General features: G+C 48.2%; 1 protein-coding gene and 3 long non-coding RNA genes across 8 annotated transcripts; 2 read left to right on the top strand and 2 right to left on the bottom strand.

Moving 5' to 3' along the window:
• Window positions 1-46,614: 46,614 nt before the first annotated feature.
• Window positions 46,615-48,486, bottom strand: LOC134481193 (uncharacterized). The gene is made up of 2 exons (XR_015634849.1): window positions 48,388-48,486; window positions 46,615-46,892 (listed from the first exon to the last, which is right to left on the bottom strand). It is a non-coding gene; the product is annotated as an uncharacterized LOC134481193 (long non-coding RNA).
• A 17,832-nt stretch (window positions 48,487-66,318) lies between these two features.
• LOC102549962 (uncharacterized) lies at window positions 66,319-67,528 on the bottom strand. Its single transcript, XR_015634848.1, has 2 exons — window positions 67,175-67,528; window positions 66,319-67,061 (listed from the first exon to the last, which is right to left on the bottom strand). It is a non-coding gene; the product is annotated as an uncharacterized LOC102549962 (long non-coding RNA).
• On the top strand, window positions 67,502-120,223 carry Tbx5 (T-box transcription factor 5). 5 transcript variants are annotated; one of them, XM_087578487.1, is made up of 11 exons: window positions 67,529-67,715; window positions 67,910-68,330; window positions 70,467-70,641; window positions 71,937-72,121; window positions 73,769-73,863; window positions 75,831-75,950; window positions 76,801-76,948; window positions 80,125-80,277; window positions 87,721-87,812; window positions 106,436-106,659; window positions 118,471-120,223. In XM_087578487.1, the coding sequence occupies exons 4-11, from the start codon at window positions 71,975-71,977 to the stop codon at window positions 119,043-119,045; spliced, it is 1,554 nt and encodes a 517-aa protein (XP_087434613.1). In that variant the 5' UTR covers window positions 67,529-67,715; window positions 67,910-68,330; window positions 70,467-70,641; window positions 71,937-71,974; the 3' UTR covers window positions 119,046-120,223.
• Window positions 120,224-137,596: 17,373 nt separating this feature from the next.
• On the top strand, window positions 137,597-143,994 carry LOC148002341 (uncharacterized). The gene is made up of 4 exons (XR_015634965.1): window positions 137,597-137,747; window positions 138,703-138,768; window positions 142,843-143,123; window positions 143,573-143,994. It is a non-coding gene; the product is annotated as an uncharacterized LOC148002341 (long non-coding RNA).
• The last annotated feature ends 185 nt before the right edge of the window (window positions 143,995-144,179 follow it).

The raw sequence follows: 144,179 nt of genomic DNA, 5'->3' as shown, positions 1-144,179 counted from the left end.
TACTATATACCATATACCACAGATCATATATCATATACCATATATTGTGTATATACAGCACTCTGCCTGCTTGTATGTCTGCAGGCCAGTAGAGTGCACAAGATCTCATTATAGATAGTTTATGAGCCACCATGTGGTTGCTGGGAATTGAACTCAGGACCTCTGGAAGACCATCCAGTGCTCTTAACCTCTGAGCCATCTCTCCAGTCCACGTTTGGCATTCTTAATCCTCAGGCAATTGGAAAATAAAAGGACTTCAGAATACCATCTAGTCAGAAGAGCCATTATTAAGGGATCTGTCAACAGATGCTTCTGAGGATCTGAGGAGGGAGGAAACTTTGTTCACAGCTGGTGGGATTGCAAACTAACACAGCCACTCTTGAAGACAGTATGGAGGGGTCTCAGGATGCTGAGAAAGAATCACCATGTCACCACTCCTGGGCCTACACCCAAGGCCACTCTACCCTCCCAGCGAGGCTCATGGCTGCTTTATACACAATAGCCAGGAAGTGGAACTAGTCTAGATGTTCATCAGCAGATGAATGGAAAATGAAAATGCGGTACACATGTACTCAAGGGAGTTTTTATTCATCTATAAAGGAAAAAAATGAAAGCCTGAAATTTACAGGAAGATGGATGGGTCTGGAAAGTATAACATGAAAAGCAAGGTGACCCAGGCTCAGAAAGACAGAAACCAAATGTTCTCTGTTATATGTGGATCCCAGCCTGTAATATAAACATGTGTGTGTGCGTGCATTTGTGTGTGTGTGTGTGTGTGTGTGTGTGTGTGTGTGTGTGTAGGGGAGGCAAGTGTGGGTAATGGCTTAAAGTATAAAGGAGACCAAGAGATGGTTAAACAAGGTGCTGAGGAAGAAGGGGAAGCAAAAAGACTGGGGCTGGGGATTTAGCTCAGTGGTAGAGCGCTTACCTAGGAAGCGCAAGGCCCTGGGTTCGGTCCCCAGCTCCGGAAAAAAAAAAAAAGACAATGGAACAGGCAAACAGAAAAGAGACATGGAGGGGTTATGGGAGGGAGAGTCAGGGACAGCAGGGGCAGGAGGGGAGAAGATAATCTTAGGAGAATCTTTGTTTGAAAATGTTGTAATGATATCTAATACCTGGAATGTGTGTGTGTGTGTATGTATGTGCATATATATATATGTGTGTATATATATATGTGTGTGTATATATATATGTGTGTATATATATATATATATATATATATATATATATATATATATATAGAGAGAGAGAGAGAGAGAGAGAGAGAGAAATATATTTTTTAATTAAAAAAAAACACTATTTGCCAGGGCTGGAAATAGCTCAGTTGTTAAGAGTGTGTAATGACCAGGGTTTGGTTTCTGTCACCCACACTAGGCACCTCCTAACTGCCTGTAACTCTAGCTCCAGGGGAATCTGACACCCCCTGCTGGCCTCCTCAGGTACTGCACTCGGGTGCACATGTATGTGTGCTCCTCCACACACAGACATGCATATGTACACATAAATGAAAAAGAAAGTTTAAAAACATAAAATTTTGTTCACTCATTCTTTTTTAAAAAGATTTATTATTTATTTATTATTTATACAGAGTTCTGCCTGCATATACACCTGCATGCCAGAAGAGGGCATCAGATCTCATTAAATATGGTTATAACTATCATGTGGTTGCTGGGAATTGAACTCAGGACCTCTGGAAGAGCAGTCAGTGCTCTTAATCGCTGAGCCATCGCTCCAGCCCCTACTTATTCTTATTTGAACCCCAGCCTTCACTTCAAAAGCCAGGAGAGTTCACTTAAAAAGTCAGGCAAGGTTCCACTGTAGGGGATGGCAAAAGAAGGATTGTTAGGACTTTCTGGCCACCAGCTTAGTTTCCAGGTTGAGAGAGAGAGAGAAGGGGGGGAGGGAGGGAGGGAGGGAGGGAGAGAGAGAAGAGAGAGAGAGAGAGAGAGAGAGAGAGAGAGAGAGAGAGAGAGAGAGAAAGGCAGAGAATGGGGAACAGGACACTTGATGTCTCCTCCTCTGACCTCACAAACATACCTACAACAGGGAATAAAAGCAAAATACTGTATGTTTGTTGGCTTAACTGATGGGAGAGCTGAGGCACCTGGGTAAGTCGAGGCAGAAGCATGAGCTGGACCCACCCAACTAGCCCTGGATGAGGAGGACTGAGGAGCAGTCTAGGGTCAATAGACTGGCTTCATCTGAGCCCAAAACCCTGGTTGTGGGTCTCCCTTCCTCCTAGCTTGGCCAGGACATGTACTCCCATTAGGCAGTAAAAGCTGGGCCAGGAATACTGTGGCCTTGGGGTTTGTTTCATTGTGTTTTTATTATTTAAAAATGCAGACATGTGGAACACAGATAATTTGGTTCTGTATGAGGCTTCCTCTGGCTCCCGCATCTAAGGAATTTAACGAGAGGCAAACCAGAGGGAACTGTACACAGCTATTTGGGATGTTTGAAAAGGTTGAAAAAAATGTGGACTTCAAAGACCTGGAGGGTGACCTCCCTGGGCAAGCTGTGATTGGGAGTGTTGCTTGGATCTTTGTACTGAGGGTTTCTTTTTTTATATCTGTATAAAGGGTACAGAGGTCGGTGGGGGCTTGTAATATTTTGTTTTTGTTTATGTTTTTTAAATGAGTTTTTAAAAAGAAGAGACTAACGCTGTTAAAGCCAGACCCTTAAATACCCTTCTTAGAACAGTCAGAATTAACTTTCAATCTTTATGTGCTTTGAGGGACAATAACACAGGTTGGGAAATAATTACTTTCCAAGCTCCAGGGTCCCCCCCCCCCTTGCTTGCACTGTTCCCAACCTGGTTGGGTACCATTTAATTTTGTTCTCTGTGCTCCACTCCTTGCCTGCTTCAGCTGTATGAAGGGGTCCCCTGAAACTTGGGACCATTCTAAGATCTCTGCTAGCCAAATAGTTATGAGTTTGGGGAGGATTATTAAAAGACAGGATCTCACTACAGAGCCTTGGCTGACCTACAACTCACTCTCTCTGTAGACCAGGCTGGCCTACTCACAGAGCCCCACCTGTCTCTGTCTCCTGGGTGCTGGGATTAAAGGCGTGCAACCATCATGTTTAGACTAGCAAGGAGTTTAAAGAGTTTACTACACTCTGCTCATGACAACCCTTGCCCAAGTTTGATCCAATCCTCAGGTGCAAAAAGAAGAGCGTTGGACGTAGGAAGCACCAGGCTCGTGTTCTCTCTCTCTCTCTCTCTCTCTCTCTCTCTCTCTCTCTCTCTCTGTCTCTCTCTCTCTCTCTCTCTCTCTCTCTGTGTGTGTGTGTGTGTGTGTGTGTGTGTGTGTGTGTGCGCGCGCGCGCGCGCGCGCCCCTCCAACAAGGGTTCTAGGCATCACCTTCACCCATTGAATCATCTCAGTTCTTGTTTGGTTTGGTTTTGCTTTCAAGACAGGATCTCACTTCCAACTCTGGCTGTCCTGAAACTATGTAGACCAGGGAAGCCTTGAACTCACAGACATCTGCCTGCCTATGTCTCCCTAGAGTGAGGGTGAAAGGTTTGTGCCACTTTACCAGAAGTGCCCTAGGAGTTTTAATTGAAATTTGCTGCAATGTATGAGTTCGTTTGAACCCATTTGCTACAATGTATGGGTTCATTTGAACCCAGTGAAGGCTCTGCTGGTTGTTATAAGTCAAGACCCCTAACCACAGTCTTAGCACATGAAGTTTGCTTGCTTTGAATTTCTATGCTCTTTTTTCTAAGTTAATCTTAATTTTTAATGATAATATTTTAATTGGCATGTACTAGTTGCATTAATTCTAACTAGTACTAGGATGCATAAAGAGGGTTTCATACAAGAATATAGTCTATATTAGGTAGGTTCCTCTCCATCCATGTTCTCCCCTCCTCCAGATGCCTTTCCCGCTTAGGTTTTTTTGACCTCTCTGTCATGAACATATACAGCATCTTGTGTAACCATTTAAAATTTAGTGTCTACAAATGCAAACGTGACATTTGTCTTTCTGGGGTTGATTTAAGTCACATGATTTCTAAAAAAAGATTTATTTATTTTATTTATATGAGTACACTGTAGCTGTCTTCAGACACACCAGAAGAGGGCATCAGATCCCATTACAGTTGGTTGTGAACTTCTATATGGCTACCTGGAATTGAACTCAGGTCCTCTGGAAGAACAATCAGCACTCTTAACTCCTGAGCTACCTCTCCAGCCCACGTGATTCCCTTTGGTTGCATTCCTTTTTCTGGAAACAACACAACTCCATTCTTCATTACAGCTGAAGGCTATTCCGTCCCGTGTCTATCACATTTTATTATCCATCCGTCCACTGACAGACCCGGTGGACATGGACACACACCGGTCATCTGACCTTCAAAAAGACTAGGGAATCACCAGCCCCCTAGACCCGGCATTCAAGGCTCTTTTGGTGCGTAGACATCTTTGTTGAGCTGATGGAAGTCAGGCTTCTTATCAAAAAACAGAACAGAGAGGGCTGGCCAGATGGTTCAGGGGGTAGAGTTGTTTGCTCTGTTAACCTGGCGAGTCCAGTTGGACCCAGGTATAGTCTATAACTAATATAGACTATATTCTTGCACGAAACCTTCTTTTTTAAAATATTTATTTATTTAATGAATATGAGCAAACTGTAGCTGTCCTCAGACACACCAGAAGAGGGCACCAGACCCCATTACAGATGGTTGTGAGCCACCATGTGGTTGCTGGGATTTGAACTCAGGACCTCTAGAAGAGCAGTCAGTGCTCTTAACTGCTGAGCCATCTCTCCAGCCCCCACATGAAACCTTCTTTATGAATATTAGTACTAGTTAGAATCCCCGATCCAGTGTAAAGGTGGCTGATGAGAGCTCACTCCACTATACACACATCAAGCATGCGCGCACGCACACACACACACACACACACACACACACACACACACACACGTAATAAAAATAGAATAAAAAGAAAGGAAACAGATGGCTGCATAAGAAAACACACACTGACGTGACAAGGCAGAGGTGTGGATGCACGCAGGACTCCCGGTTCTTTCCAGAGCAAACTCCAGGCCGCCTCAAGTTGCCCACCTAGCTGAGAAGGGAGAGGGAGGTATTACTGGTACTGGAGCAGATGCAACTTTGGGGACCACTAGAGGAAAGAAAAAAGGTTTCCGTCCAGGCTTGCTTCCTCGTGTTTTTGCTGGGAGGTTTCTGGTCCCAGCAAGGGAGGAGGAGGTGGATCTCCTGGGTTGACGCCCAGCCCACAGTTATTTCTGCAAGGTCCTCTGAGCTATGCAGAAGGCTGTGTTTGTACCGAAGGTGGTGGCCGAGCTGAGCCAACAGATAATGAACCAGTGCTCTGTACACAGGGGCCCAGTCGCTTGCAGAATTCAGTCCCAGAAGGATCTGCCAGAAACAAGTCGATCGTAGTTGGTTGAAGACGCTAACTGGGTAAGGAAGTGTGGATGGGATAGGCACACTGTGGAGCTGTGAGGATCGCGCGGGTCCAGCCATCCTGGGGCGGGGCCACTCCTGGTCCCACACAGGAGGACTCTGTTCTGACTCTCCTGGCTCATCCTTTCAGGAGGCATGTTTCCGTTATCCGGAGCCTTCCGCCCAAATGGACTGTAGTCTCTACTCGGCCCCTGATAAGCTATTTTCTGGGTGCAACTTTGAAGAGGTAAAATGCCCCACCCTTGGTTGGGCTCTCCCCGAGGTGGTCACTACTAAACTTTTTTTTTCCTTTCCAGCTGTAAATTTAGTTGTCTAGGGATCTCACCAGAAGCCCCACGTACAGTCAAAGAAACGTCCTAAACCCCATGAGGAACCCTAGAGGCTCCCAGTTTTACCTCTCAAGGTACCGATCCCATTCAAGTCTCCGCTGGAGACACCCAATAATCTCACTGAGGGGGAGAAGAGGCTGGAGAGGCCAACAGCTAAGGAAGTCTTCCGTTCTTACTGAAGACTCAAGCCGGAATCCCAGCACTGACACGGGATGGTTCACAAGTGCCTGCCTGGGGATCAGACGCCCTCTTCTGACCTCTGGAGACATTACATCCATACGTGCATATTCCCTCCCCTCCCACATAATTAAAAGTAACCACACATGCAATTACAAGTAATCAAAATAAACCAGGGAGAGAGGAATAAAAAGGTTCTAAGCAGACCTTTGATATGTAACTTGAGAGCCACCGAAATGGTTTATACGCTAAGCATTGCAACACTTGTAAGACTTCTTTGAGACTCCCAAACTCGTGCTTTGAGACAAGAACCCCCCCCCGCCCCCCACCCCCGCTCTTCTCTGTATGGCCTCACCCCGAATGAAATTCTTTTTCACTGCCAAACCAATGACTTGGCTTTACCTGAGTCAAAGTTCCTAAAAGATGAAAGGAATTCCTTTAACTGTGAGGGTCACAACTCCATCTCTGTAGCCGATGACTTCACCACGTCCCAGATTTTAAATCCTCCCCTGTCTTCAGCTAAACGGGAGGTTCCAGTCACCAGTGCCAGATGCTAGTGTGCGTTCGTCTGACGCCTGGCTAACTGGAATCCTAACCGAAGAACTCAAGCACCCCAGTACTCAGGATGGGCCTGACACAATTTGGTTCGTTCTTTGGTCTCTCTCTAGGAGCTCAAGAGAGAACCAGAAGTGGCAACTTGGGAGAAGACCCTCCTGTTTTCAGCCCATCAAACTCCCTTGCTGAAACCCAGGATACAGAGTGCGGACAGGACTCTCGCATCTCCAAAGTCAGGGAGGGACAAAGGAGCAAGCTGGTCAGTCTTGTCCTTTCCTGGTCTGGCCACCCTCTCAAGCAGAGGGATTTGTGTGTACATGTCTTTTTAAGTGTTCTCTGGGGGAAATCCAAACTCAAGGAGAGTCGCAGGGTAGGTTTGGAGCAAAGGCCTGCCTGGGCTTGGTCCACAGTGGAACTGTGGTTACATCACAGAACTGTCCCACCTGGGGACAAGCTTGCCACTCTGTCCCCCATAGACATTTTGGAGAGACTGATAGTAGAGAGACTATGTAATATTTTAGACGAGGGAGTTCCTGTTAGCCAAGGGTCTTTCTGGGGGACCTGTGAAGACATTTTTTTTTGCAGCTCTTTGATGGTGTCAGTGGGGGTTGGACACACTAACTCAATGAGGAAAGGGGCACCAAAGAAAAGCCCCAAGGCCATTTGGGCATGAAATCTACTAGAGTCCTTCCCATCACCTCCCAAACAAGGGCTGGCACCCCAACCTGAGTCTCTCCTAACTTTCTGTGTGTCCTGCTTGGCTCCCTCACTGGGAACTCTGGTGCTTTCGGATGTGACCATGAGCCAGCAGAGGCCTTGACTAGGAGGCACCAATGAGAAAAAGGCTCAAAAAAGATTCGCCGACGGTGCGGTGGGTAAACCCTTTGGTGTATAAGCATGAAGACCTGAGTTTGATGCCCAGCGCCCACTTGAAGAACTGCAGATGGTGTGCATTGGTAATCCTGGAGACTGGTAATCAGGAGGCAGAGACGGGAGCATCCCTGGTGCTCCGTGGACAGCCAGGAGAGTCTACCTGGTGAATTCCAGGACAGTGAGACCCTGTCTCAAGGAAACTAGCGGATGGACCTGAAGTATAGCACTCAAGGTTGACCTCTGCCCTCCACATGTTTCTCCTCACACACCCATGTCCACATGAGATATCTTCTTGAACTCATCACTGCCTTATGTTTCTCAATCTCTCATGGGACCCTCACTAGGCCTCCTTGGAGAATTGAAGGGCCCTCAGCCAACTGAGAGATCTGGCAGGTTCTTACAAGAGAACTTAATTTCTCTGGAGATATCAGAGGTTCCTCTCCTGCAAGTCTCCCTGGAGATTGGCAGCCATCAATGCTTTTGGGTTTTGGATAATCTGTGAAGTTACCAGGGAGTATCCAAGGGCTCTTTGGCCACTCAGATCCAGGAAGTAGGAGACCCTTGGAACAGCTCTCTGTTACACTTGGGGTTCCTCAGCCCAAGCGGAGTCGTGTGAGCTGCCACAGGCCACCAAGCCACCACTTGGCAGCATGGTTGAAAGAGGTCACAGGGCCTCCTGGGGCAATGTCATCAAAGACCCCAGCTCATGCCTTTTCCTCTCCCCAGCGGTTGCTGGAGCACGAGAAAGACTGAACTCAGCCTGCCTCGAAGGTCCCCATGTCTCCCACCAGCCCTAGGACTTCTTATCACCAAGTAGGCAACTTTGGTTCCCAGCGGAGGAAGTTCCTGGAAGCCAACCCACTGTGTGCTCCCTGGATTGTTTATCCTCATGCACGGTGTGTTCTGAGTCACCCCAATCAGACCATTGTCCTGAAAGCCTTGAGGATCTCTGGTAGAGCAGATCTGCAAACCAGAGGACAGGGCAGGGGATGGCATTTAGCCATGTCTGGATAAGGTGGCCCTGGGAGAGTTTCGGTTCCTAGCTGGCAGCCCTGCAGGGGGAATCTTGTCTACTTTAGATAATGGTTTGTTGACAAGGCTTTGCCATATAGTCCAGGTTGGCCTTGAATCCATTGGGAAGCCCAGGCTGGTTTCCAAAACATAGTAATCCTTCTGCCTTTTATCCCTTCCCTCTCTCCCTCTCCCTCTCCCTCTCCCTCTCCCTCTCCCTCTCCCTCCCTCTCCCTCTCCCTCTCCCTCTCCCTCTCCCTCTCCCTCTCCCTCTCCCTCTCCCTCTCTCCCTCTCCCTCTCCCTCTCCCTCTCCCTCTCCCTCTCCCTCTCCCTCTTTCTCTCTCTCTCTCCTACTTTAAAAATTTTAAACCAGATAATGCTGGGAAACAATTTAGCGAAATCATTGTGGGGCTGGAAAGATGGTTCAGTGGTTAAGAGCACTTGTCGCTCTTGCAAGGACTGGCTTTGGTTCCCAGCGTCCACATAGCAGTTCACAACCACCTGTAACTCCAGTTCCAGGGATCCAACTCCCTCTTCTGGCCTCCACTGGCACCAAGCCTGTTCATGGTGCACACACACATACACATGCAACACATTTATATATAAATGTATAAAGCATTTTATTTTATTTTTTTTAAAAGATTTATTTTATTTATTATATAAGTACACTGTAGCTGTCTTCAGATACACCAGAAGAGGGCATCAGATCTCTTTACAGATGGTTGTGAGCCACCATGTGGTTGCTGGGAATTGAACTCATGACCTCTGGAAGAGCAGTCGGGTGCTCTTAACCGCTGAGCCATCTCTCCAGCCCCGTATAAAGCATTTTAATTAATTTAATTTACGTTGTGAATGATTCAGTACCCGTGTAAATGGTCCAGCAGAGTTTTGCAAAGCCTTTACCGAACTATGCAAAAAGCCCAGGTTTGTTTCCTGTTCCTGAGGCTTGCTGAAACCCAATATGGAGGTTTGCCGGTCTCCAAGGATAGACCCTAGCTTTCTAGTTTTAAAAAGGTACGAGGGGCCCCCAGTGCCTTGGAAGCTGGGAGATAGGGGGGCGTCTTGCAAGAGAAGGGCAGGGCCCCTTCACTTTACTTTTATAGCTGCCCTCCTCCCTCCCCTCCTCCTCAGCCTGCTCCCATTTTGTCTTTTGCAACTTTCCTTTGACATTTCAAAGCTCCTCTCCTGGTTTCGATTTGAAGCTCCCAGATAGAATCGATCAATTTCAAACAAAAAGAAAAAAAAAATAAGAAATTCCAGGTCTGCCATTCCGTCCTCTGGCTTGGGGGAGAGGGAGTCAGAGTCAGAAGCTGCAGACATTCAGCACCTCATTTCCCAGGGTACCCCTCTTTAAAAAGAGGAGGAAATCAAAGGGGAAAGCTTAGCATTCTCCGTGAGCTCAGAGTCTTGAACCTGGTGTGGAGGGCGGCAGGGGATGGAGGCCTTGAACTGGCTCCTCCCACCCGGCCCCTCCCACCTTGCCGAAGCTCTTTACCACCTGGTCCTGCAACCTCAGGTATTCGAGGAAGCCAGTTTGTCAACTTTAAAGGCTGTGAGTTTGCCAAGGTCATAAAGTAGACGAGAAAAAAGAAAACTTTGCCCCAAAGAGCTAACACTCTTATTTTATTGATTAAGGGTGCATGTAGGTGGATGGAGCTTAGAGCCAGGATGAGAAATTGGAAGGACCTTGCAACAGCCCCCAAGGGTTCACCCCAGCTCACCTCCAGGGCCAGTGCACGTCCTCGGTTGTGGTCCTTAAAGAATTTCCATGACCGTGAGGTTCAGAGAATGGACCCAGCATTCTCTCTTGGTTTTGTGTGGGCTGCAGAGTAGATGGGGCTGACTGAGGGGCGTGGCTCCGTGGTAGAGCATTTGGTATGTGTATAAGTTCAATTTCCTGGGCTTCCAGGCTGCCAGAGGAAGACAGGAAAGGAGAGAGAGAGAGAGAGAGAGAGAGAGAGAGAGAGAGAGAGAGAGGGGGGGGGGGGGAAGGGAGGGGAGGGGAGGGGAGGGGAGGGGAGGGGAGGGGAGGGGAGGAGAGGAGAGGAGAAGAGAAGAGAAGAGAAAGGAGAAAAGAAGAGAGAAAGGGATGGGAGCTATTCCTCCATCCTGGATTTCCTTTTCTCTGACATCAGTATTGATTTAGTAAATACATTACGTTAAAAATGTAACTTTTGTCTTAGGGCTGGGGGAGATGGCTTAGTAGGAGTATTTATCATGCAAGTGTGAGGACCTGAGTGTGAACCCCTGTGACACCCATTTAAAAAGAATCCCAGCAGGGTAGTCTGTACCTGTAACCCCGGCACTAAGGAGGCAGAGACAGGCTCATCCCTGAGGCTCATGGACTAGCCTAGCCTAACCTGTAAGCTCTGGGTTCAGTGAGAGACCCTTCCTCAAAAAATAAGGTGGAGAATGATTGTAGTAGACATGTGACTTTCACCTCTGGCCTCCACACACAACGTGCATACGTGTACACACACATGTGGATACATGTATCTGTAAACATGCCCCAGATATTATTTGTTCTGATAACTGAGTTCTCTTGGTATCATTTCAACGTTGCACCTGCATTCCCTGGTTAGTCCTCAAACCCCAGGCCAGTAGAGCCTTCAAGGACAAGACTAAATCAGCAAACATGGGTGCTGGGCTATCGACCGGAGTCACAGGCACTTTGAGAACTTCCGGGGAGTGTTTTAAGGATGTGGTAGTGGTTTCAAACTAGAGGACCAGGTCAGTGCCAGGCAAGAGAGAGCCTTGTTTTTCTCTCTGGAGGTGTGAGAAGGTTCTCTGTGACATCTTTGGCTGTGACTGAGCAGAGAGGCTCAGCCATCCTGGGTGTCATTCCTGGGATTGGGAATAGAGCATGTCCTGTGTCCTGGGGAGGACTGGGCTGCTGGGATGTGCCTTCCGTGGAGAAAGGTTTCTAGTGGGAGAGACCTACTGGAATATGACAGAGCAGTGGTTCTCAACCTGTGGGTTGTGACTCCTTTTTTACAAGGGTTACAGTAAGACCATCGGAAAATGCAGATACTTAATTATGATTTGTTACAGTAGCCAAATTATAGTTAAAAAAGTAGCAATGAAAGTAATGGTTAGGGGTGACGATGTGTGGAGCTGAGTTAAAGGGCTACAGTGTTAGGAAGGTTGAGAACCACTGCTCTAGAGCAAGAAAGAACAGAGCTTTCTTGGCTTATGAATGGTCTGACTCTGCCCCAAAGCCTCTTCTTCACTGACAGTCTTATAATAATGATTCAGATTTACAGAGAGTGCTCAGCAGACCAGATACACAGCTTGGCATTATCAGAGCATTATCTCCTCGAATCCTTGCTGCCAGCCTGAAAGAAAAACCCTGTCTTTCTTTGTCCAATGCTTAGTCTTTCAGCATAGGATTTCACCAGGCAGCTCAGGCTGGTCTTGAATTCACAATCCTCCTGTCTTATAGGAGCTGGTATTACCTATGTGAGCCACCACACTCAACTCAGACATGTGTGTGTGTGTGTGTGTGTGTGTGTGTGTGTGTGTGTGTGCATGCACAGGAAAATTCTCATGTGTGAGTACGTATGCATGTGATTTGCATGTGTGAGTTTGCATCCGGACATGCACCTGTGTTATATGGCACATAGATGTGTGCATATGTGTTAGAGTGTGCATATGCCTGTGCACATGTGTAAGAACATGCATACATGTATGTGCATGTATGGGTGTGTATCAGTCAGGGTTCTCTAGAATCATAGAATGTATGTCTTTCTATATTGAGGGAATTTATTATGATGACTTAGTCTATAGTCCAACTCCCTAACAATGGTCAGCTGCAGATTGGAAGGCCAAGAATCTAGTAATTGCTCAGTCCCACAAGGCTACTTGTTTCAGCTAGTCTTCTGTAGAAGTAGATTCCAACAGATGTGCTGGCAAGTAAGTGCAAGCAGGAGAAGAGCAACTCTTCCTTCTTCCAATGTCCTTATGTGGGTCTCCAGCAGAAGGTTTGGCCCAGATTAAAGGTGTGCACTACCATGCCTGGGTCTGGGACTTATTTTGTCCCAGGCTGACCCTGAACTCAGAGATCTCCTTGCCTTAGTCTCCTGGGATCAAAGGTGTATACTACCTTGCCTGGGCCTAAGCTTTTCATAGTGGCTATTCCTCAAGATCTCCATGCCAAGATCCAGGTCAGAAACTTATGTCTTCCAGTCTCAAGATCTGGATCACACTTGAGCCCTTGAATTCTGGATTGCAGTTCATTCCAGATATAGTCAAGTTGACAACCAGGAATAGCCACTACAGTGTGGAAGCCAGAAGTCGCTTTCAGGTGTCATTCAACTTGCTTTTTGTGTTTTGACCTGGAGTACGCTGCTAGGCTAGTTGATCAGTAGGACCCAGGAATCCAGAAATTGTGGGATGATGGTGAGGTTAAGATGTATACCACCATGCCTGGACGATGACGACTACTACTACTACTACTATTACTACTACTACTTCTCCTCCTCCTCCTCCTCCTCCTCTTCCTCCTCCTCCTCCTCCTCCTTCCTCCTCCTCCTCCTCTTCCTCCTCCTCCTCCTCCTTCCTCCTCCTCCTCCTCTTCTTCTTCCCCCTCCTTTTCTTCCTCCTCTTCCTCCTCTTCCCCCTCTTCTTCCTCCTCTTCCTCTTCCTCCTCTTCCCCCTCTTCTTCCTCTTCTTCCTCCCCCTCTTTCTTTCTTATAGTTTCTATTAATTAATCTCTGGTCTTCATATTTCAGGGCAAGGACTTTGCTGACTGAGCCTTCTCCCAATCCCTCAAGATCCATTTCCATTCTGATTCTACAGATAACAGAAATCGATGCCCTGAATGGGTGGATCCTCATGTATTTCAGCTAAATGATAGGTTTCAAAGCTCAGAGATTCAGAATTGCCGCAAAAACTTCATATTCTAAGACCTTTCCTGTCCCACTCGCATTTAGAGATAGTTGAAGACTGGAAGTCTGGACAGATTTGGAGAAGTGAAGTGCACCCCCTCCCCCATGTGCACAGTCACAGGCCCTCTGCAGGCTGCAAACCAAGCCCTGGACCTGCATTGCCGACCTTCAGACTGGCATTTGGAACTGACTCCTTGCTCTGCCAGCCCCCAGCACAAACTGCTCCAAAAACAACTGTTTGCTAGCCAGTAACAACCCAGGCCTGGACTCTATGTTCCAGAGCCATGCCAATGAGCTACAGATCTCCTGAGGACAGAGATGGCTCCAGAAGTCCTGAGCCAGGGACAGAGTTGGGAGGAACAGAACCCTCAGAGGAGAAGCTGGGAAGCGGTATGCCCTGACTTTGCTTCAGATTCTAAAGGCAAGGAAGATTTGTTGGTTAGAGAAAATCTTGTGACTGACAGAAGGACCTCCAGAGGAAGCCCAGCCTGCCAGTGCCCCACCTCCTCCAGCTGCCCTTAACATCTCGACTCATTTTTAGAGGCATTTGTTTCTGGAGATGCAACAGCTGTGGAACCCAGGACATTTCTCAAGGGCCACAACCATGCCCCACAGAAGCCGGGACACATGTGACATGGGGTGATGCCTACCATGCAGAAGTCAACAGGACCAGCCCCGGCTGCTTCTATAAATGGCCATTTTATAAGTAGACCGGAAAGGCTGGGGAGTCGACACCATCAGTAACACTGCTTGCTCTGCAAAAGGAAGGGCCTGAGTGTCAGCTTCCAAATCCATGGGAAAAGCCAGATATGGTGGCTTGGAATCCCTGCACTGAGTGGAGGAGACAGATGACCCCTGAAACCCCATGGCCATCCTAGCCTCCTCAGAGAGAGCTCTGGGGACCAAGGAGAGAGCCTGCCTCAAAACATCCTGAGAAACGATGTCAAAGGTTGACCCTGAACCTCTGTGCTCACAGGCACCCATCCCTCCCTCCTTCTCAAACTCCCTCCTCTCTCTCTCTCCCTCCCTCCCTCCCTCCCTCTCTTCCCTCTCTCCATCTCTCCCTCCCTTCCCTTACCACACTGGACACAGGGTACACATCTGTAACCCCAGTGCTTGGGAGGCTGAGGTAGAAGCATTGCGTGTTTGAGGCCAGCCTGGGCTACATAGTGAGCCCCTATCTAAAAAGGGAGGCGTTGATCCATTTATGAGATTAGGGTCCTAATTAGCTGAGGATGTAGTAGAGCGGTGGAGTGTGTCTTCCCACAAGAGAATGAGTTAGCAGTGAGTGATCTGTTAAAAAATATTAGCCTCTCACCAATCAAGCCATTTAAGTACAGTCCTATCATATGATTTGCTCAAGTCACACGATCGGCAGCAAATAATAAATACCGAATACATCAAAAAATAAATACATAGCAAAATAGTAGTCTAACCTGATTTTTGTGGAACACGAGACATCCTGTCCGTTACCTGTTCCAGAACTTTCTGGCAGAGGACAAAGCTTATCAAACACGTTAAACATTTTTATAAGACTGCCCAAGGAGTCTCAGAAGCTCAAAGTATCTGAGAAAGGCTGAGCGAGTTTGGGAAACTGGTTCGTAATGAGCTCTGTCTCTTCTCCCAGCCAGGGGACAAGAAAGGGGTTGAATGACCAGGACCGCTGCCCGGAAGCACGGAGGGAGAGAGGGGATGAGTACTTACTAAGGAATGAACTGCGGTTGGCTGAGATGAGGGACTGAATCCTGTGATGTCTCTCAGTAACTAACTGTCCCTTGGCTACAACAGACAGCGGCCCCCCTTGTGCTTGAACCGGGGCAATGCTAAAGAGCTTGTGCGGTGTAGGCTGTGCGCTGTGAACTGCGGAGGATTTACTGTTGGGAAAGACCAGATTATCTTCCCAATAATCTAATGAAGAATTATCAGGGTAATTACGCTCAGCGGTCCAGGCAGGGCACCACAAAAAAAAGGGGGTGGGGGACGTGCCACCCACACCCTTCCTGGCTTTCTCACATTTAAGTCTATTCATTACAACTGTTCTCCAGGAGATGGCAGCCAAGAGTCTTGTTTTAATGAAATTGGCAGCTTTTACTGCCTAGGAAGGCATGTGGACCGCTTGCTCCGGGAGCGGGAGCGAAGAAAGCACCTCTCGCTCACCTCACCGAGGGACCCCTGAGTTTAAGGAAAGTGGGACCCTTCTCAGGACCACCTTGCTTGGGTATCGGTCAGCCCACTTTTCAGACTGAGTTGTGTCTCACGGTGGTCTGAGGCTGGGGGGAGAAGGGGAAGGAGTTGGGTCCATGGTGGAAGGGACGCTGGAGACTCATCTCAGTCACACCTGGAAAGGAACGGAGACTTTGTCGGCCTGGTGGCGAGGAGAAAACGCCCACAAGAAAAAAAGAAACATAAAAACCACTACGAGTCTGTTTGGGGGCAAAGCTGAGTGTGGCCTGTGCTGGCTGCCTTGGAGCATGCGTTTTACGTGTTGGGTTTGTTGGTTGGTTTGGCTTTTCAGCATGGGGCAAACAGGTGGAATTTTGAACTTGGGCCTGCTGTGCCACGCCCCCAGCCCCTCCCTGAAGATGTAGGTAGATGATCTACTGCTGCTGATGGACATTGCCAGTCACTCCCTGTGATTTTTAATTTTCTGTTTTTGAGACAACCAGGTTGCCCGCCTTGAACCCATGCTGTAGCCCAGAGAGATCTAGACCTTTCTTTCCATGTCTGTCCGTCCATCTGTCCATCTGTCCGTCCATCCATCTGTCTGTCTGTCTGTCTGTGAGAGGGTCTCAATCTGTATCCCTGATTGTATGGCAATTCACTATGTAGACCATGCTGGCCCAAATTCACAGAGATCCTCCTGCCTCTGCCTCTCAAGTGCCTGCACCACTATGACCCACTAGATCTTGGACGTTCAATCCTGCTGTCTCAGCCATGTGAGTAGCTACGGTTAGAGGCCTGCACCACAGGGCTGCGGTAAGGCATTTCACTGCAGGTCTGGGCAGAGCTGGACAGCAAACCACACCCCCTTCTGCCTGTGTTGCCTTGGTAACAGGATCAAGGTTAAGAGTGTGAGTTCTGTGGTCACCTGATCTGAGCATGCCTTCCTACTTCTCCTGATCCAAAAGCTGTGGTGACCTCAAGCACATGTTTGTGCACCCTGGGCCTCAGTTTCCATAACTGTAAAGTGGGTAAATAATGGTTCCCGATGGCACCAGTGGAGCTACACAGGTGAATAAATGGGTTTAGTACCACGTAGCACCAAAGGCCAATGGCACTCTTGAGACTGGGCCTGGCTGGTTCATGGCTGCCTCCTTTCCCCTCACATGACTCGGAAGAATCCCAGACCGTAGCCTTCACCCCAGCACCCAGTTGGGGGATGTTAATGATCTTTCTAGCCTACAGCCTTCCTGGAAAGGTCTTGTTTGGGGACCGGCTGTCATTCCTAGGTCCGGACCTATTTTTCTTCAGTCTGCAGCTGGGATTATTAGAAGTGAGGACTTGGAGATGGTTTGGCCAGCTGTGGTTGTCTTGGATTGAGTGAGAGGAGAGGAGAGAGGGGAGGGAGAGAGACGACGAGGATGAAGAAAGAGAACCAAAGAGAGGTGAGGAGGAGGAAGGGGAGGGGAGGAGAAAGAAGCCAGGCCAGAATGTTCACAAAGTCCTAGATTTATTTCACAAATGCCGATCTTAATTATCCAAGCCTCGAAAACGCAACCAGAACGCCCAAGTACCACCTCACTAGCCCTGCGCCTCAGTGTCGACCGTCGGTCCTGTGAGTAGAAACCGGTCTCTCACTGACGTTGATGATGTCACCAGCTGCCTTGTGTGTGGAATTTCCACATCTCCCCCCACCACCAAAATAACGTTATTAAGTCCACCGGGAAACCCACAACGGTGGACACTTATTGTATAATTGTCATGATTATTACTGCTCTAATTTATTTCCCTACTTAAAAACGTTCTGGAGACTGTAAGTCATTTCAGGTTGATCCTCGAAAACCTGGAGACTCGGATTATTTAGAGAGAGACAGGGAGAGCGTTTAGCCAGGTGCACGGGGCTCTCAGATTTCCTGAGGCTGGCTGCAGGGACTCAATATAGAAAGCAGGGGACAGTGCCTGCATTGTGCCCGTGTTAGACAATTCGGGATGGATGCAGATCAGATAATTCCATCGTTTTCCAAGCGACTCCCCTGGGGTCTAAACCCAAACGTGCCCACCAGTGAACGGCTGCACGTTTTCTGCCGTCTTCCCGGGGCTCCGTGCAAAAACGCCTTGGTGCAAAATGAGGGCTTTAAAAAAAGAAAAAAAGGAGGGGGGAGGATCTGCTGCAGCCCTTCGGTGTGAGGCTGTAATGGGGAGAAAGAGGAGAAAGTGAGGAGTTACGGGGTAATAAAGATGGCCAAATTTCATCAGCGTTTTGATATTCGACAAATTCGAAGGCTCTTAATATGAAGACGTTTGCATCGGAGGTTAAATGGAGCATGCGACACACAGGGCCTGTGGGTAGAAAAAGAAACCGGACCCCTCTGCCGACAATTAAAATGCCAGAAGAGCTACGTTAATTGAGCAATTGAACATTTTATGTCCAGTAAATGTGTGACTCTGTTATAACGGCAATATTAGCATAAAGGAGAGTTTATTGAGTTCTTACAACAGCCAAGGCATTAGGCAAAGGTAGTGAGTGGTCCTCCGTGTGGCTGGTGGGAGGAGGCATTGGATCATGTCTGGATGTATCTAGAGTTGTCACACCTGGGAAGAGGGGACAGAGGACAGGCAAATTTTGACTATCTCTCCACGCCCAGAAGGCTCTCCACATGTGTCTGCTTCCAGCCTCAAACATCCACGTGCCATCCAAGGCATAGGGCTCTCCTAGCAGCCATTCGGTGACAAATTTGACACCTCTCCAGCCTGAATGCTGTCACTTGTGGTAGTTTAAAGATGACCTAATGAGGCTTGCAGATGTTAAAAAGCCAAGGACTGGCAAGAGGGCTAAGCAGGTGCTTGCTGACAAGGCTGACAACCTAGGTTCAATCCCAGGGATCTACTTGGTGGAAAGAGAGAACCTACTCCTGCATGTTGTCCTAGGACCCCCATCTGAGTGCCCTCAGCAGGTGAGCACACATCGTGCATGTACAAACTCATGCACACTCACACGCAATGCACACACATGCAGACACACACACATGCACACACGTGTACACACATAAATGTAATAATTTTTTTTAAAAGGTAGACTCATGCACCCAAATGTAGATTCTTTCTTAGGGTGTGTGTTCAGTAGGGAAATACCTCAAATCTGGTTTTTGTCCCTCTCAGAGAATTCGCGAGGCCACCATGTGGGGATGGTGGTGACCATGACAAACAGTAAACATCGGAAGCTGTATTTGGCAGAGCTTTGGGTGTTTCCAAGCTGCTTTCAAAACACAGGCAAGATTCAAGGCAGCCTAGAAGGGTGGACCTGCCAATCAAGGCAGGGACTGTAAACAGTTGGCTCCCCTTGGCCAGACTCCTAATTGACCACAAGCCACCAGGTCCTAAATTCAGGCTATGACTCCCAATGGACTCAGCGGAGACTGAAGGAGGGTGTGAAATGTGTGGCATGCTGGGTGTGGACGGCGGTGAAACCTACCGTGGGTTGTCACCTGGAAAGCAGTGGCCAGCGTGGCCACGTCAAGGTCAAGACAACTCGGATCGGATGCCACACAAGGGTGACAGAGACACCAGCTCTAAGGTGGTAGCTTCTAAGGTGGGATTTTGGGAGCCACCACGGCATCCCCAACGAACGGCATCTTAATGTGATGTCTTCACAGAGTCAAAATCAATGCAACATAGCCTGTGACTTTCCATGTCATTTAAGGGGGCAAAGAGGTAGCACAGTGGTAAAGAGCACTGGGTGTGTTTTCAGAGGACCTGAGTTCAATTCCCAACACCCACATGGCAGCTCACAACCATCTGTAACTTCAGTTCAGTCCCTAGCACCCTCGTAAAAGAGAGGTATAATGACTGGGGTCCCACTGGAGAGGCAGAAATTTAGCCAAATGAGGGAGATTCAGGTCCAGTGAGAGAATTTGTCTCAAAAAATAAGATAGAGAGGGGTTGAGGAGGGCACCAGACCTCTGGTCTTCACATACATATACATGTATACACATCAATACCAATAGACAAACACGTACATGAACACACACACATGCACACAGAATACTCACACTCATACACACATGCACACACAATGTCCGCACTCACACATGCATGTGCACACACTCACACACATGCTCACACAATACTTAAACTCATACACAACATGCACACATACATACTTGCAATCACATACACATGCACACATACACACATACACTCACAATCACACACACATATACACACATGCACACACACATACACTCATCTGCACTCACACACATACTCATACTCACATACTTACACACACACTCATACTCATGCACACATGCACACTCACACACATACTCATATACACATACATACACACACACTCATATTCATACACACATGCACAAACACTCACACACACATACTCATACACACATGCACACAGATTGCTCATATTCATACATGTGAACTCACATACACAAATGCATACACATACTCACACTTGTATGCACTCACACATACTCACATTCACACACATACACATACATACACACATACACATACATACACACATACTCACACTCACACACATATACATACATACACACATACACTCATACACACACACACACACACACACACACACCACTTCTCCCTGAAGGACACCCAGGTCAACCTCCTTTGAGAAACAAGCTCTATCATCATTGTCATGTAAAAGTGTGCTTCGTCCTGGTTATGGCACTATCTTGGAAGGTTCTGGAAAATTCCAAGGCATCAGCGTTCACATATCAGATATTTACATCATGATTCATAACAATGGCAAAATTAAGGTTATGAAGTAGCAACAAAATACTTTTCTGGTTGGGGGGTCAGCACACCATCAGGAACTGTGTTAAAGGGTCGCAGCATTGGGGAGGTGGAGAAACACCAGCCTCTGCCTTCCCAGCTGTGTGTTCTTGAGGAAATGACAATGCTGCTCTGATCCTCTCTCTTGAATGTTGAGGTGTATGGGTTTGCATGTCTATCCCAGCCCACAGTTGCAGGAAGTTTTCTGCTGAGGTATGACCGTGACACTTGACCAAATTTGAAACCCATCTGGTGTTCCATGGATATATGTTACTGTATGCAAGAAAAAGCAAAGATTTCTTTTATATATGCACTTGTGCACACTTGCTTGTGTGCACACGTGTGTGTGTGCTCATGCATGTATGTGTGCATGTGCACGTGTATGTGAGCCTGGGTGAGCCAGTGTGGGTACATGTGGAGTGAGGCTGGGAGAGATGTTGGCCTATTTTCCTCAATATCCCCTCCACTTTATTTTCAAGATGGAGTCTCTCACTGACTCTGGCACTTCCCTTTCAGCAAGACTGGCTGTCCAGGGACCACCTCTGTCTCTGAGAGCTGAAGTTACAGGCACACTCTCCATGTGCCTGGATTTTCCCCTGGATGTGGGGATTCAAACACAGATGTTTGTGCAATAAGCAATTGCTTCACCTGCTGAGCCGTCTCTCCAGACTGAGAAGCAGATCTTTATGTTTTTTTTTATTAGTTCTTTCTTTGAGAATTTTGTACAACATGTTTTGACCAGATTCACCCCTCCCTAAACTCTTCCCATATATATAGAATCTTTTTTAAAAAATGAATACTCCCGGGCTGGAGAGACGGCTTAGTGGTTAAGAGCACTGACTGCTTTTCCAGAGGCCCTGAGTTCAAATCCCACCAACCATATGATGGCTCACAACCATCTATAATGGAATCTGATGCCCTCTTCTGGTGTGTCCGAAGACATCTACAGTGTACTCAAATATAATAAATAAATACATATTTTAAAAAAATGAACACTCCCTCTCCCAGCAGCTATCAGTTATTGATCGCTCCTGGGCTAGGGCTGGGTGAGAATGTAGGCCTACTTCGTCAACTGCAATTAGAAATCCTCTGATGAGGACTGAGCATTGATCTACGGGTGTAATGATAAGTCCCTGGGAGTCCGACGAACACTATGGAGAAACAGATTTCTTCATTTTCATTTTATGTGCAAGTGTCTGTCCACCATGTGTGTGTAATGCCCCCAGAGGCCAGAAGAGGGCGGCAGATCCCCTGGACCGGGAGTTGCAGATGTTAACGAACCACCACACAGGTGCTGAGAAGGGAACCTGGGTTTTCAATGTTCTTCACTGCTGAGCCATCTCTCCAGTGCCAAGGGAAATGGGATTTTTAAGAACGACCCAAGAGACAGATACAATGGACGCTATGAACTGGTTCCCTTGAATCAGATCCTGAAACCAGGGTCCAGAATGAACATTTTAACTGGATGATCAGAGGGTTGTGGGGAGCACGGAGCGAGGCCAGCAGAGAAAGCAGAAGGTTGAGGAGCAGAGTGGTGGCATCTGTGGGTCTCTGATGTTGAGTCCCACAGGGAATGGGGGACAACAGACCCACAAGAGCTCACAGTGACATGCCCCACTGATGTAAAAGCTATGGGATTTATCACAGTGTCCCACTGGTCATTGACCCAGACCTGGCTTCTGGGTGGAGGGAACACATTCATCTTCTATTATATCCAGATAAGAACTTTACTAGTGCTTAGGTAATGCCCCCAGATAAGGAAACTCTAGAAGTTTGGCTAGGCTGCTGACAAAAGGATCCACAAACAGATAGGGACACACGGAACCTCACTTCTAGAACAGTCCACCATGGACACACCATGATCATCAGAGGTGCTGACTTTTCAGTAAAGGACACAGTTATGCTTTTAGAATGACTTGCCGACTACTTTAGGGGATCTCTTCTAGCTCAATCCTCAAGAAAACTTACGAGGTTTTTGTTTTTTTTTTTTTTTTAACAGATCACAGAAAACCATCATCGAGCCATTGGGGTGGGGGGATTTAAATGTCTGGATTTATCTGTCCTGGGAAGATGAACTCAAGTCTTGTGATCTTGACAGTGCTGGGCGCGTAGGGTCTGTCTGCAACGAGAACTTGGAGACAGAAGTAGTAAACCTCAGAGTTGCATCCCCCTGCATCCTGGGCCAGCAGCCTCTTCATGCTCCCTGTCTGGGTCTTTGTGCATCTGGAAATCCCCTTCCTGGTTTTCAGATGCCCATAAACCTCTATTTTATTAGTGTCTTCCCCGCTCCCTGCCACCACCACCCCCCATCCATCTCGAATGACCGCTTCGGAGATAGGGAATCTACGCCAAGGAATCGAAGCGCGTGAAGCGCTCGACGACGCCCATAGATAGTTGAGCCTGCGCCGGTCTCTTTAAATATTCTTTTTCCAGGAAGAGCCTAGCTCTCCTTTTGAACACTGATAATCTCAGGGGTTTAGTAAGTCAAGTTCTCAAAGTATAAGTGAGAATGTACGTGGAGAAGGCTCTGCTCCGCCCCCCACCCCTGCCTTTGGTGCCAACAGCACAGCTTCCCACCCCGGGGCAGCCCCCATTATCTCATTGTTGGGGACAGTGGGTCCTTTCCCTGTGAACCTAGACACACAAATTTGGGCACATGCCAGACCGTGATGACTCTTAGCTGTCCCTTAGCAATGCTTGTCAGGGTCCCCCCCTTCCCTGCGCCCCACCTCTTCCTGTTAATGGCTGTGTCGTATTCTGTGGTGGTTCAATCATTGATTTCTTGAACCAGATTCCAATGGCTAGGCTTTTAAAGGTTTCCAGTCTTTCCCTATTTCAAATGCTACAATGATTACCCTGTTGGCCAGTCCATTGTGCAAATCTGTTTCATTAAGCATTTAGAAACAGGGCTGCTGAACCATTGGGTAAGGGCTCTGTCATACATGCGTATATGGGTAAGGGCTCTTGCTATTTGAACGGCCTACCCTGGTTTAATTTTTAACACTTTTTCTTACATCTATCGATTGATTGTGCACACATGCATGTGTACATGACACAGTATGGGTTTGGAGGTCAGGGGACAAATTTTCAGGCATCTGTTCACTCTCTCCACCAGGTGGGGCCCAGGGATTGAACTCAGGTCATCAGACTTGGCTGCAAACACCTTTACCCACTGAGCCATCTCCTAGGCCTTACCTGGGTGTTTTGAAGAAATGCAATTGTGGTAGTTAACCTTGATAGTCACAGGCTTGAGGATATTCAAAATCACCCTAGAAGCATGTGCATGTGCCTGAAGGTGTCTAGGATTGAGTTAATTAATAAAGGACAGTGTCCCGCGCGGTCGCCGGCAAGAACGACGCGGAACACCAGGATTCTTCTGCAGTCATGCCTTTACTGTTCAGCTCTTGTGAGAAGGGGAACCCCGACTGAGAAAAGAGTGCGGCTTATATACGCTTGGAAGACTCGTGTCTCCCCCTGATTGGTGCACAGTGCAATACTCAATTAGCATGCCTCCGGCGTAGGCTAGGACAAGTAGGCGCATGCGTGTTGCTGCCATTCGGGTGAACAACAACCTTGTTTTGCTGACTCACTCACCGGATGTCGGCGCCATCTTTAAGACACAGTGCGGCTCTGCAGCACTAACGGCTGCCAACAGGACAGCCCACCTTTAATGAGGGTCCAACCTGGAATGAACTGCATAAAAAGAGGAGGCAAGGCAAGCACCTGTGTCCTTGCCTCTTTGCTTCCTAACAGCAAATCTGGTGTGACTTCCTGTCCTGTGCCGTGGCTTCCCTCAACAGTGGCCCACACCTTCAAACTGTGAGCCACAGTAAACCTTTCCATCCTTAAATGGCTTTTTCCGGTTTCACCATAGTGTCAAGACTGCGACGGGCTCAGTACAACTGTGTTTAACCTTTTATCGTATTCCTTAATGATCATGGGCAGGGTGGGGCACTGGATCAGATGCGAAATATAACAATGTCAGTTAAAAACAACACCTGGTTAAGTCCGAAGAACAGAGAAAGATGGGAAGAGTCCCAGGCTCGGAGAGGTCTAGTTTTCTTTTTCACTCCCCACCCCCACCCCCGTTGAGCTATTTCTGCCCCTACAGACTCGGTGTCTGAACTCATCGTCGGCAAATAAATGGCTTAAAAATTACATTCCTCCGTTTTAAACTAAACACCACTCCTACAGAAATTTAGATAAATAAAATGTCATCTATTTATCAAATGGACTCTCAAAGGCTAAAACGCCCCCCCCCCAAGATAGAGCTGAAGAGCCGTTATCTAACAGCTGGGTCAAAAGTGTAAGAGTCCAGACGTATTAGTCGGTAAGCCTGGCCAGGACATTGATTAGCCTGTGAAAGGGAGGAAGAGTGGAGGCCAGCAGCTTACTTCCAAGGTTCTCCTGCTTGCTCAGATGGCTTTGTCCCCCTCCACTACCCCCGCCTCAGCTCCTGGGTCTAAAAGAGTCTGTGGTGTTTCACTCCGATGAAAGACTCGGGGTAAGACTGAAGTGCATGCTAGATTTTCCAGCTCTGAAGTCACCAGAGTCTCCATCGAGAACCCAGGCTGCAGTGACAGTAGAGTTTGCATTTCCTAAGGGACCACTGTCCCCTTCATCAATAATCTATGGATATTTCCCTACTTACAAGCAGCAACGGGACATGTCCCCATCCTCATTTTTTTTTTTAAAAATGTGTGTTTATTTATGAGTCTTTTGCCTATAGGTTCTTATGTGCACCCTGTGTGTGCAGTGCCCACAGAGGCCAGAAGAGGGCGTCAGATCTCCTGGAACTGGAGTTGCTGGCAATGTAAGAGCGCAGCAATGTTGGTGGTTTTTTATTTATTTATTTTATGTACATGAGTACACTGTCACTGTCTTCAGACACACCAGAAGAGAGCATCAGATCCCCTCCCAGATGGTTGTGAGCCACCATGTGGTTGCTGGGAATTGAACTCAGGACCTCTGGAAGAACAGTCAGTGCTCTAAACAGCTGAGCCATGTCTCCAGATCCTCTTAAGTTTTTTTTTTTTAACGATGAAGATTTGGGGTCTAGAGAGATGATTTATGGTTGAGAGCACTGGCTGCTCTTCCGAAGGCTCTATGCTTGACTTCCAGCACCCATATGATGGCTCCCAGTCATTTGTAACTCCAGTTCCAGGGGATACAATACTCTTTTTTGGCCTCCTCATGCACCAGGCATAAATGTGGTGCATGGACCCATGTGAAAGCAAAACACCCATACACATACAATACAATCTTAAAAATACAGTAAAATGAAATAGCAGGGTGGCTGCCTCCTCCCTAACCTGAAGCTTACACACACACACACACACACACACACACACACACACACACACACGTGAGCACACACATTCACGCACGCGCTTGCACATGCACACATGCACAGTACACATGCACACACTCACATATGCACACACATGCACACACATATGCACACACATGCACACACTCACACATAGGCACACATGCACACTCACACATAGTCACACATGTACACATATATGTCCATACACAAGCACAGACACATACACACGTGAGACCAGGTGTGCACACATGTACACGCATATGAGGATCTGCGTGACAAAAATATCTGGCTGTGTCAGGCTGGTGGCCAGGCTCTGACTGCAGCCAGAAAGTGGCCCCAGCCTATGTCACTGTCTCAAATGATTAGAAAGAATGGCTCTTGGTTCCCATTCTCATCTATACGACGAGGGCGATTCTGATGGTCGGAGGTTCCCAGTGGGCTGTAGACAGGGTACAGTATTTACTTGCATCCAGGAAACCCAGGCTTCAAACTCCAAACAGCAAGAACAGGGTGCTACTGCACAGATGTATCCCAGTGCTTGGGAGGTAGAGTCAGTAGGAATCAGGAGTTTAAGGTCATCCTTAGCTACGGAGTGAGTCTGAGGCTAGCCCAGTCTATATGAGACCCTGACTCAAAAAAGTGTTAATATAAAAGGCACTCAGCACTGGCAAGAATACAATCAAAGTGTTGGCCAGTTTTGAAAAACAGGAAAGCTGTCCTATAATTTGCATTATCCAGTATTTAGCTTAATGTAATTCTCTATTTAAAGATAAATGGATACAAGTCATCAGGATGCTAATTCTCTTTAATTGACAAGTGATAAAAAGCATATATAAAAGAGTTACTTTAGAATAAGTGCATTTACAACTTACTCTCACCAAAAATAAATGTGGCATCCATGTACCTTTACAAATTCTGAAGTATGAGTCTTTAAAAAACCACAGAAAATAACAGTACGAGGCGGTGTGTTTTGAATATGCAGGTCCCCTAGAACCTTGTGGAAGAGGGAGCTCTGAACTTCCAGGTGATGGGTTTTCAAGAAGTGACTGGATACTGAGTGCCGTGACCCAACTGGGGCTTAACCCCTTGATGGATTGCTAATCTGATGGCATTATTGGAAGATGGGAGGTTGGGAGGAGGGAGGTGGGAGGAGAAAGGAGAGAGGAAAGAGGAGAGAGGAGGAAGGAGGGAGGTGGGAGGTGGAAGATGGGAGGAGGGAGGAAAGAATTGGGAGGTAATGGTGGGCGACGGGAGGAGGGAGGAGGAGGGTGGGAGGAGGGAAGTGGGATCTAGCTGTCAGAGGTATGCCACTGGGCAGCATCCTTGGGAATACATCTCATCTTGAGCCCCTCCTATCGCCCCTTCCTCTGCTTCTTGTCTGTCAATAAGTAGAGGGCAGACCCAGAGGCATGATATTCTGCTCAAGCAGATAGAGCCAAGCAATATCGGACAGAACAATTTGGAACAGTGAGTTCAAATCCTTCCCCCTCTCCGTGTCTCTGCCAGGCATCTTGTTGCAGCCACGAGAAGCGTAACCAACACACGTGGATTAAATAAAAATGTTTGAGGATTCACGATTAACCTAGAGCGCCCAGAGCCCAGGGTGCGCTCAGCCATCACATCTGCCCTTGGTGTGGATTCCACCCAGCTCCTGCATGCTCACTACTTCGAGGCATTGCTCACACGGTTAAATGAGATAGTACACAGGCGATGCGTCTCTTGCTCTGGTGTACAGTAGCCTGGAATAAGTAAATGCATCGGCTGCTGGTGCCTCTGGGCCTTCAGCTCCTCTACCTCAGGACTCAGCCTCCCTGTGGGAACGCTTCCAGGCTTCTGTAATTACTTAGCCTAGGGCCCTTGGGCTTTTCTCCACTGAAACACCCAACTTGGCGATTTTCCCACTGTAGCTGGATTTGTTCGTTGATAATAGCAAACAAATGTCCCCCAGGCCCAAAGACTCTTTCCAAAGGGCAGTGAACTCATGTTAATTCCTGGCCTCTCTTGCTGCTGAAGCTCACCACCACACCCTGCTTCTCGGTCAGGGCTCACCTCAGGTTACTGAGATCAATCGAGAGCCTTTGCCACAGGGTGGCTTTGGGGAAGTTTTGATGCTACCCTGTGGGGCAAACAAGCGAGGCCCTGTCTTACATCTCACCATCCCACATTTATGTGAAAAATAAAAGAGCAAACAACAAAATTTAGAGCACTGTGTCTCTTGTTGCTATTGTTTGAATGTAATACATCCCCAGAGGCTCCTGTATGAACCTCGTTCCTCAGCTGGGGACGCTTGGGAGGCTGTGGAGCCTTTCAGAGGTGGGGTCTAAGCTTTGATGGTTATATCTGCCTCTCCTCTCTGTCTCTCTGTCTCTGTCTCTCTGTCTCTGTCTCTGCTCTCTGTCTCTCTCTGTGTTTCTCTTTGTTTCTCTAGCTCTCTACTTCTGCTGTTTGTCTGTCTCTGTCTCTGTCTCTACCTCTGCCTGCCTCTCCTCCCCCTCTCTCTCTCTCTCTCTCTCTCTCTCTCTCTCTCTCTCTTTCTCCCTGACTCTGTCTCTCTGTGTCTCTGCCTTTCTCTTTCTCTGTCTGTCTGTCTGTCTGATGGACCTTGTATGTTATTCAGTCTGTCTCTCTACCTCTGCTCTCTGTCTCTCTGTATCTCTCTGTCTCTGTCTGTCTCTGTCTCTCTCTCTCTCTATGTCTGTCTATCTGTCTCCTCCTCTCCTCCTGTCTCAACTCTGGTCCCAAACCTCCCAAACTCTCTCCTATTCTATTTTCAGCATTAGTATCCTGCATACTTTAGCATCTTGTTAATGTGTGTGTACCACAAACTCATGTGCACGTGCGTGCGCGCGCGCACACACACACACACACACACACACACACACACACACACTTTCGACAAAAGGAACCCCCAAACATACTCTCTTTCATTGACTTTTCTCATGGAATGTAGAAGACTGGACTTTTGGTGGCTGCATAGTATTCCACCTCCACACAGAATATAATTGCACCCGCCTCTTACTTTGAGGCCCCTAAGTGCCTAGCTTCTTTGTTATTAGATGCCTTGGTGGTGTGAACATTCTTGTAGATAAAATATTTGCCTGTGGTTCTGATTATTTCTTTAGAAAAACTCTTCTAGACATGAAACAGGCATGCATGGACCTCTAAAATAAACTGCAAACCGCCTGGGGTGGGATGGCTTCAATTTGCACTCTGCCCCCTCCCTTTGTCAACGGAACTTGCTGTCTCTGTTGAGGGCCCTTTCCCCAAATCCTTTGAATTGGGAGGCCCCAGAGATTTGGCATGCATTTCTCATTATAATTTTCCCTCCCCAAAATAACAGAGATCTAAAGAGAGAGGGGAAAAAGGGGGGATGGGGAAGAGGGAGAGGGAAGGAGCTGTAGAGGGCAGAGGGATAAAGTAGGAAATGAGAGAGGCAGTCAGACAGACAAGAGACAGACAGACAGACAGAGGGTGAGACAGACAGAGGGGAGGGAAAGGGGGAAGAGGGAAGGAGCTGTAGAGGGCAGAGGGATAAAGTAGGAAATGAGAGAGGCAGTCAGACAAGAGACAGACAGACAGGAGGGAAAAGCGGGGAGGGGGACAGGAGGAGGCAGAAAGAAATGCAGGTGATATGGATGATGGGAAATGGGCAATCAAAGAGAAACAGAACACTGAGGGGGCGTTGTCCCTCTTGTTGGACTCTGGGCAGTGTTGGGGGGGCAGGGGAGGTCAGAGTGGGGGGAATGAGAGCCTCTCTGAAGGCTCTCAGATTTCTGAAGGTCATGGTGGGCTCCTCCTTCTTGAACCCACAGTCTTTGCCATTCTGTTCCATCCACCCCAATTGCTCCACGGTGATTCTGAAGTTCCTCTGAAAATCGCACAGGCCACCTGCACGGCAGCCTGGAAGCTTCTACCTGGAGCCTCACTGATTTAAGAAAACATCCTGTTTAGCCTTTGAGAGAAAAAAAATTTCTCCGCCATGATTGGAAGTAAAACACATCAGAGGGAACTGCTCAAGACTAGGAAGCCACGAGGTGTTGGGGGCAAGGAGGGAAGTGCACAGAGGTGAGGCGTGCTTGCTGACACCCTTCTGCATCCTGGCCAAGGAGCACACGAAGCAGCAAGGACCAAAATAGGCAAGGCTCTCTGTGTCCTGTCCTGCTCTTCAGGGCCAAAAAGGCCCTCCTGCCCCTCCATGAGAAACTCACAGTGAATTTGGCTCTGCCCCTCGCTGAGGGAGACCATTTAAGGCTTTAAGAGTGTGCCCTGAAATACAAACTGGTGTCACCCGTGCCAAGAGAAGATGAGCTTCTCTGTCCCTGGAACATCCGCTATCTCCCATAGGAATGCGACAGATGTCTGGATTCTCTGATATCTCTGCGCCTCTCTCTCTCCTCTCTCTCTCTCTCTCTCTCTCTCTCTCTCTCTCTCTCTCTCTCTCTCCTCCCTCATTGTCATTCTCACCTTCTGTTGCTAAGCCCCTACCACCGTGAGCAAAATTTGCCCCTGCCACTGTCCCCAGTAGGGCAGCTTCACCAAACCCCTCATCTCTCTGTACATTCGCAAAAGCCCCATCCCGCCAAAGGTGGGAAATAAAAATACAGCAAGCAGGGAGGGCTCCTCCTGGTTCATTTATAAATGAGAAGAATGCAGACTCGAAAATACACTGTTGGGTAAGGGCTTGTGAGACAGGAGAGTTGAGGACAGTAGAGGTTGGGGGTCACTGCACCTTCCTTTGCCTGCTTCTTTTCTCCTGTTTTGGGGGACAGTGCTTCTACCTGTAGCCTAAGCTGGCCTCGAAGCAGTGATCCCCTGGGGTTCCAGGTCTATGCTACTATGCTTGGCTTTCTGGGTTTTGTTCGTTTGGTTTTCCCCCTTCCCGATCATGTGCATTAAAAATTTGTTTTTAATCTGGTTATAGTATTGTTTTAAAAGCCTGGTCGATCTGGATCAGAACTCACTTGACCATAACCAGCTCCAAAGGTTATGACTTCAGCAGTGCTTGATCTTAAAAGGAGGATATCAGTGGATTCGCCCCTTCCCCGGACTTTGCAAAGGAAGGAAGGATGCATGCGTGTAAGTCGTGCTTAGAACCTGACAACTGGTGTTAAAAACAAACAAACAAAAACAAACAAATGCACACCATCAGCACCACTGTGATCAGCATCACCATAACCACCACCACCACCATCACCACCATCACCATAGACGCCTCTGCCCCACTCCCTACCACCAGCATCACCACTAACAACATCATCGTCATCACCATCATCATCATCATCATTAGTGTGCTTGTCCTCGGTCGTTATCATCTAAATAATGGAGCTGATTGCTTGTTTGTTTCCTGCAAGCCAGGAAGCACTGAATGGCACCAACTCTCTGTGCTTTGAAGTCCGGCTGCCTGGCGACCTGGGGAGGGGGCAGCCATGTGTTAGGGCCCAGAAGCATATAGATCTTCCCCTGTGCGGATCATTAGGTTCATGTCTGTCACATTTATTTAAGGAAACTGGTAAGGAGAGGGTGGGTGAGGTTAATTGCGCTGAAGATCCTGGGCCCTGCTCTCCAGATGAGGGGAGGACCCACACAGCCTTCGTGACCCCAGAGCCTGGCTCCAGCCCGGGGCTCCTGAGAGGGAAATAGACTCACTCAGAGAGAGAGAAAAGAGGAACAGGGTGACTCCTGGGACCCCTAAGCTTTTACCTCTGGGTCTCCAGACTGGCAGGAAATACAGTTTGATTACAGATACTGAAGAATATTTGGGGGTCATCCTAGCTAGAGTCTCCACCAGGGCCGGGCAAGACAATGCCTTTCTAGGGGGTGCATTTGCAGTTCTTGCCTGGCACAAAGTGTGCCCTGAACACGGAGGGAATGGTGCCGTTTGAAGAGGTCGAGAGTGTTATCCTCTGGGTGACAGACTACTTTCCAGGACAAGCTAGTAGGGGCTTTTTCTGCCCTCTATGATCAGGGTCAGACTTCTGCTCACCTTTTACCACAGACCTACCCTGAACCTTGATCGGTGAAACCAGGGAGCCCCACTTAAAGACAAATGTCCCAACAACTGTTGACCAAAAACAGGATAGAAACCTGTAACTATTTGTGTGCAAAATCAGCCATCACCTCCAAAGAATTTTTTTTTTAATGATTAAAACTACCCAATTCTCAAGCTCTCCACGCAATGGGTAAAAATTTCCAAACAGATGAAATTAACTTTTTTCTTCCTCTTAATCACATCTAAGAGAGAAAAGCCCTTGTAGAAAATAATGAGAAACACAACCGTCCCCGTTAATTGAGTAGAAAAAAATTAATTCCTGGTCGATAAGGGAGGGGCGGCGGAGCTACTCAATATCGGTGGGTGTTACCCCCACCCCTACCACCAAAAATATTCCTTTGTAGGGACCTGCCTGAGCGCCTCGGATTAACAACCTCGCCCTCACTCATCGCCCCCACGCCGGGCGAAGCTCCCTGGCCTGAGAAGGTGTGACTTCAGACTCTGGGTAAGGATGGGGTGGGGGCGGAATGCCGCGGTGTGTGAGGTGATTGTAACCAGAACGGCCTGGCTAGGCATCTCGTCGCTGTCCTGAGCGGCCGCTGGCAGGCTGCCGGCCCCCGGGAGCTCGGACCGGCCCCAGCTGCCCCGGCAGGCCGCTGCCCTCCCCTCCTGCTTATCAGCCGACCTGTTGGAGGGGTTCGAGCCCCGGTGCGTGCTCGCCAATGCTTAGGCTCTGAGCACAGTCCAGTGTCCATCCCGCCATCACCAGGTAAGTCGCCAGGTGGGTGGGGAGCCTTGGGCAGCCGGGGTCAATCTGCACCTTTCTTACCCACGCTAGCAGGTACAAGTCTAGTATTTTAGGGGCACCCTAGGGCGGGCAAGTGGGAGTGAGAGCAACGGCAGGCATACTCGGAAAGTGCACCGTCTCCCAAAGGGTGGGAGGATGCTCTCCCCATTCAGAGAAGAGGGCGCTGGCCTGTGCTCGAGTTGCTAGAAATGGTATGAGATGTATCACCTGTCACAGGCTCATGCATCTCAGCCGGCTGAGCTGAAGGGATGTGCACTCTTGTATCTCCGTGAAACTAGCGTGTTTATCGGGGTGCCTCCTGTTCAAAGGGGTGCTCCTGTAAAGACCTACCTGTGGTGCAGAAGTATGTGATAAGATTTTTGAGTCTAATGCCAGTGGATTGGAGTTCTTGGTTTCTCCTCCTTGCTACTGTGTGGGTTGCCTGAAGTTTCTGGTCCTAGTCTCCTCGACAGGGAGAGAGGAATTTTCACAGAGAAAATCGTTAGCTTAATGTGCTGCGGAATTGAGTGATCATTATGAAATTGAGCCTTCTTTTGGATGACTAATCACTTTTTTAAAGAAAACTTTGATACTGTCTAGAGAGACTGAAGAATCCCAGGTAGGTTCCAACTGGTGGGGGGTTCGGCTGGCTCAGGCTCTGAGCAGGTGTCCTGACACTCAGGGGAGACATTCGGAAAGTGAGAGCTTGTTGTGCGCCAGGGTTCGCAGAAGTCTCCAAAACTTCCAGTGAGGCCTTTAATAGCTTCACCCCACACGCGGCTCTAATGGACCAAGACCTCGGTCTGTCCAGCCAGAGAGTGGCCGGCACTTCACTCCCCGCGACTGAGCCCCGGAGTCTGCTTTCTGCTGTACGCGTTGGGCCCCCCGCACAGAGTTCACTGGGGGCAGAGGGACCCGGGAGCAGATGCGCAGACAGACAGACGCCACGGAGTCGGACAGTCTATGCCCACAATCAAAGGGAACTCTCCTCTCTCGCCCTCTCACCCCGCTCTGCTCGCAGGGGAAACACCAGGCGGGCCTGACCAGTTTGACTTCCAGGATAGCCTCCTGGCTCTCTGGGGTCCAGAGTTTAAGCGCCATCTGTTCGCTTTAAACCGAATGCCTTCCCCTGTCCAAGACCTCCAGGTTGCTGCAAAATCACCTTAGAATAAAAAAATAAAATACAATGTTTTCCAAGAAAACTCATTTAAAAAAAAAAAGCAGCCACCCGATTCAAGGGGGGAATCATTATGGACAGTGTACTGGTCCCTGGGCACTCCAAGGCAGTCATCTTTGACAGGGAAGTCATCTATGTGATCCTAAAACACACCCTTCCAAGAGTTTGCTGGTGACATCTTCCATGATCCAAACGTTCCCGGGGCTAATGAAGTTAATCAAGTTGGAGGCCAGCTTGGACTGCCAAGATGAGACTCAGTCTCCACTCAAAGGTCTCAAGGGAAACTGAGTCCCTGAGAGATTCAGCCAAGGGTTCAAGGTCAGGTCAGACCGAGACTCAAAGTCATAGCATGCCTCTTTGCTTCTTGAGTGGGTATTCCTGATAACCCTCTCATGAGTCTAAAATGTGTCCAAAACTGGTCACTGAGATCTCCAGAGTGCTGGACCACTGTGCTAGACCCAGATAAAAGGCCAAAAACTTAGGTGAATGTGCACCCCTCCCCGACGGGTTTGGGCCAGCCAAAGGGGCCAATTTAACTTTTTGCTTCATTAGACGGCTTCAGGGAAACTGTGGATTTTGTCTACAGGAACAAACCAACACAAACAATGTGTCTACACCTTCCCAAAGATCATAGTCATTGGGGGGGGGGATCAATCCCTGGCTTCCTGAGGTTGAAGAGGCTTGTCCACTGGTACACACGTGCACACTCGAGTGTGCACTCACATACAAGCCATGGACAGTCCCAAACACTTAACACATTTTGGCTTAGTCCCTCCAACTCTTGCCTTCACTCTTGGCCCAGCCAAGCATGGGCAGGAGAAAAGTTCAAACCCTCAGCAGGAATCTTTAACAGCACCCCTAAACCAAGCTCTCTGAGCCACTAAGTTTCTTCCCTTCCTTGGCTCCCTCCCACCCCCACCTTTTCAAGGTCAGCTATTAAAATAAACCGTTTTTCCTCGTTAATAAATCTCTACACTGTGCCCTTTAAAGACCCCCCCTCCAGAAAAAAAAATCACTGCTCCCAAAGCAAGCGAGCAGGGAGATTAATCTGGAAGCAGGATTTATGTGGCGCAGGCCCCCTCAAACAAAATGAGTTGGAGAAGGGGTGGGGGAGGGGGAGGGTCCCCGGGAACCGCAAACACTTTTGTGTCACTAAACAATGTGGAAACTCTTAAAGACCCCTTTTTCCAACGACTCTTGCAGCCCTGATGCTTCCCTGTCAGCCTTCAGGAAAGGGAGAGAGATATATTAACTGAAGACAGGATCTAAAATTACTTAGGGGTTTTAAACAGGCATGCAGCGAGGGTTGGGGGTGCAGATAAACTGTCCTGTTTCCTCCTCTTGGTGTATTATTTCCAAGATATCTTACCCTCACCCCCAAGTTCTTTCTTTACACCCCCTTCTTTTTCCCTCTCTATTTGTTATGTCGACTGGTGGTGTAGTGGCCAAAAGACTGTTGGGGAACCAGATATCATCCTTCAGAGATCCAAGTTTGCAATCTAACCGAGGGCAATTGTCTCTTTGCAATGACACCATGGCTGTGACTTTTCTATGGCTTCTGCCTCTGGTTTCTTTGGTGTTTTTACATCTCACCTAGCGTCTTAGTGATGCTAAGGTCTTAAGTGGGATTACAGGCAAATCCCTTTTCCCCAGGCCCCAGAGTAAAATGACACGGGTGTGGGATGCCCCTGTGGGTGCTGCCTCCCTGCTGGCCTCGGTGCAAATGGTCTAGCTCTATTGTTTGACTTTAGATTCCCGACTGGGGAAGAGACGTGGGGACTAAAATGGCCTCTTCCAGCTGTTGAGAGGACGCAGAGCCTGGTGAAGTTGGGGCCTTGCATTCAGCGGGCACCCTTCCCCACAGCACCTCTAGCCAGGCAGTGCATCCCAGCATGCACTAGGGCATTTCCCAAAGCCTTGTCTGTAAAAAACGAGTTGGGGGTGGGGGAGGTTGGTACAGTGTCAAGCTCAGGAACCAAAGGGTTTGGGAGATGTTAGAGACGTCTTGTGGTTATCAGGTAGGGCTGAGTTGAGACACCTGGCTGGTACTGAGAGATTGGCCCGGTAGACAAAGGAAGCATCATTTCAAGACTAATTCTTTGGTTATACAGTTTCAGGTCCTACCAGGGACCCTGCAGACCCAGGGGTGATTGGGACAATTCTCTGCTACCGGGAATCCCCAGGATTGGTGTGGGAGAGACCCACTGTGACTCTTCCCTGTCAAATTCCTGATTCTTGCCTGGGCAGCTGCAGGCTGGCTCCTGTCCCCAGGAGCCACACAAACTGCTTTGGGAAGAAAAGCAAAAACAAGGCCAAGCAGGGTGGGGGTGGGGACTCTGAGGCCAGTTTCTGAGCTTCGCCAAGGCTGCTGTCGCCATCGCGGGGAGGGCGCTCAGTAAAACATTTCTGAAGGTGTCTGGGCCTGACTCGAGCGTGTGAAGCAATCCCTGCGGCCCACGCTGCCGGGCGAACCCCTTGATGGAGTGGGCAGCGTTCATCAGCGTCACTTACGTCACCTTGCAGGGGGCATACCGCCCCATTTGCGCCCCCCAGACCCTCCCCTTCACTGTGGGGACCCCCGCCGCACACCCAGGGATTGACTGAGACAAGGGACCACCAGCGCCCACTGGAAAGTCCATCTTAAACCCGCCGCATTTTGAACTAAAACAAAAGGAAAAAGTCAGCTGATATCAACTCCTTTAGAATGGCATGAACTGGCCTCAAGGGCAGGACATTGCCCCTCAGGTGAACTCCCTGCCCGAATATGCCAATTAGCCAATTATCTAGAAGCAACGAGGAATATTCTAAATATTCTGGATTCTAAATATTCTGGATTTCGTCCCACAGCTAAAATCTGATTTTATGGAGACCCAGGTCTGTCAAGTGTCTCCTTCCTTCAAGACCCAAGAGGTTCCGCTCTCTCTTGAAATTTCTCGTTACTTTCTGATTCTTTACACTCCATCCTGCTCCTGGGGCTGGAAGGGAGTCGGGGTTGGGGGTGGGGTTGGGAAAGAGGTAGGACGGTGATGCTGGTGGTGGCCAGCCGGAAGGTAGTCAGTCACCTTGGTCTCTTCTCAGAACTCTGCAGGATTCAGGGTCCTTGGGTGGCCTGGGGTAAAAGCTCTAAGATCACCTAGTGGGAGTTCCCAAATGGAAATGCCCACAGCACTCACCGTGATACACACAGAAAGGCACTGGAGCCTTCCAAAGGCTGATCTGTAAGTTAAGCTTAGAAAACACCACACCCCACAACACCCCCCATCCCTGCAACTACTCCAGGGGGCCTCGGATGACGGAGTGAAGAACCTTCTTGGGTTAGGCCTTTGCCACCCTCTGATGGCAGACCTAATGCATACGTTTTCTCTGGAAAGGCGACAAAAAAGAAATTTTTTTCAAGAAAAAATTTAAAAAAAGGCTTAAAAAGCATCAGTTAGCATGGGGTTGTTTGTTCCTCCCAGTTTAGGGTACGATTGGATGCACTTATCTCCAGAGGTGTGATTTGCAACCTTTGGGGCGCGGTATTATTATTTATCAATGTTTTTCTCTTGGACTTCTGGATCTATGACACAGACACAAAGTAAATTTGTTTGGGGAGTCCCCTCACAAATTTGATACATGGACAGAAAGACTTCAAGCATCCTGGGTAAGGGCTGAAAATAGCCCCACAGGGCTGGACACTGGTTTTTCTGCCTGCTCCCTGTTTCCCAGTGCAAACCTCTGCTTGAGGTGGGAAGGCTGGAGAAGGGAAGGCTGGAGGAGGGAAGATTCCAAGTCTTCCCCGAAACCACTTTGAGGTTGGTGGGTTGTGAAGGTCATCCTGTGAGGGCAACAGTGACTTCTGGCTTCTGCAGTTGAAGAGCAGATTAAACAAGTGTCCTGTGGTAGCCTCTGAGGGTACCACCCCTGCCCCCCTTTCAGATACACAAAGATGGGATAAGGTCAGGAGAGAGGTGAAGGACCCAGCCAAGGCTCTGCTATCCACAGGGAAGCTTGTGGCTCTCCAGGCGGTCTCAGAGGGAAACCTGGAATACGGTCTCAGTTGCAGAAGCTGCCGTTTGTATTTATGAGACCTTCTCCTTGGGAAAGGAGATTCGGAGCTTTATGACATCCCAAGGATGCTCCCAACTTCCAAAGCTGAGTCCCCAATTTAGAACTCAGCCACGGACCACCCTCCCCACCCCCTTGGAGTTCCTGACTAATCAGATGGGGCTCTGGAGTCTGAATGTTGGATCCGAACCCTTTACTTGTCGAGAGACTTTGGACAAACAATTTAACCCAGTGGTTCTCAGACTGTGGGTCGCGACCCCTTGGGGGGTTCGAAGGACCCCTTTCACAGGGTTCATTCACCTAAGACCGTCTGAAAACACAGATATTTACGATTCATAACAGTAGCACAGTTACAGTTATGAAGTAGCAATGAAAATAATTTTATGGCGGGGGGGGGGTCACCACAACGTGAGGGCCTGTATTAAAGGGACACCGCACTAAGAAGGGTGAGAATCACTGCTTTAATCTCTCCGACCTCCGTTCCTATCCAGCGAAGGTGACTTTTAGGAGATGCTGTGGAGGAGGGGAGGAGGAGTGGAAGGCTGGAGACCAGTTGAATCTTTTCCCTGAGAGTTGGAGACCTGTCCAGGCTGAGTTCCCAGCCAGAAAGTTGTAGAATGCAGGCTGGCTTTCTTTCCTGAACCAGATGGTGAGCATGTAATAAAATAAATCTATATTGCAAGGCTATTCCAGAGACTGCGGTGTGTGGTACAGGATATATTCCCCTCTGGGCTGTGTGGGTGGATGCTTCCTTTTATTCCTAGGCTAGTCTCTGGACTATGAGTTCCAATCCAAGCTCTGCCCCGTGTTTTCTTGCTGGGCGACTTTAGGAAAGAGCCTTCCCCTCTCTGTGCACAGTTTAAGAAATGAATACTGTCGCTTGTTCTTTCGTTGTGAGACGTGAGGTCGAGTAAGCGAGTAGGTGCGGGGCACTGGGGCCAGGGAATGCTATATCGTCCCGGCACGTCGTAACAAACACATAAGCACACCCTAACACAACATACAAATCCTAAAGGAAGGTAAACGCGGTGCGTATAATACCCGATATTACGACGTGTTATATTGTATTATAATTCTGGGCACACGTGCGCGCTGAGAGAGACCTGCGGTAGCCGGGACTCGCCTTGCCTCTGTAAGGCCACTCTTCCCCAGAGCTTGCGGACTGCAGTTCCCCAGCTCGAGCTCCCCAGCGGCCGAACTTTCTCTTTCACCGGGGGCGGTGGCTCGGCCTCAGGTCTGTTAAAGCCATCGAGGGGAGGTATTTGAAGGCTCCGAGCTTTGGAGACGCCAGGGTTCTACCACTTCGGAGAGACTGCTAACAGCAAACAGGACTAGAAAGAAGCCGTGCTGGGAATAAGCTATTTAGCGCGGCTGACTGAGGCGGTGGAAACCACACCGTATAGATCTTCTAGAGGAAGCTAGAAAGGGTAGAAGATGGGGACCTTAAAGCAACGCTCTTCCACCTTCCCTTTCTGCTCCGCGCGGAGGAACAGCGATGCCTTCCGCCCCGGAACCGCACAAAGGCTTTGTTTGCCCAGTAACCAAACGGACAGCGAATAAAAGACTCGAACACTTTTCAACGCATCTACCCGATCCGGTAGCAGCGTGGGAGACGCGCGCGCCGCACCGAATCCAGTGAACACTGCAAGCAATTTACCCCGAAGGTCGTGCACACTGAGGGGACTCGCAAACCCGAAGTCTGGGGCACCTGAGTACGGGTTCATCTCAGGCGCGTGCTGTATGTACTTTCCAGGCTGTGGATAATTCACCCGTGATTGTCTGCGAACAGACCCTTGTTCACGCGCGCACAGTGATTCGCATGGGTCTCGTCGCTTTCCTATGGGAAGCGCGGTAAAGGCGCCCTTGCGGTTAGTGATTCAGCACACACCCACTTGCCTGGATCTAGGTTGTGAAAAGCGTGGGTCTCTACTCGGGAGCGTTCTATAGTTTAAAAGACAAAACTGTTCGCGTTTGCTTTGAACCCTGGGTGCGCTACAGCACGCTAAGCGGATTTTCCGCGGCGCAGCATCCTGTTGTCCCTTGGCTCGGGAGGGACCAGTGACTGGGAAGGCAAGAGAGCTGTGTTTGGTTTCTTATTCTTGGCTGCTTTCCTCACTGTTATTTGTAGCAGATAAGGAACTTCGGGAGACCGGGAGCCTCGGGGCATGAAGTGGGGGGTCCCTCAGCCAGACCCCATGAGTTTTACGGCCTGAGATCTCGGAGGGCCGAATCACAGGCAGAATCAAAAATGTGTAAATTATAGATTTGCCTTATAAAACAAACCCTAAGTCCGGCGGCTAAAGAAATGACGGCGACGTGGAGGGTTGCGACCACGAGTTGATGTGCGCCTGTTCCCCGCGCTTGGGAAGCCTCCGAGCTCCGGTACGGTACAGGAAAGCACAGGCCTGGGGCTCCGTCCCTAACCCGGTGGGCTTGGCGGCTACACCAACAGAGGACCTAGCCAAGCGTGTCCGCCTAAAAAGAACAGCGACACGGGGACCCTTGGCCTCCAGCCTGCAGCCAGCCGGCCTTTTAGCTCCGGCTGGCTAATTAAGTTTAATCGAAAAATATTGTTTATAAGGATAGCCCGGAGCAAAACAACGTTTAAAAGGTCGAGTGTGCGCGCCTCCGAAGCGGGGATTCCAGGCGAAGAATTTAAGAAACTGGGAGCGCTTTTCTGATTACCTCTCTCTTTAGCCTTTTGGGAGCCTCTGGTTTTCTTCTTGCTCCTAGATTTCTCTCTCTCTCTCTCTCTCTCTCTCTCTCTCTCTCTCTCTCTCTCTCTCTCTCTCTCTCTCTCTCTCTTCTTTACCCTCTCTTCCCCCACCCCACCCCAGTCTCCGTTTTCTTTCTCAGCCTTTTCCTTTCTTTTTCTTCTCCCACTTCCCGCCCTGCTCGTTTCTTTCCCAGTCTATGCTCGCTTTTATTTCTTCCTCGTATACACTATTTTAATTTAAACGTCTCTTGTACTGGGAATCGAACCCGAGGCCTCACAAATGCCAGGCGTTTCTGTACTCCCTAGCTACCTCTCCCGGATGGTTCTCTCTCTCTCTCTCTCTCTCTCTCTCTCTCTCTCTCTCTCTCTCTCTCTCTCTCTCTCTCTCTCTCTCTCCTTTCCTCATTGGTTGTAGGTCAAACATATCTTTTCTCAGCTCCCTTACAATAGTTTACACCTCTTTTCCTTTCCCCATTCAATGGTCTGGTCTCCATTTTCTGGCCCAGAACGTGCTGAAGTTGAGCTTAAACTTTCTCGACTGTGGAAAATTGGACTAGAAACAGAACCCATAGGCCTGGTGAAATTTAAAAAAAAAAAAAAAAGAGGAGGAGAAGTCTTTAATAACTATATCAAGAAGTCTTGTTTTGGATTACTACCATTCTTCCCAGGACAGGAAGTACAAGAGAGAATGGGGAGGGGTACAAAAGCTAACTAAGTGCCCCCTACTTTCCACGGTTGCCCACTTGGAGCCCTGGAAGCTGTTTATCAGCTTAGGTCCACCCCGTGCGTTATCACCCGTGTGCATACCAGCATCCTCCGATACCAGTTATCTGCTTGGGTCCCGAGTTTGCGCAAGCAGAAGTTTCAAGTTCCAACAAACCACTCAGGACTGAGCTCCTTCTGAGACCACCTAGTTCCCTTCCTGGATGACAGATTTCTATAATTTTTTTTTAAACTTTGAGTCCAGGGTCTCCCCTTCTCAACAGCTGTCCATTCATTGTCACATTTATTAGGCAAATATAAACCCATAAATACCCGTGAATGAAAAGCCCCGTGATCCGTAATGCGTTGCTGGGAGCTGCCGACATTCACCTAACAGCCTCACTCCTTTAAATTTTGACAAAGAGTGTGGGAATGCCACACGATTGGCCTTTCCCCTCAAGTGATGAGAATATTAACATTTGACCACTGTGCCCCCCCCCCCCAGGAATAGCCTCCGCCCCATCCACCTTTCCTAACCTCTCTTTACCACAGGCCTTTTTTTCCCCAAGGCTCTAATCACAGCCAGCGATTCAAATGATACTGGAAGAAGACCTAGGCATATCTGAGGCAGGGTGACCCTCCAAAGCACACCAGTTCCTTCACCCTCAATGTGCAGAAGCTTCCTGGAGATCCATGGGGGCTATGTGCTTCTAGAGATGGGGGGTAGAACCAGGTGGTCCTGTATATGACCATCCAGGGGTAATTTAAGGAGAGAATTTTTGGTAACAGCCGCACGGCTCATTTTCGGACTTCCAGGAAAAACTTAAGGCCACAAGCTACTGAGCCCTGTTTCAACCCACAGTGAGCCAGCTCTTTTGAAGTATGGATCTGGTAAGAAGATTGGTGTAGAGGATATTTGAAGGTCACGTTCAGCGCTGTTGAAGGTGTAGAGGGCAGGTAGTTCTACTATTGGGGGCAGTAGAGGCCAGCCATCCAGACTCGAGGTGATTATCCTGCTATGATCTCTCGTTTGTAAATGACCCATGGGGCAGCTTCCTGATCTAGAATGTTAGGATTAACAGCAGGCTGGCTAAGCTAATTATGCAAACTAGGCAGGGGCATATTGTTATGCAGATGATAGACCATTTAAGAGCATCCTCGGGGTTGGGGATTTAGCTCAGTGGTAGAGCGCTTGCCTAGCAAGTGCAAGGCCCTGGGTTCGGTCCCCAGCTCCGAAAAAAAGAAAAGAAAAAAAAAAAAAGCATCCTCAACTTGTCGAGGATGTGGTGGAAAGGAGTAAAAAGATGATTGGACTGAAGGCAAGGGGGCAGAATGGTTTTGGATATTGTGAAGGAGTGAGTGTGGTGGTGATGTGTGTGTGTGTGTGTGTGTGTGTGTGTGTGTGTGTGTGTGATGGAGACATCAAAGAAGGTGTTCAAGACACACAGCTACCGCCATGATCCCCTCTACATGGTCTGGGAGGGAAGTTTATTTTTGGAAGATTGCTTGCTTTGTTTCATGCTTGTCTTACCTACACTGTAAATAATTGTGTGTGTGTGTGTGTGTGTGTGTGTGTGTGTGTGTGTGTGTATTAGCAGGAAATGGCTGCTGCCCTCTTGTCCCTTCCCTGGCCTTCCCACATCTCCGCCTTCCATCCCTTTTGCTCTCCCTTTCAAAATAATAGCTACAGACTCAGGAACACTCATCATGTGCCTGGGCTGCGTCAATCGTTTTAAGACAGTTCATCCATCCTCGTATGGGCACCCGCAAGAGAAATATCCTAAGTCCCATCGTACAGGTGTGCACACCGAGGCCCGTCGAGCAGGTCTCCTGACGGTGTTCACAGACTTAGTACAGATGTTTTCGAACTCAAATTATCTGTTCAAACCAAATAATTACAATCGAAGTCTCCTCGGGCTCCCCTTCCTCCCACTTCTCCAAACTCCTCTGCCAGCGGTTAATCTCCACCCCATCTCTCGCCACTCACAACAGAAGCAACGAAAGGAAATTCTGGAAACAGAACAGCCAAGCCCAGATCGATGTGGGCCAACCTCTCCCCTAGAAAGTCAAAGGCAAAAAGTGTGGAGAGACACCGTGGATTGAAAGGTGGGATTAATGGAGCGGGTTAAATCAGACACGTCCGACTCTCGATTGTTCACAGGAAGCCCTCCTGTGGACCCCACAGGTTCCCGGTCCTGTCCTTTTCTCCGGCTTCCCTAACAGTTCCCATAAATCCTGGCAGGTCTTCCTCCCCGGCTCGGCCCTAAACCCTGATTGGGGTAAGAGAGTTGAGCTTTGGAAAAACCTTTTGCCGAAGATCCGGGTATGGAGCCAAGATTCCTGCAGGGAGCCCTGAGGCGCAGGCCCTCCCCTCTCACCAAATTTCCCCTTATCTAAGGATTTCGCCTCGGCAGGTGATACCTTCGAACTTCAAATGCATTCCTTTGCTGCCTCAGCAACACCCCAGGAAAATGCTAGCAATCTCTCTGTCCCTCCCCAGAGAGAGGCAAGTGGTCCAAGGCACTGAGAATCCAGGGTACCCAGTGTGCATTAGTTTCCTCTACTTTTCTTTTCTTTTCTTTTCTTTTCTTTTCTTTTCTTTTCTTTTCTTTTCTTTTCTTTTCTTTTCTTTTTTTTTCGGAGCTGGGGACCGAACCCAGGGCCTTACGGTTGCTAGGCAAGCGCTCTACCACTGAGCTAAATCCCCAACCCCTTCCTCTATATTTCTTTATTGCAAGATTCAAATTCTTTTATAAAGCTCTGCTCAACGAACTTATCTCCTCACTCCCAGTCCCCAGGTAATTTCTTCCAAGGTCATTTCCTTAATAGCTCCTTGGGGGTGCACTTTCCAGATCCGATCTGGGGTAGCCTCGTCTTCTTTGAATCCCGAGCCTTCAGATTCATTGTGCAATCACGGCTTACTGTAAGCCTGAGTACCAATGACTAGCACCACACGCCCATCTCTCCAGTTTAGTTCTGTGATCCTAGTGAGGGCTTCAAACTTTCTGCCTTGTTTTTATTTTATTTTATTTTTTAAATCTGTAAAATGGGCTTTCTTTCTTGGTACTAGCCTTAAAGTTTTCCTTTGAAGACTGAGTACAGTCACAGGTGTTTTTTTTTTTTTTTAACAAGGATGTTTTTTTTAACCAGCTCAAAAACAGTCACCCTAGACCTCTGATTACCACTAGCACTCCATTCTGTTTGTGTCACTGGAGCAGTGGCTAGAACAAGTACCTGGACTTGACTTCTTGTGTGTGGGTAGACTTTCAGGAAGGAGAGGGGCTGGAGAGACAGCTCAGTCAGTGGTCAAGGGCACCCGGTGCTATTGTAGTATTCACTCTCCAGGACCCACACGACAGATCCCAACTTCCTGTAATTCCAGTTCTAGGGGACTCAATGCCTCCTTCTGGCCTCCCTAGTGCCAGGCACTCATACACATAATAAATAAATAAATATTTTTTTAAAGAAGAGAAGTTTATATTAAGCTCAAGAACGTGTGGGGTCACATTAAAAAGTCGATGCTATTCATCTGCAAATGTAATGCTGTCCCATGAACTTCAGTCAACTTTTAAATGAGTATTTGGACATCAAAGTGCCTTCCCAAGGGCTCTGGAGAGATGGCTCAGCAGTTAAGAGAGCACTAGGTGTCTTCCAAAGGACCAGAGTTCAATTCCCAGTACCCACATGGCAGCTCACAAGTGTCTATAACTCCAGTTCCAGGGGGTCTGACACCCTTGCACACATATGCATGCAAAGCACCAAATGCACATAAAATAAAAACAAATCATTAAAAAAAAAGCACATTCCCTTTCTCCTAGCACCATGTATTTAACCAGATTTGTTAGTATTGCATGGAACAAAGAAAGACAGAATTCTTCTGTGGTCCAGTTGCTGTGTTCTCCTGGGTCTGCAGGATGGAGTGGGGCTCTTCTCTCCAGGTAGACCAGATGGACAGAGCAAATGACTTAGTAGTCCTTTGCAAGTTACCATATAGTTAGATTTTACACAACATTCTTGTATGTGATCATTAGCAACTAAAATTGCTCCTTCCTCTAAAATAAAAAAAAAATAGAGAGACTATAAGTATGCCTCTTGTAGCAACATTAACACAAACTCTGCAGAGTTTTTTAATGCCTAAAACTGTTTAAATATGGAAAAATACAGAGTCACATATCACATACCTACATTCTTGCACCTAGATAGAAAAAAAGCACAAGGCATGTTCAAATATGTTTGTTTTTACATTTATTCATTTAGTGTGTGTGTGTGTGTGTGTGTGTGTGTGTGAGAGAGAGAGAGAGAGAGAGAGAGAGAGAGAGAGAGAGAGAGAACATGTGTATGGAGGTCAAAGGAAAGCTCAAAGAAATCTGGACTCTTTCTACCATGTGGGTCCCAGGGATTGAGCTCAGGCTGTCAGGGTTGGTGACAAGCACTCTCACTGGCTGGCCCCTCTCATAGGCCCCTTCACTATATTTCCAATGTCCGCACTTGTGTGTGTTCACCTGAGCTGTCCCCACCCTGCTGGGTCTAGGTGTCTTCCCCTGCAGAATGGGAGCGTGCAGGCTAAAGCTGGTAAGGACTGGCTGACGCAGAAAGGGAGGAGGCTTCACCCTGAGCTATTCGGTGGAGTACACACACAGAGAGAGAGGCCATTTCTGGTACTTAGGCGGGGACACTGTGAACTGCCCTTAATCTATGGTAACACATCCCAGTCTTTGACACCAAGACAAACAATTCTTTGCTGTTGTCTATTTCACAGACTCAAAATAAGCAATAGGCTCTTTGGTTGTTTTGTTTGTTTGTTTGTTTGTTTGTTTGTTTTCTGTTGACACCCCAGTCAACTCAGAGAAAAGGAACAGAGACTTGAACTGTAGGATTGGCCTGTTCTGGAGTTGACATTGCAGTTAGCTGCAGGTGCCTCAGAAGTTTTGACTATCTCAGGAAGTCCAAAAGGAAAAATATCAATAGTTTCCTGCCTTGCAAAAGCAATCTGTAAGGAAGAAACACATAGGACACGGGTGGAGGCGAGGGTCTGCGTGAATTCCCACTGAATTACTTAAAAGACAAGACCTTGGGACCAATGGCTGGCGGTGTGGTTCAGCAGTCAGGCCCATACCCCACGTGCACATAGTATAGCTGGGGGTTCAATTCCTAGCAAACACACACACACACACACACACACACACACACACACACACACTTATTAAAAAAGAAAAAACAAAATCAAAATAAAACTCAACTTTCAAGGTGTTGTTTTTCTGTATGTTTAATTTTGCCAGACATGCAGCCACTCAGAGAGTTCTACCTTTGAAACCAGTTTACTTTCGATGGGGGCAGGGGACATACTCTGCTAGTGTTAATGGGGTTTTATTCCTTGCTGTGCCAACTTTTGGGGGGGTGCGAAGCCCTGAAAATTGGAAGGCTTTATTCTCGTCTATAAACGGATGTGGGTCGAAGAAAGAAATGAAGGAAAGAAACACTATGCAGACAGTTGTTTTTGCAAACAGCTGGCTCCAACCTCCGAAGCAATTAGCTGTTTTCTGAATAATTCCCTCCGACTGGCTTCGGTGTCTTTCTTTGTCTATTGGCCACTAAGGCCAAGATAGTAAAACCCCCAACTCACTGTGTTTAAAATTTTCTTTAATCAGTTATCAGCTTCTTTTTATGTCAAAAATAGCTTGCTGGTAGCTCCAGTCAAGCCAACTGGCTTCTCTTCAAACTGGTTTGTCTGAGGCTGGGCCTCCACAGGAAATACTCGGCTCTTACTCCTCGATGGGACCCCATTGATGTCAGCTGGAGTTGGGCCATTTTCTTGGGCTAATAAAGCCCCCAGAATCCAGGCTGAGGACCTGATGAAAGATGCTGGCTGCTTTCAGTGGCAACGGAACAATACAACATGTCCTGGAGGGGAGGGAGGGAGGGAGGGCTAGTGATCCAAACCTGCTTCCAGACAAGTCCTGAGGGTGTAATGGGTGGTTTGCATTTCCAGAGCTGTAGGGGTGGGGGGGAATGAATGACAAAATCTGGGGAATGATAAAGGCAAGAGGAATGGGCATATTTTTCAGCATAAATGATAAAAAATATACCTTGGGCAGAAGTATGACTCTGTTATTACTGTTACTGTCTCTTTCTTTCTTTCTTTCTTTCTTTCTTTCCTTCTTTCTTTCTTTCTTTCTTCCTCTCCCCCTCCCCCCACCCTCTCCCTCCCTTCCTCCTCCTCTTCCTCTTCCTCTTCCTCCTCCTCTTCCTCTTCCTCCTCCTCTTCATCTTCCTCCTCCTCTTCCTCATCCTCTTCCTCTTCCTCCTTCTCCTTCTCCTTCTTCTAGATAGGATTCCTCTTTTTTTTTTTTTTGGTTCTTTTTTTCGGAGCTGGGAACCGAACCCAGGGCCTTGGGCTTCCTAGGCAGGATTCCTCTTTGTAACAGCCCTGGCTGTCCTAGAACTTGTTTCCTAGACCAGGCTGACCTCGAACGCACAGAGATCTGCCTCTGCCTCTGAGTGCTGGGATTAAAGGCTTGAACCTGGCTGTTCTTTTCTCTTTTCTTTTTCTTTATTCGTTTGCTATGTGAGGGACAGAGTCATCATGTCTCAACCTTCTGAGTACTGGGATCCTGAGCTGAGGGCCACCACCGCACCTGGTTCTATTACTGACTTTATTTGGGTGGGGATTAAACAAAGGGAGAGACTCAGGAGATGGCTCAGAGGACCTGTGTTTGGTTCCCAGCACCTACATGGGATGGCTCATGTCTTCCTACAACTCCAATTCCAGGAGATCCACTGCTCCTTCCGGTCTCCAAGGGCACCGCATGCACGTGGTGCACGTGGTACACTCTGACACACAGGCATACACAGATAAAATAAGTAGGTTTGTCTTCTTTAAAAATATAGCGTGAGATGCGCTGACATAAGGTGTCCCCAAGACAAACTGTGATGGCTTCCTCAACCATTCATGAGCCCTTCCACGTCGGAGAAACTGCTGTTCTGCAGAACCCATTTAACAGTGGACCCTATTTGTGATTTTTGCCATGTTCAAGCTCTGTTCAATCATTTCACGGTCTGTTTTGAGACAGGGCCTCTTTTAGACCAGGCTAACTTTGAGCTTTGTATGTAGCCTAGGTTAACCTTGAACTCTTGCCTCCGATTCCTGAGCGCTAAAGTGCCAATGTTACAGGTGTGTGTCACGACACCTACACTTGGCTTTGTCCGAGTTTTTATTCATTTTTCTGAAACTGAACATCTACTTGGGACTCTTCTGAAGCGCGATTCATTTGACAACTCTCTCTCACACATACACACACACACACCCGTGTGTAATATATATTATAATTATATACATAATTTCTAAGGAAGTAGATACAAAGTAAATATACTGTAAACATCTTCCTTGACCATTTACCTGATTGTAACTGAAATCCCATGGGACACCTGAGGGTCATGATTTAAGAACGGAGGACTGGCTCTGAAGAGACCTGACCAAAAGCTTGGTTTCCACAACAACAGTGTGACTATGTCCAGGTGATCTCATAAACCTGTGTGAGCTTTAGTAAGTGGGGTAATGCCGCCTTGATGATGGAATCCTAAGACTTAAAAGAAGACTGGCCATGTTGAGATCTGTAAGGTGCCTGGAAGGTAAAAAAATGCTTCTGGGCTGGGCGCAGGGTGGGGGTAGGGTGGAGCGTGGGGGGTGTGACTCAGCTGTAGAGTCTGCCTAGAATCCCCCTGTGAGGGCTCAGTGTGAGAGAGCCCTGGCGTCCCCTGACCCCCTACGCATGCGCATGCGCATGGTGGTCAGCCTCCCTACACATAAGGGGGTCAGTGTGTACTTAGATCTAACTTTCAGAGGGTGACAGAAACCTTGGGGGTGATGACAGGGCCTGGGCAGGAGCAGCGCCAGGGTCATCCGGGTGAGCTCACAGAAATTCTCCGGGAATATAAGAAAACACCTCCCGCCATCTAATCTCCAGCCCGAATGCAGTCAGTTTTTTATAAAGCAAAAATCGTTCTAAAGAGCTTCTGGTCCGTGTGCATGGTGCAAGATGTGGCGAACGCTGTCAGACGGTTCTAATGGGAATCGAGTGCTCGCCTGTGAATCTGTTCTCAGCTACTCTCTCTTGGAAAATGGAAATGTTATTCCCAGCATAGCCAGGGAGTGCCCACCCACACCTTTCATTCTGTCACTAGGAGGTTATTTATAAAGTTTAATGAGTCCCACGCACACGTCCCAGTGATCACCATTTCACAGCAGTCTTTGATACACAACTTCTCCTGAAGCTCCGGATGCTGCCGACAGGGGAGGGGAGATGGAACCACTCTGTGCTCTTTGTGTAAGAAAACAGACAAAGGTCCTCTTAGTGTGAGAACACCACTTCCTAGTAGCCATGACACTGCCACTCCCCAAGGGAGGCTGGGAACACAAGCAGCTTCAGAGTCAGAGAGCCTGGTCTTGTGTTGGTGGGACTATCAAGAGGACCAGGTTTTACTGATCTTTGCACACCTACTTCATGAAGCAAGCAGTGATCGTTTGGTATCACACTGGCAGTATTTAGCAAGACCCTGCTTCATTCAGCTCTCAGAACCCCCAACTGACTCACATTTAAAAAGGGCAGCAGATAGGGAACCCGGCTTGTAGTTCAGTGGGTAGAGCACCTGCCTAGTATGAGCAAAACCCAGAGAGGTATAAACTGGTCGTGGGAGAACATGTCCTGTAATTCCAGCACTGGGGAGGCAGAGAAAGGGGGATCAGGAGTTCAAGGTTATTCTTGGCTATGTAGTTGAGTTCAAGGTCAGCCTAGAGTACATAGGAACCTACCTGGATAAAAAGGAGAGAGAGAGAGAGAGAGAGAGAGAGAGAGAGAGAGAGAGAGAGAGAGAGAGAGATTTTTTCACTGCCTGAGTTCAACTTCCAGAACTAGCATGTAGAAAAAAATAATGGAGACCTGAGTTTGTCCATATGCTCACCAAGACATAAGGATACACACACACACACACACACACACACACACACACACACACACCTGCACATCACATACATACACATACACACATACACAATAATAATAAAATTAAAATTAAGAAAGAAAGAAAATTAATTAAAGAGAAGGATTTTTTTTTTTTTAAATCGGATCATGAAATTGAGGAATCTTACAAGGTGCTGGCTTCAGGCCAAATCAAAGAAACTTGGCAGTGCCTCTATATAGCACACTATATGATTTACATAATACATCAACACCGAGGCTGATCTGTACTTCCGTAATAAAGGTGTTTGCCCTCAGAAGACAGAAGCCTGACAACCTGCGCTCAATCCTTAGAACCCACTTAAAAATGGATGGTGAGGACTGACTCTACATTAGCTGTCTTCTGGCCCACAAATGGGCACCATGGAACTTCCCCCCCCCACATTATGTGCACACACAGTAGCAACAAATAAAAAAATTAAATGATTCATATACTATACAAAACTTGTTTTTTAATTATGTGAACGTTCATCTATGTGTGAAGGCAGTGCCGGCAGAGGCCAGGAGAGGGCGCTGGTTATCTGGAGCTGGAGTTACAAATGGTTGTGAGCTGCCCGTGTGGATGCTGGGAATTTAATCTGAAAGAGCAACCAGTGCTCTTAACTGCTGCGCTAGCTCTTCAGACGTACAGTTTCTAACTGAAGCACATAAACTAAAGACACTGTTTCTCTTCTCTCTAAAGAAAGGGCTGCTGTTTACTGAGAATGAGGAAGGCATCTTCCTGATCCCCAGCACAGTCACCTGGCCAGACATCTTCCCATCTTCTGTCTTTTACCAAAACCACAGTTTGCATTTCATTACTGTGGATTTTCCCACCTACAGCTTTTCAGTCTTTTCCTTCTACGTGGGTGGAAGACAGTTTCCTTGGCTTGGCAATTTGAAAGAATACAGTTTAACTGTTCTGTGAAACATCTAGAGATTTGAGTTTCTACAATGTTACTCTGTGAATTTGTATTTGTTTGTTGTTTATATATTTAGTTATCTACCTACCTACCTACCTGTCTACTGAGACAGAATCACCTTATATAGCCACCTCAGTCTGGTCTCCCATCCATGTGATCCTCCTGCCTCTGCAGAGTGAACGGGGAGGGTTCACTTGAGTTCTCTCCAGTCAGGTATATTTCCATGGTTCTGCTTCTGGATTTGGGTCACCTGAAAGGGCATGTTCAGGAAGGCAGCCTTTGTGCAGAAACAGAGATGTTCTGATTGCCCTTCATTTCTTTCTTTCTTTTTTTTTTTTTTTTTTTTTTTGGTTCTTTTTTTCGGAGCTGGGGACCGAACCCAGGGCCTTGCGCTTCCTAGGTAAGCGCTCTACCACTGAGCTAAATCCCCAGCCCCCCTTCATTTCTTTATGTTCAGCACATGCCCAGTATTCCAGAGTGGGACTGACCTAAAGATATTTCATGCACCTGACTTTTTACCCACAAGCGCCTTGACCCACACAGTGTGGTGGAGTTACGAAGGGATTGTTATTGAACTGAGAGCATACTGCTCTTCCGGACGGTTTGGTTCCACATTGGGCAGCTCACAACTACCTGTGCCTCCAGCTCTAGGGGGATCTGATGCCTCTGGTCTCTAAGGGCTCCTGTAATCGTACACACAGACACATAGATGTTCACAGAAATAAAAATAATGATAAGAAATCTAAAGATATTATAAAGCCAGTTTTATCTGCTGCACCTCCACCATTTTCTCTCATGGATAGAGACAATGACAGGTTGTAGTGACTTTAAATTTGAGTTAAAGTAAGGTAGACATTTGGAAAAGGGCCTGCTGGAGCCCTGAGGGGTCCGTATCTCAAGTATGATTTTGTACATACGTACATGATGAACACACAGATGTAAATTTGTTTTTGAGATAGGATTTCTCTGTGTAGTCCTGGCAGTCCTTAAATTCACTCTGGCAACCAGGCTGGCTTCAACTTCGGAGATCTGCCTTCTCCCTCCTCCCAAGTGCTGAGATTAAAAGCACGCACCACCACCACCACCTGGCTACACATATGTATATTCTTGATTCCATACAGCCAGCTCCCACTTTATAATATAAGCTGCTTTTAATTTGCCTTTCTTTTGGTCTGTGCTGAGGACTGAACACAGAGTCTCACACGTGTTGAATATGGACTGAGAGAGGAGCTGCCCCCAGCTAATGGAATACGTGTGGGGTGAGGCAGGACCTTCATCCGCTTCAGTCTCTGCTCTAACTTCAGCACCAATAGGTCCAGGCATGCTGTGGCCAATATTGAATTGAGCTGTGTGTCCCTGCTTGGTACCCTGGAGGCTGATTTTGGAGTAAGATGAGATCAGAGAATTAAATGAATGCATATAGTTCAGATCCACATCTGCTAAATTTCTTGTGCATGTATGTGTGCATGTATATATGTGTGTGCATGTATATTTGTGTGCATGCATGTGTATGTGTGAATGTGTGTGCATGTATGTGCATGCATTTGTGAGCATGTATATATGTGTGTGCAAGTATATGTGTGCATCATGCTTGTGTATGTGTGAGCATTTATATGTTGGTATGTATGTGTGTGCATGTGGACGTGGATGTGTGTATGCATGTGTATGTGCCTGTATGTGCATGTATGTTTGAGCATGTATATATGTGTGTATGTGTGTATGTATATGTGTGTATGTATATGTGTGCTTGTATATGTATGAGCATGTGTGTGTGCATGTATGTGCACACATTTGTAAGCACATATATATGTGTGTGCATGTGTATGTGTATGTGTGTGTGTGCATGCATGGGTGTGTGTACATGGTGTTGTTTATCTCCTCTTTTGTTGAGATAGGATCTTTCTCACTGGTCTGGAGCTCACCGAATAGTCAAGGCTGGCCCAGGGATCCACCTGTCTCTACCCCCTCAGCTCTAGAATTGCAAGCATGTGCTGTGCTGCCCTTACTTCAGGGGCTTAAACTCAGGTCGTCTTGCTCATGCAGCAAGCACTTGGCTGACGGAGCTGTCTCTATAGTCTCCCACATCTGTAACTTTTCTTCTCAATGACACAGAGTGGGCATTTGTGGTGAGAAAGGTGCTAGGGAATGGTGTGAATGAAGCTGAGCATACCCAGTCCTGAGGGCTCCCGGTTGGTTTTTCTTCTTCTGATGTAGTTATCCTCCATGTCCAGTGAGTGGGCTCCTCCAAGGTGCCAATCTGTCAGAAACCCTTCCTGTCTGCGAAAGCTGTCCGAGGTGGGTGTTCAGAACTTCATGCTTCCAGATGCAGTGGCGGACTCTCACTAGACCAACTTCGACAGGTTGGCCTTTGTCCTCTCTGCCTAAAGACTCTTCTCCTGTGGGTGAAGTTTTCTTATGTTACTTATGGGTCACTTCTGCCAGGGGTGTATTGCGTGTGAATGGACCCTCTGCTACCCAGCCCCACATTTTTGGGCCCCATGCGAACCAAGCCTTTGGCTTGGAGGACCCTTGAATTCCCTCCATCCCTCAGAAGAGGATGAGGTCATCTTTGAGCAGCTCCAATCTCTGTCATTGTCTAATAGTCTGGATACATAGTATATTTGCACAGTTGGGCTCTCTTCTTACGGACTTGGGAAGGGAAGAAGGACTTTGACATGAATGAGCTGTGATGGGAGGGACTGGAGTTCCTGGGTCCACGTGGGCTGTGCAAATGTTTCCATTGATAAGAATGTTGGTTGAATGTGGATCTTGAAAGAGATGAGTGGGTGTATCTATTCACTGTGGCTTGGTCAACGTTCAGTCATGGCTTCTTCATGATCTGTGGGATGGGGAGAAACCCAACTGGGAAGGTCAGCTGACAGATACTCCCCAAGCCACCTCCATGTGTTTAGCCAGCAGGTCTGCCTCGGAAGGTTTGAAGTGACAAAGCCATTTCCAGTCCCAGCTACCTTCTTGGCCAGACTTGGAAACAGCACTGCTTAAGCTAGTGTCTAGCTAGGAAATAGGTGGGAAATTTCCTTTCTTTGGAAATGTCTTCCCTGGCCTCCAGAATTGGGTGGAAGTCATCCATGGTGAATAATTGCAGGTGATTTCCCCTTGCTTTATTACAACCCTGCCCAGAAGACCAGCACTCAGGTAAAGCCATACCTTGCTAGTCCTTAAAATTAAGATGAAAGGACTAGAGAGAGGCCTCAGAGGTTAACAGAACGCGTTGCCCCTCCGAATTAACTGAGTTTGATGTCTGCACTCACGTCAGGCAGCTCAGAACTGTCTGTAACTCCAGCTCCAGGAGATCTGGTAGATGCCTCTGGTCTCCAAGGCACCTGCACTCACATGCACAGAAACATGCACACACACTCACACAATATACACACGCATGCTATACACATTCACTCACACACACACTCTCACACACACACACTCACACACACACACACACAATTTTAAATAATGGTTTCAAATCGGGGTTAAAGAGTTGAACGTGTGCCTGTAGTTGTCAGCACTTGGGAGAAAGAGGATGGTGAATTCAAGGTCAGCCTTAGCCATGTGATGAGACTCCTCACAAAACAAGGTAATTAGAATTTAAAAAAAAAAGATATCCAAAGGAAAAGCAAAGCGGGGCCGTGAGTAATATTCATGGAACACTTACCAAGCACAAGGCACCCTGCCTGTCACCTGAATACATCCCTGGCAGATGGAGAAGCCTGTAATTATCTTGGCTTTAGAGGTAAAAGTAAACCTTAAAGAGCTTGCCCACCAACAAGACCATAGGCTATGCAGATATCAGTGCTGGAATTTGAACCCAGAACCCTGGAGATGGCCCACTCTCTCTCACCCATGACCAGGTACTCACGCCTCCCTTGCCTGACTTCATTTAATTGTGTGTTAGAAAATGTGTGTGTGTGAGAGAGTGCGTGTGTGCACGTATGCACGTATGTGAGCTCATGTGGTGTGCCAGTGCAAGAGCGTGAGTGTATATTGTATGAGTGTGTATAGCATGTGTGAGTGTGTGTGCTGTGTGAGTATGTGGGGTATTTGTGTGTATGTGTGTGTGTGAGAGTGAGTGTGTAGCATGTGTGTATATATATTGTGTGTGGTATGCATAAGTGTGTATATGTGTGAGCATGTGTGGTGTGTGTGTGAGTGAATGTGTGTAGTATGTGTGTGTATATGTGTGAGTATGTGTGGTGTGTGTGTGGTGTGTGTGTGTGTGAGTGTGTGTGTGAGAGTATGTGTGTGTGAGTGAATGTGTATAGCATGCGTGTGTATATTGTGTGAGTGTGTGTGAGTGTGTGAGTGTGCGTGTGTGTGTGCGTGTGAGTGTGTGTGTGTGTGTGTGTGTGTGTGTAGGTCAGAAGGCTGCTCTAGGGAGCTGATTCCTTCTTACATCTTGCTGGATCAGACCTACATGGAAACACCTCTACCTATAGCACCCTCAATTCTTGAAACCCCCCTCCTTCTCCCACCCAGCTACAAGACAGCTGGCTGGCATCCAATGGTCATGAAGAGAAAAGAACAGCCAGGTTAGGAGCATCAGGTGCCTGAAGAACCCTATCATGGGGGTTCCTATGGTAGCTTTGCCGGGAGAGGGCTTGTCTGTCACTTATAGAGCCCTGGCTTGATTCCCAGCACCACACGGCACTATCCATGGTGGTACGTGCATGAGATTCCAGCACCCAAGGGTGCCAGTCAAATGGGGGGCAAGGAGGCAGGAAGATGCCTGACTGGAGGTGGCTACAGGCTGAGTTCAAGTCCAGCTTGGACTAGATAAGATCCTGTCTTTCCTATCAGCCTCACTATTGTGAGGTTCCCCTGGCCCGTGGCTGTGGATGTCAACTCTTCCCACCTTGGAAATGGGCCCCGCATGTCTGGATACTCTCTTTGAGCCAGGGTAGATGACAGGAACCTCTTGTTGGGGATTGAATACGCCACCGCCAAAATTCATCTTTTGGAATGTGACCTCACGGGGGTGGTGGTGGTGGTGGTGGAATAAGGGCTTTATAGAGGTAATTAAACTGAAATAAAGTCATTAGGGTGGCCCTGCCTCCTTGCCCCCCATTTGACTGGCACCCTTGTAAAAGAGCAAGTGTTCACATAGGCACGTGGGAGAGGGCCACGTCCTTGTGGAAGCAGAGAGAGGGCCATGCATCCACTGGATACAGAATGCCATATGGAATGCTTGGAGTGGTCGCCATTGCCTGGTAGAGGGAAGGTCAGCTCCTCACCACACAGAAAGAGCTGACCAGCTAAAGGTAGGAGGATATGTTTCTTTCCTTGAAGCTACTCAGCCACACCGGCCCCAGGAAATCCAGTCAGTCCTGAAGGAGAGACATGGGCTGGGGACGGTGCTCTGTGTGGGTGATCACTAGTTTGGGGTGGTCCTTCCAAATCTATTCCACACATCACAGGGAAGGACTTCCCCCTCGGGAGAGCAGTTCCTGCTGGTGCTATTAAGCACAGAGTCCTTGATGGTTTCTGGTGCCTTTGATATCTTTAGAAATTCAAGATAACGTTGAAGTTTTGCAGCAGGAGGTTCAGACTCCATTCCCAAACTTGGGATGTGGGGCTAGTCAGGGCTTGATTCACCTCAAGGCCTTGTGTTTGCTATCTTGGGTGTAAAGCTATCTCCTAACAAGTAGCCATGTGGGGCTTAGTTTCGATTGTGAGCCTGTGGGTAGCTGGATGGGTCTAACCATTGAACTTACTGGGTGATATGGGGGAGCTGCTGGACAGGAGTTATGAACCAGATGAGATGGCTTTGCTGGTGTTAGCTTGGCATCTGTGTGATGTGGAGGTCATCCAGTATACCCAGTCTCTCAGAGCCCTCATGGTTTCCTTTGTGTTTTCCGGACGGGGAGCAATCAGGAAGTGAGGAACAAAGAAGAAATAGCAGGAACTGACATCACTAGGCTCAGAGGCTGGTGTCTCAAGTAACACTGGATCCCAGGACAGTAGGCCTGAGGCCTTGCCCAAGGCCACCTTGTTTGTTTTGTTTGTGCTTTGTCTATTTGCTGTTGAGACAGCTCTCGGACCTCCGCCCAGGCTGGCTAAGAACTCACTGTGTAACCTGGGCTAGCTTCAAACTCACGGTGATCCTCCTGCCTCAGCCTCTCAAGTGCTGGGATTGCAGGCAAGTTACCCGCTCTCATCATGTCTTCTACCTTCTTTTCTTTACTCTCCCTCTCTCCCTCCCTTCTTCCACACTGAGGGCTGGAAGCCAGGGCCTCCAACACACTAGGCAACCACTCTGCCGCGGAACATGCGCACTCCAGAGTCTACTGTAAGCATCTGGTCGTTTAGGGTCTGGGGAACAGATTCATAGTTCCTACCTCCGAAAGTCTGTCCCCATAGGAAGAGGGCCTGAGGCAGGGGTTAGTTTTGGCTGTTAAGTGCTGATTGGAATAGAGGCAAAGTTTGCAGCTGAGGGCAGCTGGGCCCCTGATAACAAAGTAACAAAGATCAGCTATTCCCTGCCCCACTTGGGAGCTGGGGCCAGCGTGTCTGGGGCCTTGAGCATCTCCTGCCTCCTCCTCCAGCCCACAACAGTATCTCATTCTCTAGAAGCCTGTGTCAGAGGATGCTCAACCTCTTACAGATTTTTACCCATTTCTTCCCCAGGGGACCAGGGACACACTGACCTGCAGAATTCTCCTTCTGTCTCCATTTTGTCTCTGAGGTTCTGAGGTCTTCGACAACACTTGTCTCAAGCCCTGCTTATGCACCAGTCACCTGTCTTACCCTTGTCTGTCTGTTTGTTTGTTTGTTCCTTTGTTTTCCTTTCACAACCACCCATTAAGGAATGAGACTCATTGCACAGAGCAAGTAACAGAGGACAAGAGAGACGGGAAAACATTTGCTGGGCATAGGCAACGGGGAAGTGGCAGAGCAGAAGTTTGAACTCACAGCCATGTCCAAGAGCTTCACCCTGCAGTTTGGCTTCCCACCCCAGTAATCTCTCCCCATTCCCAGGCCCACCGTGGCTTAGAGAGAGACAGGCTGCAGTTGAGCTGAGCCCAGAAAACTCCTTTTGCCCTCCAGCTTTTAAATCCCTGTGCTCAGCGGGCTCTCTTTCCCGACTCCCTCCGCTCCTTCAAGCCCCCACTCAGTGAGACCAAAAGGTCAGAGTGTGGGTGACCGGCCAGCAAAAGCAGCTAGAAGCACAATGTCTTCTACCAGCTACGGGCAACACCCTGGATGTATAAATGCTTGATTTATTTTATTTTATTGTTCTTATGGCTCAGGGTCCAGTATGGGCCATAAATGAATTTAAGAGACTTCGGAGTACAGAATTTAATATAGCTGGTGTTATTAAAGAAAAATGGTACAGAGAACCCGTGGGGACAGGCAGGCTCCCCCCCCCATCTCCCCATCTCTTGTCACCTGCCATCTTACTGGGGTGAAGGTTTGGGGGAGGGTAAGTCCTCCATGGGGGAGGGAGCAAGAGGGGACTGAGCCAAAGTGAGCTGAGAACTCCCAGGGAGGTGGCTGGGGTCACTCTTCCCAGGATGCCTGAAGCTCCAGTGAATAAACAGTCAAGTAGGGACACTTACGGGGTGGGCATGAGACAGGACTTTCTAGATAAGGAGAGGGCTTATCAGCCTATAAAAATACCACTTTCACCTATCAGTTAACCTTCTTCTCCTGGGAAGAGACAGAGGGTAGAAGAAAGGAGCCAGGGATGAGGGACAGAGGCCACACAGAGGAACAGAGGGAGGGATCTTGGGACATCCTCTCCTTCCATATATATACATATATGTATATATATGTATATGTATATGTGTATATGTATATATGTATATGTATATATGTACATATATATATGAGGTGCGTGTGTGTGTGTGTGTATGGTGTGTGTGTGTGTGTGTGTGTGTGTGTGTGGCACTACAACCCTGCACATCCCTGATGCATTCATCCTATCTGATCTGAGAGCGTCTCACATGCCCCCCACCCCAGGTCCGAGTCCATCTGTCATATGAACATGATATATTTGATTGCACCTGTGTTTACCTTAGCGCCCTTTATGCGAAAAGCACGGTAAACGAATAAACTCGAACGTCAGGGATAGCAGCAACCACCAACAAGGGGGAACAGCAGAGGCAGAGGGAAAGAACAGAGGAGCCACGTGTGTGAAGTCCTGGGGAAGTAACAGAAGGTGCGGGAGGTGGAGGCAGAAAGGGAGCCAGGCGGGAGGTGGGACCTACAGACAGAAACCAAGCACAGCCTTCAGAGGTGGGAGGTGGGATTTTATCAAAGACCTTCAGATGCCCTTCGGAGGGCTATAGGTAGGGAGGTGGGAATCATATGCCATCTCAAGTTTGTACCAAACAGTCAACTCAGAGATTCCTCAGGGAGCCTGCTGGTCACTTGATATGAGGGTGATGTGTGGAGAACCACGGCAAGGTCCTCCCTTAGGAGTCACCGTGGTGTGGTCTGCACAGTGGTCAGAGGATGCTGGGCCCAGCCTCAGCTGGGCTCTGAAAACCTGGTTCTCTGTGTACCTATCCCTCCTTGAGCAGAATTAAGGAATCTGTTTGACCAGTGGTTGATTTGCTTTAAGGTCCTGGGGCTTCTGTGAGGCTGACAGAAGGCAAGGAAAATTGGCTGAGGGTCGAGCTGTGGTTAGAGTTGAGCTTGTTCTGTCTGCTCCAAGTCCACATATCTGTCTTTCCTCCCCACGGGTAACTCTCAGGCTGGACAAGATATATTGAGTCAACAGACTCCCTTAGGGGGGCTTCACTAACCCTGCCTGTGCCCATCAAGGGAGGGTGGGCGAGTAAGGGAAGAGGTTAGGCCCATGTGTGGCAGACATAGACATGTCAATCATGAATGAATGGGTATGGGCGGGATCCGGTGTGTGCACGAACTTATGTGTGGGGTGGGTGAGCTAACTCACCTGCACCATATTGCTGTAGACATTTAATACGGCCGACAGTTGATTCGCGTCAGGGTTATGCGGTGTGCTGGACCGTGAGGGGGCCGACCAGGCGTGAGGTCGGGTGAGGAGCAAGGTCCTCCTGAGTGTGTAACCATAAAGTCGCAGGTTTGCATCTGCGGCTGGTTAGGAGCAATCACGGGCGTGACTACATTGTCCTGCTCGTATGTTAATGTTTTCATGAGACACGCTACGACTCTACACGTACTGTGTGTGCTCTAAGTGACACGTAGCAGTGTCCTTGGCATCCTGTTGCTGTGGAAGTGCTGGCTGGTGGCATAGGAGGTCTTGGCTGATGGGAGCAGGTGAGACAGCCTCCTGCTTTTTTTTTTTTTTTTTTTTTTTTTTGGTTCTTTTTTTTTTCAGAGCTGGGGACCGAACCCAGGGCCTTGTGCTTCCTAGGCAAGCGCTCTACCACTGAGCTAAATCCCCAACCCCGACAGCCTCCTTCTCTAACACCATGGAGCCGAGGAGGGTCAGGCCAGAGAGGCTTCGAAACACTGGTTTGCCACCAGCAGCTACTGGCTCCTGGAACCCCCCGGGTCTTCTCACTGGGAACAAGGTGAGAGGCTTACACGGAGCTGAGCACTGGAGGCAGCCAGAAGAAAATGGCCAGGGGTAGGAGTTAAAGGAAACTCCCTGGTCCCTGGACCAGGACGCCTGGGAGGCTATGGAAGGACAGGAAGAAGCATGTTCAGCCATACTTGCTCCTTTTCCTCCTCAGGCACCTTTTGCCCAGTTCCCAGGAAGGGGCTGTGGAGTTTGTTTCCAAATATAGACAGGGGGGGCCCCTGGCTGTCTGTAGACACCCCTTCTGGCCTATAGAATACTGTGCCTTAAGAGAATTGACTGTCAGAGAGCAGCTTTAGGCCCACACCTGGAATGGCTGGTGACTCACTGATCATAAAGGTAGATGGTTAAAATGGGGAGATGGGGGTGTGGGTCAGGGGGTAAAGGGGCTTGCTGCCAAGTCTGATGATTTAAGTTCAATTCCCCAAGACCCACATGGTAAAAGAAGAAACATGACTCCTGCAAGTTGACCTCTGACGCCCACATACATATATAGGTGTGCACAGTCACACACACACACACACACACACACAGACACACCCCACACACATACACATGCATATACATACATGGCCCTTTCATGATTACAGGCATATATATGACCATTCTACACTGCCTGTGCCCCATGGTCCTGTACACTATAGGTCACAGGTGTTTTCATACAAGGAGAGAGGGCTGGGGAGATGGCTCAGTGGTTAGAGCACTGACTGTTCTTCCAGAGGTCCTGAGTTCAAATCCCAGCAACCACATGATGGCTCACAATCATCTCTGATGGGACCCAATGCCCCTCTTCTGGTTTGTCTGTAGACAATTATAGTATATATATGTATGTATATGTATATGTATATGTATATATATATGTATATGTATATATATGATGTATATTATATACAATCTTTAAAAAAGAAATATTCTTGTTTTTAAAAAAGCAAGGAAGTAAATGGAAAATAACTATATACTCAAATGTATGTGTGCATGCATTGCAGATGGATGTATGTTTTAATACTCCAAGGAAGCTTACATAATGACATATCTGCATGACTCTAAATTGACACGTATTTAAATGTATATATTTAAATACCCCAAGAGAGCCCACACAATGACACAAAACCTGTTGCCAAATGACATACGATCATAAATAATATCCAAGGATAGGCTGAGCATGGTGGTACACACATTTAGTCCCAGCACTTGAGAGGCAGAGGCAGATGGATGGATCTCTGAGTGTGAGACCTAAAAACCAAAACAACCAAAACAAAACAAAACAAAACAACAACAACAACAAATGCCGAGCAAGACAGCAGTTGCTGGGGCTGAGGCTTGGCCAGTAGAAAGCTTGCTCACTGAGCATAAAACCCAGGGTTCCAACCCCAGCACAGCATACAATTCCAGCACTCTGGAAATAGAGGAAGATTTGGAGGTCCCAATCCTGGAGATATAGAAGTCTTTCCAGGGAGGCATTCCCTGTAGAGTATGGTAAGGCAGCCTTAGGTGCAGGGGACAGAGGGGTCAGCACTTGACAGTGGGGACTCCATTTCAGGCACTGAGTTGGACTAAACTCTCAACCCCCCTTCTAAGGATTAGCCCTCTGTTTCTGGACTCAGGCAGCCTTGAGTACAGGGCACAGACTTGAGCATGATGTAGGACCCCTTCTAGTACCGCTACTTGGGCCCCAGGGTGTCAGCACAGCGGAGAGGCCAACGGAGAACTGCCTCTCTCCTGAAATAAAGTGATTTGGAGGGGGACTTAAGGATCCCACAGGCTAGCCCAGTACACAGGCTCCCTCAGCAGGCTAGCCCACAACTGGGCAGCATGCTGGGGGCAGGCAGTTTCCTCCGCAGGGGTGGGAGGATGTGGGGGAGTGAGGCTCCCTTTCAGCTCCTACCTGGGGTGCCAGACACTAAGATGTGGATGTGAGGTTTTGCTACTGCACCTGTCTTGTGTCCTTACACCTGAGTATGGCACTTCCTCCTGCCTCCGGGGCAGTGTGAACTGGCCTTAGGGTATGGGAACAAAACCCTCAGGTTTGGAAAGCAGGATTTCAGCCTCCCCCCCAAGCCCCCAGTGGTTAAGGATCAGCAAACCAGGGTCCTCTACTGTTTTGCTAGCTGTCAAAGGGAGAGGCAGAGAGAAATCGGGTACTCAAAGAACTCTGAACTTTTCTCAGGGGGTGGAGGAGCGCTCTGAGGTCAACAAGATGGCCTTTGAACTTACCCAACAGATTTGCTCAGGAAGCCCACCCCTGGTTCTGTACAGAAGCCAGAGGAGCTAATGATGAAGGTGCTGGGTGGGGGACTCTGTAGTCAGAGAGCCTGACCATGACTTGGGTCAGTGCCCCCCAGAAACTGCTTCCGCAAAGTAAAGGACACATGGGAATGTTTCGCTCTGGCAGGGACTGTGTAGAGCTGAGTGAGCCAGGGGGACTCACATCAAGGCAGAGTCCTGGCCCTGCCACAGAAGTTCATTAGTCTTGAACCTTGAGTGTTGGCAGATTCATGAGCCTAAAATCTCTCTCTCTGTCTCTCTCTGTCTCTGTCTCTGTCTCTCTCTGTGTGTGTGTGTGTGTGCATGCACTCGTGCCTTTGTGCGTGTGTGTGTTATGCACACACACCAGTCTTAAGAAAACAAGAACACAAAAATACTGGCAATGGAAGTTGGGAAAGCAGAATGCTTGATGTTCAGTTCTCAGTAGCCCCCACCCCCAACCCAGCACTGGAGAGGTAGAAGCTGGAGGAGACAGTCAAGGCTACCCTGGGCAAACACAGGGAATTGGAGCCAGCCTAGTCTACATGAGAGCCATTTCAAAAAACAAACCAAACAAACAAACAAACAAGAACAGAAAGGAAGCAGATGAGATCTGGAGAAATAAAAGACACTGTAGTGGTCCCCCACCCCTACCTCCCTCACCAGCCTGAGGCTAGAGAAGCTGTGTAGGCCCCGCAGATGGCTAGGGGCTTTGCTGACTTAGTTGCCTAGTCAGGAAAGAGAGGAGCAATTAATTGTTCACCTTCCCTGACCAGTTCCAAGAGGGACGGGGCTCATCCACTGCATGCAGCAAAACTACCACCCCTCAGCGCTAAGGCCTTTATTGGCACCAGTGGGCCTGGACCTCTCTCCCCACGGCCCTCACGCTTCTGTCTGTCTGGGTGGCTTATTGCCAGGCTGGGCTGTCAAAGGGAAGGGCAGTATCTCCTTTCTCAAAGCTTGCTGCCTCTCATGAGGACTCAAGAAATTGTCCACCACCCTCCCCTAACCCCAGAAGAAGAACATTTTCTCTCCTCTCACTGAAAATTAAGGGACAGTTCAACCAGAATATTCCTTTAACATTTCCTCTTCCCAGCCCATCATCAGACTCCTCTTTTCCTGTTTCTAAACGTAGAGTCGGGTGCCATTTACCATAAATGTCAAATTTTCTAGTTCCTGACTTCCTCCCCCTGTGAAGAGGTTGCTCCAGGCCATGGAAAGAAAGGAGGGTTAAGGGTGGACACCTCAAATCCCAGACCTGGCTGTCGTCCACCAAGGGTCACCATCCAAAAGGGTTCCCAGTTAGCCTGATACTAAATATCCATTTTCAGCTGATACTAAATATCACTTTTCTCCAGAAAGCCAAGGGCACTAGTGGAAGCCTCCTCAGGCTTCCATTTGAGTGTCACTGAAGGGTAGTTCAGGACACTGAGGGACACAAGGCTGGAGTGTCCCTCCGTTTTCACTGTTAATAGGTATAGGTGACTCCTGGTTGCTATAGAGATCAAAGAAACCTGGAGTCTTCTACAAAACACAGCTCTCCAACCCGGACCAGTCCTATTTTCTCAACAGTGTTCTTCCTGTAGCGATTGGGAGAGAGGGGTGATCTGTCTCCGCTTCCAGAGCCTTCTATCAGGACTTTGTGAGGGTGCCGGAAGGGATTGACTGGGGGGCGGCTCGAAACCCCAGCTGGATGGGAAAGAAAAATTAGAGGTCTCGACCAAGCAATCATCGTGGTGACTGATCCTTCCACTTTGGGGTTTGGCTCCCCTCCTCACCCTTGCCCGCACCCCACCTCCCTTCCCCTCTCTAAAGTCATTACCAGAGTTTTTAACCCACAGCTCCAGGCAGGAGTGTCAACTCTCTCCGCTTCCGGCCTCCTCAGTGGACCCCAGCTGAGAACCGTGTACTGCCCTCAGGGGAGGAGAAAAGCTAGGGAGGGCCAAACGTATTATCCTGGAAGATCAGATCGGGGTGCCTGCTGCATCCGTGTGGGTAAACTGATGTTTCTTGAACGTGTAGGCCCAAGTTCAAAAGTCTAATGTGACCTTCATAATTTCCTAAGCCATGGGCCTGGCCCGCTTTGGCCTCTGTGCGCATGTGAACTGAATATGGAGATATCACACTGAGCTGATGTACAGAAGTAACCATTCCCAATTTCTCCTTTGTTTCCCCGGCCCAGGCCGAGGTATCGCCTCCCCTCCCCCTGGCCTATGCAGGGCCCTTTATGAAACTGGGGTCGGATTCTCTCTGGTGGGACGCGCGCCTCACTTCTTCGGGGCAGGCTGGCTGGAAAGGGCCCCCGGAGGCCGCCAGCGATGGATAGAGGTACAGTTTCATCTCTGGTTTTGAATCTGGGTCTTTGAGCAAGCTCAACACGTGTGGATTTAATTTTCCTTTCTTTCTTTCTTGCTTTCTTTCTACGCACCCCCCCCAAAGGGAACAAGAAAAATAGTCTTTCGTGTCGACAGCGCGACACCATTCCTTCTGCCAAAGAAAATTTGTCTTTTCCAGAGCCCCAGAGAACAGTGCGCTCCCAAGTTTCCATGGCACCCTTCAGTCGGGGTGTAGGGGCAATCCAGACAGGTTCCTTTTCACTCAAGGGGGAACCCCAGCCCTAGAGTTATTAGCCTAAGTCTCTGGCCACAAGGTCACCACATACACATTTGGGGGCCTCTGGTGGTGTAGAAGCAGGGTCTACATCCGCAGAACTTTTTTTTTTTTTTTTTGGTTCTTTTTTTCGGAGCTGGGGACCGACCGCAGAACTTTTATCGACTTCGGGCTTGCAGATAGAATTCAAATTCTCCGGGTTCTGTGCAGCTCCACCACCCCCCGCAGCTCGCAGAGACTCTGGGTCATCTCACTTCAGACCCGCACTCTTTAGGACTGGTGACCACCCAAATTAGGGGGGATTTGGACAGGAGGCCCTTTACCACAGAGTTCTCCTGTCATCTTTCTGTTACTTTGAGGGAGTGAGGACTCCCCTAACAGCTGGTTGTCTGGAGACACATTTCCACATCTTATCTCATAATCCTTGATTTGAAAAACAAAACAACCCATCCACCCGTGGAGTCAAGAGCAATACTCATAACCAGTGGTATATTAGAAGAATATTGAATAATAATGAACACAGCCAACGCTCTTCCCTGAAGGCCCAAAGCTGGGAGGCTGGGAGCTGAATAAAACTTTGGAAAGAGCACTCCTGAAGTCCTGGAAAAACACACACACACACACACACACACACACACACACACACACACACACACACACACACACTCGTCAGATTTCACTAGGCAAGAGGGAAAGTGACCTCCTGAGGAAAAAGAAAAAAACCCTTCCCACCCTCCCCAGGAGTCTTCCTTCTGCATCTAAGTTGGCCAAAGTTTAGTTTTCTCGTCATTTCTATTGTCATTAGAATTCTTATTAACTTTCCCAGGCCTGCAAGCTCTCCTCTCTATTTTCTGACCCCAGAGGAGACCCAAATGAGGGAGGGATGGGGGACATTGGGGAGCCATACTGAACTGAGCCTGTGTTCCCACGTGCTCTCTTACTTACTCCCCTTACTCTAAAATGAAAGGGGAGATAATAATAATAATAATAATAATAATAATAATAATAATAATAGCAGCAATGGCTCCTTCTGTTTTGTTTTGTTTTAATCGAATTCCAAGTCTTCCTATCTTTTCAAGGTATTTAAGATCAAGGCGGAAATTTTGCAAAGGGGAAGTATGCAGGGGAGAAAAGCCAGCGGGAGCGGGTCTGAGGAAGCACAACTCTTGGAAAGAAGGGAGGGTGCGAGGTGTGTTGCCGCCCTCTCGAGAATCTCTGCACGGAGGATGAGGGTAAAAGAGACGTTGAGATCCATTTTGAGGTTGAAGTGTTTTCCCGTGGCGGTTGCTTTCTCCAGAGCACAGGGTCAGTCTATGAACCCTTGAAAGGTTCTGTGGTGGAACCCTTGAGGCTTGGTCCAGGTAGTTGCACCCGAAATTGCGGAGCAAAGGGGGAAAGTGAAAGGAACTTGCCCACTCGCAGTATACCCTCGGTCTGAGTTTCCCCGTCCACCTCGGCCCTACAGGCCACCCTACTCGAATAGGGGGACAGGAATTCTGGATAGCATTCTTGGAAAAAAAAACCCCAAAAACGTGGGTTTGGGGTCAGAATCATTCGCCTGGGAATCGAAAGCAAAGCTGGAGCAGCAGACCGGGCAGCCTGGACTCTTGGGGAGGAGAGCAGGGATGCTCGCTGGTGTCCGGCGTCCTCGCTGCAGGCTACTGCCCGCTGTCCCTTGGGGCCTGACCTTGGCTCTGCAGCTGCTGGGCCGCCCGTGTCACTGCTGCTCCAATCCTCTGCGGACCGCGACCAAAACCGGGTCATGCTTCTGGGGATCCTAAGGTTTCGGGGATCGCAAAAACCTCAGGATACACCCGGGAAGTTGGGGACAAGTCCAGATGAAAAGTTCGGCTCCCCAGGGCCTGCTAGCGGGTGGGAGCGGGGACTTACCCTGGAGCTCGCTTGCTCGGGGTAGGGCAGGCCTAGCTTATTGCCGGGAGCCGCCGGGGTGGGAGAAAGTCTGCACGGTTTCGTAACTCAAAACTCAATGGGTTTCCAAATGCACGTAGAAGCTTACGCAGACCCACCCGACCACTTAGAAATTATGCCCATTGATCCAACCAGAAATAATTGCCGATTTCCACAAAACAAAATAGAGCGCCTCGCCCCTCTGCAGGATCCGGCCGCTGGGGGAAAAAAAATTTCCCTCCGCACAGTGCACCCGTCTCTACCCCTTCTCCCACCCCGCCCCACCACACTCGCACCCCGCCCCCGTCTGGCCACTCTGGGACCCATTGCATCCCCGGATCTCACTGAAGGAACGGCATACCGAATGGCTTTTTTCTCTACAAGGAACCTTGGCAGACATCTAAGATATACACTAAGACAGCCCCTAGTAATTATTTCAGTACTGAATCAGACCTGGGCATAAGATATGGCACCCAAAGTGTAACCAGCTAAAAAGGCCTCCTCATCAGAAAAATAAAACTGTGTAAGTAAGAAGCCTTTACCTTTTTGCAACAAACCTTGGGAAACATTGGTTTCTTTACAAATGGGGGCTAAGGTGGTCTCGGTCCTAGCTTCTCTTGCTCTAAGAGAATCGATTTTTGCTTCTCTTTGTATCTCCTGTTCACCCTCCCTACTCCAGGGGGCTCTGGGTTTATTTATTTCTTTATTTTCCCCAAGGTCCAGGAATGCTGGACATGGGTCTTACAGTAGACCTTGATAAACGAAGACCAAGAGAAATCAGCCTCCCGCCACTGCCCCCCAGTCAAGCGTGACACGGCGCGGGCTGGTTGCGTGACTCGTGACGTCTCCAAGCCCTATAGGAGCAGCGGCTGGTGAGATAGTCGCTATCGCCTGGTTGCCTCTTTATTTTATTGGGGTATGCCTGGCAATAAACAGTAATATTTAATTTGTCGGAGACCACAAACCATCGACAAGCTGGGAGGTACTTGCTTTTCTTGACAGACTCTGGAAGAAGTCTTCGTTTTAAAAGGGGGCTTTTCTGGGGGCAATGTCCTTTCAAAACTCTTGGAGAGCTACCCTGCCTCACTGAGCAAACACTTTTGGCTTCTGGGCTGAAGGAAGAGTGAGGCTATTGGAGGTGAGTCTTGTTGTGGGAACGAAAGGGAGGGACAGATATCTAGAGGGCAGCCTTAATGTTCCCCAGAGCCCCTGCTTCCTATTCTACCTAAGCCTGGCTGAAACCCCTTCCTTACTGGCTTTTATCTTCTATCACCTGCAAGACTGGATCCTCTGCGCCCAGGTTTTAAGAAAACTACTCAAAACAACATTGCCTGGTGGCTGGCTTCGTGCACCATCTCAGCTCAGTGAAGGATATGTATCTGGCTGGGCTGTTGCTTGGGGAAGGCCAGATTTTCCCTCTCGGGAAGGGCCTGCTGATTATTTATGGGGATTAATTTTATCCTCAAATCTCCGCGAATGTAAAAAGGATTGGCGAGGTCTGTCTGGATTTCCCCTTCCTTTAACCAGAGATGCAGGCTCTCATCCCGAGGTCAGACCGGCTTTCCGTCCTCCACCCGAGGCTGAGGTTGCCTCCGCTCAACCCCAAAGGCTTCCTAGCCGACTTTTTGAAGCGTGGAGAAGGTGTTTGCACAAATAAATAGCTGGCTTTGGCCAGGGTCTGTGTGAAAACAGACCTGGAAGCTAGAGGGTGGGGCTGCCCTCGCTTCCCCACGTTTACAACTGAAAAGTCCACTGGAGACATTTTTTTGCAGGGATGGCCTGCAAATTTTGCAGGCCAAGGAGTGCTGGCAGCTGAAACCCCCAGCCAGCCTTCAGTGACTGATTATTTTAATAAAACTGGGCACTGCTTCGTGTACACTCCAGTGTGTGTTTGGGGCTGGGGTGGGGTACGGCACACACAACGATCTCTTGCCATCTTTGGTCTTGGTTCCCCCACCCTAAGGCACCTTCTCCCCCAAGTCCTAGGGAGCTTGGGATGGAGGGGTGGGGGTAATGAGTTTGAGGTGGAGAAGCGACGTCAAGGCAGCAAGCCCTAGCTCCTTATGGGGCCAGGCAGGGTCACACCGCTCTCTGTCTGAGATCAGCATCTGAGACAGAAATCGGGTGAGGCTGCAGAGGCCCGTGGGGTGTGCACACTCCTAGTGCATCCAGTCTTGGGTCTCTGTAAAGCTGGGCCATTGAAATTGCTGGGCTTCCCAGAGAGAAACTGGCTAGTTCTGTCTTGATTCCTGTAGTTCGTCCTCCCTTCCTCCCTCCCTCCCTCCCTCCCTCCCTCCCTTCCTTCCTTCCTTCCTTCCTTCCTTCCTTCCTTCCTTCTTTCCTTCCTTCCTCTCTTCCTTCTCTTTCTTTCTTCCCTGAAGCCACTGGCTCAGAGCAGCCAACTGAGATGGGAGGAGGATAAAGGGGATAGGAAGGGAGTGGGGGTGGGGAATCAGCAGGTCCAGAGCAGAGAGTCCTGTAGTCGTTCAAGAGTTTGGGGGATATCTAGTGAAAAAGTGGGAAAGGTGGTGGGAGGAGGGAGGGAGGAGAGGGGAGGAGAGAATGAGAGAGAGAAAGAGAGAGGGAGAGAGAGAGAGGGAGAGAGAGAGAGAGGGAGAGAGAGAGAAGGAGAGAGAGAAGGAGAGAGAGAGAGGAGGGAGAGAGAGAGAGAGAGAGAGAGAGAGAGAGAGAGAGAGAGAGAGAGAGAGAGTCATACTTCAAATTCTGGAACTTTAACCCCTGAAAGCGTCTCTCTGAAAACAGCTGGCTGATTCCCAAGGCTCTCTCAACTCTCCCAGCTTTTCTTCTCTGGGGGGTGCAAGGGCAGAGCAGGACACTGGGATTGTAGGGTTTAAGGATGCTCCCAGATCTGCCATTTAGTTTCTTGTTCTTCTAAGCCCTTCTGGAGCCGACAACTTAAAAGTATTTGGGGCTAGCGAACAGCCAGCAAGCTGTGAAGGAGGTGTGTGCTGGAGGTGGGCAGTCGCTGGGAGGCTCCAGCGGTGGGTACTTCTCCGTAGCCACAGTAGCAGCTAGCTTGGGCAAGCTGTCCCCAGCACAAACTCCAGAGACACCATGCCTGCACCCCCACCTGGCCTCCGGCTTTCCTGCTAAGAGAAAGAGGGGCGGTGGCGAATGCAGCCCGCTGTACAGAGCGAGGTAACCGTACTAACATACTAACAGATGGCCGGGGAGGCTTGGGCGGGAGCAGGCAGCAACAGTCGGCCGGGAAAGCGGAGAATGGCGGACTCCAGCCCTGTCTTGCATTCTGCAGAGTCTGACTTGCAGAGATTTTACCCGAGCCTTTCAAGGCAAGAGGAAGCCGGGAGCCTGCCGCGACTCGGGAAGCAGCGTTGAGGCTTGCAAGGCACACGGCCTGGTTCTGTCAAACCACATCTTGCTCGTCTCCGCCAGTCTCTGAGCTTCCCGGGATTCTGGCAAGGGCTCCGGTGGGTTTCTCCCTACGGCTGGCCGTGAATTGGAGAGCATGTGGGGTTCCAGCCCTGTTTTTCTTTGTTGTGAGACGATTATGGGGGCTCCCATGGCAGTCTCCCCCAAGCTCTTAAGGCCAGAGGAAGAAAGATAAGGCAGAATTGGGCCTCAAAAACTAACCGTGGCTCGGTTTAGGTCTCAGGCCGCTTCAAACAAGGCTGGAATTCAGGCTTTTTGCCTAAGAAGCTGCTAATATTGTGGGGAGCCATCTCTTCTTACGTGAGGTCTGCTGGTGTTTTGAGGTAGAGGCGGTGGTGGAAAGGAGGGTGAGCTAAGAATTTCAATTGCTTGCTTCATCTTTTCGGTCTAAATCCCCGCGCTGCCCTACCAACCACCTCTGTCCCTAGCAGCCCACCGAATGTCTGCAGCCCAGGATTTATCTGGGACTGATTTTAGGCTGTCCAACTGGGAGCCAGACCGGCAGTTTGAGTTAGCCAGCCCCACTGAAGCTCAAAGAAGTTCCCTTTAGCTTGCTTACTCAAAAAAAAAAAAAAAAAAAAAAAGCCTTCCCCCCCCCCTCCCCTGCAGCCAGCGGTCTGAAAGATCCGGAGGGGTACAGCCTGCTGCCGGCAGCCAGCAGAGAGCCAGCCACGGAATCACAGGCCTCTCTGACGTCGGTCTACCGCCAGCTCTCCCTGGCTACTTCTTTATTTTCAATTGGTATTGCTTAGGGCTGGGAAGAGGAGAAGACATAATTTTAAACTCTGTTTCATCTTAAGGCCTATAAGAAATGAGAGGATTACTATCCTTTATTCTCCGGGTATATCTCTTCCAGTCCTTTCTCCCCTGTGTTTTTTATTTTTGCAAGATGCGGGTTATTCTGGGCCTCTTGTCTATTGTGGAAAAACAATGTCTCTTAGGGGGTTTCATTTAAAAAAATTGCTGGCATGGCCTCTTGGATTTGACAAAGACCATTTCTCAAAGGGGCACAGGGTTTTTGTTTTCTGTTTTGTTTTGGGTTTCTACCCGATGGCTTCCAAAAATACCGACGCCTTATCTTTATTGGCTCTTCCAGGAGTTCAGACAAATTTGACAGACAGCTCTCTTATCACTCAGAGCCTGTGCAGGGGAGATGCGGGGGGCCTTGCCACCTCCTCCCTGTCTGAAGCGGGGATTTCGCAAGCGGGGGTGCGTGGTCAGAAAGTTTAACAATAAAAAAGTTTCCGAAGCCTCCTTCAGCTTGGAGTGAAGGGTCAAACAGCTGTCCCCTAAGTCTCTAGACACTCTCCAACTCTCTCTCTCTTGTCCTCAGAATAGAACCTCGCGCGGGCACAGGAACCCGGGCACACCATGGCCGACGCAGATGAGGGCTTCGGCCTGGCGCGCACGCCTCTGGAGCCTGATTCCAAAGACAGGTCCTGCGATTCGAAACCAGAGAGTGCGCTGGGGGCTCCCAGCAAGTCTCCATCCTCACCGCAGGCCGCCTTCACCCAGCAGGTAAGGAGAGCCGGCCGAGCTTGTAGACTGAGGCCTGAGCCCGGCTCTTCGCTAGCGGTGCAGGGGGGCAGCAGGGCCAGTTATTTACCCCCACTCCCTGACTAGTCTCATCCAATCACCCCCAATTCGGCTCTATTTCAATCCACTTTATCGAGGCGTTTATCTTTATGGCCTGTGTATTTTAGAAACCTATTTACATTATTGGAGAGCTCTCAATTATCTGACTATTTGAGGTCAGCTAACAACGGCCCAGATAATTCTCTCCCAGCTGCCCTGGGTATGCCTTATTAAGGGTCGGGTCAGCGGCCGCTTCAGGCCGGCATGAGCGATGGCTTGACCCTCCTTAGATCTTTCTTAGCCTTCGCCTCGGCTCGCCAGTTCTGCGCAGCCCGCCTCGCCCATCCCGCTCAGTACCATTTATCTTGCTCCGGGGCCTGGAGGAGCTCCCTGACCCGCCGAGGAGAGCGTACGGGGGGCTGGGACCAAGGCACCCGGAGCACGGAGCTCCAGCGGGCTGGAAGTTGGTCCGGAGTGTAGGGAGGGGGCCTCCTTCTGTGATCTGCTTTCTGAGAGCCCAGCGCTTTGGGTGCACTAAGGCTAAGTAGGTTTAAAACTAGGTGCCACTGGGCATCGATCGGGAAGGCTTGACCACAGTGATGGATTTGATCTCTAAATCCTTTCCAATAGATGTGTGTGTAATTTTTAACAAAAGCAAAAAGGCTTATGAATAGCTGAGGGGAAATTTACATTTTTTTAAAAAGGGAAAAACTAGTCCGCCTTTTAGTCGATTGATAATTGTTTCAAAGCGAAGATTTGTGTCTGACTGTTTTGGCATTGCTTTTTTTTTTTTTAAAGAAATAACTTCCGGTTGAAAGGGAAAACGTTAAAAGGCTTCAGTGGTGCCCCAAGTCAAAGTAAGGCTGGGCGGTGGTGCCACAAGAGACTGGAAAGATTGTTCATATAGACGCTGAGAAAAAAGATTTAGTTTTCGATCCTTGAGAAGAAAAACATTTTTTAAATTGAAATTTTTCTACATGTGCTGGAATCTTAGCACTTAAGAGGCTGAGGCAGGAGGATTACAAGAGTTCGGATACCCTTCTGTGTGCTTCCTAGTGAATTCCAGGCCTGTCTGGGCTGCAGAGTAAGACTCTCCAATAATAATAACAACAATTAAACTGAAAATTCTTGCATGTTCGTATTCATACCCAGAGATGATGGAAAGCAGTATATTTGCATAGCTGTGTGTTCTGCTGTCTGAGGGGGATCAATACAAAAATATCCTAGTGGAGTTTTCTGGATTGACAACCCCCAACCATATCTCAGCTAAAAATGGACCCAATTTGATGGCCTGGTCCTCTAGAGAGGAGCTCTATGGTGGGAGGTAATTCCTAGGCTTTAGAGTGGTGGCGGGGACAACAGGTACTGAGAGCTGAGGCTCTGCTTGCCTAGGGAGCTGTAGGCAGATGCCATAGGTTGTTCAGGAGTTCCCATCACTTGTCAGAGGTCAGAGCCCTTGTTCTTTGAATGCACAGGCTTTGGAGGAGTACTTAGTCTCTGCCTACGGGGATGCGCGGTGGGGGGGGGGCGGTTTGAGAAAGGCTTACCCCCTAAGACCTATCACTGAAAAATCTCTCTCTGTCTGTCAAGGGCATGGAAGGAATCAAGGTGTTTCTTCACGAAAGAGAACTGTGGCTGAAGTTCCACGAAGTGGGCACAGAAATGATCATCACCAAGGCAGGGAGGTGAGCCAGCTCCTGGCACGGAAGGAGGGCGGCCATTGGAGAGAAGGGGGGAAAAAAGAAAGAAGAGGCCGGGAGGAAAAAAAATAGAATAGAGACAATATTTAATCAGAGTTCATTCTGGTTAGGAAGTCCTCAGCAGGATGGGGACCTACCCCCAAATGCTTACCTCTGGGTAGGATGTTCCTTCCCGATCTTATAGGAAGATTAAATGCACAGAGAAAGGTAGTAGTGGGGGGACGCAGGGAGAAAAGGTGAAGACAGGGAGACTGGAGAAGAACTGAGTCGTTAGACTTGGACTTGCTCCCTTGCTCCCACCCCTATTCCCACCTTCTCTGACCTTGGAATAGTTCCAGGGTCCCACCCGATGATTGCCAAACCCGGGATTGTTGAATGTCTTCTCTACCTCGTTCATTGTTTATAGAGAGCGGGTGAAGTCTTTGAAACCGAGCGGGGAGTTCCTCCGAGCTCTGTACACAGACACGAATAAACACAGCCGACCAACCATCCAACCATCGGCTGGGCCCAAAACTGTTCTTCATGGCCGGCAGGAGTTTCAGCTAGAGAGGCTAAGGCTAGGCCTGGGGTTGGAGGGTGACAGAACAGTTCAAACTTTCGTGTGCGTTTGTGTGTGGCCGGCCTGGGGAATCTATTCATTTGCCCCAGCGGCCAGCCTGAGCTACTTGGGTCCCCACCGTCTAAGAGGCCAGGAGTCTGCCCAGTGCAAGCGTGAGAAGAGACAGGGGCCAGGGCAGTAGGCCCAAGCTGCCGGGTGCGCAAAGGCAAAGGGTGGAGTTGATTTTTCCAGATTCTGCGGGTTCTCCAGCCCAAGCCGCCCTCAATAAACTGACAACGGTGACGTTTATTATTTCTTGAAATTAAACAATGTCGGCTCCCCCGCTCAGCCCGAGGCCCTAGAGAACTAGAAGGCGGTGGGTCTGTTTATATCAGACATCTGAGGTCCCCTTTCCCATCCTGCCCAGGAGGGAAAGTCCCAGCCGGCTGCCTTTCCCCCCTCGCTGGAGCCAAGAGGATTTAACTATAAAAGGCCTGCGCTGTCTCTGGTGCCTCTTGCTGGGGCAGATAAACACGAGGAGGTCCGGGCTCCGGGCCTGCGATGGAGAGGCCTTCTCTCACCTCTTCTCACGCCGCGCCAACCTAGGCCCAACGACTTGTCCCGGTGCACAAATCCAGCCGAATCCCTTTCTTTCTGGAGCGCAGTCCTCACCAGTCGTTGAGGAAAAAATTCTAGTGGGGCCGAGGCATGGGGGAAGCCATTAGGAAACTGAGTTCTGTACCAGTTGTATGCCTTCAGCTTCCTAGTTCTGGCTTCGGCTCTCTCTAAACCTGACTATGAAAGGGTTTGGAATTTCTTTCCTGAGTGCCTGGGAGTTTAAGCTCCCTAGGGAAACCTGCCAAGCTCCGTGGAGAAGTTGCAGACCATTTATGAGTGGCCGCATGCTGGCGATGCGGGACTGGTCACTAACCCAGAGAACTTGGGAACCGCTCTGGCAGCCACGGTTAAGCTGCGCCTCTGAGGGCAGAGGACTAAAGTTAGTAGTATTCAAGGTGCCCCTAGGGTGCCACCTTGGATGGCGGCCTCAGGCTTGAGTGAGCAAGTGGCTAGCTTCCTATTGAATGAACCTCCTCCTCACCCTGATGCTTGATTATCCAGTTGAAAGCGAGTCTCTTTAAACTTAGAAGCTTCTAGGTAACAATTCCCGGGCCCTAACTTTCCTCCGAGGTTCCTGCAGCAGTTGCTGCCGCTGCCTCTCAGCGCCCTTTTCTCCTCCGGGTAACTTCGGAGGAAACCCGGCCTGGATCTCACCGAGGATGGAGTGGGGCCAGTGGGCTTCGTTTTCTCAGGGAAAATGGCTGAGATCAGGGACCCGCTCTTCTGAGTATTGGCACGTATTTCCCCCCTTCTTTCTCCCGCGTTCACCCTTCAACTCCTTCTCTCTCGGTCCCAGGCGGATGTTTCCTAGCTACAAAGTGAAGGTGACTGGCCTTAATCCCAAGACGAAGTACATCCTTCTCATGGATATTGTACCCGCAGACGACCACAGATATAAATTTGCTGATAACAAATGGTAGGTACCAGGGTTCCAAAGGGCAGGGAGGGCTGGGAGGAAATTGAGATGCCTATCTCACCCCCAGCAACCGCAACAGAACGTGCAGTGTTGTTGTTGTTGTTGTTATTATTATTATTATTATTATTATTATTATTATTAAAAGCTCAAGGCCTTTGTGCCTACTCTGTTGCATGTAAAAGGACCACAGCCCCTGGCTCCCATTTGATAGACCTAAAAACTGAGGCCGTGGGAAGTGAGGGAACCCTGTGTACTTCTACATTCACAAGAGCTGCCCTTTTAAAAAAAATTCTTTTTAAAAAAGAATATTTTTTTAACCAAGTACTGGATATATTTCTGGGGGGGGCATAAAATCATTTACAGTTATTTTTTATGAGTTACCTGCTTTGAATGTGACTTTTTTTATGAAACTGCAAAACTGGCCAATGGCTTTACTGGTAAAACAGTCAGTAGAAGAGACTCGTGCCTGGGCTCCGTTGCTCCTCAGTCAGTGGGCAGCGCGCACAGCACAGGGGTTGCAAGAGGCTGGCTCCTTTTTAAAGCATTCGCGCGCGCCTTTCAAGACTTTTGCGTGTGCGCCATTTTCAGATACCACCGATAATGGGTGGGTAGCAATGACTTTGAGACCCCCACACACTCTCTGGCACTAGGCTGGGGAAGATACGGAAGGTGGGAAAAAGAGCGAGCCAGGCCAGGGGTTTCCATGGATGCGGTGTGGGGTGCTGGGGGGGGGGCGTGGGGATTGCAAATATCTGAAGGAGACCGGAATGTACCCAGAACATTGCCCCCATAAGCAGTCCTCTACAGGACAGCCAGGAAAGTCCTGCAGCTCTCGTCTCCTACACCTTAGGTCCGTAACTGGTAAAGCCGAGCCTGCTATGCCGGGTCGCCTTTATGTACATCCGGACTCCCCAGCAACCGGAGCGCACTGGATGCGACAACTTGTCTCCTTCCAGAAACTCAAGCTCACCAACAACCACCTGGACCCATTCGGACACGTGAGTATTCTGCCTTCCATCATTGTGTGAGACGTCCCCCTCCATTTCCTTACCTCTCTCCAGGTCTTCATCTTCTGCACGCCCTTCTGCTTCCCCCACAGCCCTAGGGCTCTCTCTCCAGAATCCAATTTACTTAGCCCCAAGCAGTTCCCCAACTAGTAGGGACCCACCCCTTGGGCTGTGTTTGCCAGTTCTTTATTATTCTAATTGGGACTTTATCCCAGCTCACCTTTTTGCTCCTGGCTTGCCTCTCTGTCGCTCTGTACCTGGCCTTCTTTTCCCTCCTAGCCATTTCTTGCTCTCCACGTTTCTCAGAGCGAGAGGACACTTTCTCCTCTGCCCATCCTGTGGTCTAACCCAGGATCTGTTTTTTCCTTTTCTCTGGGTGGCTGGAGATGGGGCTCCAGGACTCCCCTTCTTTTAAAGCCCCAGCCTTTAAAGCTTTATAACTGAACTTTCCTCAGTAAGGAGCGCTCGGGTCTCATCTTTTACAGGTGGCAAGTGACCTCTGGTTGCATTGCCCCCTTGAAGCTCAGTGCTTTCTGATTTTATCTAACTCTGCAGTCTCCCTTCTCCCTTCATGCTTAGAGAGGGGGAACCTAGATCAGAATCCTAAAGCCTGGCATCTCTTTGGCTCTAGGAGAGGGGTCCTGTGAATCCCACAAATTATGTGAGGGTACAGTGAGCATGTGCCTCTCCTCTCCCAGCTGTGTATTGTTCAGTGTGCTTTCAGTCTAGTTTCATACCTCTTTCCCCAAAGAACAACAAAACACGGGCTTTTGGAGAAATACACCCAAACGCTAGGTTACTTTGGGTTTTCGAATTCTCCATTTAGAACCCTTTGCTAGATGTCCATGGTCATCCTTGGACATCCGATACTCAAAGGGAAGTCTGGGGGCAGGGGAGAGGTTAGAGGATATGCCCAAGTCCATACAGTTTGCTTGGGGATAGGAATTTCACCGGGGGGGGGGCAAACATTTTCCAGTTTAGGGAAAGGAGGATCTGGCTAGGTTAGACTTGGAAATAAGTTCAAATGAGAAATCTGCTCTTTCTAGGTGATGGTGACAGAGGACAACTGGGACCTGGGGAGGGAAGAGGGTTTCAGGATGGTCCACTGAGGGGTTCTGCATGTGGGAAAAGGAGAAGGCTGGGTTGTTGGTGGAAAGTTCTATCCTGAGCACTTCTTAATGGATCACTGAATTCATAGTGATCCCAGTCAGAAATGTCCTGAGGCTCTTCTGGTACAGGAGTGGGAGACTTGGGGTATTGCTGTATAGGTTCAAGGTCCTGGGAGGCCCTCCCTGTCTGTTTCCTTCCTCTGGTTCCCTCCTCATGAGTTCTGGGACCTTTGAGTAGGGGCTTCCATGTAATCTCCAACAGGCAACTGAGTGTCTCACAGCCTCATTTCAGCTTCAAGCTGCACCTTTGTTTTTCTGAAAGTACTTTTTTGGGGGTCACTCTGGGGTAGACTTCCAGGAGAGGTCCTTGGCCCTATCAACAGATACGAGCCACTTAGCTGTCCCCTCCCCCCTTCCTGAGTTTCCTCTCAGCAACTCACAGACAAAGAGTGAAGTACTCTACCCCCCGACTTTGAATCTAGAGTCACCCTGATGGAATTAGGGGCCATTAGATCACCCTCATTCTGAAGTCTTCGCACTGTCCCCAGCTGTCAAAGCAATTTGCTTAAGCCCAGAGGACAGCTCTGCTGGCCCAGGGGCTGTGGCAGTCAAGCTGGGGGCCCCAGTGCGTCTTTCTGTCGCCAAACCGCTGGTTAGTCAGCATCATTATTATAAGCCTGGGAGGTGGACGGTGTGTGTGTGTGTGTGTGTGTGTGTGTGTGTGTGTGTGTCTGTCTGTCTCTCTGTCTCTGTCTCTGTCTCTCTCTCTCTGTGTGTGTGTGTGTAATTACAGCTGGACACCCCCAGGCAGGAACTAAGGGGTCGAATCTTGCACTTTGAGGGCCTTTCTTCAGAGTTGGGCCAGGGATTCTGCAAGCCAGGGTCAGCAATGCAAACAATCAGAGACGGGGAGCCAAATCCTGCTACCACTAGGGCTCAGGATCCTGTGGGAAAAGCAGGGTTGGGGAATGGGTAAATGTGGCCTTTTGCATTATAGAGTTTTGAGTGATTTTTAACAGTCACCCCAGCATCAAAATATGGGCATCATCTGGACAACAAACCCAGTTTTATTACTATGAATGAATGTGTAGGAGTCCTACCTCCTTGCTCCCCCTCCTTCCTCTCCTCAGTCTTATAATAATAATAATAATAATAATAATAATAATAATAATAATAATAATGTGGTTGTAGCAATAACCAGCAGCAGCTGGAGTAAGTCCTACTCCGGAGTATCTCAAGTAGGGGGAAGAACACAGTCATTTTTTTCCCAGTAGATGCAGAGATCCATCTCTGAGTCCTAAACATTGGCACTCAGGGAAAGGAAACTTCTGGATCAGCCTGTCCCTGCCTCAGTGGGGGCTCTCCCCTCACCCCACAGTCTCAGGAACACAGACCCAACTCTCCTATACCAATATGTCTCCCCCTCCCACAACTCCTTTTTATGTTTCAAAACAAGGGACCCAGGTTTGAGTTCTATTAAGAGCCACCACGACTCAGAAAACTGAAACTGCTATGAGCATTTGGCAGGGTCCCCCTTGGCCTTCCTCAGAAAATGTTTGAGGAGGAGATGTGCCATGACTGTTTGTATATATGCACATATGTTCTTCCGGTCCCTCGCTACCACACACTGCTGTCCAGTTTTCCCAGCCCCCCCCCCCCCCCCCCCCCCCCGCCACCGCCGGTCCCTACCTCCAGACTTGCCAGGTTCCATTTGGGGGCGGGAAGTGCCCTTATACACAGAGTTAATTTATTAAGCAAACTTTATTAAGAATTCTGATTTACTGCCCTGTGTGCTTTGGGTAGGTTCCTGGAATATTACCTTGACTTTCTAATGTGGAAATTGTCATTTTTGAAATGTTTCTTTTAAATGAAATCACTGGCCCTTTTTCAAAACAGAAGAAAAAAAAAGAACTTTTTTTTCCCTTTCTTTCCGAGAGCCCATATAATAAAGCTAATTGGCAGTGTAGATGGGGGAGGAGCGAGAATCTAGCTGGAAACAAAGGAAGTTTTGATTTTGTTTTCTTCTTTTGACAATCTCATTTTCTCTGTTATTTTTAGATTATCCTGAACTCCATGCACAAATACCAGCCCCGATTACACATCGTGAAAGCAGACGAAAATAATGGGTTTGGTTCAAAGAATACTGCGTTTTGCACCCACGTCTTTCCGGAGACGGCTTTTATCGCTGTGACTTCGTACCAGAATCACAAGGTAAGCCTGAGAGTCTCTCTACCCGCCTGCACCACGAGCCGCCTGCTGCTTTACATGAGCGCATGCGCTGTGTCCTTACCGGAGTGCAGCCCTTTATGGCCCAGGCTGGGTCCACAGTCCCACAGCCTCAGCTGCTATTGTCCTTCAGGGGGCTGGGCAGGGGCCAGGTTGGAGCTTTTTGCATTATATTCGTGATGGGGAAGGATCTCTCTCACCTATCCTTTCTAGTTAGAACCAAAACTAGTCATCCACTTACACGCAGGAGAGTCTACAGAAAGGAGTGGGGGTGGGGAGGTGACAATTGTGCTGGGATGTGTGGCTGGTTCTACCTTTGGTGAGGACTGCCTTTTCTGTTGAGAACGGGAGCATGGTCTTTAGAGGCACCTCAAGTGGCAACGGGGCAGGTAGCAGAGCCCAGGATAATTGGGGGCGGGAGAACCCACGTGAGCGTCCCACGTGAGCTCAGTAGAGCTTGTCCCCTCCCCCTTCATCTGAGTGAAGTTAGCTGTAAAGTTTCTAAGGCTGACATGGGAGGCCAGTGAAGGGCCACAGGCAGGTTTCCTTCTGAGTCATCCGGTGGAGGTCATCCTGGTGCTGGCTGGGTGGTAGACAATACCTCCACTGGTCCTCGTTAGAACCAACTGTGGGTAGTCCCTGAAGTCAGACCGAAGGTGACTGAAGTGTGATGGATGATCCCTTCCAGATCTAGGGAGAGCTTCCTTCTTTGGCTCCGAAGAAACCCCTGCCCCCTCCCAAACACGATTACTTTTTTTTTTTTTAAAGGGAAGGAACAGAGCTGACCCCAGTAAGGGCAAAATGGCGAGGTCAGTTGCTGTGATTTAGGGAAACTATATGTCACACGCGCCATGATATTGGCTTCCTCGCCGGCTCTGCAAGCCCTTGTTTAGCTGTGGCCTTAAAGGATCCCAAGGCAGACACAAGAGCCACAAATATCTGGTCCACCTCGCCCTCAGGCAAGCCTAAGTTCATAGAGGATGTGTGTGGTGATGGTGGCGGCGGCGGCGGCGGTGTGTGTATATGTGTACATATAAAATGACTTGGCATGTTCTGAGTTTTGTGTCATGGCAATATAATAACACACACACATGCAGGACAGCAGACATCCACTGTCCCTGTCCCTCCTGTCCTCTTTGCTTTTTGCTTTATACAGTATGCACTTACTGCTTGTTTGTTTTTTGAGCATGCTTGGGTTGGAACTTATAGCTTGGAATACCGCTAAGAATACATCCTGCCTCTGAGCTGCATTTCTGGTGCCCTTTGACGACTGACTGCTATATCATGTGGGACATACAGACATACCTCCAACACTGCCATAGTTCTGTGTATGTGGACTGTGTGTCAGGGGAGGGGATCATACATTATGCTAGAGTGTGCTTGTTGAGTTTAGACGACAACTCATGGGAGCTGGTTCTTTCTATCTTTTGGGGGACTCTGGGAATTGAACTTGGGTCCTCAGGCTTATCTGCTGAGCCATGTATGAGTTTTCAGCACAGTCTAAGGGTCTATGGGTCTAAACTGTCACAGGCCTGTCAGTGTGGGTCTCCAGCTGCACATGTTTGTTTGATGAGTCCATTGAAGCCCTACAGGAATTACTTTCAGTATTAGTTGGGTCTGGGACTGTAGTCCAAGTGCCTTTTTAGGCAAGTGGGCGGATTTTGTACGTGCACAACGGGAGATGAGTTTCTGCTGCTCCATCTCCCACAGGATCTCTCTTATTTCTTACCTGTCAAGCCCCCAAAGTCATTAATTTTCTGTGGGAAGAGCCCTAAAGAGATACATTTCCCAGTCAAGGTCAAGACCCTTGAAAACATTCCTCAAGTGGATGTAGGACCTGTGCCTTAGATAAGTGGGCCATGGTCTCTTATGATTTGTGGACAGCGTCTCTCCCTTTATTGTCCCAGCTGGAGCCGGTGTTGAGTCAGCTGAGGGCATAGGTAAGCCCACTGAGATGATAACATCATTTGGATTAAGGGCTGGACACCACTGGGGGACTTGTACTCAGATTCAGAGTCAGGATCTAACTCAGTTTCCCATCTGTAAAATGGAAATCACAATAGCATTATGAGGTCCTTGGGGATTTCATGGGGTCCTTGCTAGGATTACCCCCAGATAATCCCCAGAACCATCCTAGATGGCAGGGCAATGGCCTGGATCTAACCACGGGTCAGTTTGCTCTCAGGTCAGCTCTGTTCAGAACTGTGGTGTTTTTGGAAAACTCTTAGCCTGTTCAGCACCACTCCTTGAGTGTATTGAAATCCTCACGGCCAGCACTTTAAAGTTAGGTCTTCTTACTGCCATTGAAAAATCACCAGGAATACTGGTCTTTGTGTTTCCTCCCCCTGGTTCCTTGTCAATCAAGAGCAAACTTGTTTTGTCTTGGATGAATGAGTTTGGGGGAAGTATCCCGGGTGAGTGCACAGGCGGCCATACCTGGGGGAATGCAAGCCCCTGTTTGGGAAGGGTTTCACAGAGCTCACTGCGCTCAGGGTGCATTCTGCACGGAGCCAGGTGCCAGGTAGGGTGCATAGGTGGCAGTGTTCCTTTTTTAGACGATAAGGCACGTGACCTTCCAACACAGGGCCCTTAACGATGAGCTGTATTTCCTCAGCCCAGCTGTGACCTGTAAGCTGGATTTGGGAGTTATTTCCCCAGATGTTTGACAGCCTGGAGGCGGGCGGGCAGGGTGGGGGGGAGATATTTAAAAATTCGAATCTTCCCCAGGTCCGATGTTCACTCGGGAAACGCGTCTTTGTTCGGTTTTACAGCAGTTGTCAGCACACTGCCTAGAAATATGTAGGTGTTAAACACAAGTCACTGGGGCATTTCATTTCCCGGTCCTTACTACAATGGCCGTGTATGCAAGCGTTCTTGTCCCTCAACGTTAACTGACTTTTCCATCCCAAGGATCTCTGTGCAGCTTAAGTCCTTGTGTAGGGAGTCCATATTTATGAGGTACAAGTTCTCTGGTTGGGACCAGGAAATGAAGCCCCAAATGGAGAGACATAATTAAGGTTTTTGGCCCTCACGAGTTGTTTTTTTTTCCCCCACGAAAGCAAGAATTTGCAACAATTATTTTCATTAATTTTTACAACCGCTGTCTCACCGGTTGGAGCTGGCATTTATATTTGCCTTCCCCATCCCCCCCCCTAAAAACCCCACTCTCTCCCTTCCCCGGATATCCGGTTTTATGCTGATTTTGGAAGGGAGTGCATTTGTATGGTAAATAGTAGGTTTCCCTAGAGGTTTTTCTGGTAGGCGTAGGCTTCCAGGTGTGCAGATTTGGGGGCTCATAAGCTGGCATGAAGCCTATAGTGTGTGTGTGTGTGTGTGTGTGTGTGTGTGTGTGTTATAAAGTGGTTTATAGTGTAAGAGGCTCTGTGCAAAATAAAGTGTGTTTTAGCAGCAGATGAGTCTGTTTAGAAGGATTTCTTAAGGATGATTCTGGTGTGTGTATGTGTGTGTGTGTGTGTATGCCTGTAGTGTGTGTATGTATCTGTGTGTCTGTGTGGTGTGTGTGCATGTGTGTCTGTGGTGTGTGTACGTGAGTGGAGCATATGTATACACACCTATGTATGTATGTGTACGTATGTGTGTGTACATGTGCATGTGTGCATGCATGCCTGTGGTGTGTATATGTATGTGCTTATGTGGTGTGTGTGGAGCATGTGTGAGTATACATATGTATGTATGTGTACATATATGTGTGTGTGTGCATGCATGCCTGTAGTGTGTATACGTATGTGTCTGTGTGGTGTGTCCACGTGTGTGTGTGTATGTATACAAATTTACATGCCTGTGTGTGTATGCCTGTGTGAGGTGTGTATGTGTGTGTACTTTCATACCATGCCCACAGGTAGAGGTCAGAGGATAACTTGAGGGAGCCCGTTCTCTCCTTCTCTCCTGTTGGTCTTGGAGTTGGAGCTCCAGTGTCCAGGCTTCATGGCAAACACCATGCCCAGCTGAGCCATCCCACTGGCTCCACCTTAGCTTTGAGACAGGGCCTCTCACCAAACCCAGAGCTCACCAATTGGCTAGACTGGCCTGTCAGTGAGTTCCTGGGGATCCTCCTGTCGCTGGACTCCCAGAACAGTGGGATCTGAACCCAGGTCTTCATGCCTGTGTTAGGGGCACCTTATGCCCCTGACCCATCACCCCAGCCCTCCACAGAAATACTTTACACTTAGAACCCAGAGGGGTCTATGCGATCCCTGAAAGAAGTAAGGTGGGCGTGACGTAGATCCCAGCCCTGGAGTAGTGTGTGAGAAGTCTTGGATTCTGTTTCCAGCACTGCCTGAAAGGAGATATATTTAAAATCAATGTTTGAGGGTATATCTATAACTAACTTATTTTTTTTTAATTCTATGCAATGAGGTTTTTTTCTCTTTGTTTCATTTTTTGAGACCAAGTCTCAGTAAGGGACCTCAGTCTCATGATCCTGCCCCCTCAGGAACATGGTGGGATTACAGGTGTGAACCGCCACACACCTGTTTGCCATCGTGGTTTTGTATTGATTAAGGAATGATGAACTTGTGAGTGACCTCAAGTGACACAGAGACCATCCGTGTGAGGGGGAAAAAACTTGTATGTTTGGCGTACATATATGTGTGTGTGCATGTGTGTGTGCATGCATACCTGTAGTGTGTATATGTATGTGTCTGTGTGGTGTGTCCACATGTGTGTGTGTGTTTTGCCTGCTTGTATGTCTGGGCGTATGTGTTTGCCTGGTGCCCATAAGGTTCGGAGTAAGACATAGATCCTCTGGGACAGGAGTTACAGACAATCGTGAGCCACCTTGTGGATGCTGGGAACTGAACCTGGGCCCTCTGGAAGAGCAGCCAGTGCCTGTAATTGCTGAGCCATTTTTTTCCAGTCTAGCAAGAAGCTCTTTTTTCCCCCCAGACAAAATAAAGCCCACGTTTTTCACTTTTTCTTGGACCAATTTTGGGTCCCAAGTTTTTAAAGGGACAGTGATATTCTGGGCTGAGTCCTGGATTTACAGTCTCAGTTGTCTTCAGCATTGCAAGAACTGGTAGGGGAGTCAGCTTCAGTGGCTGGGATGAGGGAGGGGATGAGGGACAGAGGACTTGTTCCATCCGGTTTAAATGATCTGGTTGTTGTTGTTGTTGTTATTGTTATTATTATTATTATTATTATTATTATTATTATTATTTTGTTTGTCTATAATAGGCTCTCATGCAGCCTTGACTGGCTTTCAGCTCAGTATACAGCCAATGACCTTGAACTTTTTAATCCTTCTGCCTCCACTACCTGAGCTCCGGGATCACAGGTGCCTGCCATTATGTGCATTTTTGCTTCTGCAATTGAACCCAGGACATCTCTGTATGCTAGGCAGGCTCTCTGTCAACTGAGCTGCACACCCAGTCCAATTTACTACTACTATTACTACTACTACTGCTGCTGCTGCTGCTGCTTCTACTATGACTACTGCATATGGCTGCAGGTGCCCACAGAGGCCAAAAGGGGATACTGAATCTCTGGGATTAAAGTTATGGGTAGCTGTGAGAGGCTGGGAACCAAACTCAGGTCCCTGCAAGAGCAGTATGTGCTCTTAACACCTGGCCACCTGTTTTTTTTTTTTTATTATTATTATTATTATTATTATTATTATTATTATTGTGTGTGCTGGGTATGGCATGTGCCAGGGCAGAGGCTATCTTGTGGGAATCAGTTCTCTCCTCCCACCTATGTGGGTCCTGGGGATTGAAGTTGGCTTATCAGGTTTGGAGGCAAAGTTCTTTTTCCAAAGCGGGTGCACTGAACTCTCTGGTTTACCATGAGGGAGTTTTAGCCCAGGACTAGCTTGTTCTAGAACCTTCTCTAGCGGTACTGACTTTCTCTTTCCAACCATGAGGCGGGTTCAGAACTTCCTGTGGAGGCCAAGAGAGTTTGTCATCTTTTATTGAATACCAAGTGACGCTGGCACACTTGGATTCTCCTTTGTCATATAGAGTCACGAACAATACTTAATAAAATACGAATAAAAGGGGAGTTGATTTAAATAAGACACCTAGCTGGGCATGGGGCCTCACACCTGTAATCCCAGCAGTTAGAATCAGTTAGAATCACCTTCAGCTAGAGGCCAGCCTGGGCTACACAGTGAGATTCTGTCTCAGAAAAACAAAAGCGGGGACAGGGCTGTCTCAGCAGAGGTTCAGAGTTTGGGTCACTAGCACCCACATAAATGTTGAGCTTGCATGGCCGTGGTGGGGGGAGTGCCCTCTAATCACATCCCTCTGGAGGTGGAGACCGGAGCATCAGAGAAGTTAGGCTAATTGAATCTTCAGGCTCATGGAAGAGATCCTGCCACAGCGTGTCAGGTGGAGAGAGACCCAGGAAGACACCTAGTGTCAACTTTGGGCCTCCACAAGCATGCTCCTAAACATACGAGCACGCATGCACACGGGATAGCATACATAACATATATGCACGTAAGGCAAAAAGAAACAGACGTCGATTAAAGTCAAGCAGCCTTCAGATCCTCTTAGATGAGGCGGAGGCTCTAAAGGGAAAGCCTGGACTGTTGACAGCAGTTGTGACACGCTGGTGCCTGTCATGTGATTCTTCACGTGACAGCTCAGCTCACGCACAACCTTTAGGAAACAGCACTTCTAGCAAATTCCACACGGATGCAGCCCACCACCTGGGTCCGCTATTACGTTCACTCTAATATAATATGTGTTGACGGCTTAAATTAGAGTGCTGGGCCTTGAACCAAAATACGGAGAAACACACAGTTCCGCCGCAGGGTTGGGACACAGAGTTTGGAGACAGAATTCCCACCTCCTTGCCTAGGAAACCACAGAGGGTCGGAGAAACGGGGCGGTGACCATCTGTGGGAGCCTCAGATGTTGGCGTTTATTGGACTGTTTTACACACACCTGGACCAGTCAGTGCTGTCTGCAAACGGTGAAATGGGGCACGGCTGGACCTTTGAAAGCTTCGATCAAGATGTGTTTTCTGCTATCGGGAGATTACCACATTGTGCGGGATGTGTGGTCGCTATGTCAACACTCACGGCTTCCTACGGAAGAGGGGCCAAATGTTGAGGCTTCCATTTTCTTTGAAATGCAAAATGCCTAACACACACATGTGCACATTAGTGCGTGTGTGTGTGTGTGCGCGCGCTCACACACACACACACACAGATGATGATAGTGTAGAATATGACTCCAATTAACGAGTAAACAAAATCCAGATTTCCCCTTCCTTTCAACAACGGTCTGATCTAAGGCATTTCCAAAGCCTCGGCTGCAGTGGTGTGCCCATCATTGTGATGATTGCGTCGCATCCCCTGGGTTGTCCGGGGGTCTCTTTCCCATGACTCTTGTTATGCACTTTTGTCCCAAGGCCCTCCTTTTGATAATCAAGTGTGAACCAACTTGCTCTCCTTCGTCCTCTCAGATCACACAGCTGAAAATTGAGAACAACCCCTTCGCCAAAGGCTTTCGGGGCAGTGACGACCTGGAGTTACACAGGATGTCTCGGATGCAAAGGTGAGAAATCGGGGTGCAATGCACCCCACAAGTCCCCCCACCAATATCCCTGACATCCAATAGAGAAAGAGATCTCTCATTCCCATCTCGGTCTTTCTTCTCTGAGCCTGTCTGTCTGCCTGTCTGTCTGTCTCTCACTTTGTGTGTGTGTGCGTAGATCAAGGGTCAACACAGGTACCTCCCTCAATCCCTTCTCCACCTTATTTTTGAGACAGAGTCTCTCCCTGAACCTGGGCTCTCTGACTCAGCCAGGCTGGCCATTGAGCTGCAGGGATCCTCCTGTGTCCACCTACCCACAACTAGTATTGCAAGCGAGTCTCACCATGCTGGATTCACCACAGGCTCTGGGGACTTGAACTCATGTCTTCGTGCACACGAAGCTGGCATTTTGTGGAATGAGCCATCTTCCCAGCCTCCAGCCCCTCCGTTCATAACCCTTAGGATCTGGAAGGATGTTTTCAGGCAGCCTGCAGTGTGAATGTCTGGGTGGGAGTCCGTGGAATCTAGCCTGCTAGGGACCTCCTCTTCCTTTATCATGTCCCATCACCCCCTCCTCCTCCTGAGACCTTCCCCCTTCTCCTTCCCATCCATCTCAGCCGATGAAGGCTGTTCTTTCGGCAACAGCTCTCCATAAACGAGAGAGAAGTTAACAACTCCATTTCCTGGGGGTGGAAGTGGGAGTGCGGGTTGGGAGCCTGTGCTAAAAGTCATTTTCTAGTTTTACATATCCTGTGGTTGCAGCCGCTGATTTGACAAATAAAGGGGGGTGGGGGCTGGAAGAAACTTGTGCACGCTTGGGTCTGACTGAGAGGACTGAGCAAGCACAGTCAGGTTGTCAGTTGCTCTCTCAACTCCAAGTGTGACCCGCTACACGGCAAGAGAATCAGAAGCCACATCTCAATGCCCTTGGCCAAATGTGTGTGTGTGTGCGCACACACCCAGAGGTATATACACACACACAAGGTATACACACAGAGGTACCCACACACACACACAGGCACACACACAGGTACACACACACACACAAGGTATACACACCCAGAGGTATATACACACACACAGAGGTACCCACACACACACACACACACACACACACACACACAAGGTACACACACACACACAAGGTATACACACACAGAGGTACCCACACACACACACACACACACACACAGGTATACACACACACACAAGGTATACACACACAGAGGTACCCACACACACACACAGGCATACACACAGGTATACACACACACAAGGTATACACACACAGAGGTACCCACACACACACACACCCAGAGGTATATACACACACAAGGTATACACACACAGAGGTACCCACACATACACACAGGCACATACACAGAGGTATATACACACACACAAGTATACACACACAGGTATACATACACAGAGGTACACATACACACAGGCACACACACAGAGGTACCCACACACACACATAGGTACACACACAGGCACACAGATACACACACAGGGAGACATGCACACAGGCACTCACACAGAGGTATACACACACACACACAGGTATACACACACAGAGGCACCCACACATACACACAGGCACACACACAGAGGCACCCACACATACACACAGGCACACACACACAGGTATACACACACAGGTATACACACACAGGTATACACACACAGAGGTACACATACACACCGGCACACACACAGAGGTATATACACATACACAGGTATACACACACACAGGTATACACACACACAGGTATACACACACACAGGTACCCACACATACACACAGGCACACACACAGAGGTACCCACACATACACACAGGCACACACACAGAGGTATAGACACACACACAAGTATACACACACACAGGTATACACACAGGTATACACACACAGAGGTACACATACACACAGGCACACACACAGAGGTACCCATACATACACATAGGTACACACACAGGCACACAGATACACACACAGGCAGACATGCACACAGGCACACACAGGCACTCACACATACACACAAGAACACACGTAGGCACATAGGTAAACACACATGCACACAGATACACACATATACACATGAACACACAGAGGCACACACACACATGGAAACACCCATTCTCTCTCTCTCTCTTTCTCTCTCTCTCTTTCTCTCTCTCTTTCTCTCTCTCTTCTCTCTCTCTCTCTCTCTCTCTCTCTCTCTGTTTTTCTGTGTGTCTCTCTTTTCCCTGTCTCTGGGTTTAATGATTCGAAATAAAATGAAATCATTAATGATGCTCTGGAAGACAGGAAAAGAGAGGGTCAATAGATACAGGATACAGCCCTCCAAGAAGGGTAAGAGACCAAATAAGGAGAAGAGATGGAAGCCCATGGTCTTGGGGTCTAAACACGGTGCTCAGAACTGTTGTGTTGTGAAATTAACTTAATTAAAAATGTTATTTTGTTTGCATGGCTATTTGGCCTGCACATAAGTCTGCATGCGCACTGTGTACATTCAGAGGCCAGAAGAGGCCATCAGATCCCCAGGAACTGGAGTTATAAAAGGTTGTGAGCCAACATGTGGGTGCTCTCAATCTAGTCCAGGTCCTCCGTAAAGAGCAATGGATATTTTCCACTGCCGGGTTATCTCTCCAGCCCCAGGGCTTTTTAAACTCAGTATTTTCAAGAATGCATCTTGAAATTGACAGTCCCTGCAGTTCTAGGGACAGAGGAGTCAGTGCCGACAAAAATCCCGTCGAAGCAGAAATGGTACAACCCTTTGGGGTCCCCCGAGAGCCAAGTTCAGAGTCACATTCCACACCGATGGTGACTTCGCTGTAGAGATAGCCGCAGCCGTTGCTGAAGCCGTGTCTGAGAAGGTGAAGGTCTAAACTGGGCTACCTTGTAAAGCACGGGTCACCAGAGGGTCTAGCATCTATCTCCCACCAATTCCATTCTTCCTACAGGGGCACGGTGGATTGAAAGGGTCAGGAGGCACCCTCCTCTCCAGCTTCACCAGGTCCACCAAGTGTATCTCTTTCTGTGCTAAGAACTCAGGGTCTCGCACATGATAAAGCTCAGTTCTACTGCAAGCTCCCCTTCTGGCCAGGTTCTTCTCATTGGGTCCTCCTTGACAGCGGGAGCTTCTTGGCTTATACTGCATGCAGTCCCCTTCTCCTTTGGAGTCTTCTCCAGACAGTCCCACCGAGACGCTTGGAAACCATGAACACACAAGATCTCACTGCACACTTGGGGACTCTCCAGATTGTTATCACCATGGAGGGAGGTCCAGCCCTCTTACCACGACAGGCAATACCCTTCCATTCAGGCTCTGCTCCCCACTGTCTCTGTCTGCTCTGAATCTGTTTGCTTTTTCTTGTTTGTAGCCCTGGGACCTGTGCTCAGTTTGTGTCTGACGCTTCCCCTCCCTCCCTTGGCCAGCTGTCAACATCAGTGGGTTTCTCATGACTCTTCCTTCCTTTAAGGATCTTCCCCTGCCGGACCTACTCTTTGGAAGCTCATGGGGACAGGTGTCAGACTGTGGGGGAAGGGTCAGACGTTTGAAAGCTAGGACACATGGATACCCCAACCAGTCCTCATCACAACTCTTATTCCTGTTTGACTGGGTCTCTGTCTGTCCAGCTGTCAAATGGAAAAGGAGGAAAGAGAGGGTGCAGGGGGAGAAAAAGAGAGGGTGAGAAGAGAAAGGTTGGAGTAAGGAGGGAAAAGGAGGGGCTGGTCACCTCTGGGTTGGAGCCAGTCTCTCAGCTAAGAGCCACAGGTCTTTGTGGCCACATGAGGACTTTTGCTGGGAAACTGAGAGAAGGCTAGACCTTCTGAGGGATTAGGGACTATGATGGAGGAAGCAAAATGGTCGAAGTGACAGTTTCAAGGTCAATCAAAGCCGGGGTTATCCTTGGCCCTGTGTCAGTCACAGTGAGGCTCTGGGAAAGTGAGCTAACCTTCCAGAGACTCGATGTTCCCACCTGTGAAATGGGCACAAATAAGTGTAGCCTACATGTTTTAAGGGTCTTGCCAAAATTACTTGAGAAAAATACAGGCAAGGAATCTGGATCCTAGTCTATTCTCAGGACACTTTCCCTGATCCAGGGGAAATCTCCCTGGCACTGTCAGTTCTAAGTTTGTTCAGAATTTATTTTGGGCTGTTGTCCCAGCCCCCAGGTCGCAGTAGGTAGTGACAAGCAAGGACTGTGGCTCTTGGAGTCAACTGTGATAAAGGGCGGCTCACTGTTAATCTTGTAATTCTGTTTCCTGTCCTCCACACACCCGGTGACAGCTGACTCTAGGAGGAGGAGGAGGGATGAATTCTGGAAGAAGGGAGAGAGAGAGAGGCAGGGCTCTGGAGGGCTGCACAGCTCTAACACAAAGCTTGCTTCTGGACTGTCTCCCCACGCCGCTTTGCTCCCTCTCCTCTGATTCTGTGTTTGGAAAAACAGGACAGTGACTTAGCTGATCCCCGGTATTCATTTATGGTATCCTGTTACAGGAGCCATCACCGCTTATATAAATATGGGAGAGTTGGGGAAAAAAATTAAACCATGTAAACTGCCTGTTTCCAGCTTCTTGTGACAGTGCGCACATCACCAAGGTGGCTTAGAAAGGGGCGGGGACTTCAGTAAAACAAAACAAAACAAAACAAAACAAAACAAAACAAAACAAAACAAAACAAAAGCTTCTCACAGTCAGTGTTCCTCAAGTCCTAAGAAGTGAGCGCGGCTGGGGAGCTGATTTTAGAGGATGCACGGACTCACACTAGGTGCTGGTGCTATGATCTCAGAAATGTTATTGGTGCTGGAGAATAAGATTAAGTTAATAGGAGGGGAGAGAAAGAAAGGGAAGAGGAGAGAAGGAGAGGAAGGAAGGAAGGAAGGAAGGAAGGAAGGAAGGAAGGAAGGAAGGAAGGAAAGAAGGAGATTAGCAAGGAGGAAAGCTGGTTAATTCCCAGGTGACTGAAGAGAAATGACTGCCACATAGCACTTGGTTGGGCCTCCGGAAAAAGTGATACGATGGAGACCGTGCACAGACAGCAGCTATTCTGCGCCTGCGCATGCCAGCTCAGCCTCTAGAAGGGTTGGGACTCCATTGCTTCCAGAGACAACCCTATGCCCTGCTTTTCGCTGCGGTTCCTGCCTTGAACTTGGCCTCTGTGTCCATGGAATAGTCAGACAGCTTGGGAAGTTCTGGGAATTGAAGAGTCCGGGGCTGGGATGACAGGGGTCAGGGGAGGTTTTATGGAGGGGGTCACAGTAGCTTCCGGAAGGATAGGGGTTGAATGTGTTTTGAGAAGGGAAGCAGTGCGCAGGGTCTTGAAGAGTAAGCTTGAGAGGAGTAGGGGGGTGGGGGTGGGGGAGCAGAGTGACATCGTGAGAACTGCTCCTGGAGCTTGGCTATTGAGATAGAAGAGACAGCAGGGGGACAGCTTCTAGTCCACCTCCCCCCCCCCTTCCCCTATTGCAAAAGAGGACACTGAGGTCCATGGACTCTTTCTGGAAAGGTTTTGATCTGTCGTTTTATTCTTCTTCCGCCTTAATTAAAGTAAGGATGAGGCAACATACAGAGGAATTGGGGCTCAAGTATAGATGACAGACACTGAAACTGGGGGAGCCCTGGGTAGTCCTGTGGCTCCCCTAGCTCATGGAATACCTGTCTTGACTTTGGAAGGGAAGATATTTGCGGCTGACCAGGGCCAGTGCTACAGTGAAATGTTTTAAGTCCGTTTTGCGGTATTGCAACAAAAAAAACCTGGCACTCTCAAAACTCCCTCACCTTAGGGAGGAGAAAGTTTATTTCCCATCACAGCCAGTTAAAGACCTCACTTTGGGCCTGTTGCAAGGCGGAACCCTAGGGCATATAGTTCAGGGAAACACATGTAATGTTGCATACTTGCAATGTGAGTCCTAGGTCGGATCTGGGCCGGGTTTGCAGCTGAGGCACGTGACTGAAGGAAGGAAAGGCAGGCTCCCAGGGTGTACACTCACACAGAAAGGCAGCATAGCACCGAGCCACAGTGATGTCCTAGGCTGACTGTGCCGGGTGATGAAACAGGTGCTCACCTCAGTGAAGCCTCATTGCACCTGTCAGGGTCCCAGAAATGACTGAGATGCAGAATCCTCTCTGTGACCAAGGTTTCCCCCGGGGAGTCCTCTTATATAGGGTGATGGAGGTAAGAGGGACTCCCTTCTATAGAGTGAGGGATGGAAAGGAACCCCTTTCTAGAGGGTGAGAGGGTGCAGAGGAACCCCCTTTATAGGATGAGTGGGATGGAGAGGAGTCCCCCGCCTACAAGGTGAAAGGGGTGCAGAGGAACCCACTTTTATAGGGTGACAGGGGATAAAGAGGAACTCCTGCTCTGAAAGGCAAGGTGAGGGTGAAGAAGAATCTCTATAGGGTGAGATGGGATGATGAGGAACCCCTTTCTACAGGTATTTGAACTTGAGGCACACACGTGCACACACACACACACGCACGCACGCACGATACCCCTGTGTTTCTTGCTTCTCTTCTACAGAATGTCCCTGAGCACTGGTGGCCTTTCTGCCACAGAGGTCTAGATTGAATATCCCTCACCCAAAATGTTCAAGTCCAGAAGCCCTTGAGGCTTGGAGGTTTTGTGCATTTTGGTTTACTGCACGTATTTAAGAGATTTCAACTCCATACCCGAGATTCATTTGTGTCTCAATGCCTTGTCCATGTAGCCCGAAGGGAACACCGCATAGTATTTTCATAGTGGCTGTGGGTTCTTTGTATTATTAATTTACACACTTAATTACATAATTGGTCTTGTTTGTTTCCCGGGGACTGACCTCAGGGCCTTTGCACACGCTAAACAAGTGCTCTGTCATTGTGACACACTCTGAGCTCTACCAACTTCAAAACATTATTATAATAATTTGTGTGTGTGTGTGTGTGTGTGTGTGTGTGCATACCACAACATGTTTGTGTGTGATGGTCTAAGGACAACGTCTAGAAGCCAATTTTTTCCCTTTTGCCTTTATGTGGGTTCCAGGGGTGGAACTCATGTCTCTAGGCTTTGACAAGCACCTTTATCTGCTGAGCCATCTTGCTGGCCTTGTACCTTGTACATTTGATTGCAAGGACTGTGTGACTTTCTACTCAGGGTGTCACCTTGTCAGCTCTCAGAAGGCTTCAGGCTGTGGAGCATTTTGGATTTGGGAGTTCAGGATGCACAGCTTGTGTCGATGGAGTCTTACCAGGAGCTGGCCAATTGTGTGGGTCGACACTTTGGGGTCTGTGGTGTCTTCGGAGAGCAGGTTGGAGGAGTGACACTACCTGAGTTTCTTTGCTCTTTTAATGGGAAGTGCTCCCCAAGGTAGACATTTGGAGATTTTGAGCTGTCCTCAGCCAGACAGAGTGGGGAAGTTTGTAGCTTAGGACTTCGTAGACAAGTTAGAACCCTCCCCCTGGCTCCCATCCCAGTGACAGTCTTGGAGGCACTCAGCCTGGTCACATTATATGGGACTGTTGTCTTCCACCTCTGCTTGGCCGTGCTTTCCAGTGTCCCTACCAGTTCTTAAAGTCACCAATGAAAGTGACAGGTGGACATCTTTAATGCTAGCACTTTGAGGGTAGAGGCAGGCAAATCTCTGAGTTTGAGGCCAGCCTGGTCTACATAGCAAGTTCCAGGACAGCCAGGGCACATAAAATCAGTCTCTCTCTCTCTCTCTCTCTCTCTCTCTCTCTCTCTCTCTCTCTCTCTCTCTCTCCCTCTCTCTCTCTCTCCCTTTCTCCCTTCCTCCCCTCTCCCTCCCTCCCCCCCTCTCAAATGAAACCAAGAAAGATCTGAAATACTCGCAGTATATACATAGGGGAAAATCCAACAATTTCAAGGGATTCGTTGGGCTGGGCACTTCCAATGTTTCATTTCTTCTTTATGAGAGTTCCTGCCTCTATTCTTTTCTTACTGCTTGTAAATCAGTTTTCAGCCTCTGACCACACATGTCTGGCTTAGCACTCTTACTTTCTCTGCTTGTGGCTAGAGGTCAACTGAATGCCTGGTTACAGAGAAGGGACCTGGGACTTTTTTTTGTGCAGCAGTCCTTCCATTTCCAGCTGCCCCAGGGGGAAGCATGTTTATCTCAAACAAGAGTGAGGTTCTGAAAGGAAAGCCAAGCTGCGACTGATGTTGTTAAACAGAGGTCGTCTGCAGAGACTCCATCTGGGATGTTGGGGAGCAGATGGGATCCTTCGATAGCTCCCCTCTTTCTTACCTGCAGAATCACCCCCTCCTGTCTCCCTACCCCTGCCTTTGGGCACTTGCCTTCTTGAGAGGACGCTGTGAGTTGTTCCTCATCCATCTACACTTTTACCATCTTCACTGAGGTGCAATTAACAAGATGTTCATATATAGATGTGTATAACATAAAGCTTTGATAAATAGAATATGAAACAGGCCAATAAGACAGTCAACACATCGCCTGTGCAAACTACTGTTTTCTTCTCTTTTTCTCTTTTCCCCTCCACCTTCCTTCTCCTACTCTATCCTCTCATTTCTGTTCCTCACTCTCCTCCCCTTCCTCTTTCCCCTCCCCTCCTCTTCCCTTGTTCTACCCATTCCCTCCCCTTCCCCTCCTCTTTCCTCTCCTCTCCTCTTCCCTTGTTCTACCCATCCCCTCTCTGCTCCTCCCTCTCCACCCCTTGATCCCCTAGGAACACTTAGTTCTTACCCTCTGCTCATCGCCATCACCCTGGGCATCTCCCACCAACTCTATATCATGCTGGTCTGGGTCTTTCCAGAGCCCATTTCTCTTGCATGTCTAGAATGCTCTATTCATTGACCAACATCTCTCTGCTCCTCTTCCTCCAGCCCATGGCAGCCACCACTCTATTCTCTCAGCTGGAAGTTGGATCATTTTAGACTCCACCTAGGAAGTGATGTCTTACAGTCTATTTTCCTGGGTCTGGCTTCTTTCCCTCTAGGTTCACTCACGGTGTCTCAAACGAGAGGATGTCTCTTCTTTTTGAAGTTTGAATAGTACTCCACTATACACGCACTCCACATTCTCTTTATCTATCCACCCACCCACAGGCTTAAGTCGTTTCAATTTCTAGGCTCTGGTCCCATTGGGTATGGGAATCCAGTCACCAATTCCATTCTTTTTGGATACAGACCCAGCAAGGGACTGCTGGGCCACACAGTGCTTTTATTTTTAGCTTTTGAAGGAACTCTGCGATGTTTCCCATGATGACTGTGCCAAACCGTATCCCCACCAGAGGCCGAGAGGGTTCCCCTTTCTTCACCTCCTCTCCAGCACCTGTTATCTCATGTCATTGTGATAGCGGCCATCCGAGCAGGTGTGAGGTGACAGCCCCGGGTGAGATTGCCCTGCATTTCCCCAGAAAGTGAAGTTGACTCTTTCTTCATGGGCCTGTTGACCACACGGGTGCCTTCCTTGGAGAAATCTCTGCTCAGGTCCTTCATGGAATTTATATTTTTATTTAGTTAATTATTTCGGGGTGCTGTTGGTTGATCTCAATGCTTCGATCTCACCAAGTGTGCCTCACTACTCAGCTATATAATTAATTCCAGGCTTCTACATGTTTATCATCACCCATCATCATCATCACCATCATCGTCGTCGTCATCATTGTGTGTGGTACCCTCATCTACCTTTCAGCAGTATTTATACTTCCAAGGGAGCTTGTTAGAAAGCAGATGTCTACATGTCTCCAATAGCCTGTGACTCTAGGATGGGACAAAAGCTTCCTCGGATTCATTGGCCAGCCCTGCTTTATTCCTTGGCCTTTAGTAATGAGCAGACAGGTAGATTCGTAACCCTGATCTCTGAAGACTGAGCCCCTGTGTGGGTTTTCTATAGAAAGATGACCTCTTTCTTGGTTTTGCGCTCAGGTCTGGCTAAGCATTCAAGTCACCCACAAGCCCTGACCAGCGTTTTATCACTAAACACTTAAGATATCAAGTAAACACAGAAGAATTAGACCAAAATTTCTGCCTGTGTGTCTTCCCTGTCACGTGTTCATATGTCTGTCTGTCCATTCTTTCAGGCGATCTATTGGTCTGTCCACATAACCCTCTCCCCATCCACTCCATCTAGCTATAATCATTACTGTAACAGACGAAATTAAACTAAATCACGGGAGTGAGCCATTTTAGTTCAAAACCTTCAGTGTGCACAGCATCAACTGGTATCCGATTTTTGCTCACATTTCTTCCTTTTATCTTAGATTTGCAGAGTGAGACGCACGCGTTATGAGTTTACCTTTCGCTTCTTGACTAATGTGCAGAACCGTGAAACCTAAATCCCTGCCAAAATCTAGAACATTCTGTAAAGTCCGCCTATTCTTTTATTAGCACATATAGGTGTGTATGTGAGTGTATGTATGTGTGTGTGTGTATATGCGTACGTATGTGTGTGCGTTGTGTATGTATGTATGTGTGTGTATATGTGTACATATGTGTGTATGTGTGTGCATGTATGTGTGTGTATATGTGTACGTATGTGTGTGTGTTGTGTATGTCTGTGGATGTATGTGTCTGTATGTGTATGTGTGTGTATGTATGCGTGTGTCTCTGTGTGTATGTATGTGTGCATGTGTATGTGTGTATGTCTGTGTTGTGTATGTCTGTGGATGTATGTGTCTGTATGTGTATATGTGTGTGCATGTATGTGTGTGTATGTGACAGTATGTATGTGTGTGTATGTGTGTGTATGTGTGTGTATGTGGCAGTATGTATGTGTGTGTCTCTGTATGTGTGTATGTATCTGTGTTGTGTATGTATGTGTCTGTATGTGTGTATGTGTGTGTATGTGTGTATGTGACAGTATGTATGTATGTGTCTCTGTATGTATGTATGTGTCTATGTTGTGTATATCTGTGGATGTATGTGTCTGTGTGTGTATATGTGCGTGTATGTGTATATGTGTGTATATGTATGTACGCGTGCGTGTGTGTGTGTGTGTGTGTGTGTGTGTAGGCTTAAAGTTAATGTCAGCTGCCTTCCTCAATCACACACAACCTTATGTATTGACATAGGGTCCTTTGCTTGAACTCAGAGCCCGTTGACTCAGCCAGTCTAGGCACCCAGTTTGCTCCTGGGATCCCCTGTCTCTGTCTCCCTCATACTGGGGTCACAGGTGGGGATGCTACATCCATTCAACATTATGTATGTGGATGCCGAGAATCCAAAGTCTGGTCCTCCGTCTTGTCCAGCATGTGGGTTGCTCACTGAGTCATCTGTCATTTATCTCTTCCTGCCGGCAAGTTTGTAGGCTTTAAATTGACTGTAAGTCTGTTCTGTGCAGTGCAGGGTGTCAGACAGAAGGGAAGACTGTCTGAGGGACAGACAGCCAGAGCTCACTAAGGCTCAGCCACATTCATGTCCCATGTTCGTGCTCTTCATGGAGTTGCTTCCCTGCAGGGTAGGCTTTCTTCTTCCATTCCTATAAATGCATACAGCAAAGGGTCAAGAGACAAAGGAAGACATTCTGTGAGGGCCCAGGGTCCCCCATGATTGGAGCTGTCTCAGTAGCATTTGCTAAGACCTCTTTTGGACCGTTGGGCTCCTTTCAGGTAGTGGGCGGGAGTTCACACCTCTCCCTAGAAGACTGACAGCCTGAGTACTTCTCTTTGAGATGAGGTAGCAGCTCAGAGCCCGTTCAGATCTTTCTGGGTGCAAAGCACTGTTTCCATATATGTGTCCAGGATGGAGTGATGTGCACCTATCCTTCTAGCACTCAGAAGGCTGAGACAGGAGGATGGGAAGTTGGAAGTCACCTTGGCTATATAGTGAAGTCTCCAAAAAGTGAGACTTGGGGAGAAGTTCAGTTGGTAGAATATTTGCATTCATAAAACCCTGGCTTCCATGCCCCGCACTACATTAACCAAGCCTGGCAAGCAAGCTTATCAACCCAGAACTTGGAAGCAGAGGAAGGAGTGGCAGAAGATGAAGGTTTGGGGTAGGGATGGCTTAGTGACTAAGAGCGCCAGCTGCTCCTCTGGAGGACCTGGGTTTAGGTCCTAACACCTACAACTCACAACTGTCTGCAACTCCAGTTCCAGGGGATCCTGTGACCTCTTCTGAACCCCTTGCACACCAGGAACAGATGTGGCATACACACACACACACACACACACACACACACACGAAGTTTCATACACACAAAATTAAAATAAACAGATCTAATTTTTAAACAAATTTAAAATATGAAATGGGGCTGGAGAGATGGCTCAGTGGTTAAGAGCACTTGCTGCTCCTTCAGAAGACCTGGGTTTAATTCCCAAAACCAACATAGTTCAGTCCCTAGCGGATCCAATGCTCTTTTCTGGCCTCCATAGAGATCAGACATATGCACGTGCATGCGTGCGCGCGCGCGCGCGCGCACACACACACACACACACACACACACACACACACACACACGGTACACAGACATGCAGTCATGCAAAACACCCATTCATATTCAAAACAAAATAAAACAAAAACAAAAGTTGAGGGTCATCCTTGGCTATATATGGAGTTTGAGGACAGCCTGGGCTCCCTTCCTCCTCTCTTCTCCTTTACCGAGCTGCTCTGTGTCCTCACTCGATAAGCCTTCCCATCCACCTACCATTTCTGAACTCCTAGAGGCAGCTGCCACTATGATCCCATTCTGCAGAAGGAGACAGGGGCAAGGAGGAAAGAAGAATCCAAGAAGCTACCCACCAGGTCTGTGGCTGGGTGCTTGAGTACAGGGCACCCACTCAACCAGGCCAGTGTCAGAACCAGGAACCAGTTGCTGCTCTTACTCTTTCTAGAGATGTATAGCCCCGTAGCCTCACAGCTGCGAAGCAAAGGCTAATACTAGAGAAGGGAGAAGTCCTTAGGAGAGTCTTGGTCCATCTCAACCACACAGCCCCGGTGGGAAATCTATTGTGAAGTATTTGTGCCTATTTTCCAGTGAGCGGATTTCCTGCCCTTCCATCATGAGAAATGAGAACCCAAATGGATTTGTTAGCTGCACGTCACCTGGGGTGTGCCCTTCTGGGTCCCGTGGTGCCCACGTATGTCAGATCAAAATTCAGCTCCTTGGGGACTGAATTTGCCTGGCCCGTTTTAATTTGGGTCTCGGGGGAAATGGAGAGCCAAGGAAAGGGATTTGCCCCACAAGAACAGGGCTTTTTACAGCCTTCACCCCTCTTTGGTTGTTTAAAAAATGCTGCCAGAAACTGGGTAAAGTATCTCGTGAAGAAAACAAAACTGAACAAAAGCGTCCCCCCCCCTCCCTTCCCCGCCACACCAGCTCCCTGCCACCTGCTTTCGTGAAAAGGCCGATTCAACCCGCTGCGGTGTAGCGGGAAGGTTCATTAGTTGGCGGCGGCTGATGGTGCAGTTTGGCCCTCGGTTTCAATATTCCCTTGTAATGTTTTACGACCCAGACCCGTGGATAATGGCGTCATTCACCACCCTCCTTCTCGCGGGGAACAGAATGTCAGGGAGCCTGAGTCAGGGAGGGTCTGGTTTGTGGGTTATAGCACCCAGGGAGAGCCAAGGAACTCAAGATCTGGCTGTGTCTGGTGCCTCAGATCAGGCTGGTCGGTGCGGTCAGGGATGGAAATGGCGGATGGACGGACAGTCGAACCGCAAAAGCAGCAGGCCGTCATGAGCAGTGTGCCTTGCCCAGTGACCCCGGACTCTGCCCTCTTGTAGCAGGCCCCCAATCCTGTCTTCATTAGCCTGCTTTATAGGAAGGTGCTTGCCACACAGACAGTGTGCAGGCGGAGCTTCACCGCCTCCAAGTTTCTCCTCAAGTGTTTGGGAGTAGAATGGACTTTGAATAACACCCACTGTGGTCTCTTTTCAGCCCAGCCCCTCTGAACGTGAGTTTTCTTATCCGTATGATAATGCTTAACTATTTCCATGAAATGAGGGATGATCTGGGCTCAAAAGAGGGAAGACATTGAAGGCGGTCAGTACGGTGGCCGGTACACGGATCGCGGCGGTGGGTGATGATGGTGGGGGATGGTAGTGATGTTGCTGCTACCATTGAAGATGGTGATGATGGTGGATGATGAAGGTGGCGGTGCTGCTGGTGATGGTGGTGTTTAGTGATGCTGACGACGATGACGATTCTAGGGATGGTGGTGGTGCTAATCATGGTGAAAACCTGCTCTCCATGGCTAACACACACACACACACACACACACACACACACACACACACACACACACAGGCCCTTTCAACCTTCACTGTAATTCTGCAGTGCTCTGGTTTCTTCGTGTATATTTTTAAGTTGCAGATGAAAACCACACTCCTTCCCATCCAAGGCACCATGGTGATACCACCAGAGAGATGTTAACGCCCCTCTGACTGATCGATCCTTTGATTGGTTCATGAGGAGCTCCGTGGGGACCACTCTGCTGTGGTATACTTCAGACATTTCCTTCCCTGTCTCTCTCTCTCTTTTTCTCTGTCTGCCTGTCTGTCTCTGCCTGTCTGTCTCTGTCTCTGTTTCTCTGTCTGTCTCTCTGTCTATCTCTGTCTCTGTCTCCCTCTTTCTCTCCCTCTCTCCCCTCACTGGACAGAGGAGGCACACCGCCTTCTCTTGCCCACAGCCTGACACCTGTCAGATGGCCTCAGGACAAAGAATCTCAGGCACTAAACGAGATGTTCTTGATACATGCTGGAGAAGATGTTTGAAGCTCCTTAGAGGGAAACAAGCTGTGAGGGACATGTGGTTATTGGGGATAATATCACTTTTCCACTTCTGGAAGTGTTTATAAAACAGGGTTTGGCCTTTCTTGGGGTGAGTAATTCTGCAGTTTGGCAAGGCTGGATGGGAGAATTCCACGGAGCATGCTGGTACGCTCCCTTGTAAATTCCCTCAGCCAATATTTTTGGAAGCTTATTTTCTTTAATTAAAAAAAAATAACCATCACCGTTAAACATATAAAACCCCAAACGATTTCTCCCTTCCTCCTGGAGTGCTGACAGCCCAGCACTTGACCTCAGCAGACTCAAGCTGAATTGCTGGTGAGGTTTGATGGCTTTGGTGCTGTTTTATTATTGTGCTTTCTTTCTTTTCTTCTTTTTTTTTTCCATTACATGGATTGAACCACAAAGCCAGTGCTCCTAAGCTAATGCCTTTTCGTTTAGCCTCCTGGCTGACTGGTGGCTGCGTGGTGCACATCCCAGCTGGGATCCGAGATGGCATAGGCCCCCGGGGAAGCATAGCTAAGAGGCTCTTGGGTGTCATCAGTGGTGGGTCTGAGTGTCATGGAAACTTGGCAGCTCCCGTGTGTCCCTTGCCTGGTCACTGTGATGTGTTTCCTCATAACAGAGGCAGAGGTGCAGAGAGCAGAGAAGGGTACATCCCTGGTGCATAGAAGTGGGTCTTGATTCCTGGCCCCTGCTTTAGACATTGAAAGGAGCGTTTACGGAATAGGTGGGTTAGAATTCTTTCTGGCTGCATCTTAACCAGTTCTGGATCTTTGTCTAATCACTCTGGGATCTGTTTCCTGGTCTGTAAAATGGGCACAGCAATCATAAACTCATGGCAGCTTCATGGGAAGGGTGCCATGGGCTCTTGCTGGTGAAAGTGCACATGGGGACTTGTGTAGTGTATGCCTTATGTTTTATTTTATTTCAATTTTTTTATGGCATTCGGGTTTTAAAACTCAGGGTTATGTATGTCCCACAGGAATACTCTACTACTGAGCTGCACCCTTACCCTGTTATTAATTAGTTAGTCAACAAACTGGGGTGCTGGGAATTGAGCCCAGAGCCTTAAGCTTGCCAGGCAGGTACTCTGCTACTGAGCCACATCCACATCTGTCTGTCTGTCTGTCATCTATCAATCTATTTATTTATCATCTATCTATTTATCTATCATCTATTATCTATCATCTATCTATCACCTATCTATCAATCATCTATCATCTATCTTTCTATCAATCTATCATTCTATCATCTATCTTTCTATCATCTATTTATCCTCTCTCTCCATCCCTCTCTGTCTCTCTCTCTGTCTCTCTGTCTCTCTATCTCTCTCTGTCTCTCTGTTTCTCTGTGTCTCTGTGTCTCTCTGTCTCTCTCTCTGTCTCTCTCTCTGTCTCTCTCTCTATCTCTCTCTGTCTCTCTGTTTCTCTGTGTCTCTCTGTGTCTCTCTCTGTCTCTCTCTGTCTCTCTCTCTGCTGGAGATCGAACGGAGGGCCTGATGCATGTGAGGTGAGTGCTCTACCTCTGTGCTACACCTCCAGTCCCAGTTGCACACTTGAATTTCCACCAACAAACACTTATTTTAGTTGCACGAGAGGAGCTGCATTAGCACCTCAAGCACCTAGTCTTATGCATGTGATTGCTCATAGTGGGACTGAACCTGTTCAGATCAAAAATCACTGCAGAAAAAATGCCTGGAAAGATATTTGATTCCAGATCATGACTAAAGAAATAAATAATGCATAAGCAAACTCTGACATTAGGAGTTTCCTGATCCATAGGTGCCTTGGGTCAGAATATGTCCCTAGCCTGTCTAGTGCCAAGGGTCTCTGGCCGAGTGTCAAAAAATACCGCGATTAAGTTCCTAGAACACACACTCTAGACAGGAGACTAATCGTGTTGAAGTGGCTATCAAGTTATTATCATCATTGTTGTTATTATTTTGGACCCCTGATCCTCCTGCCTCTGCCTCCCAAATGTTGGGATGAGACGTGTGACCCACCACGCAGGCTCGTTTGGTGCTGGGGATCAAATGCTGGACGTCATGCACACTAGAACTCTCCACTGAGTTACATCCTCAGCTTCGGAGGGGCCAGATTCCTAGAACCTGGAAGGGTGGAGGCTCGGCGGGCTGTGTGAGCCATGCATTTGCTTCTGCCTCATCTGGTTCTGTGGCTTCCATCTTTTTAATCCTCCTTTTGTTCCCGCCCCCTTTCCCTGTCTCTCTTCTCCCTACTTAACCCAATAGCAGCGACCCCTTCATTCTACTCTCAACACTATAGTCCCTTGAAAATTATTTAATTTTTAAATTTTATTTTAAATTATGTATATGTGAAGGAGGAGGGGATTATAGGCACATGAGCGCAGATACTTACAAACTCCACAAGAGGGCGTTGGCTTCCTGGAAGCCAGAGTTATAGTTGGTTATGATGTGGGTGCTGGGAACCCAACTTAACTATGGAGAAATCTCTCCAGCCCTCTCGAGGATTCCTTGTTGTTGTTGTTGTTGTTGTTGCTCTTCTCCTTCTCCTTCTCCTTCTCCTTCTCCTTCTCCTCCTTCTCCTTCTCCTTCTCCTTCTCCTTCTCCTCCTTCTCCTTCTCCTTCTCCTTCTCCTTCTCCTTCTCCTTCTCCTCCTTCTCCTTCTCCTTCTCCTTCTCCTTCTCCTTCTCCTTCTCCTTCTTCTTCTCCTTCTTCTTCTTCTTCCTTTTCTTCTTCTTCTTCCTTTTCTTCTTCTTCTTCTTCTTCTTCTTCTTCTTCTTCTTCTTCTTCTTCTTCTTCTTCTTCTTCTTCCTTTTCTTCTTCTTCTTCTTCCTTTTCTTCTTCTTCTTCTTCTTCTTCTTCTTCTTCTTCTTCTTCTTCTTCTTCTTCTTCTTCTTCTTCTTCTTCTTCTTCTTCTTCTTCTTCTCCTTCTCCTTCTTCCTTTTCTTCTTCTTCTTCTTCTTCTTCTTCTTCTTCTTCTTCTTCTTCTTCTTCTTCTTCTTCTTCTTCTTCTCTTCTTCTTCTTCTTCTTCTTCTTCTTCTTCTTCTTCTTCTTCTCCTTCTTCCTTTTCTTCTTCTTCTTCTTCTTCTTCTTCTTCTTCTTCTTCTTCTTCTTCTTCTTCTTCTTCTTCTTCTTCTTCTTCTTCTTCTTCTTCTCTTCCTCCTCCTCCTCCTCCTCCTCTTCCTTCTCCTCCTTCTTCTTCTTTTTATTATTATTGGTGTTGATGATGATGATGATGACGATGATGGTGTGTGTGTGTGTGTGCATGTGTGTGTACACATGGTGAATGTGATTTGTATGTGGAGTATGCTCTTATGTGGACATCAGAGCAGCACATCTCTCAAGAGGTGGCTCTCTCCTTTCACCTTTACATGGGTTCCAGGGTTTGAACTCAGGTCTCTATGTTTGTGCAGCAAGCACCTTTACCCACTAAGCCGTCTTGCCTGAGGGAAAATCCAAGCCATAAAGCAGTTAGATATGGTAGCATGACAAAGACATCAACTTAAAATGTTACAATCAGGGAATCTGTCTGGATTAGAATGACTAATCCTAAGGCTGCACCCAACTGGCAGAGTGGTCTGTTCTACTTGGGCAAAAGTACAGCCTTAAAAAAAAAAGTTCAGAGGTTAAGTCTAAACCTCTAGGCAGTGCCTCTGGCTTTTGATTTGGATAGTTCAAAGATATGCAGATGGGGGAAATAATTTCACATGAGACAATGGTGGAGAGGGAGTCTGAGACCCCCTTGGCTTTTCTGACTGTAATAGGGCTGTTTTTAGACCTACTTGCCTGATGTACAAGATGTGAGAAGTGAGTGCTGGATATATACACAACCTGGGATGCCAGGAGTCACTGGTCTCTGGATCATCAAAGACTCCTCTCCTCTCGGGTCTTTATTTTGTTGACTTTTCTGGTGGACTCATGGACACAAGGCCCAGCAAATATGTATTTGTCTTCTTCCTTTCAGTAAAGAGTATCCTGTGGTTCCCAGGAGCACCGTGAGGCACAAAGTGGCCAACCACAGCCCCTTCAGCAGCGAGACCCGAGCTCTCTCCACTTCGTCTAACTTAGGGTCCCAGTACCAGTGTGAGAATGGTGTCTCCGGCCCCTCCCAGGACCTTCTGCCCCCACCTAACCCATACCCACTGGCCCAGGAGCACAGCCAAATTTACCACTGTACCAAGAGGAAAGGTGAGTGTGGCAGGCCTGCTGGGGCTCTGCCCTTACTGCTCACCACTATGGGGAGGGGAGCGAACAGTGACATCCACTTGCTATTTATTTATTTATTTATTTATCTATTTATTTTTAAGTAAGTAACACGGAAATATAGAGGTGATAAGAAACTTAAAACATGTAGGTAAAAGTAAGAGGTTTATTTAGTGTGTCTCTCAGTGCAGCCTCTCCTTGGAGAGGATGTAAAATATCCAGATTTACTTTACTTATTTATAAAGCATGCATGTATGTAGCACATGTACACATACATACACACATACATATACATGCATATACACATACACACATACATGCATACATACATGTGTACATACATATACACAAGTGTATACTCACACATACACACAATACATATATACATGCACATATACATATATATACATATAAGCATACATACACACATAATACGCACATAACACATATATACATGCATACAAATACACATAACACACATGCATACACACATGCATATACATAACACACAGATATACATGCATACATACATATACACATAACATGGACATTCAAGGGCATATATATGCACATACATACATATAATGCATACATACACATATAATGCACACATAACAATATATTATATACATACATATACACATAACACACACATATATACACACATGCATGCACACATACATATGCACAACACATACATATATACATGCATACATATACACATGCATACATACACATAACAACATAACACACATACAAGCACACACATATATACACATACATATACACATACATAATATAATGCATGCATACATATACACAAAACATACACATAACACACATACATACACATACATATATATACATACACACATAACATACACATATATACACACATACATACACACACATATATACACAAAAACATACAGATAATACACATGTATATACACATACATATACATAAACATATACACATAACACAAGTATACACATATACATGTACACAAACATATACGCATGCATATACACACACACAAAACACACACATACCATTCATACAGAACACACTCCTTTATCAAATGAGAAAATGATTTTTCCCTAAGCTGTCTGAGCCAAAGGGCCTATGTCAGGAAAAGAAACATCTGCCGGCCCCTTTTGGGAGTCAGAACCACCATAGTTAACATGGACAGTGTGATTGAGTTTAGCTTATCTGAACATTTGTTTGTGTCTGTGTGTTTTGTCACAAGGTCCATCTGTAGCCCCAATCAGCCTATATCTTGCAATCCTCCTGCCTTAGCCTCCCCAGTGTGTATCTCTCCCTGGGTTCCTCACTTTGTAAATGGAGACAGAGCACCGGATACCCCATCAACACCCAGCAGATGAGCTGCTCCGAATAGGTGGCATGTAGTCACTGTGGGTACTGAGTCCCTGGAAGACATGAAGAGATGGTTGCTGTGAGGCACACCCAGAGTGGAGATAGCTTTCACCCCACACATAACACATATATACATGGGTCAGACACCAGGGGTGCAGCTCACCTTGGGAGGTGGGAACATTTTTGTGTATATGGGCTCATTATTCAACCTCTATCCTCTCTGTTTTAAATGAGACTGTCATTCAAGCTCAGGTGTGTCTTGTGGCTTGGTGTGAAGGTGCAGGCTTATGTGTATGCTGTCTGCTTGTCCGGGGTGGGCTCAGTCCGTGGCCATTGTTTTATGCTCAAACACCTAAGTCATAGTCTGGCTCGTTGCCCCTCATTCCGCAAGCACCAGTTCTGTGCCTTCAGAAGTCCAGTGACCTGTTTCTGGACTTCTGGTTAAGCTCTTCAACCCAGGTGCCACCAGCAAAAATGTCGTAGTAGAATTCTCAGGAGCCTGGCTTCCCAGAGGGAGGAAGCAAGATTTGACTGACTAGCCCGGCTGCCCCATCCCCGTGTTTGGGAGGAGAGACATGCTGGCACTGGTCGTTGCCTGGGGATGATGTCTGACTTCCAGATGGACCCAAAAATCATTCAAACTCCTTGGATCTCCAAGGCCTGAACAATGTCACCCCAACAGCCCCCAGCCCGGCTCCCCCCCCACATCCGCCCCGGGGTGGGCTGGATACCAGATGCGCCAAGTTCGTCTGTTCCCTCAACTCTCAGAGAGGGAAAGAGTATCCAAGGAGGAGTTTCTGTACAGATGTCCTACCTAGTGTGACAGCTAAAAGGGTCTTCGCTTGGCTTGATCTCTGAGCAAGTCGTCTCCCAATGTAGGTATGAGTTAGACTGAGGTGTAATGGAAAAGGACTCGTGGGTTTTTCCTTCTAAGACAGGGCCTCACCATTTATCTCAGACTTTTTCTGTAGCCCAGGCTGGTCTGAAACTTGCCGTGTAGCTCAGGCTGGCCTCAGACTCATCGCCTGGCCATTCCGGTTTTGAATCTCCAGTCGTCTGCCTCAGCTTCCCAAGCATTGAGGGTGCAGGCACACACCACCGTACCTGTTTGGTCAGTGGTTCTTGAAGGTAGAATCAGAAGCTAAAAAAAGCCCTGTTCGTGCACTCTGTACTCTGTGATGCTCACTGCCACACGTCCTTCTCTGTGATACTGTCACTACACTCAACGTGTCATCTCCTGCGGGGGATCGTGGCAGGGATAGGTCCTACATGGCCATAAAGAGATCAGCAGGTTTGCATTAGGGAGCCCTGTCGATTAAATTAATGCCAGACCAAAGGGAGGGGCAGAGTTTAAAAGAACAAAAAACCCTGTTTAGGGTCAATAGTCACAGCATGGTCCTCAGCCACGCCCTCTCTGTACAGATGTGGTGGGAAAGCCACAAATGCCAAGTGAGGTAGCCTCCTTGGTTAGGTGACCTTCAGACTCCTGAGGTGAATTCAGAATCATCACGGCAGGGCTGGAGTAAGGGTCTTCTTGCCACAGAAAGGGCTGCGACCCCTGGCAGTTTGCAGTCAGGTGACCCTGGGGAATAGCTTTACTTTTCTGAGCCCTGAGTACCTCTGATGCAGTTGGAGGATAACTGTGAGTCCTACCAGTTACATTGATGAGGAGATGATGAGCGACTACATGGGAAGTACCTGGTCTGCTACTGGCATGGCTGAGCACCCCCAAAATACGTGATTCCCTTCCCTGTCCTCTACAGGGGGCATGCTGTCCCAAGCAGCACACTGTCTGTCCCAAGCAGGCTGAGCATCACCCAAGTGATGAGAGAATGGGGTCTGGACTGAGAGAGCTCAGTCGGCAAATGTTCTCCTTACGAGCTTGACTCCCCAGAATCCAGGTATAAAAGGAGTCACGTGTGTGGGCAGGCACACACTTATAGTCCCAGTGCTGGAGAGGTGATGGGGTTTGCTGGTCAGCCAGCCTTGCCTAGCCAGCAAGTTCCAGGTTCATGAGGGACCCTGTCTTAAAAACCAAGATGGATGGTACCTGAGGGGGTTACAGTTCAGGCTGTCCCCTGATCTCCATGTACAAGGCACATGCAAATATGAGAAAACACACGCACACACACGCATGCATGCACGCACACGCCTACATAGCCACAAATTGCTAATAAGTATCAAATTGTAAGAACAGACTGGGTGTGGAATCGGGGAAAGTGGGAGGCAGCTAGGAGAAGGGTAAGAGACTGGGTGGGTATGTACCCTTTTCGGGGAAGGGTTAGCATGTGGGTGCCCAGACCGAAGGGCAAAGACTGGAGAGAAAGGCGGGGCTAGCTGGATGCTCCCTAATCTATTTCCATTAGAGCCTCCAGTGTTATCTGAATAGCCGTGGGAGACCATCAGGGGGTCAGCAGCCTGCAAGTGTCACGGCTAGTGGTTTTGTTTAGCAGTGCCACTTTGCTGTGATAGGAGGGGACAGAAATGATACCAGACACCTGTTGTAGGTAGTGAGGGCTGCCACCATGACTCACAGCTGCAGAAGTGAGAGGAAGCAGGGGGTTTGGGGACTGGCTGGAGATGAGAATGTGAAAAAAAATGTTCCCCTCTGTACTTTCAGATTGGATGCTAGAACTCAGACAGATGCAGGTGTTTCCCCAAAGCTCCCTAACTACTGAGTGTCCTGGCCCAAGATCCACAGTGAAGTCAATGGACTTGGGGCACGTGTGTGTGTGTGTGTGTGTGTGTGTGTGTTTGTATGTGTGTGTGTGTTTGTATGTGTGTGCGTGTTTGTTGTTCTTTTTCTTTTCTTTTTTTCGGAGCTGTGGACTGAACCCAGGGCCTTGCGCTTGCTAGGCAAGCGCTCTACCACTGAGCTAAATCCCCAACCCCGTGTGTGCATGTTTGTATGTGTGTGTATTGTGTGTGTGTATGTATATGTGTGTGTGTGTGTGTGTGTGCGCGTATGCTCTGAAGAAAGCCTCTTGTCTTCCCAGAAACCTCTGCTCTCCTCACCACCTTCCACATTTCCACCCCCAAAGGGAGCCTGGGTGACAGAGAAGCCAATGGGGTCACAAGGCAATTCATCATCAGTCCCCACGGTGTGAGGAGATAACAAATCGGGAGGCTTCCTTCCAGTTTGGGACTCCCTAGGAGTGATATCTCTGTGGGTGGTTTTCCCCCCTGGCCCCAGCCTGCCCTGCTATCTGACTTCCTCTCATTGTCTGTCTGTCTGCCTTCCAGCCAGCCCAGGAGCCAGGCCCCAAGCAATGTCAAAGGGTCCGGTGGGCCAGCGGCCTCCTCTCCTGTTAGGACCAGGCTGTCTCCAGCCTATCTCTCCTACTGGATGGAGTGAAAAAAGCTGGGCAGGTCTTTTATCAATGGCACTCAATCAAACCCAGGATCTGAGGACCAGAGGGAGCACTGCAGTGTCCTTCCTCTGACTACCCTGACTCTCTCACCATCCTTTCATTAGTGAACAAACTGACCCAAATAAAGATGTAGCAAAGGCATTACAGCACTGGCTATCAAAGGGAGGTCATCTATAGAGAGAGGAGAAGGGGAGGGGGAGGGGGAGGGGGAGGGGGAGAGGGAGATAATAGAAATGGTTCTACAGTGTGCTTTTCTCCCCAGGCTGTGAGGTTTGTTTTGAGTACTTTACATATATTTTGTGTGTGTGTGTGTGTGTGTGTGTGTGTGTGTGTGTGTGTGTGTGTGTGTGTGTGTACACATATATCACGGTAAAGCTAAGCCTGTAAAGTTCAAGGAAAGATGTGCAGGAGTGAACTCAATCAAGCCTTCCACTATGAAGGTCTCAGGGCTTGAACTCAGGTTGCCAGGCTTGTCAACAGGTGCCTTTACCTACCTGACCTGACTCTGTGTGTTTTTAAAAGCAACTTCAGGGTCTTCCCTTAGTTGAATTATTCAGGGCAGCCTGAGTTGGTGAATGCCCAATCCCCTTAGGGGACAAATGATGTACTCTGTACTAATATCAGATTCTAAGGTTAGAGTGGTGACTGACAGAGCCGGGTGAAGACGTCAAATACTAACAGCACTTATACCCTGGGCCCTGTAGGGAGAAAGCAAGCAGGAGAGAGACCTGCTCTTACGAAACATGTATTCTCATGGGGAAGGCAAGTAACTCGCAGTGTGGTGGTCATGGGGTCTGAGCCAGGGTGTTTCCATTTTAACTTGAGGGCTTCCCATGAGACCCAGTGTCTCCATTTAGGAGCATAAGTGTTCAGGATCTATCATCCATTCATTTATCTCTCTATCCAACCATCATTCTGTTTAGGCATCTATGTGCTCATTCATTCATTCACTCATTTATTCATTCATTCACCCACTCACCCATCCATCCATTTGTCCACCTATCCATCCATCTATCCATCCACCTATTAATCCACCCACTCACTCACTCATCCATCCATCATCCAGCCATCCATTACCCATATATCCATCCATCCATCCATCCACCTATCAACCCACCTATTTGCCCATCCATCCACTTGTCCATCAGTCCATCCATCCATCCATCCATCCATCCATCCATCCATCCATTAATCTACCCACTCACTCATCCATCCATCACCCATCCACCATCATCCATCTATCCATCCATTATCCATTATCCATTCATCTATCTACCTGTTAATTCACCCACTCACCCATCCATTCACCTGTCCATCTGTCCATCCATCCACCCACCCACCCATCCACCTATTTATCCACCCACCAACCTCTTCATTCTTATCCACCCAACTATCCTATCCATCCATCAATCCATCCTTTCACCCATTTATCCGTCCTTACTGTTTCATGACTCAGTAGGTCTGAATTACAGCCATCTGCTGACTCCCTGCATACCCCTTCGTTGAGAACTCCATACTTCTGGCTTCCAGAGTCTCTGTCTGTGGAGCCACCACAACATTTCCCGGTGTGAACTCAGCCGGCGAGGGATGTGTGACCCACTTGGGAACTGTGACCCTATTTGCTCAATGGGATCAGGGAGTTAAAAAGCGGCTCTGAGAAGCTTCCAGCTCTGGCTGGAATCCACCCAAATACCTCTGAGCGTTGGATGACCTTCAGAGAGCCATCTGCCTAGTCTGCTGAGAGAGAAAACTGGAGAGAGGGAGTAGACGTAGGTTATGCCGAGAGATAAGATTTGAAGTAAGAGATTACAAGCACTAAGCTGACTCACAGGGCAAGGCAGACAGACTTGGTATTTCCTTAATTAAACCTAAGGAGGAGTTTGGGGATTGTCCCCATGTGCAGTTAGGGGACTGTGCTTGGAGCGGTTCAGGCCTTTATCCACAGCTACTTGGAGCCTAAGCATTGGAGCCATGATGCATGTGCCTTAAAGCCAGTGTTCTGAGTTCACCACTGAATGATTTTTATCCAGTTTAAAAAAGAAAAAAGAAAACAAACACATACTTCTAGAAAATTCCAAAGAAGCAGAGTTTTTCCTACAGTGACTGGGTGGCCAGACTTAGGGAAGAACTTCCCTGTTACTCAAGAGACTTAGCAGAGTGGTGAGTGTAGCTGACCACTTTTCCTACACACGCTCTGAAGCAGAATTATCAGGCCCCTGGCCAGCCCCTCTGGAACACTTGACTCCTGGTTATGGCTTTTTGCACAACCAGGGAAGCTAAACTCGACCCAGACTATTGGAGTTTTTTTTTTTTTTTCCTTTTTTTTTTCTTTCTTTTTTTCTTTTTTTCTTTTTTTTTCGGAGCTGGGGACCGAACCCAGGGACTTGTGCTTGCTAGGCAAGCGCTCTACCACTGAGCTAAATCCCCAACCCCTCGACCCAGACTATTAAAAGACTAAAACCGCACCTTCCCCAGACAAACTCAGAGATTACATGGAGTGCGTTGATCACGTCTGACCTCAAGTCAGACCCTGGGATGAGGCCTGGGAGGAATCCGAGGATCCTCAGGTTGAGCCTTCATCAGGAAGCCAGCCTGCAGTTTGTCTGAGCATTCTGGACCAGATATTTCTGGGTATTACAGACTGGAATGTATAATTTTACGATTTTCTGACCTTTTTCTTATCATTCTCCCACACCCCCCATTTAAATTTGTAATGAATCTGGAAGGGATCAGAAACTTAAAAAAAAAAAAAAAAGAAAAAGTTCCTTATTTTATTTTCTCCTGCCAAGAGTACCCTGCAGCTGTACTTTCTGTTGTCGGAAAGGGGAACGCCCTAGTTAATAATAATAATAAAAAGCCCAAAGCTGTGAGCCCAGCAACAGTGAGATCTCTGGGTACAAGGTCTGGTGGGCAGAAGGAAGAATTGGAGGGAAGGAATCAAGGTGGCAGACATGGAAATGGTCTGGGGGCGGCACTGTCAAGAGCCCCAAAACCTTAACTAGCCGAAAGGTGGTAGAAAAACAAAAACATCGCAAAACATCTGGATGTCTTCAAACATCTGCATGACTGGCACTTTGTGCACAGGGCACCTGTGAGAGTGACTGCACTTTTCTTGGGGGTGGGGGTGTTTTGACTTATTTTTTTTTTTTTTTGGTATAAATGTTTGGGTACCCCATAGGGTTCCCAGATGTGTTGCAGAAATGTCCAGCTAAAAACAAATGTGCATGTTGTCAGGCAGGTACAACCCACACTGTGGGGGAGGGGGAGGCGGGTGTCAGCCCGGGGAACACGGTTACCTGTGTCGCTGTGTGGCGGAAGCCAGATCTACACTTATCCAGTTGAGGGTCTGTCTTATTAACCAACTCAAAGGCTTCATGGATGTGTGAATGCTCACTCAAAGCCTTATGTTCCGGTGCTTTCTCTGAGTGACAAGATACTTAGCTTTCTTCATGTGCTGCCCCCAGATGGCTAAGGGGACATGTATCTATCTGCCTATATCTATCACAGCTCCATCCATAGCCCCTGGCACACTGCCTGGCACTGGGAAGAACTCAGGGAATACCAGTCGGGTAGCCAGGTGGAGAACACCGGCCATTGCAAAGCAGGCATCATAGGCTCGAGAAGTCAACTCTCGCTTGGTTTCCTGTCCCTGTCCCTCCTCTGGGGGTTAACTGCCTGCTCCCGAGAAATGGGAGCAAGGACAGACACTTTGAGGGGTCGCTGTGAGATGAAGTTGGGGGTCGCACCATAAATGTTTAGTAAGTAGTTCATTCCTCATGTGTAGTCCAACATCCAGCTTCATGACTTCTGACCATCCTTGAAAGACACATGGATGAGACGACTTCCCTTTTATATCTACTCCACAAGGACAGCAATAGTTTCCTCCCATTCCCATTCTTCCTCTTCCCTTTCCCCTTTTCCTTCTTCCTCCTCCCTCCCTCCTTCTCTCCTCTCTTCTTTTTAGGTCTTCTAAAGCAAAAACTGAGTCCACTCAAGACAAGCATACAGCATACGCACCGGCCTGCCCCTTTACATAAAGCCTCAAGACACAGCCCACCCTGAGCTTGAATGACAGTCTCATTTAAAACAGAGAGGATAGAGGTTGAATAATGAGCCCATATACACAAAAATGTTCCCAACTCCCAAGGTGAGCTGCACCCCTGATATCTGACCCTGAAGGCCGTGGGGTGAAAGCTATCTCCACCCTGGGTGTGCCTCACAGCAACCATCTGTTCATGTCTTCCAGGGGCTCAGTACCCACAGTGACTACATGCCACCTATTCGGGGCAGCTGCAGCCTGCTGGGTGTTGATGGGGTATCAGGTGCTCTGTGACACCTGTCCCCATTTACAAAGTGTGAAACCCAAGGAGATACGCACTCGGGAGGCTGAGGCAGGAGGATTGTAAGCTATAGACCAGCCGGGACTAAAAATGGAGACCTTGTGTCAAAACACACAGACACAAGCTAATGCTCAGATAAGCTAAACTCAACCACACTGTTCATGTTAACTATGGTGGTTCTGGCTCCCAAAAGGGGCTGGCAGATGTTTCTTTTCCTGACAAAGGCCCTTTGGCTCCTCCCCACCTTTCTTTCCCTCCCCTTCTCATTTCTTCACACACACACACACACACACACACACACACACACACACACACACGCACGCACGCACATGAGATCATATCTAGAGTGTATCCCTAGATTCGAATGTAATTTTTCTACATGTGTTGATTAGGAAGAGATCAGAAAATGAGAAAAGATGACCTTCAGTCCCTGGGGAGGTCAAACTCCCCTTGAGGAATGGGTGTGTGTGAGGTGATGCCTTGGCAGACATATCCAAGTATGGCCTCCTTGAAGGAAGCAGCTGGTAGCAGTTAGAGACCAGGTCTTCCATCAGAACAATGGGCCATGTTGTCCCAGCAATGAGAGATGTTCTGAAGGCTACCAGAGGACTTTCCGCACCGATATTTCTTCTGGTTTTGTGGAGAGCTTTACAGGTATACATGTGATGTGTTTTGACCAAATCCCCTCCCTGACTTTCTCCTTAATTTAATATTATCATCCAATGGCATCCGCATGGCTAATGTGCGTCAGTGGTTATGGCTTGGGAGAGTGGATTCCCCACAGGCAACACAGTGACAGAAAAATCCTTGTCCAAACGTGCCCAGGGCTCTTAGCCTGGGTGCTGGGTCTTAGGAAGTTTTTGTCCCCCTTTAGAGTGATAGGAAATGGCTGTGTGCATACTTTTCAAAATGTCCCATTTCAGGAAATTTGTCTGTGAAATGACCTACCCTAGCACACTGGTTAGCTCCCAAGAGGGCCAGTGGCCCCAGAGTGCCTAAGGGAGACTCTTCTGGCCATGAAGTTATCTCTTTTATCCTGTACCAGGACCAATGAATGGGCAGAAGAGGGGCATGGCCCAATTCACAGGAAATAGTGGCATAGGGGGCAGTGTTGACTCAACAGCTAGTGAAGGGGATTTGCTCCAAATTCCATCTGTCCACCATCCATCACCCATCCAGTCTACAACCATCTATCCACACATCCACCTATTCATCTCTCACCTCTCCATCCACTCATTACCCCACCAGCATCCAAATACCCATCCAGCATTCATCCATCCAGGCATCCAGCTGTTCACCCACCCACTCACCCATTATCCAGTCACCTATCCACCTGTCATTCATCCATCCACTCATGCAACTATCCACCTACCCATCCATGCATTCATGCATCCATCCACACATGTATCCATCTATTGATCATTTATCCAGCCAGTCATCCACCTATCCATCCTCCATCCATTCCTCCGCCCACCCAGCCATCCATTCATCTACCCATCCACACATCCATCCATCCCACCCTTCCTCCACTCATCCATCATCCATCTATCTACCCATTCCTCCACACATCCATCCATCCATCCATCCATCCATCTGTCCACTCATCCACACATCCATCATGTATCTACCCACCTATAGCTACCATGACCCTGCCCACTAACCCACCTATCCATCCACCATTCATCTACCTACCCACTACATGGGTATTTAATGTTTGCTTCGTGTATGGTGACATTGATGAGCAGACACTTCATACTGAGACAGCCGGTTCACCACCTCCATTATCGGCCACTGTGGGAGTCCCTGAGCAAGCTTCTTAACCTCTGTGTTCCTTTTCTCTCATGTGTAAAATGGGACTAATCCACTTCGAACAGTTGTTGTGAGGACTGAGTGGGTCACCTTGTGGGATGTGGTTAGAACACAGCCAGGCGTCACCAACACTGTGTGCATTTGATTTTACTGTTGTTGCTGGACCTATGTTTATCTGTCTTACTGCTGCCTAAATGCCAGGTTTGGAATGATAGACAGCTGGATGAGGTAATGTACTACCAATTATTATCATTAATAAGAAGGCTAGAATGCAGTCAGTTGGTAGAGTGCTTGTCTAGTATAGCCAAAAGTTCTCAGTTCAATTCCCAGAACCACATAAAAACCAGGTATGGTGGTGAGTGTTTGTAATCTTGGCTCAGGGGAAGGGGAAACAGGAGGTGAGATGTTCAAGGTTCTCCTTGGCTACATATGGATGTTAAAGCTAGCTTGAGCTACATAAGAACATGTTGATGATGATGATGGTGGTGGGGGTGGTGATGATGATGGTGATGATGGTGATAGTGATGATGATGGTGGTGATGGTGGTGGTAGTGTCAGGGATGATGATAAGGTGTTTAATAGCTTTTTTCTTTTGGTACCATATTCTGAATCAGCTGGTTATTGGACATATTTTCCCATTTAATTTTCAATGTTCCCCCCTGTAGGAAGTGCTGCAGAGGACATTGTTACATTTTACAGATGGGGAAACTGAATTCATTCAAGGTCAAGATTTTGGCTTAAAACTCACAGCCCAAGGGTGTGCCCATGACACTTTTTGTTTTGTCTTCTTTTTGTCAGAATGGAGGCTGGAGCCGACAGCCTCTACTCTCAGGCTTAGTGGCTGTCCACTGGTTCTATCCATCGCGTGGGGTAACTGATATCCTTCCTGTCTTTGCAGATGAAGAATGTTCCAGCACCGAGCACCCCTATAAGAAGCCGTACATGGAGACCTCCCCCAGCGAGGAGGACACCTTCTACCGCTCCGGCTACCCCCAGCAGCAGGGCCTGAGTACCTCGTACAGGACAGAGTCAGCCCAGCGGCAGGCCTGCATGTATGCCAGCTCCGCTCCACCCAGCGAGCCCGTGCCTAGCCTGGAGGACATCAGCTGTAACACATGGCCCAGCATGCCTTCCTATAGCAGCTGTACAGTTACCACCGTGCAGCCCATGGACCGTCTCCCCTACCAGCACTTCTCTGCTCATTTCACCTCGGGGCCCCTGGTCCCTCGGCTAGCTGGCATGGCCAACCATGGTTCTCCCCAGCTTGGTGAAGGGATGTTCCAGCACCAGACCTCAGTGACCCATCAGCCTGTGGTCAGGCAATGCGGGCCTCAGACTGGCCTTCAGTCTCCAGGCAGCCTCCAGCCCCCTGAGTTCCTCTACACTCACGGCGTGCCCAGGACCCTGTCTCCCCACCAGTATCACTCGGTACACGGCGTCGGCATGGTGCCAGAGTGGAGCGAGAATAGCTAAGGGCCGACCTATGCCAGAGAATGGTTGGGGGGTGGGAAAGTGAGAGAAAGAGAGAGCAAGAGAGAGAGAGAGAGAGAGAGACTGGAGAGGAGAGAGAAGTGAGGGACAGTAGCGACGAGAACTCCACAGTTGCGAAGCTCATATCACCCTTTTTAACCTCCGTACCCGGAGCTCCTACAGCCACTGATGAGATCAGTGGCCCGAAGCCACCATTCCAAAACCGTGACTGCGTCTCAGAACCGACAGGACAAACAGAAAGAGAGACGAGTCCCATCCTGCCCCGCGTCCACTCTCATCGAACAGGAACACACACAGCGCCCCAGACGCATTCCCCGATTGTTTCTCTTGGGTTCTAGACCATATGGCCTCACTGAGTGTTTGACCCCAGCGCACGGTGAGAGGCATTCTGTCTCGGTGTTAATGTTGACTTTGTTATAAAATAAATAATAATATATTTTTTTCTTTGAAATTTTCTTACTGGGACCCAGTCCCTTGAATGGAGGGAGAGCAGAGACAGAGATGTCTCAAAACACGTACTTTTGGGGCTTCCCTCCGATAAATGAGCTAAAATGTACATCGGCCACCCTCCTCTAACAAAAATACCTACCTCCGTCATGTGAGATGTCTACGAAGGTTGAGTTAACCTGCTAGTTTTTGGATTGGGTTTTGCCTTTTTTTTTTTTTTTTTTTTTCCTTTCGGTTTGGTTTTGCCTTCCCCAGCATCATGGGATTCCGAGTTGCCTTCTACTGAGCGGATGGAGTTAGGATGTCGGGCTCGGTCTGGCACCCTGTCTCCTCAGCACCATTTCCTCCCAGCTCCAGGTCTCTCCAGCCATCTGCGGCTAAAATGGGACCTAAACTCCTCTGCCTGAAACCTTGCTTCGTTAAACTGAAAGAGCCCTGGGTGACACAGGAACAGAACTGTGACACAGAGCAGGGGCGCAAACTCCCCGCTTACCTGTTGTCCGGGAGAAAAAGAAAGTGAAAATAAGCACACTTTGTGATTAAAAAGAAAAAAAGAACAGTGACATCAGCGTCAGCCCCAGGCTGGCTCGAACCTCCTCTGTGATCCCCGGATGTAGAGCAAAACAGCTCCAGGTGCCACAGGAAAGGAAACTGTTACCAGTGCCTCGGCCTCCAAGAAATTCCCCCAGCGCCACTCACCTGGGACACAAAACCACACGCATCAAAAGCAGAAAAACAGTATTAAAAAAAAGTGTGTAAGTACGACGTTATTGTAGGGTTTCCTCAGATGTAATATTTTACTGGTACTATTTATTTATAAATAGGAATTCTAATTAAGTAGTAACATGAAACCCAGCCTGGGGGCTGACCAAAACCTTTTAATTTTATTTGGTACTCAAAACTGCATTTGTGTTCTCTCTCTCTCTCTCTCTCTCTCTCTCTCTCTCTCTCTCTCTCTCTCTCTCTTTCCTTTCTTGTTTTTTTTAAAGTTTTGTGTTTTCTTTTTTCTCTCTTTTTGCTTCCTTCTTTTTTTTTTTTAAACTGACCCTAATAAACAGAACAGGGTAATCTATGTGGCTGAGAATGCGCAAGCTTGTGAGTGTGTTTGCACGTGAGCGTCCTATGTGATCTCGTCTTTTTATGTCGCTTAAGGGGGTGGGTGGGTGAAAAATCAAGTACTCGTTTCTTACATTTGTGCGCCCATTAATGCCTAATAAATGCCATGTGCTTAAAACAGTGTATGAGAAGTGGATACCATTTGTCTGTCTTTCTCTCTCTCCTCTCTCTCTCTCTCTCTCTCTCTCTCTCTCTCTCTCTCTCTCTCTTTCTGACTGAATAGAGGGATGGCTATTGGGAAGAGGAATCAAGGAGGCTTGTGGCTGACTTTTCCCACCATGTGTTCTGTCCTGCTCACCCCCTGGTATTTCAAACCCACCACTCCCAAGTAGAGTGGAGCAAGAATATAATATGGTCCACAGGAGTAGAACCTTGGGATGCAACGTCTTCAAACTGAATTTATGTGGGCATTAGGATCAAAGGCCTTAAGGAATCCTTCCTGTTCCCTTTTGCCTATTGCCTGATAGAAACAAATTGAGGGAGGAAGGGGTTGATTTCCGTTCAGGGTTCTATCCATGTTTGCTTGGCCTCCTGTGCTGGAGCAGAATATCGCCGTGATTGGAGTCTGGGATAAAGAGGCTTCCTTTAGTGCATGGTGGACTGAAGGAAGAGAGATGTGAGAGGTCTGGGCACCTTGTATAACCTTCCAAGGCCCGCCCCTCCAGTGACCTACTTCCTCCAGCTAGCCCCGCCCCATCATCCTGTCCCTTTCAGGATAGCAAGCCAGCCAGGAAGAAGGTCTCAAAGAAAGCCTGTGGGTGACGTTTCATCATAATCAAACCATAACAGGAGCTGGTCTAAAAGTTGGTTCTATCTCACTGTAGATATCATCCTGGCCTGGGTTCTCTGAGATGTCTTTCCCCGAACTGTTTTGAAATAGGATGCACTGAGGCTCCCCATGTAGACAGCTTAGGGACTGGTATTTTTGTCGATATTTTGTTTGAGCCAGGGTCTCTTTCTTATTTAGTTCTGACTGTATAGAAACTCCATATGTAGACCAGGCTGGCTTACAGAGAGCCTCTTGCCTCTGCCCCTGCATCTAAAATGGACCAGCAGTTAATCGACAACACCACCAGGAATTTCAGTTTTGTACGTCTGTCACCCACAATAGATGGAGCGGCGGATTAGCTAGGAGGCTGACTTAATTAGGGTTTTATTGCTGTAACAAGACAGCATGACCATGACAACTCTTATAAAGGAAACCATTTAATTGGAGCTGGTTTACAGTTTCAGAGGTCTGCTTTATTATCAGCATGACAGGAAGAATGGTGGCAGGGAGGCAGACATGGTGCTGGAGAGGTAGTTGATTGTTCTACGTATGGACCGATCATCAGGAAGAGAGTGAGCCACTGAGCTTCGCTTGAGACCTCAAAGCCCGCCCCGGCGACATGCCCACCACAAGGCCACGCCCACCACCACAAAGGTCACGCCCACCACCACAAGCCCACACCCACCACCACAAAGGCCACACCCACCACCCACCACAAGGCCACACTCCCTAGTAGTAAGACTCTTACGGTCCTGTGGGTGCCATTGTCTTTCAAACCACTACAGAAGTTTAGTGCTGGCCGGTGTCTGGGGGCTGTCCCAGCAAGAAAAGTGGCTGCTACAAACATGAGGACCTACCTCCATCCCCAACCGGTGTCCACATCAAAAGTCAGGTGTGGGATGCACGCCTATAATCCGGGTGGTGGGAAGTGGAGACAGGAGGATCCTGGTAGGTGGTTGGCCAGCCCTACTGAATCAGTGAGCTCCAGGTTCAGTGTGAGACCCTGCCTCAAAACAGTACGGTGGAAAGTGATTGAGGAAGATACCACATGCTGACCTTTGGCCTCAATAGGCACGTGCGGGCATGCACGACCACAAGCACAGAGGTACATGTGAACAGGAACACATACACATACATATGCACACACACAACACCAAAAACAAAAACAAGCCAGTGTTGCTTTTTTGTTTGTGTTTGTTTTTCAATTCGCTTTTGATACTGGGGGCTGGAACGCAGGACCTCATGAATATTAGACACATGTTCACTGTGGTAATGAGCCATGCCCCAAGCCTACTGCTCAAACACCCAGGTTTTGATTTCCACACCCTTCAAATGACCAAAAACATCAATGTGTGTTTCACCAACCCAGGAAAAGGAGCAATTGGCAGGCCAATTACACACATGTTATTCATTTAATACAGGCTACCTGGTACTTTTTCCTGAGTTCTTTTTTTTTTTTTTAAGATTTATTTATTATATATAAGTACATGTAGCTGTCCTCAGACACACCAGAAGAGGGCTTTGGATCCCATCACAGATGGTTGTGAGCCACCATGTGGTTGCTGGGAATTGAACTCAGGACCTCTGGAAGAGCAGACAGTGCTCTTAACCTCTGAGCCATCTCTCCAGCCCCCGCAGTCAGTGTTCTTAATCGCTGAGCCATCTCTCCAGCCCCGAGCACAGAGTTCTTGAGAAGTGTGAATTAATCATGAAGAAACAGCAAACAAAATCCCATGTCTCCCACCTACAATAGAGAAACCAGGTCCATGGCTTTCCTGGATCCGAGGGTCTGAATTACAAAGGTTACACAGGATAAATACTGACCAGCGATACGTATTTAATCTTAAGCATTAGTTTCAGACAAACTGGACCATTTGACCCATTCATTTGGCCAAATGGACCATCTAAACACAGGAGGAGCATCCTTTATCCAAGTGCTTGGGACCATGTTTTGGAAATTTGGTTTTGGGGACAGTTGTCTTTTCCACTGTCTTTGAACTGTGTGGCTGCCAAGGGTACAATGGACAGGAACCTTGGGGTGTCGGAGTGGGACTCAGGTACAAACGTACACTTCCTGTACACTTTACGTACATCAGGTGGAAGTAATTTTGTGTGCTGTTTTCAGCGCACCTGCGCTCTGACTTTAAGCCTCACCGGCGTGTATGAAGGGGAATCTCCTACTCAGATTAGTGCTCCTGATGTTTTGGATGTCGGAACATTTTGGGTGACATATGTTCTGGTTAGGGATGCCCAAGAAGGAGAGTTTGGGTTCCCATCTTCGCCCCGCGGACACTTGCTGCCGTCCTAAAATCATTAAGAGTTTTAATGAAGAGCACGTTCCCAAGCTTTGTAAATAAAAAAACAAAACAAGCAAAACCCACCCACACACAAAAAACCCAACTCAATCTCTCTTTGTACATCAACGATGACTACCATGGAGTTTTTCTTTAAACCAGCAGATTTGGGGTCTAATACTCAGATGCCAAATCTTCTCACCGTGTGGCTGTCAAGGGTACAAGGACATTGACAGATTCTAAATCTACTGAGTGCTCACTTTGATCTGGGCTCTCTGGAACTGTTGAGAACATTGGGACAAATAAGGTGATAGGAACCCAGTACTCCACAGTGCTTATAACTTAGTAAAATAAAGAGTTTTTAGTCTTGCGTTTTGAATGAAAATGGTCCCCATAGGTTCATAGGGAATGGCACTACTTGGGAAGGATTAGGAGGTGTGGCTTTGTCGGAGGAAGTGTGCCACTGGGGGTGGGTCTTGGGATTTCAGAAGCTCCAGGCAGGTTCAGAGTCTGCCTGCATGCCGCCATGCTTCCCCAACATGGTGGTAATGGACTAAACCTCTGAACTGTAAACCAGCCTCCAATGGAATGCTTTCTGCTGTAAGAGCTGCTGTGGGGCTGGAGAGATGGCTCAGTGGTTAAGAGCACTGACTGCTCCTCCAGAGGTCCTGAGTTCAATTCCCAGCACCGCATGGTGGCTCACAACCATCTGTAATGGGATCCAATGCCCTCTTCTGGTGTGTCTGCTTATATAAAAATAAATAAATCTTAAAAAATAAAAGAGTTGATGTGGTCATGACGTTTCTTCAGAAATGCTAAAAAAGACCAGTCTGCTTCATGGGTGGACTGTAGTGCTGGGGAATTACGAAGGCAGAGTTCACATCATGAGCCATAGCACAAGGATCAAACCTGGTCTACGGTGCTGTGTAAATGGGTGGTTGTGTGTGAGAAAGCACGTGTGCATGTGTGTGTGTGTGCATATGTGTGAGTTTGTATGTATGCATGTGTGTGAGAAAGTACATGAAAGTGTATGTGTATGTATGTGAGTGTGTATGTATGTGTGTGAGCATGTGTGTGAGAAAGTGTGTGTACATGGGTGTGTGTACATGTCTGATGTGAGTGTGTGTATGTGTGTGAGAATGTGTTTGAATGTGTGTGAGTGTGTGCATATGTGTGAGTGTGTGCATGTGTGTGTGAATGTGAGTGTATGTGTGGTATGATATATGTTTGAGAAAGTGTGCATGCACGTGAGTTTGTATACATGAATTTGAGTGTGTATATATGTGTGTGAATGAGCATGTATGTGTAGTGTGTGTGTGTGTGTGTGTGTGTGTGTCTGTGTGTGTGTCTGTGTGTAGGCATTTGACCTGGGTCTAGTAATGAATGGGAACTAGGCAAGTAAACGATTGGCGATTAGTGTTTTAAGCTGAAAGGGAGACACGGGTGGGAGACCCAGGTAGACAGGGGGAGGCATTGACCGTGATCATTTATTCCATCAACAGACCTGTGTCGAGACTGTATCATGCGTGGCAGAAATGCTCATGGTGGCAGCTCTGTCTAGTCAGCGCCATAGCTGGAGCCAGTCCCAGCTGTCAGTCAGTGTTCTGCTTCAGACACAGAGATGCCTGGATGCGCATGCGCGTTTCCACTGCCTGGTGCAGCTGCTCGGTCCTCATAGTCAGGGGAAGCTGTTGTCCTGGGCTGAGATATACTTTCCTTGTTAACAACAATACTTAGAGTCTCTCTCACACAGACACCCCTCACACACACTCATATAACTCACACACTCACATCCCTTCACACACTCACACACTCACAGCCACACTCACAATGCTTCACAGATGCACATATACACTCACACATGCTCACATTCCTTCACCCACATTCACACATAGTCACACACTCACACAATCACACATGCTCACATCCCTTCACAATGCTCACATGCTCATACACTCACAGTTTGACACACTCACATCCCTTCACCCATACTTACACTATCACCCGCTTACCCACTCACACAGTCACATGTTCACACATACTCATACACACATTCAGACACACTCAGCATACCTTCACAATGCTCACTCATATACTTACACACTCACACACTCACACACTCACACTCATACACTCACACACTCACACACATCCATTTACACACTCACACACTCACACACTCACACACTCACACACATCCATTTACACACTCACACACTCACACACATCCATTTACACACTCGCCCACTCACTCTGTATTGGGCACTTTCCTTTCTCTCGTGGCCTGGATTATTAAATTCGCCCCATCCCTTGCTGCCCCTTGGGTAAGACCCTTAACCTCTTTGACCTTCTAGTTAATCGTCCTTGGGATGGACAATTCCAGGCATTCATCGCAGACAGTGCTGATTGTGGTGAGGAATCAGTGAGGCCATGAGTGTGGAACGCTCAACACAGAAGCCCAGTGGTGAGGAAATGCCAGGGAGCCCTCAGTTGATAAAGGAGCAATCGGTTTCTGCTATTGTGGCTCTTTATCCTCCTCCTTTTTCTTCCCCATCTTTGTTGTTCTCAGAAATCCACCCCGTGATCGTCTACTGGTTTCACAGTAGACATAAGCCCAGTGGGAGTGAGGAAACACCACACTTGTTACCCGTTACCACCGGCATTACTGGCGGTGTCTTCGCCAGCACAGTCACTATGGTCACCACCGTCACCATCAGCACTATCTTCATCATCACCATCACCATTCCTATCTTCCCTATCACCATCATCACCATCTCTACCATCATCCTCTCCCTCACCACCACCATCTCTGTGATCATCACAGCCACTACCATGTTTCTCCAAGGCAGTTTGGAGGCCTTTCTTGCCCAGAACTGCAGGTGTCTAGGGCCAGGAGGGCTGTGCAGAGGCATGAGCATTCCACATTTGCCCCCACATCAGATGAGTTCCTCAGAGGACACATTCCACCATTTGGGAAGGGTTCTGTCTGTCTTAGGATTTATCTATTGTCATATGACCTCTGTGTGTGTGTGTGTCTGTGTGTGATTGTGTGTGAGTGTATGTGAGCAAGTTTGTGTGTGCAAGTGTGCGTGTGTGCATGTGTGCATGTGTGCATGTGAGTGTGCAGGTGTGTGTTTGTGAGTGCCTAAGTATGCATGTGTGCATGTGTGTGCGAGTGTGCATGCATGTGTGTGTGTGTGTGTGTGTGTGTGTGTGTGTGTGCATGCGCACAGACATGTCTATACACTCCAGATAGGGCATCACCAGTAAAAACGATCCCATCCGAGTCTGGAACTACCTGCAGAAACACGAAGACGCTAGTCATTATCTACCTATTATGATGAGCTGCAAAGCCAAACCCTGCCACACATGTGAGGACCTGAGTTCAGGTCCCCAGCGCCCACATAACAGCCGAGCATGGTGGCACATGCCTGTTACCCAGTGCTGGTGGCCAAGGCAGGCAGACCTTAGAGACTCGTTGGTCATTTTTTCAGCGTCTGTCATTGTTTTCCTTTGAGATGAATATCTGGAAGTCCAGCTGTCCTACCTTCTTCCAACCCTCTCTGCTGCCCACCTCTTTTCCTTGGATAATATGGAGGCACATAGGGTTGGGGACAGTGTTCAAGGCAAGGTAGTGTACTGTATTCTAACTTCTGACACAGGCTGTTCTTGGTAGGCCATTCCCCGCCCCTATTCCCACCCGTAATCCCTGTGGCATTAAGGGTAGAGAATCTCCTAGAAAATAATTTTTCAAGTCCTGCCTGATCAAAGATCCATGTAAAGGCTTTCCCCTCTTTTTTTTGTGACCTCTAAGGAAAAAAAAAAAAAAAACCAGCCCCAGCCAGAGCTGCAAATGAACCAGCGATACGTTTGCAGACTTGTCAGCTAAACTAGGGCCATCCCATCACATCCTTCGCTGGGACAGAACCAGAAGGAAGCAATTCTGTGCCCACTGAGCGTCCAAGCTGGGGGTATGTTAGTGATTAAGGGGATCTTGGCCTGGGGGAGGCAGAGAGATATGGCTCAGAAAGCCCCATAAATCTCCCGTTTTATTCAAAATGTGTGCTTTATAGTCATTTCCTGGCCAATGGCTGCCTTGGATAAATATATGACATATCTGGATTTAGCTTTCGGGCTCCAAGCTGGGGCTGGAGTGGAGGGCCAGGCATTCTGAGTATTTCCAAGAGTGGTGAAGGGAGCGGATAACAAGGCTCTTTGTCTCCCGGAGTCACCCACGTCCACCATCAAAGGCAGAAACAGAAGTCAGCGCCAATTAGTCCGAGGGAGATAGAAGTCCACCTGCTCTTCCCTCAGGCCTCCATTCCTCTCTGCCACCCTCACCACCACCCAGCACCTATTTGTGAGGGGTGACTCCCAGGGTTTCAGCCTCTGCACTCCATGGATTGCATTTCAGTAGATCTGCCAACTCCAACATTTGGCCAAAAGACCTTGGCTTGGAGGATCAAAGTTTGGCAAAAATAGCTTTTTAAAGGGGAGGTGTGTGTGTGTGTGTGTGTGTGTGTGTGTGTGTGTGTGTGTGTATACACCGGGAATTAAACCCAAGGGCTTATACATGCCAGGCAAGTGCTCTACTCATTGTGCAACACCTCCAACCCTCTTTTTCCTTTTTAATTTTGAGACCGAGTCTTCGTATGTAGCCAAGGCTGACCTCAAACTTGTGATTTCCCTGCCTCAGGCTCCCGAGTAGCTAGAGTCAATAGGAATCTGCTACCATATTCGGTTTATGCAGCAGGGCTGGGATTCGAACCCAGGGATTCCCATATGTCAGGCAGTTGTTGACCAACTCAGTCACGTTCATCCTCGATGTGGAGCATTTCCAGTCTGATGAGCTATAGAGCCAAAGCTCACGGTTGTGCCCATGAAGAGATCTCAGTCCAGGGAGGCATTGGGCCCCTCACTTTGGGACAGTGTCTCCGAGGGTCCCTTACTGCAGGACTGTGTCTCTTAGGGCTCCTTACTGCAGGACTGTGTCTCCTAGGATCCCTCATTGTAGGACAGTGTCTCCTAGGATCCCTAACCTTGGGACAGTGTCTCCTAGGGTCCTCACTGCAGGACAGTGCTTCTGAGGGTCCTTCACTGCAGGACTGTGTCTCCTAGGGCCCCTCACTGCAGGACTGTGTCTCCTAGCCACCCCCTCCACTGTAGAACAGTGTCTCCAGGGGCCCCTCACTTCAGGACAGGACAGTGTTTTTGAGGTCCATTCGCTGTACTAAAAGACGCAAGTAAAGATTTAGAGATTTCAAACATCAGGCGGGTCACACGGTGATGCTGAGCCGCTGCAGACTTCACAGGTTTGGCTTGGATCTAGGAAGACATTTTCCAGAAGCTACAGAAAGCAGTGAGGACCCAATCTCCAGCACCCAGGGCAGCACAGGTGCAAGGTCCAGACCTCTTTGTGGCACCAATAAATGGCATATAGTTGTGTGTCATTAAAAGTGAGCGAGGCTCAATTGTCAAGTGTTTGTCTTGCAAGTGTGAGGATCTGAATTCGATCTTCTTTTTAAAGGATCCCCTTTTTAAATTTGATCCAGTTTTTTAAAGGGGGTATGGATATGGTAGTGTGCACTGGAAAGGCAGAGACTGGTGGATTCTTTGAGGACACTTGTCAGTTGGTCTAGCTGAATTGGTGAGTCCCAGGTTCCAGTGAGAGACTGTGTCTCAAATAAAATAAAAGCAACAAGAAACGAAGAGGATGACTTCTGAAGAACAACAGCTGAGGTTGTCCTCTCTCTCTCTCTCTCTCTCTCTCTCTCTCTCTCTCTCTCTCTCTCTCTCTCTCTCTCTCTCTCTCTCTCACACACACACACACACACACACACACACACACGTTCTCTCTCATATACATACTCACACAGAAACATACAGACACATATATGTACACATACACTCAAACAAACATACACTCACATACATACTCACCCAGAAACATACAGACACATCCACACACACACACACACACACTCACCCAGAAACATACAGACACATGCACACACACACACACATACACACACACTCACCCAGAAACAGACACATGCACACACACACACAAACACTCACACAGAAACACATTCAGACCCATGCATGCACACACACACACACACACACACACATACTCACACAAAAACATATTCAGACCCATGCATGCACGCACACAAACATACTCATACAGAAACATATTCAGACACATGCATGCATGTACGCACACACATGCATAGAAGGGGAGAGAGAGGGGAATTAGAATTATGGTACTTTAAAAGGCTAGTCTTGCGGGCTCTATTCAAGGTAGAAGCAATAATGATAGTCAAGGGAGCCTGTGATTGGATGAGGCAGTGGGGAATGACAGATTTGCTGGGCTCAGTACAAGCTGGGGCTGGGGGGCAGAGGCAGGCAATCAGTCCAGGGGTGGCAGCATCTATGGACAGACATGGATAAAATGGAACCTCAAGGGCCACTGGACACACCTATCCACTAGGATGCCTACTGAAGGTAGCCAGTGTCTGGACAACCCCCAGGGAAAAAGGAGGACCACAAATGATGATTGGAGGGCAGGGATATGTGGACAGGTGAGTGTCCTTCATTGGACTTAGCCATTGTTTAACTCAGTCCTTCCCCAGGGTGATCTCTCCCAAGAGATCTATTAAGGTCATCAGAGGTTCCTTCTGGCTTGTGAAGTCTTCAGATCAGCTGTGTGATCCCAAACAACTTACCCAACTTCTCTGAGTCTCTACTTTGCAATCTCTGAGACAGGGAGAATTAGTCTACCCACTTCACAGCAGTATGAATGGCCGCAAGCATGTTGGGAGATCTAGAGATCACTAGAGTGACTGCCTGCACCATAACTTCCCTCTCCCTCACTTTCTCTCTCTGGGCCTCACCCTTCCCTTCCCACTTGAGGGAGACAAGCTGCAGTTTCAAGTGCTTCCAGTCCCCTAGGAGGAGATTTGGAGAAAGGACTAGAAAAGTCTGCATCTCCAGTACCCAGCACCTAGCACCCAACACCCAGCACCCAGCACCCAGCACCCAGCACCCAGCACCCAGTACCTAGGCTAAGGAGGGCTGAGTGACCAGCATGACCTTCTCAGCTTGGAAATCCCATTCTTCAGAGGAAGCTGGCTAGCCAGGGCATCCTGCTCCGAAAGCCCTGCTTCTCCCCTCCCCCAGGAGGAGACAGACAGTCCTGTAGATAGTGTCAGGAAAGATTAATGGGGTGAGCTTATCTTGCTGAAAGAGACACAGCTTTCCCCGTCCTCCATCCTAGCCTGAGAACTGTGCTTTTCCTCTCTAGAGGCTCGCAGCAGTGTGTGTTCTTCCACGCATGCACCCCAGGTAGTTTCTTCGCATCTGGCAGAGTGGCTAACCTGCCTTCCTCTCAACTGCTCATAAAACAGGACGCCATTCTGACTTCGAAGAGGCTGAGACTAGATTCTGGAAACTTGAATAAAGAGTGAGGTGAGAGAGAAGACAGGGGGTGGGGAGGAGATCGAGAGAAGACCAAGGAGGAGCAGAAAGAGAAGGATAGAGGAGAGAAAGAGGGGAAGAGAATAGGAAAAAGAAAAGAGAGGCTTTAAGGAGGAAGGAGGAGAAGAGGGGAAAAAGGGAGAGGAAGAGAAGAGGAGGAGGAGGAAGAGGAAAAGGAGGAGAAAGAGGAGGAGGAGGAGGAAGAGGAGGAAGAGGAAGAAGAGGAGGAGGAAGAGGAGGAAGGGGAGGAAGAGGAGGAGGGGGAGGAAGAGGAGGAGGGGGAGGAGGAGGGGGAGGAAGAGGAGGAGGAAGAGGAGGAGGGGGGAAGAAGAGGAGGAAGAGGAGGAGGAGGGGGAGGAAGAGGAGGAAGAGGAGGGGGGAGGAAGAGGAAGAAGAGGAGAAGGAGGGGGAGGAAGAGGAGGAAGAGGAGGAAGAGGAGGAAGAGGAGGGGAGATGACAGCACCTCTCCTACCTGGCTAGCCCCTCCCCTCCACCCCTGAGACAGTGACTCTATACTCTAGAACTGCATTCCAGAGCAAAGCACCCTTCCTGGATTTGGGGCAGGAGACAGTGGGGAAGTAGAGGGACATTCACAATTTCAGACTGAATCCTAAATCTAGAACCACAGAGACAAAGAGGCAGAATGTTTCCCAACAGGACAAACCCTCTTATAAAATTCTTGGGGCTCTGATGTAACTTGGTAGAACGTTAGTAATGGTGCCTTTCTAGGTGGTTTGAGGGGACCAAGAAGGGGTGGGGCCCATGGCTTTATCTAGAAATCCAGTTTTGACCTCTGTCCTTCCCTCCCATCCTTTTCTTCTGTCCTTTCATCTTTCTCCTCCGTTTCCTCTGTCTCCTTCGTCTCCCTTCATGCTTATCTTTCTCTCATTTGTGTAACACTCGGATAAAATAGTGAATAACAGTGAGAATGGAAACTCAGCAATTAGGTCGCTCAATGTATTCGAAAGCAAAAACTAAGGCTCAGAGAAGGGAAGGAGCTGGCTTGACCAAAATCACACAGCAAGTCCCTGGCAGGGTGGTCACAGGAATGCTCAGGGGACATGTGCTGTTCCTCTGCTCCCACTCAACATGGACACCAGGCACATTACAGAAAGAGCTGGAGCAATCCTATGCCTTGATGCCCCTGACTTAGAGTGCACAACACATCCTAAAATGATCAGGTGTGCTAGCTAAGGTCTGCAGACCAGGGCCGGAAAGTCACCTGGTGGGTGTTTGGAGAACAGCAGGAAGCAGGGGGGAAGTGCTGCCTTCTACACACACACCCACCAGTAAACCCCCCACCCATCTACTCATTTCTCATCTTCCCACACATCTATCCATCCATCCTCCATTCACCTATCTGCCCATCCATTCCAATCTCTCATCCATTCATTTATCTACCTTTAATCCTTGCATCCCTCATTGACTTGTCCACCCATCTATGCACCCATTCCTATTATCCATCCATCCACCCATCCATTTGTCCATCCATCTATCCATCCATCTGTCCATCCATCTATCCATCCATCTGTCCATCCATCTATCCATCCATCTGTCCATCCATCTGTCCATCCATCCATCCTTCCATCTGTCCATCCACTGATCCATCCATACATACATACATAATACATACATACATCTATACATACATCTGTCTGTCCATCCATCCTTCCATCTGTCCACCCACTGATACATACATACATACATACATCTATACATAACATCTGTCTGTCCATCCACCTATCCATCCACCTATTCGTCTATCCATCCATCCATCCTTCCATCCATCCATCCATTCATCAACTGATCCATCCATCCATCTATCTATCCAACCATCCATCCATATAACCAACCATCCACCCATCCTCCCACCCTCCCTCTACCCATAGACACATCCATTACAGCCACTCATCCATTTACCCATCCATTCATTCACTCACCCACCCCACCCACTGACCCAAAGGCCAGGATCTGCCTCTCAGGAAGAATGAGGTCAAATAATCAAAACTCGTGGTTTATCCTCAAAAACAGAAAAGGGAATATATGTAAGTAGCGGCTATGTCTCAAACTGGCTTCTTCAGAAATTAGACTCTGAGATAATTTGGTGTCGATAGGTTTATTAGGGGGTGTTCTTGGGATACATCTGGGGTACAAAAGAGAGAAGGAAGGAGTAGATGAGAGGAGGGGTGGGCTGTGACAAAACTTCCCTGGAGCAGACCCCACAGTCATTTCTGGGTTAGTTGTCTATCTCTGTACCTAGTTATGAATTTGGCATGTATTCAGCACCTTATAGCTTGTGAGGATCAGGTGTCCAGAGATCATCCTGTGATTCAGGGACTCACAATTTTCAGATCCAAGTGTGGGTCCCATGTTAAGAATGAGCCATGGAAAGGTAGACTTCTAAAACCCCAGTGCTGTTGGGAGAATTAAGTTTCCTTCAGGCTACAGAACTATAGATTGCAGCTTCTTGTCGGCCGTGGATGGAAGTCACACTTAGTTTCCTGTTCATGGGTTTCCCAACATGGTCACTGGCTTCCTCAAAGCCAATAAAACACTTTAAGAAGGTTGGCTGTCCCAGTTTTATATGACAGGATGCCAGAGTGACAGTTGTATCATTTTCTTCTGCATTCTGTCTTAATGCATGTGTGCGTGCACACGCAATGCCTGTGAGAGCCAAAGCTCACTTTGGTTTTCATCTCTCAGGTACTGTCCACCTTGGCTTTTTACTTGTTTGTTTGTTTGTTTGTTTGAGATGGGGTTTTTGCTGGCCTGGAGCTCCAAACAGGCTCACAGGACTGGTGGGTGAGCCCAGGGATCTTCAAGTCCTAGCCTCCCCAGCACTGTCATCACAAATGTGTGTCAGCACCCTTGGCTTGCTTGCTTCCATGGCTCCTGGGCATCACATCGGGCACTTTACTGACTGAGCTATCTTCTAAGCCCCTCTTATACATTCCAAGAGTAGTCATAGGTTCTACTTACATTCATGAGAAGGGGAGTCTATAAGGACATGAGAGAAAGAGCACAGGAATAATGGGTGACCTCCTTAGGATCACTCCACTACCATCTGTGAGGCTGGGGTGGCTATTCTAAGCTGATCCACGTTGGAGACAGAATTGCATTCACATCTCCCCATAAAACTATCACTGGATGTGAGCCACTGCATAAAAAGATGTTGGCCCAAGAAGAGATGACTTTCTGTTGATGAGGCCATCTCTGACAGCTTGACAGCTGAGGGCTGCGAGCCGAGGATGTTTTTAGTGGGGCACTCATTCTCTCATTCTCCTTCCTAAAGGGGAAGTTCCTAAACAACTCAGGCATACAGCTATACAGTGATATGGAGCCAGCATTAGACATGACAGAAGCCACCCCTCTGTGAAAAAGTGGAATGGGAAGTCTCATCCATGTCCACACGAGTGAATGATTCAGTCATCATCCTGCCCAGGTCCCAGTACCCATGCTATGTCTATGTTCTCTGATTTCCCAGTGAGGTTTAAGACTCTTGATGCTATGAACAGGTGGGTTGTTTTGTGATAAAGCTAATTGTAATTTATCTAATTGATGGATAAATGGATACATGAGTGAATAGATTCAAGGCATGAATGAAGAGAAAGATGGCTGGGTGGGTGAATGGATTGTTGGATGGATAGATAGATAGATAGATAGATAGATAGATAGATAGAGATAAATAGATAGATAGATAGATAGACAGACAGACAGATAGATAGATAGATGAATGATAGATAAATTGATGATTGGATAGATAGATGATAGAGAGAAGGCTAGGTAGGTGGATGGATGGTTGAATAGATGATAGACAGACAGATGATAGATGAATGGATGGTTGAATAGATAGATGATAGAGAGAGGCTAGGTGAGTGGAAGGATGGTTGAATAGATAGATAGATAGATAGATAGATAGATAGATAGATAGATAATAGAAGTCTAGGTAGGTGGATGGTTGAATAGATGATAGACAGACAGACAGACAGATAGACAGATAGATGAATGGATAGTTGAATAGATAGATCATAGAGAAAGGCTAGGTGGGTGGAAGGATGGTTGAATAGATAGATAGATAGACAGATAGATAGATAGATAGATAATAGAAGGCTAGGTAGGTGGATGGATGGTTGAATAGATGATAGACAGACAGACAGATAGACAGACAGATGAATGGATGGTTGAATAGATAGATGAGGGGTTGGGGATTTAGCTCGGTGGAAGAGCGCTTGCCTAGCAAGCGCAAGGCCCTGGGTTCAGTCCCCAACTCTGAAAAAAAAGAAAAAAAAAGAATAGATAGGTGATAGAGAAAGGCTAGGTGGGTGGAAGGATGGTTGAATAGATAGATAGATTGATAGACAGATGATAGATAAATGGATGGTTGAATAGATAGATGATAGACAGATGATAGAGAGAAGGCTAGGTGGATGGAGTGGAGAGATAGGTAGATGGATAAGTGACTGTATAGATGGGTAGATAAATGGGATGGTGGAAGGGTAGGTGGATTCAGTGCATGGCTGGGTAGAAAAGTTCTTGCCAGAGACAGACCTACTGCTCCTGACACCGCCACGACTCTACGAGTGAAGATGGCTTCTATGCACAGCACGCAGAAACAGGTGGTAGACTGTCTTCTCTTAGGGTGCGTGAGGTAGCACTGGATTGATATCCCTAGAACTCAGTCGTTCAAACCTCTTGCTTTCATCGTAGACCAGCTGAAGTCGGGTAGTCCTGCCTGCCAGTTCCACACCAGGAATAGAATAATCCAGACTTATTCTACCCAGAGGACATAGCCCCTCCCACCCCCACCAAGGAAAAGTCACAGAAGGTCATGGTCAGTCTGTAACCCCATGCAAGGATGAAAAAAACTTTGGGGTCTAACTGTAAGAACCGGTTTGTTTCAGGAGTGACGTGCTGCTGCCTGCCGCCCAGTGAATTCGAGATTTATCTCTGACACCAAAGTGTGCAACCAATCAATACCGGGGCTGATGGTCCACATGAAATGGCTGTCTGAAACAAATCTATTCACAGATGGGTTAGACCCAATACTCTCACTACATGTTCCTGTTGGGAGTTAGATTGTCCGTAGGAAGTATGGGCTGTGGGGGAATCAAACGTTGGTTGTGTTTATCAAGCTTTGGGGTGGGCTAACCTGATCGTCTACAGTCCCGGAATCTGTTCAGTCACATGGGGAGATTTTTCTAAAGCACCCTCTGATTTGAAGAGTCTTGGCTAGAGCAGGGCGGTATTGGGTCTGAAGAGAGAGAAAAGAGGAGAGAGAGAGAGAGAGAGAGAGAGAGAGAGAGAGAGAGAGAGAGAGAGAGAGAGAGAGAGGAGAGAGAGAGGAGAGAGAGAGAGGAGAGAGAGAGAGGAGAGAGAGAGAGAGGGGAGAGAGAGAGGAGAGAGAGAGAGGAGAGAGAGAGAGAGAGGAGAGAGAGAGAGAGAGGAGAGAGAGAGGGGAGAGAGAGAGAGAGAGAGAGAGAGAGAGAGAGAGAGAGAGAGAGAGAGAGAGAGAGAGAGAGAAAATCTGGCTTTAAACCGCTCCCAGACAGCAGGCTCTTAGCGCCTAAGCCTCTGAGGGGCGAGATGCTCTTCTTAAGAGACCTTGGAGCCAACACCTGGTAGAGATTGATTGCGAGACAGCTAAGGCGGCTGTGTGATTTATGGAGTAGAGCTATTGTGACCAAGGTGTGTGGACTGCTTGGGAGGAACGCATAAGGCTAGGGACGTACTTAGGGTTCCATTCTGGAAGGAGTGGGAGGAGCCCACAGAGAGGAGTGGGAGCTGGCAACAAGACTGTGGGAGCTCTTCTCTAGGGATCTGAATGTCCACGCCTCACATTCATCATGTGGATGATCGGTCTCCTGTGTGAGATCACGTGTCAGGAGGCCTCCGCGCTCGCCCCGGTCCACCCTTTTGGCCTCAGCAAATGTCTATCTAGTTTCAAATCCGTGCCAAAGGCTTAATTCACACATGCTCTGCTGAGAGATCAAGACTCCCGAGACTCCCGGAATTGGGGCTTTTTGCACCCCGCTCTTCTTTCTAAGTGCCTTTTGTTTTGTTTTGCTTTTTGTTTTGTTTTGTTTTGTTTTCAGACAAGGTCTCACTGTGTGGCTCAGGCTGGCCTTGGACTCAGGATACTCTCTTGCTTTAACCCCCCAAGCTCTAGGATCGCAGACATGAGCTGCCCAATTCTTTTGTGGGGACTTTGAAGATCTTTGTAGTCCTTGGGGGATACTGGCAACTTCCGGTGAATTTCCTTGTAACTCTCTATCCTGTAAGTCCCGAGTGCTTGAAGCAGAGAACAAGTGAGTTCCTCATCTCACAGGCCTTTGCAACAATGAGAGGCATGAGGTCACGGGGGGGGGGGGGGTTCTAATCTGATACGTGAAAGGACGGATGACTCCAAGGAAACGAGCGAACTCACAGAGGCTGTGGAAACACACACAAGCCTGCACAGGTTCAAGCTAAATGGGGTTCCAGTACTGAGTAGAGGAAGCGGAGCGAGCTAACCAAGAAGCTATCTGTAATTGACACCCATTGACAAGAGGGAAATTAGTTTCTCCAGGGGAGTCTCGCTAGGTATACAAACTGCCCTTAAGGGCAGGTCCTATGCCCAGGAGTGGTTGGCCAACATGGAGGAGACTCAATGAGCTGGGGACCGAACCCAGGGCCTTGCGGTTGCTAGGCGAGCGCTCTACCACTGAGCCAAACCCCCAGCCTCAATGGCATTTTTGTAGGTGGTGGTTTGGCCTCGTTTTGCATCATTTGGGCATTTTTTTTCTTTTAATGGTCTTTTGCTTGCTTATTTTGGTTTCTATTTTTGTGTTTTTATGTATTGTTTGTTTTCTAGACAGAAGGGGGTGCAGAGCTGGGGGGGTGATGGGGAGGATCTGGGAGAAGTTGAGGGACGGGGAAAGCATAATCAGAATATATTATATAAAAATTCAATGAAAGAAAAGACAGAGGAAGGAAGGAAGGAAGGAAGGAAGGAAGGAAGGAATGTCATAGAAAATATTTAATCTCAATCCGAGGTTTCTACCCCATCTTTGATCATTCAGCCCCCAGATAAAAGATACAACCTTTATATTTATAATAAGCCTCAATCATCACTAATGCTGGGCAGATATCTGCCCTCTATGCTATTAAAACCTATTTCCCATTGGTAACTCTAAGATATTACTTAGTTTTTTTCATCTGGGTCGCTCTTAACTCTGACTAGCCAGCCCTCAGGGCCAGGCTTTCTTGACTCCTAACCCATGCTTCTTTCTCCTCTCTCCCCCTTCTTCTCCTCTCCCCCTGGTCTCCTCTGACCCCCAAGCCCAGGAACTCCAAACCCTACCTACGTCTCTCCTGCCCAGCTATTGGCTGCTGGCACCTTTATTTAACCAATAGTTTTAAATCAAGGAGCAACATCATTCTGTACATGTAGTTTCTCTTGTTCCTGGGAGCAGCCAGGCCTTGGGGACAATAACTATCAAAAGATCAAATCTGAACAAAGAAAAAAAGAGAATCCTTAGTTACCCACTTACCTTAGTAGGGATGGTTGTCAAGAAGAAAGTGAACAGAATGGCATAGGAGAAAGAAGCCTACTTCACAGCTGGTGAGTGTGCAAATTAACCCACACTGTGGAAATAATCATAAAAACTCCAAAAGAAACTACAATGGGGCCCGACTGTTTCACTCTTGAGCACACACCCGATTGGAGCTACTTTGTCATTCCAGGAGACACCTGCACACCTACGTAACATGTAACACTGTTTACAATAGCTCAGACACAGAACCAGACCCTATACCCATCAGTAGATGTACAGGCAAATCAAACTGGACACACATGCACAACAGAATATTACTCAGCCCTGAAGAAGAACAAAGCCATGCAGTGTGACGAAAATGGGTGGAACTACAGATCGTGTTAAGTGAAATAAGCCAGATTCAGAAAGACAAATGCTACATGCTTTTTCTCAAGAGCAGGATCTAGGCTGAGGATCCCGGAAGAATAAACATGCTGATGTAGAAAGCGATCATCATTCTTTGAACCCAAGAGATAGGGTCTGCATCCTGACTGTGCAGCCTTGATCCTTAACCTCTCTGAGAGTCTCTCTTTACTAATCCATGACATAAATCACAGCTTTGTGTTTAGGTCATAACAGAGACAGTGAAAATGGTGACAGTGCTTACCTCAAGGGGCAGTACATCAAAAGAACTCACCACAGGAGACATGAGATAAGAAAGAGAGAAATCTACCTATCTCAAGCCATTGCTACTTCTGACCACATACTTATAGATCATGGATGTCTTAGGATTTCACTGCTGTGAACAGACACCATGACCAAGGCAACCTCTTATAAGAACAATATTTAATTGGGGTTGGCTTACAGGTTCAGAGGTTCAATCCATTATCATTGAGGCAGGAGCATGGCAGTGTCCAGGCACTGGAGGAACTAAGAGTTCTACATCTTCATGTGAAGGCTGCTAGAAAAGTGACTTCCAAGCAGATAGGATGAGGATCTTAAAGACCACGCCCACAAGGACACTCCTACTCCAACAAGGCCACACCTTCTAATAGTGCCACTCCCTAGACCAGCATAGTGATACTGCCACAATGGATATTTCTAGTGAAGAGAGAAGTTCTGTAACCTACTAGCTTAAAAAATTGTTTGCATGTGCACATGCATGTGTGCACGCTATGCATGCTCTCACATGTGTGTGGTGGCCACAGGAGGTCACTGAGAGTCCTGCTCCATCCAACTTCACCCTATTCCCTTAAGATAGGTTCTCTCCCTGAACCTGGGGCTTGCCAGCATCATCTCGACACAGTAATTGGTGGGTTTTAGGCTCCTGTGACTTCAAACCTGGCCAGTGACATTCAGCATGGGGGCTTTGTTGGTGCTGATGAGAAAAGAAACCCTGACTCTCTGCAGGCCTCAGCTCTGAGTGAAGAAGTTTCCACAGTAACTCCCTGTGGCCTGTATCCTTGAAAACATCTTACAGAACAGATGCTCAGAGTGCTCTCTAGAAAAAGAGGTACACGAGACTCAAGGTAGCCATTTGCTGTATGTGTGTGGTGTGTGGTGTGTGGTGTGTGCTTGTGTGTGCATGTGTGTGAGTGAGCACATGTAAGCCAGAGGGTCCCATCAGAATGACTTCCCCCAACCTGTATCCACCTTTATCTATCTATCTATCTATCTATCTATCTATCTATCTATCTATCATCTATCTATCTATCATCTATCTATCTATCTATCTATCTATCTATCTATCTATCTCTCTATCTATCTATCTACCTACCTACCTGTCGATCTCTGTTTTGAGATATGTACCTCTGCTGTCCTGGAACTCACTCTGTAGACCAAGCTGGCCTGAAACCCACAGAGACCCATTTGCCTCTGCCTCCTACATTCTGGGATGAAAGTTGAGAGCTACCAGGCCCCCATTCCACCTTCCTTTAACCTGAAATCTGCCATTCAGCCTAGAGTGCCTGGCCACCAAGCTGTAGGAATTCTCCTGTCTCCACCTCCCAGTTCTGGGGTTGTAAGTGTGCATCACCATTCCCTCGCTTTTATGTGGGTGTTAAGGATAAGAACTCAAGTCCCGAGAGTGTTGGTGTGGTTTTAATTTGCATCTCCCTGGTGGAAATTCTTCATTTCAAAATTGTATTTATACAGCAAACATAAAAAAACAAAAACAACCCTCAGAGCCTCAGGCCATTTCCTTCTAAGATTTCGGGATATTTTTTAAGACATGAAAGTATTTAATAAAAAACTGGGCAACAACAATGGCCCTTTAAACAGTGAGCCATGTGGCAACACGTTTAAAACATTAACATCACATGTCTACATATTAAACTACTCAGTAGTTGTGCATTCACGGCATTAAAGCACTTAGTCTTACTCCCAGGAGTTTCTTTTCCAAGGCAGGATCTCGCTATGTAGCTCTGGCTGTCCTGTAACTCATTACGTAGGCCAGGCTGGCCTTAAACCCACAGAGATCCACCTGTCTCTGCTTCCTGAGTGCTGGGATCAAAGGCATGCACCACTATGACCTGCTTTTACCTATGACTGCAGTGGTCCACCTGGACCTACCTTGCACATGGCTGTCACATTTAATCTGCACTTGACCCTAAGAGGGAAGGTCTAACCTGATCTCTTTTTCAACGAAGCTTTAGAAAGCGCACTCCCATGTCTATCACATTCAAGTAAGGGGGACTTGTACTCAGTCTCGTGTCCCTAGCTTGTCCATGCTTGGCTCTGTACTTAGGGATTTATGAAGAGCACACATGGCTGAGATGGCTCAGTGGGTAAAGTGTTTGCCCTGCAAGCATGAGGACCTGAGTTTGGATCCCCAGAGCACCTGTAGTGTTAGCACGGGGGAAGTAGAGTCAAAGGGCCAGCCAGGCTTACCAATCAATAAGCTCTGCTGGTCCATCCATTGCTCTGGCATCATCTAGTACTCTTCTGGGGCCCTGATGGAAAAAGGTATTTTCCATCCATCTTCCATCCCCGTCCATTATTCATTTGTTCAATCAGTTCATTCAAAGGATCTAGTCTGTAAGTCTAGCTTGGTTTGGGATTCTGGAAACTCGGGTGGAGGTAGAAGATAAGGATTATATTTAGTGAAGGGATACACTGGGCATGAGCCACCGACGGTCCAAACAAATGGAGTCATTCTGACAGCACAAAGGAAACAATTGTGGGGAGAGTGATGGAGTATCCCCACGTTGAACGAAGGTTGAGTTCCTGAATCAGGTGACTCCAAAAGAAGCTTGAAGGAGAGGATGAGTGAACTAAGGTTGGAGGTTGTGAGGAAAGTCACCCAGGGAGCCTGCTGGCTTGGGCTGGCTCACTTGCCTTGTCTTCTTTACAGAGGAGAAGGAGAAGGAGCCCTTGCCCATGAAGACTCAGTTATACGCAAGAGTGCACCAGATAGTCTTACCTTAACCAGCACGAGCTAGAGTCATCTGAAAGGAGGGGATGACCCTCAATTGAGACAAAGACTCCATAAGATCCAGCTGTAGGGCATTTCCTTAATTAGTGATTTACAGGGGAGGACCACACCCGTTATTGGTGGGAACATCCCTGGGCTGGTGGTCTTGGAGTTTCTAAGAAAGCAGGGTGAGCAAGTCATGGGAGCAAGGCAGTAAGCAGCACCCCTCCACGGCCTCTGCCTCACCTCCCACCTCCAGGTTCCTGCCCTGTTTTGAGTCCCTGTCCTGACTTCCTTCAGGGACGAGCATCGATGTGGAATTGTGAGCCGAATAAACCCTTCCCTCTCCAAGTTGCTTTTGGTCACGGTGTTTCATCACAGCAATAGTGACCTTAACAAAGACAGGAACCATTTTCCCAGGTCAGCCGCTTGGTGGGAGCCCCTTGCTGGTTGGGACAATTGGGGACCCTTCCAGATGGGTGCTTTAGATTTCCTATTGTCTCCTCCTAAGGTCGGCCTGTAGTTTTCTAGGAGACAGTGGGAATGGGTCCTGGAACAAAGTTCAGGAGGCAGCCATATACTTTCTCTCTGAAGTTATAGTATTAGGTTAGCAATTAAGAGCTGGTTAGCAAGTCAGGCTGGGCATCCCAGCCTGCATCCCAGGTGAGCAGAATTGAAGTACGACTGACTCCTTTTCTTTAAATTTAACCTACCCTGACTAGATTTTTTTTTCTTCCATTTGCCATCCCAGACTTCTGGTCTCCATTGTTTGAAACATGATTGCTGAGCGGTCTTGCAGTCAGAATGAGGAACCACTTCTAACCACTTCCTTCACCACACTAAGGATGTCTGAGCATGCAGAGTACTAGCCTGAGGCACTATTAGGCTTTACTACCCGACCTCGGAGCTGCGGTTCAGCTCTGTTGGTGAAGCAAAGGAGCCAAGGGACATCATGCTCCCAGCATCCCCTCATCCTGTCAAAACTTTGGTTCCTTTGTCTGTAACTGAGGGCAGTAGTAGCAGCCTCTTGAGGTACTGAAGTCTGAATAGAAGTTGGACATGGAGGTATAGGCCTGTAATGAGAGGTATCCAGGAGGCTGAGGCAGGAAGATTGTAACTTTGAGAACAGCCTGGGTAACTTAGTGAGACATTGTTTCAAAATAAAAAGTTAAAAAAACAAAACAAACCCAGGACACTTGCTTAGGATGCTTGAGGACCTTTTTCTTAGGATGCTTGAGGATCTGTGTTCCAATCCTCAGTAAAAGAAGAAGGGGAAGGAGGAGGAGGAGGAGGAGGAGGAGGAGGAGGAGGAGGGGGGGGAGGGGGGGAGGAGGAGGAGGAGGAGGAGGGGGGGAGGAGGAGGAGGAGGAGGGGGGGGGAGGAGGAGGAGGAGGAGGAGGAAAGAAGGATGGTAATGATGAGGAGGAAGTGTGGTTTTGTGTGGGTTCTGTGGTCTTGAACTACAAGTTCTTTCCCCATAGAGTCATCTTCCAAGCTGGACTCCTCAATGGCACGTCTCTTAACCCATCCTCTGCCTCCTCCTCGCTCACAGGTAGATTTTCTTCTCCTTGTATTAAATCCATCCAGCACATGGGGAGTTAGCTGGACCCATCTGGCTCAGCACCAGCCTTTGCAAAGCCTGCTCCGGCATGGCCCATCACACGCAGGACTCAATGACTATTTCCATTCAGTCTTCCCACAACAGTGCCAGCCAGTTTGCAGATGTTGTCATTGAATGGGTTCCCGGTTCCTGTGACTTGAAACACAACTGCCCTGCAGTTCCATCAAATTGCTTCAGAAGGACTTTTTTTTTTAAGTTAAAAAAAAAAAAAAGCTAACAAAACTAATCCGTGGCTGTTCTTGAAGTGGAATCATTTGGAAATAAAATCTCTCCACAAAGTGAGCTTTGGCTGTACTTCTTCATTTTGGGTCCAAAAATGACTTTCTGAGAGCATGTTAGCAAAACTCTGGCGCAGCGGGCGCAGGAGGCGGAGGAGGCTCCATCTCCAGGGATGCACATTCATGGTCCAGCACTCAAACACTTCTAATTCCGAGAGTCCAGGCATCTCATTAGACAATTCATCAAAC

The sequence above is a fragment of the Rattus norvegicus genome, chromosome 12 (assembly GCF_021556685.1).
Source record: "Rattus norvegicus strain SHRSP/BbbUtx chromosome 12, alternate assembly SHRSP_T2T, whole genome shotgun sequence".
Taxonomy (NCBI): domain Eukaryota; kingdom Metazoa; phylum Chordata; class Mammalia; order Rodentia; family Muridae; genus Rattus; species Rattus norvegicus.
This window is presented reverse-complemented; position numbering and strand designations above follow the sequence as displayed.

What these genes read in the sequence shown, in the direction of transcription:
- Tbx5 (XM_087578489.1), top strand. Translation starts at nt 71,975, where the DNA reads ATGGCCGACGCAGATGAGGGCTTCGGCCTGGCGCGCACGCCTCTGGAG. An exon ending in AGGCCGCCTTCACCCAGCAG is followed by an intron (nt 72,122 to 73,768) that starts GTAAGGAGAGCC and finishes CTGTCTGTCAAG; the next exon opens with GGCATGGAAGGAATCAAGGT. An exon ending in ACCTGGACCCATTCGGACAC is followed by an intron (nt 76,949 to 80,124) that starts GTGAGTATTCTG and finishes TGTTATTTTTAG; the next exon opens with ATTATCCTGAACTCCATGCA.